The sequence below is a fragment of the Anabrus simplex genome, chromosome 1 (genome assembly GCF_040414725.1).
Source record: "Anabrus simplex isolate iqAnaSimp1 chromosome 1, ASM4041472v1, whole genome shotgun sequence".
In the NCBI taxonomy this organism is placed as follows: Eukaryota; Metazoa; Arthropoda; class Insecta; order Orthoptera; family Tettigoniidae; genus Anabrus; species Anabrus simplex.
Genome location: NC_090265.1, coordinates 806686594 through 806819549, shown reverse-complemented (window position 1 = coordinate 806819549; position 132956 = coordinate 806686594). Strand labels below are relative to the sequence as shown.

General features: G+C 40.3%; 1 pseudogene; it reads left to right on the top strand.

Moving 5' to 3' along the window:
• The first annotated feature begins 11493 nt into the window (after nucleotides 1-11493).
• Nucleotides 11494-84224, top strand: LOC136857025 (craniofacial development protein 2-like; annotated as a pseudogene).
• The last annotated feature ends 48732 nt before the right edge of the window (nucleotides 84225-132956 follow it).

Genomic DNA, 132956 nt, shown 5'->3' with positions numbered 1-132956 from the left:
TTTGTTTGACATTTACACTAAAAGCACACGAAACTGAATCGTGAATATTACAGCAACATGCATTTGTCATGCATCATCATTTATAAGCAAAAGAAAAGAACCACTCACAAGCAAGAACCCCAGTATTTCACGAAATAGCAAATAAATCCCTGCCACACGCGATAATTTACAGTACAGGTTCCACCTTGTACCGCCCTCTTGACGGATGTGGCTGTTCGTTCCACATTCCAACTCCACAAAAGAGATCAACAAACGACAAGGGTCCAATGCTGGTGGTGCCATTTCTGGAGTAGTTTGGCAATTAGTAGCAGTCACTATCCGTCGACGCTCCTTACATCCCTCCCTGAGTATCGATAACTGTGCGTTTGAATTTTATATAATTAACTTTCATTAAAATATGAAAAAATGATATTTATTTTTCGTTGAAAATACAAGAGATCACATCAATCGCATGTATGGGTAATTCGCCACATCTAGAGGTGTGTTTCGGATCATCATCATGCTGAAATATTAACATACGCGGCATATCCTTCATGCATGAGGAAATATAGGTTCTGTTAGTACATAACTCTACTTGGATTCGACCATTCTTCAATCATTTTTAACGAAATGTTTGCAAGTCCTAGACAGCTTTCATTTTCTTACCTTTCGCTGCCCTTGCCTTTCTTTGCCGACACCTTCAGTTTTCGAAATGTCGGACCTCTACCAACTTTCCTCTGATTAGTGACAAGCACCACCACATCCTTCCCCGTATCCGAGGCATTTCCAAACTTCGACGCTCCACCGCGGCAAAACTACACATTTCCGAACATGGGTTCCCTCATAAAAAGTGAAGCATTGTGCCGCGCAGCACAGCACAACATACTGAGTGTTGCCGGAGTTCTTTTTTAACATTCTGTACAAATGTCATTTCCTGTGACCTCTGTATGGATTTTTTTTCAAAGTCTAGATAGGGCTATGCAACCACAAGTTCCTACGCAAGGACTTGCAAGGGTACAGCAAACCTGAGGAATCAAAACTTCCCACCAGTGTCCCTTAATGAGGAGATTTACGAAAGCAATATTATATTGTAAGATAAGTAGGCCTACCTTCCATTGTCGAGAAAAGTTTAGTCCAATGCTTCATAGCCATGGACTTCCTATTTAGAAAGTGTACCAAGGCAGTTAAGAATCAAGAGTAGACTAGAGGGACGGGGATGAAGAGGGTGTTGCAAAGAATGAACTAGAAAAATCACTTTGAACCACTTTGAAACTAACCTTCAAAAAACACATCAAATGACATGTAGGAAAGGTGGAAAATCTACTCATAAAGACAACTCACGTTGTACAACGAACCATTAATCAAAGTGGACAAATTTAAATGTCTATGTATAACCCTCCAGACTTCAAAAATATCATTCAACTATCATATCGAAAAGAGGTCAGCACAAGCCATCAGGGCCATCCTTAAGATAAAAATTCTAAAAGCCTTATCCCTGAGTACTGCTTTGGCACTATTGCATACGTCCACCTCACCCATTGTGACGTGATCACCTCACAATCAATTATCTCTAAAGAAGAGTGTGTGTCAAGTCACGTTTTCTTAAATGTGCAATAAGATTCGGAAAAATGGCCCCTGCAAGATTTGTTTATGAGCTAGCGAAAGAATCCTTCTATAAAGGACCTTAGGATGAAATTATGATTACCAGTTACAGGACCATTTATATACTTATAACTTTATCGTAGAAACAGACAGGCAGGAATAAAACTGAAAGTGACTTGGGAAGGCACCGAATTGGAGCACTGTTTTACACGCAAATACTTTGGAATTGCCTTAGACGGGTCTCTCAACTACCGACGGCATTGCCTAAACACAAAACACAAGGTGTCAGCCCGTAACAACATCATTCGGAAACTTGTTGGTAGTAACTGGTGTGCTGAACCTCAAGTGGTCCGTACTTCTGCTATGGCACTTTGCTTCTCCGCGGGTAAATATGCCTGCCCAGTGTGGTATAAATCCGCTCATGCAAAGCAAGTAGATGCGGCCCTTATTGAAACTGAGAGACTAATTACTGGATGTTTGAAGCCAACTACAGTTGACAAACTGTATTGTACGGCAGGAATTGCTCCTTCTGATATACGCCGGGAAGTAACCGCAAAAGCCGAAAGGAAAAAAATGTTGAAGAAAATGAGCTACATCCACTACAGAGACACACTCCACCAAAGCCTAGATTGAAATCTAGGAGGAGCTTCCTACAGTCAATATCTCCACAAAATACATCTCCGAAGAAAGCCAGAGAAACATTGTGGGCAGCCAGAACAAGTCATCTTCAAACATGGACAAAATCAGCTGAATGCTTACGAACTGGACACAACTTGGACTGGATCACACGGAGATCACTGAACAGGATAAGAACAGGTGTTGTAAAGTCTAAGGACATCTTAGTGAAATGGGGATATTTGGATGTATCACCACTATGTGAATGCGGAGAGGTGCAGACTACCAAGCATCCATGTCAGTGCTCGTGTTTCCCTGATTCTTGCAGTGAGGAGGATTTGCTCAAGGCACAAGGAAATGCAGTCGCAGTTACTCGCTTCTCGGCAAATACAATTTTATACCATTTTGGCATATATGTGTAAAAATTCCTTCTGTTTTACTGTTACTAAATTGTAATGTAAAGAAACCAAAAAAAAGTTCTATTGTATGCTTCTGACTCGAGTAAATAAATAAATAAATAGAGTGTGGACAAGCAAAGAGAAGAGAGATCGATCAACTCTTTCATATTACTGACGCCATGATGGACAGAACGTGGACGAACGAGAATCAAGATCAAAGGCACATAACAACGAGACTCGCCATTCACGGTTTTCCTCAGAATTGACTTTATCGACAAAGATAGGTCTTACGGGGTCGATGGGATATGAAAGTTTTAAGAGTGGGAATGAAGCGGCCGTGGCCTTATTGAACGTACAGCCGCAGCTTTTACCTTGTGTGAAAATGGAAAACCACGGAAAACCATCATCAGGGATACAGACAGTGGGATTTGAACCCACTATCTTCCTGATGCAAGCTCACAGCTGCGCACCCCTAACCGTACGGCCCACTCTCCCGGTATTCATGGTTTTCACCATATGATATCTTCAACCAGAATATTCCACAGCCCGTGTGACAAATGCGTATGTGTACTATGTTTTCAAAGGTGTACCAAGTATCGTCTAACGACGTGCCACGATAGACAAAAATCTTTTAGTGAATACAGTAATAATTAATGTCCATTCGGGCGATTTTTACCTTTGTGTCTCAATGAAGGATGAAGAATGAACAAGCAATTACCATGTAATCTCTAAGAACTATACTAACAAAGAGGATAGGGATGCCCTTCGTGTTATGTTTAGAACGATGGTGCAAGAGGATTGGCGAAGACAATTTTTATTTCCGAGAAAATTACTATCTTACTTCCGGGCGTGCGATTCCAATTGACGAACCTGCCATATTTTATATGCCAGAGAGCCACCCTCTGCCTGTTACTGTGCGTTATCGGAGGGAAGGGAAGGGATGGGAAGTGGGAAGTGGGAGACAGGCGTAATACTATGTGCGAATGCACAGCATAGCAAATTCGGTGAGTTTGCCAATTTAAATCGTGCACTCGAAAGAAACAAAGTAACATCATTTTCTAGAAAAGAAATATTTTCTCCGCTAATTCGCTTGCACCGTCGCCCCTTCAGTCCCGAATTTTTCTGATAAGAAAGAAAATTTTTTCTCACTTGATTTTGATTTTAGGTCATACTGGGGATGTACATACAAAATTTGGTTGATGTGAGACCTCCCGTTCCAAAAAGATATCATGTACAGTATACTGTACATTTGGTCTCAAGCGTTGCTGAATCCTAAACTTCTACCTTGGGATGGTAATCTTCTTAGGACAGGATTAGTAGGGATACAATGTTTCTACTGTATTGAATAGTAAGCCATACATTACTACAGAACTGAAATTATTTATTTTTGAGATATTTTCATTTTTTACAGATAATTACTTACAAATATTCATATTTAGTTCGCATGTTATCGACAATGAAATGCTTCATAACAGTTCACATTCATTCATTGCTTATGAAAGGCTGCAAAGCAGTTCCTTTTCTTATTTATACAAAGATGTACTCCACATTGTCTGCAGATAATGTGTGATCGCTGGGTGCAATTAATCTTCTTGCATCGAGTAGGTTCTTTATTGCCATCATGTTCTGGTAAGTGATCAACACTATCCATCTGCACTTCCCTCAATGGTCTCCTCTCAGTTGTTTGTTTTTTATTAGCTGAAGGTGATGTTACAGGGCTTGTAGAAGGCCTTCCTCTTTTGACACCCTTGAATTGGTTACCAACCTTCACAAAAGCTTCAGCAACCCTAAGCCTAAAGTCTAACAAATCCATTATCTCCTTCTGTGCCAACCCAGCATTTCTAGCATCTTGTCTGTACTCCAGCCAGCTATTGACTATAGCAAAATCCACAGCATGAAAAATCATTCTCAGTGTCCATTTTCTACTCCGAATGAAAATTCTATATAAACTGATCAGCTGATCAAGTAGATCAACTCCACCCATTCCGTGATTGTATTTCCTAACAATTTCAGGCCTAGGAATTTCAATATACTTTGCATTAGGTTTATCCCATCTCTTTACCTTATCTTCCTTCCCTATTCCCACAAAATTTGATGCAAGCACAACTCCCTTATTGTCAAACCATTTCACTACTACAACATCTCCATCAGCACTACAAACTTCTTCACTGTACCCTCTTTCTTTCTTTTTTCCCAAATTATCACTAATAACAGGAAGAGTAGAAAATCTGTTAATTCTTATGGTGCTGGCAGCATATATTTTCTTATTTTTCAGTATCTGAAGTAAATTATATGAGGAGAAATAGTTGTCATAATACAGTTCATGGCCTGGTAGGGAGATCCTATTGCAAAGATGAATTACTGATGGTCCCAGTCCATATGATTTCAGGGCTGCTTGGTCTAATTCTGTAGTACTGCCCTGATAGAGTAAGAAGTCATAAGCAAGACCTGATTTCCCACATAGTGCAAATAGTTTTACACCCCATGGATATGGCTTACCTCTGACATATTGTTTTACATTTAGCATTTAGTTGTACGTGGATAGTCGAACTGAATATCAAAAGGAATAATGGGCTTGTGTTTCCATCGAATATCAGACCTCTGTGTCAGGAAAATATCTTCAGCAGAAAATTCAGCATCTCCAGAAGCACCAATAGTATATGCATTGCCACTTCCCTCTGTTGGACTGCTTACAGAAATCATCTCATCATCAGCTCCTGAAACATATTACAGAATACAGTTATATTTTAATAATTATTAGCTAAAAATTTGGCCAACACAATTTGCCATAAGGGTACTTGAGTTTCATAATGTATAATATTAGTGAATGTGATCACGTACCAATGCGCTGTGTTTGTGGCTGGTGTAGAGTTTGTGGTTCATCCTCATCATCACTGGCTAACTCCTCCACATCAGACACATCTCCATTCTCCAACAACTTCAAAATCGTATCAACGTCGCTTGAGTTTATTTTCATCCTTGATGAGCCTGAATTTCAACAAAAATATATTTTAGGGAACTCAAAGAACAAAAACAAATGGTTTTTTTATATTTCTAAGAGAAAATATAGAGTACACAACACTTTATCTTCTTCTAAATTGCTAGAAACTACCAGGTATATAAATAAAACTTTGTGAAATGCAATGAACTCAGTCACACTATCTGCAACACTTGAGACCCCATGTACAGTATACTGTACATGCTAATATACATGGATATTATGAGTCAAGGGATATGAAATACTAAATATAATTAGTGTGCATATTATATTCAAACCTTTCTCTTTAAATCCCAAACAGAATTTTACCCTAAACAGAACAAAATGTTAAAAATTAAGAATAAAATTTTCCCACTTACCTCCACCAACAGCATGCTTGTCTGCCATGTTTATTGTTTATCTTCATAATTCACTAATGTGTTGGTAGATGTCACTTCAACCAATTGAGAAACAAAGAGAAAGCATAGAAGTCTCTAGCAAGATAGAGAACTCCTCCGTTCACTAATATTTCTTGGTGCTACAAGCTAATGAACTTGATGTACAGTATACTGTACACCGGGACTGAAAGAGACGTTAAACCAAGATAGTCCATGTTTTAGTGTCGGTATAGTTATTATACACCCTGTATAAGGAATCAATGTAGATACATACGATCCCTACAAGCGTCATTTCCCTCATAACTGAAGTACGTGATTCTCACTGATGAGACACGCAGACCATCGTGGATTTTGCTGTTAAAGTGTTTATCTGATCAGAGCTTCACAATGAATTCTTGGATTTATTTTCACAGGTTTTACTCCTGAAATTAATAAAATATTAAAGTATCTTGCGGATGTAGATGGTGGAAAGTCTTGAAAGAATTTTCGGATAAAACAGGATGGATATACTTGTCCGAAATTGTCGTCATGGAATTTAAAGCATCTTCATACCATATCAAATTTCAATAGCGTCGATACGTGCGCAGTCAGCCTTTTAAAGTGTGCAACTCGCTGTTAAATTGATATTAATTTCTGGTGGGACAGTGTTTCCAGTATACTAGGCATTCTGTGGCATGGGCCAAACAAATATTTTACTTACGTTAACCTGTCTTAATCTCAACTTTGGCTTAGGTGACATGAAAGGGACTAAAGTATGGACGGTGCTACGTAGTAACGTCATTCATTATGCTGTTTGCCCTTCTGATAAATAGTGTGAATCATAGCGAGTTGGACACGCAGTTAGTATCGCGTAGGTGCGAGCTTGCATTCCGGAGATGGTGGGTTCAAATCTGACCGTCGCACACTGGGGCCGTTGAAAGGAAAACTGGCAAAAGTACAAAACTCAAATCCTGGAGTTTTTTGTAAAACGTTCCTTTCTCCGTAAGTTGAAGACCACGTGCAACATATGTTGATAATAAAATGATGCAGCAAGTGGTATACTCTTTGCGGTGCAGGTCACAGTGGCACGTCACACACACGCGACTTATTGTGTAGTTCAGGGCCTCTCAGGGTGGATGCACCTGGCGCATGCACTGTGCATGGTGTAAAAGACGACTTCCCTTGGTTGAACAGAGTGCAGACCCCACTCCTCGATTTGGAGCAATAGCGCTGTCTCTCTCTTTCCCCACGCCTGTCTCGCTTGCTCCGCCTGTCTCCCTTTTCCTCACTTGCTCCGTAGCGCTCCAAAACCAAGCCGAGTTGAGCCGAATTGAGCCGAGCTTAGCCGTGTAGCCCAGAGACAAAGCATTAGTCCGAGGCGAGCTGAGTGGGACCGATGCACTGTGCACAGGAACTCTTCGCCTCAATTTGCAGGCGTGAGATTTTGGGCGTTTGGGAAGCCCTGGTGTAGTTGATAAGTGGAGCGAGTGCTGTGTTTTCAAGTTGTTAACATCCGTTCTGTGTTCACCTTCGAAATAATAACCACAATGGAATCGTCACCTTGAGAACTATGTTTACGTTGTTTATTTATGGAAAAGATGTCGAAAGTATTGAACAGACAAACCATGTACTACTTCGTTAGGATTAAAATCTAAGATTTCAGGCTGCTACTCATGTTGGTAATATTGTGAGAACAATGATAAAAGTTTGCTAATATTTGCGTAATTCTGCTGTATTATACTTTCTTTACGGCCTGTCGCGGCCAATTATTTTTAATATTTAGGTAACTGTATTATGTTCTTTATGTTTTTGTGGATCTGGGTGTTCTGATTATTTCTTAATAAGGCGGACCTTGTGCGATGTAACAAGACAGTTAGGGAAGAGAAAAGTGGAAGATAAATATTTTGCCTTCGAGGCATTTTTGAAGAAAAGCACTAAATGCACGGGAAATGTAGCTTCGGATTTAAATTATATTAAAAGTTATAATGCAACAGATGTACTGTGGAAAAATCATAGAATCTGGCAAACTGAGATCATACGCCTTGGACACGGTTAAATTATTTATCGGGGAGTACCCTTGAAAATCAATGCCATCAACCGTTCACAAAATCTTGATGCATTTTCCTGAAGTAATTTCCAGTGCTTTGCTTCCTATTGGACGATTAAGTGAAGAAGCAAAAAATGCAATCAATAAAGTGTTCAAAATGTATAGAGAACGTAAAAGAAGAAAAATGTGGCAAGAGAAAGTTAATCAAGATGTCCTTTGTAGGCTCTTGATTATATTTGTCCCATTCATTTTAAGCATGGAAAAATGATACACAACAAGACAGCATCATATGATAAAAAGAAGTTTTAGATATTTTGCTGCCATCAAACATTAATTCTGATTGTGAAAATGAGTCAAGTAATAGTAGTTCAGGAAAGGCAAGGAAATGGCACTGTGAAAATTAGAAGTCAGGGTCTGGAAATTGTGGCCAGATTTAAATAGCTAGGAAGTGAATTAATGAAGATTAGCAGGATGGTACAGCAGGGTATTGCATTCTACCAAGTGTAAGAAAACTTGTTAGGAGCAAAGAAGTACCAAGAAAAAGTAAACAGATGATGTACAGAATGTACTATGTACCCATACTGACTTACGCAGCGGAGAGTTGGAGTTGACTAGCAGACAATAGAGGAGAACTCAAGCAAGTGAGATGATTAAGAGGTATTTTAGGTAAGACAAGGAAAGACGGAGTGAAAAATGAAGATGTTATGAAGGAATTTGGGATAGGAAAGCTAAATGAGATAGTTGAAAAGAATAAACTAAGGTGGTTTGGACATACAAAGCGGATGGAGGAGAATATAGTTTCAAGACAGTTGCTGGAGGCAAAGTACGAGGGAAAGAGAGCTATAGTAAGACCTAGAAGAAGGTGGATTGAATCAGTGAAGAGTGGCATAAGAAGACGAAATTCAGACAGGAACAAGATCGTGGAAGAGGAATGGCAGAAGGAAAGGGGAAGATGGAGAAGTGCCATAAATACCCCACCCCGGCAGGAGCTGGATAATGGGAAATGACTATGATGATGATGATGATGATGAGTAATAGTTCAAATTCTGACTAAAAATATCTATATACAATGTTGATTATGTATGCACATTAAAATCAGCTATGATTTTATTATAAATATGCGTTTCTGCCAATTAAGTTATCAAAATACCATCCACATATTTCTTGCCAACTTTTTCCCCTGTGAGTCAGCAGATCTGAAAATGGTTTACCATTTTCACACCAGGCTGGGACTGTACCGAATTAAGGTCACGAATGCTGCCTTCCTAACCCTAGCCCTTTGCAATCCTTACCTCGCCGAAAAAAATCGATGTGTTAGTGCGAATTTAAACAAGAAGCAAAACAAAAGATAAATAATAATGGTGGGGAAGGGTTGCACAAGAGTCAGTTGATGTCTTCACTTCGGTAGGCTTGGCATCTTATGTACTAGCTGATGTACCCGTGTTTCGCTACGGAATTCTGGGTTAGATAGTGTAAACGTTGTGAGTAAATTTCTCTTAACGTTACCCCAGAAACGCGACGGGGAATTCACCATACGTCTTTTCTCATGTAAAGACTGGGTCAAGGAATTTTCAACGTGACGTTAGTCACAATCAAGTTGGAGAAATTTCAGTATAACGGCAGACACTCACTCTCCACCTGCACTTTTACAACCTTAGAAAGACTGGTTTTCCCAATTGAAATCAACACAGGATATTGCAATAACGTCGGTAAGAAAAATGAAATGGCGTATGGATTTTAGTGCCGGGAGTGTCTGAGGACAAGTTCGGCTCGCCAGATGCTGATTCTTCGATTTGATACCCATAGGCTACCTACGCGTCGTGATGAGGATGAAATAACGATGAAGACGACACATACATCCAGCCCCCAAGCGAGCAGAATTAATCAATTATAGTGAAAATTCCCGACGCTGCCGGGAATAGAACCCAGGATCCCTGTGGCCAAAGGCCAGCACGCTAACCATTTAGCCATTTAGCCATGGAACCGGATACGTCAGTATGAATGTTGCAATTAAATGAAAAACGGCACATCTCACTTTCAACGAAGAGTACTACGCTGAAAATCTATGCTATTATTCGATTAAGTGTGCACACTGCTCACTCCAAATAGTGCCTCAGAGTAGGGATTGAATTGCTAGAATACTATGACGAACCAGTGTGTTACATTCCAGTAATATCAGAAAATGTATGAACCAGAGGAATGGCAAGCTAAAGAAAAAAGTTATCTAACTCCCCAGCTACTTCTCGTCCATATCCAGTGAACCTGTTATACTCGGTACGCAGCAGTAACCCCAACTATCGGGGATGAGTGGCAGCAGAAGAGACAAAGATCATTCCAAAAGCAATGGTACATTTAATGTTATTGCTGATCAAGTTTATGAGCTTTCAATGTTCTAGGCCTTCAAATTTAGTTTCTTTCCGACTCTGAAACACGACTCTTATCAAAATCGGTACGATGAAATTGAATAAAACATACATGATCGGGTATTGTATTTTCCGTAACATTTGTTATGTAGTACTTTTCGATAGGACCAATAACACAGGTATTTTAAAATTTACATTTATGCGCCTTCCCCATAACTACCATTTCATCCAGGGTGATTATAATTATTTATAGCCTAGACTGTAGTTCCTTATTCCCCGACTTCACATACCGATTAGCTGCGTCTGTGGATCAGTGGTAAGAGTGTCGGCCTCCGGCTCCTAAGATAGCGGGTTCAAACCCGGCAGAGGTAGTCGGATTTTTGAAGAGCGGAAAAAAGTCCATTCGACACTGCATGTCGTACGATGTCGGCATGTAAAAGATCTCTGGTAACACATTTGGTGTTTACCCGACAAAATTCATTAAATCTCAGCCATAGACGCCCAAGAGTGTTTCGGTTTACTCGGTCTGCCATCTAGTGGGCCCAGAGTAAAACGGAACGTCGAAATTGACGAGCAGACAGCCAGATGGCGTCAAATTGAAATGTCTGCACACGGTAACTGAGGCCATACGATTATTATTATTATTATTATTATTATTATTATTATTATTATTATTATTATTATTATTACATACCGATTTTCATTAAATTCTGTTTACCCATGGTTCATGGTGTAGGTTACAGTAGTTGCGTCCTAGTTTGTGAAGCATGGGCAACGGCTGAGTGGTCTAGTAAGTGGTCCTGAAAGTCGGGATACCAGTTGTTACGGAATGGGAGTGGGCTTATCGGACATATTCACCTTGTGTTCAGGCGGCTAGGGTTATACAATCCAGCGGTGGTCTCTAATCCGTTTGAGGAGAGATCCTCACTTGGACTAGGTGTAAGAAGGGTAGCATCCTGTTTCATGAATTTACCGAGCCTCGGACATATGCAAGTAACGGAGTCCCACTCCCATTTGACAGGCAAGGGATTCCTTGGAAACAACTTGGCGAACGAAGTGGAATTCGATGGGGAGCTATCAATATTAATGGGGAATATAGAAGAAGGAAAGTGGAACTGCCTGAGTCAGCAAAATGATGCACCTGGATATGCTAGGAGTAAGTGATATTCGGGTAAGGTGAGATAACGAGGAAGAGATAGTAGATTATAAAGTGTATTTGACGAGTGTTAAAAAGGGAAGGGCAGAGTGTGGGGTAGAGCTGTTCATCAAGAACATAGTTTCCGTAAGGCATATAAACGAGCGAATGATGTGGGTAGACATGACAGTTGGAGGAATTAGGACAAGAATTGTCTCAGTGTATTCACCATGTGAGAGTGTAGATGAGGATGAACGTGACAAGTTTTATGAAGCATTGAGTGACATCGCAGTCAGGGTCATGAGCAAGGACAGGATAGTGCTAATGGGCGATTTCAATGCGAGAGTTGGAAATAGAACTGAAGGATACGAAAAGGTGGTTGGTAAATGTGGGGAAGATATGGAAGCTAATAGGAATGGGAAGTGTCTGCTGGACATTTGTGCTAGTATGGGTTTAGCAGTAATTAAGACATTCTTCAAGCATAAGGCTATTTACCGCTACATATGGGAGGGTAGGGGTATCAGATCCATAATGGAATATCGCTAAACCGACTTCGAACTCAGGAAATCTTTTAAGAATGTACGGGTATTTAGGCTATTTTTCGGTGAAAGAGACCACTATCTGATGTGTAGTGAAGTAAGTTTCTCGAGGCCTATGATAGAAAAAGTTAAATCTGTCTTCAAACGAATAAGGGTAGAAAATCTCCATAACGAGGAAATTAGACAAAAGTACATGGATAGGATTAGTGAGAAGTTCCGAAGAGTGGACAGTAAGCAGGTTCTGGATATAGAAAGAGAATGGGTGGCATACAGGGATGCTGTAGTAGCAACAGCAACGGAATGCCTAGGAACAACTGTGTGTAGAGATGGGAAAAGGCGAACATCTTGGTGGGATGATGAAGTGAGAGCAGCTTGTAAACGTAAAAAGAAGGCTCCAAGGAATGGCTCCAAACAAGGGCTGATGCAGACAAGGAATTGTACGTAGATGAAATAAACAGAGCCAAACAAATAGTTGTTGAATCCAAAAAGAAGTAGTGGGAAGATTTTTGAAATTACCTGGAAAGTCTAGGTCAAGCAGCAGGGAAACCTTTCTGGACAGTAATAAAGAAACTTAGGATAGGTGCGAATAAGATGTTTCAGGTAATTCAGGTGAACTCATTATAGATCCCAGGGAATCACTGGACAGGTGGAGTGAACATTTTGAAAATATTCTCAGTGTAAAAGGAAATCTTCATGGTGGTGTTGCCAACAACGGAGTTCACGGGGAGGAGAAAAATGTTGGTGAAATTACGATTGTTGAAGTGGAATGGATGTTAAATAAAGTCCATTGTCATAAAGCAGCAGGAATAGATGAAATTAGACCTGAAATGGTAAAGTATAGTGGGAATGCAGGGATGGAATTGCTTCATAGAATAATAAGATTAGCATGAAGTGTTGGTAAGGTACCTACAGATTGGACAAAAGCAGTAATTGCACCAATCTATAAGCAAAGGAACAGGAAGGATTGCAACAACTATCGATGTACCTCATTGATTAGTATACAAGTCAAAGTATTCACTGGCATCTTGGAAGGGAGGGTGCGATCAGTGGGTGAGAGGAAATCCGATGAAAACAAGTGTTGTTTCAGACCACAGAGGGGCTGTCAGGATCAGATTTTCAGTATGCGCATGGTAACTGAATAATGCTACGAGAGGAATAGACAGTTGTGCTTATGTTTCGTAGATCTAGAGAAAGCATACGACAGGGTACGGAGGTAAAATATGATAACTATACTGGGGGACTATGGGATCAATTGTAGATTATTGAAATCAATCAAAGGCATTTAAGTTCACAATTGGGCTACAGTGAGAATTGATGGTAAGATTAGTTCCTTTTTCAGGGCTCTTACAGGGGTTAGACAAGGCTGTAATCTTTCACCTTTGTTGTTCGTAGTTAATATGGATCATCTGCTGAAAGGTATAAAGTGGCAGTGAGGGATTCAGTTAGGTGGAAATGTAGTAAGCAGCCTGGCCTATGCTGATGACATTGTCTTAATGGCAGATTGTGCCAAGAACCTGCAGTCTAACATCTTGGAACTTGAAAATAGGTGTATTGAATATGGTATGAAAATTAGCCTTTCAAAAGCTAAATTGATATCAGTAGGTAAGAAAGTCATCATAATTTTATGTCAGATTGGTGATACAAAGCTGGAACAGGTAGATAACTTCAAATATTTGCGATGTGTGTTCTACCAGGTTAGTAATATAGTAACTGAGATTGAATCAAGGTGCAGTAAAGCTAATGCATTGAGCACGCAGTTGCGAACAGTAGTATTCTGTAAGAAGGAAGTCAGCTCCCAGACGAAACTATCTTTACATCGGTCTGTTCTGAGACCAACTTTGCTTTACGGGAGCGAAAGCTGGGTGGACTCAGGATATCTTATTCATAAGTTAGAAGTAACAGACATGAAAGTAGCGATAATGATTGCTGGTACAAACCGGTGGGAACAATGGCAGAAGGATACTCGGAATGAGGAGATAAAAAGTTAGGATTGAACTCGACGGATGAAGCTGTACGCACATCCCGGCTTCGGCGGTGGGGTCATGTGAAGTGAATGAATGAGGATAGGTTACCTAGAGGAATAATGGACTCTGTTATGGAGGGTAAGAGAGGTAGAGGGAGACCAAGACGACGATGGTTAGACTCAGTTTCTAACGATTTAAAGATAAGGGGTATAGAAGTAAGTGAGGCGACAGTACTAGTTGCAAACAGAGGATTGTGGCGACGTTTAGTAAATTCACAGAGGCTTGCAGATTGAACGCTGAAAGGCATAACGGTCTATAATGAAATGACGTATGGCTTTTAGTGCCGGGATGTGTCCGAGGACTTCGGCTCGCCAGGTGCAGGTATTATGATTTGACGCCCGTAGGCGATTTGCGCGTCGTGATGAGGATGAAATGATGAAGACGACAAATACACCCAGTCCCCATGCCAGGGGAATAAACCAGTTATGGTTAAAATTCCCTACCCTGCCGGGAATCGAACCCGAGAACCCTGTGTCCAAATACCAGCACTCTAACCATTTAGCCATTGAGCCGGACGGTCTTTAGTGATGATGTATGTATGTATGTATGTATGTATGTATGTATGTATGTATGTATGTATGTATGTATGTATGTATGTATGTGTGTGTGTGTATGTATGCGTGTACCCATTCTCTCGTAGCTCGGCGCTGATACGGACTTAGCAAGAAAAATACAAATTCATTACTATCTCTGTTATCATGGACGGTGCGGTAAAATGTATAAGACATTAAATTTTAGGCCCTCCCCGAGACAACAATTTCACTCAGCGTTAGTGGAATTATTTATGGCCTAGATTGTAGTAAATTATTCCCCGAGTTTACATACCGATTTTAATTAAATTCTCTTCATCCGTTTTCTGATGCCACGGCCGCTTCCTTCCCACTCCTAGCCCTTTCCTGTCCAATCGTCGCCGTAAGACCTATCTGTGACGGTGCGACGTAAAACAACTAGCAAAAAAAAACAGACAGACAGACAGACAGACAGACAGACAGACAGACAGACAGACAGACAGACAGACAATAAACATGTATTTCCTTGTTGCTCTGGACACGATTGACACAGAAATAACATTCTTTTTAAATTCTTAACAATGTACAGACAAAACTCTAATTTTATGTATATTGATAGTAGGGCTTTCTGACGCAATGATAAAAGAACGAGGTCGGGCTGAATGGGTCAAACGGTTGATGAGCTGACCTTCTCACCTCAACTTGGGAGGTACGATCCTGCCTCAGTCCGGTGGTATTTGAAGATGCTCAAATGCTTCAGCCACATGTTATTAAATTTACTGTCTAGTATAAAAACTCCTGCGGGACAAACTTTCGGCTCCTCATTGTCTCCGAAAACCGTAGAAGTAGTTAGTAGGACGTAAACCCAATAACATTATTATTAAGAGAAATGAGAAACTACCTCGTACGTAATTTCCCCAGAGACACCTAAGCTGTCTGAGACGGCTGATTACAGAGGTGTTGGGATTCAAGCAACCTTTGTTTTAAAGGCTGAACTTAAATACAATATTGCTAGAAGGCTGTAAGATTACGATATTCTAACGCAAAGAATGAAATGAGTAGAATTGATATAACTTACTAATGTTTCTCAACTTTTATAAACACTATTTTGTCTTGTTCCAACTCGCTGATGCGACGGTTATTTTTCTTCACGTCTTTCTTACGGATGCGGGCACTTTAATATTTTGTACATCACCAATTCATCACCAGAGCTGAAAATAATGTTGCTTGTCTTCTGCCTCCTTACTGGGCGAGTAGTCTCCCCTCCCACTCCGAGTTATAAACGGAGTACCGGCATGTCCGTTGTTTCGCACACAATACAAACAAAGACAAGAAGTGGGCCATGTCGAGTGCTGTCGCAGAGAGAATGTCCAAAAGTGTTACAGGCTTGGCAACGACATCTCCTAGCAATCTCAGTATGTGGGACAGCTCACATTTCTCCCACGGGGGTGGTTAAATCAAAGTACAGTATGTTTGCTAGAAACCTATACCTCGCCCGGGGCGTAAACCTATATAAGCACTGGTACTGGCATTTAAGAAAATTTTCACATTACTATTATTATTACTATTATTATTTGCATTTTATGATGGTTGGCCTGAGAGGATCAGACCGTTGAGGCGCTGGCCTTCTGGCACGTACGGTTCTGGCTCAGTTTGGTGTTATCCGAATGTTCTCAAATACCACGTGCCGGTAGATTTACTGGCACGTAAGAGATCTCCTTCGGAACTAAATTCCAACGCCTCGGATTCTCCGAAAACCGTATAATTAGTTAATGGGGTGTAAAAAAACATGATTATTATCGTTATTATTATTAAATTTTATGGCCTTCATTGGACTGCTTTAGTCAATTTTATGTAAACGGTTTTTCAGTTTACTGTCAGCCCAATACTTCTTCATTATCTCGGATGTTAACTTACTTTCTTCGTCAGAAATCGTCCATCTCTTGACCTTGGTTCGCCAGCTGGTTTGTTTGTCTATGAGTTATTTTGAATTTTTTAAAAAATATTCTATAGCAATTTATAGGTCCCCCATATTATTTTCAGTTGGCCATGAAGATCATGTGCAGCGGAGATGAGTGTTTTTTAACATCTTTCTTCGTGATATCACTTGTGTTTGTGGTTTACAGAGAATATCTGTGTTTTGGTTTTATATAGTGATAGTATTAAAGTATTATCTCCGTAATCTATTGATCTATGGCTTAGTTTTATAGCGTGTATATTGACTCAACTTTATCACCCTAAGTTCCTCCACGTTGGATTCAATACAATGGGTCCATAGATTAATCTGCTAAGAGTGATATTTCTTGCCCTAACTGTCAAATCACCCTACACGTGACTTCTGGGCGGTGCCAAGATAGCAACTACATTGGCGGCTGGACCTAAAGCTTTTTCTTACGGATATCCCAGCAACCAAAGCATACTCCAATAGAAAAGGTTCTTCCCAGAGCTCCACGTAGTTGTAGTATCGTAACAGTGAATTATTTTGCCATACGAAATATACAAACTAACTAACTAACTAACTGACTTGATTTCAGTAATCCATCTAATGCTTCTCTCACTGTTCCACAGTTTTTCGATAATTCTTCTGATGATCCCGTTTTCTGGTGTCCTGAGTAGGTGCCCAAAGAGTGAGATACATTTCTTCCTGATTGTGCTCATTACCGGTTTCATTTCATTGTAGATGTTTCATTGATGATGCTTGTTATTTAAAAAGGGCTTAAGATATAGGTCATCGGACCCTAAGGGTACGAAAGAGGACGAAACATAATACAACTTAAAAGTCAAAAGTTCATCAACTGACCAGAATTCAAAACTTGGTGATGAAGAATGAACGGAAGAATATGGTTTTAAAATAATCGGCGTATCCAACTCACAGTACTGAAAGTTGAAAATAATTCCCAAATCGATCAACTGACTAGAATTCAAGAAAAGAGGCGATGAACAATGCATATGAACTTAAAACAATCAGTGGATTCGACCCGTAATGCCCCACCTCCACAGAAACTATCTTAACACGAGGGACTGCTTCCAAAGCACAATCCTGAATCGATGATGCTTGTTGTCTAAAAAAGTCCAAAATCCGGGTCAACGGCCTCTCATAATCGTACTTATCTCTAGTAAATTAGAAGCATGGTATTTCTCATGTTGCGGTACTAATCAAAAGTAGCGTAGACTCACGGTGTTCCACACCCTAGTGCTGAATTGATCGACCTTGGCAATCTTCGAGATTTGTACTGGCAACCTTTGAAACATAAACTATGAATCGCTTATGCATCGCTGTGTGACATCTGGCGTACCCTTTACGTACTAGTACTGTTGTTATTTACGCAGCAAAGCCAAACTATAAAATTCACTCTAGGAATAAGATTCGCATCGATAAATGTTATATAATATTATATAATGTGTGTATGACACAGCTGTTGGCTTATGATAACAAAGGTTTAGCAAAATTCATATCAATCGATTATATTATCGATTCAATTCTAATTTCATTTCCATTCAGTTGGCAGTACTACTGGAACCGGAATTGCTCCCTCCTTACTCCTCAAACCCGTACATAAATCTATCGATAAAAAGTGCGCAGATAATACTAATCACAGGCAAATTAAGCCCATGGTGTTCCGCGTGTAGTGGTACTCATCGCAGGTACTGTAAAGCCACAGTGAATCACTCTCTGTTGCTACTAATCACAAACCTATTGTGTACCTAACGTAGTGGTACTACTCGCAAGTAAAAGCGACCCAAAGTGTTCCCCGCGTGATGGTACTAATCACAAGTAGTTTAATGGTTCTAATTCAATCATCTCTTGATCGCCCCTTTTAGCCGTCTCTTGCGACAGGCAGGGCATATGGTGGGTGTATTTTTCGTCTGCGTCCTCCTCCCACAGCAGGTACAGAGAGAGAAAGAGAGAGAGAATAAAGAAAAATGAAGTGATCCGCCACTTCGAAAACTGAAGTAACGGACGAAGAAAAGGAAGGACCACGAAGGGCGTGAAATGAAATACTCCCTAGGCCTCGAATGCTCTAATAATATTCATGCCCAAGGCTTCAGTACCTAAACAAAATACCGTGGCTCATAAACATAATATTAGAATAGAGCACCTCTGATGAGCTTCAAACTCAGCCCAGTATCGAAGTCCCATCTCCCCTAATAGATTAATACGCTAGCTAAGTCGATAGAACATTACGGGTCTGAATGGACCGTCCGATGGGGCGATAATCTTCTAATAATCTCTATAGTAGGGAAATATTAATTACGAGAGGAAGACTAATGCATTACTACTGAGAAAATAAACTATATCTTATACAACAACTTTACTATACTAGTGAAACACATCTTATTCACATGGATATGCCCTACAATACACTTTACAAATAATCTTTAGGGTGGTCTTGACTCGATAAATGTTGGTAGTCTCTTTCTACGTCTCATTCTACGTTAAATTTTTCCAATCTCAAAGAAGCGTTTCCTCTTGGATTAATTACACTTTGCACTTACACTTATAACACTGCGCATTGCCTATCACGATTACACACATTTAATTAGTATGGGCATACCCTGCTATAATTCCTTTTATCTGTCGAGAATTAATATATTCAGATTATACCAAGTTACGGTACCCTAACATCGGATGAACTGAAGTAAATTGTATGTTTCTATGACTACATTTCCAAATATTTGAAGGTCGTATCACGTCATTTCCCTGAATTAATCATTGCTGAATATGCAATATAATACGCATGCTTGTTTCATTAGGGTTCCAGAAAATACACCAATATGACTTTATATACAACGTTGCAGTTCTGTGGACTTCACGCATCCAATACCTCATGAATATACCATTTTCACTTCCTGTAAGAAATGGACAAAACATATGCACTTTAAATACACTAGATGAAGTTGCAGGAGGTTCAATCCATCTGTCGGTAGTAACAGTGTGCACCAACTCTCACTGTACCCAATGAGTGAACCTGGGTCTCCCGAGACATGAATATGCTAATCTGTAACCCTATACGTTTTAAACGGTTAAAGAAGAAATTGGTGGGATCGTTCATCTCAGAATACTGGAGCTCAATCAACGGTGTTAATAAAGAATGGTAGCTTGGAATCATTATTTAGAGGGAAATACGACAGATAATTTTCCTCTTCCCTTCACAAACAGAACGAGCGCTCGGCCCGTCTCCGTCCCTTTTGCCTAGTATCATAAATCACTTCCAAAACACTACGGTCGCCTTTCTGGGCCCTTTAAATCTGTCTTTTCACAGCGAAATACATCATTCTTTTCCTGGCGGCTTATTCCAACTTATTACACCTTATATCTACCTCCGGCCTTAATTATTTTATCTAGGGCGTGGCATATACCTCGCGCTAATCAATTTAACTCGGAAGGAGCTTCATCTACATTTCATAATACCATGTCCAAACTACAGCATGGGCAATAAGCTGTGTCTTTCCACTCGATACGCCGAAAAACAAGCTACCTTGGAGATGAATCTACTACATGGGTCAAGTTATTCCAAGCGCTCCCGAGCGAAAAAGGCATGCAATGTATATTCCAATTTCATGTCTCGTTCGTTGCCTCAGACGCCTTAAATTCTAAGCGGTGGTTTCCTATCTCATTATGTGAAGAATCAAATCAACAAATTAAAAAGCCTGTGATGACTCCTGTTAGCTAGTGAATCGGTGATGATCTGAGTCATTTATACAGAATATTTACGCCGTATTATTTTACGACACTTCACATTTAGTTAATCTAAGGTCCTTAAATCTAGGTCATGCACTATAAACGCTTATAGTTAAGCAGAAAAGAAATATGGTTGCCACAACCATGAATAAATATCTCCTATAAAAATCCATCAAATAAAATGCTGTCATCCCGCTGAAATAGCATACTAGTGTCCTATGTTATATCTACATGCACATTTATCACTTTATTTTACATTATGATACGATATTCAAATAATGATAATTGAAATGTACTTATCCTTCAGCGACCACGAACACAGCTTTACAGGAGGGCACCCTCATAAAATTACTCGGTCTTCATGATGCTCTCAGCGATGTGAAGTCCTTTGATGACCAACTGGTGAATCATGAACATGACGGCTTGATCTCGTGCGAAGTTCCGGACGATCTCTGCTATACCAGGCGAAATTTCGGCAGGCAGCTAGATGTCTCGTTATCTCTGCTACACAGAGATAAATTACGACAGACAGCTAGATATCTCGTTCACTCCGACGTTCTTGCAGACTCCTTATGTAAATGAGGGGAAGTTGTTTCATGTGAATGCGTTAGTTTATATCACACATCACAGATTAAATATATGGTTGGATCTGCTCAATGACACAAGCCCCCCAGCCTAATGACGATTATGTCTCTGAATCCCGACATTATTTCCTCCTCATCTACATATCATTCTTATTGATAGTTACTCTATGTCCTGAAGTTTCACTGGTTCAATTAGAAATGTCACTGGATACACTATTAATGTGTTAACACTCTCGTACTACACAACAGTAATTCAGGCATACTCCACTGCACTTAGTCATACGTAGGTCGAGCTCTCTACTGCGTTAGGGATTTATCTGACGAGACACTGCCCATATACATTGCTGACAATGGGCCCTTCATTATTTCCCTAGCTATTTTACGTCCGTTCCTGATACACTCGCTCCACGCACTTAACTAAATACGTACCTATTTATGTTAATTGAGCCGTATTAGTTTAGGCATATATGAGGCTCGATGCACGACCTCTTCTTCACACGGACAAAGATTATCACGGTTTAGTACCGTTTCTACTAAATTTGTTAGCGGCACACTGTACACGCAAATAGCTTAATCATATTGTGGTTACTTCCACATAAAATCACAGATTTTAACACAACACTGTAGTATACTGTTCACACTTCCGAATTATTTCTTCACAAAGAACTCACACACAAATCACGACGAACTGTTAACGAACTGATGTCGAATTGAAAATTAAATGGTAGTGTCTGTTTTGCAGCTCCGTAATATATAGGCAAGATGCCCTGAAGCTGGCAGAGGGGGAAGACACGCCCATTTCATCTGAATGCGCTCCGGTAATACGCAATGTACAGTCACAAACGCGGTATCAAATTGTAGCTCCTGTACTCCCATTTTCACTGAGCGAATCTTAATAAAATAGCTTCGTGCATTCTCGAGCAATCTTAAAAGCGTCCTTTGATCTCTGTCGATGGATGTTGACGAGCGAAAGGGGAATGCTTGAGCTGGTTGCCGCGGTTAAGACCCAACATCTGGTAACCATTAAGGCGCACATTTATTACGGCGTAATTACCTTTCTTCCAATTATGTAGAGCACTTCTCAGCTTCATAATTATGTGTAAATTTCTCTGATTCAAATGAATGTTTGCATGTGACGGTCCGTTGAGTATTTTGCGATTTATATTAATTATCTGGTGAAAAACAATTGAATTCGGCGAGTTTTCAGTTTTGAATGAATGAGGGAAATACGGTATAATGTTAGTTCTTATGTTCGATATCCTCCATGAGCTCGGCTAGTGACCTAGATTCTCAGTCACGTGATAATGCGTCTCTTTTTATCTCGCCCGCGGTTGGAGTGAGAAAACTTCAAGTAGAAGCGCTCCTGCAATGCCTCACTGCTAATTACGAACAACTAGAGTTGGGTCGCGCGAGTCAGCGTACTGACATTCGTGTCGCGGAACGGGTGGAAAAATCATAACTTGGACAAATTTTATCGTAGAATGACGCGGAAAACGGCATATTTTATATCCTGGGTATCATGACATACTATAGGTGACGTTGTGAACGGTCACAATATCGAGGTCGGAAATGAAGAAGAGTTGACCAAGGGTGGTCGGACAGAAAACATAAGAGTGAGGAGTCTGGCACGGTTAAGTGGAAGTAATGTCAGGACTCACCTAAAGGCCCCATGGTCGCAAACTCACGCTCCCAACTTGAGAGACCTTGGGGCCCCTTTCAGTAGTCTCTCACGACAGGCATGGGACACGGTGGGAGTATTCTTCATCTGCGTCCCGCACCCACAGTGGTTGAGGAAATTGATTTTTTAAACATCTTTGTTCGTGATAACTCTTGTGTTTATGGTTTCCAGAGATTATCTGTGTTTTTATTTTGTATATGGTGACAAGAGTAATTTTTATCTCTGTAATCTATGGCCAATTTTTGTTGTTTTTAGGGTGTATATTGGTATAATTTTATTGCACTAAGTTCCTCCATAGTGGATTCTGTATAATGGGCCTATACATTGATCTGTTAAGTGTGTTATTTCTTGTTTTGAAATATTGCCCTAGCTCCCACTATATTGAGTTTTCTCGAGCACTCCACTACTTCCTTGCGGTGCCCTACTCACCATTAGTCGAACGAACAATCCCTATCTCTTGCCCTATCGGGGTTGTCGTTGCTGAACGTCCCTAGGTTTAACTTTAAATTGCCCTACACGTGACCTCTGGGTGGTGCCAACGTAGCAACTACACTAGTATCCAAAAGTTAAGCATAATCACTTAACGAGGCCATATCGCCTGATAGGAATAACAGACGGTTTGCTGAACAAACGGAAGCTGACTCACACACCATATGTCACACAACTTGTCAGGAAGGTTTGGATAGCTAAGGTACACATTTGACAACAACCAACAAAACTTGACAATGTCTTCCACAACAGAATATGCTGTTAATAGGGTGTATGGTTACCCCTAACGGCCACACATGTTTCTCAGCGACGTGGTATGCTCTCTATCAGATGGTCCAAGAGCTCTTGTAGCAGTCGATAGCATTCCTCCGAAAGGGCAATGCGAAGGTCTTGGAGGGTCCTTAGTGGAGGCTGACGGGAAGCAGTTTGCCCCCCCCCCCCAATGCATCTCAGGCATGTTCTACAGGATTCAGATCCACTGACCTCGCTGGCCAGTCCACGCTATGAATGTCTTCCCCAGCCAGAAATTCATCCATCAGAGCAGCGCGGTGCGGTCGGGCATTATCGTCCTGTAAGAGGAAGTCTGGACCAACCGCACCTCTGAAGAGTCGAACATCTGGTCTCAGTACCTCATCTTCTGTATAATGGGCCTATACATTGATCTGTTCAGTGTATTATTTCTTGTTTTGAAATATTGCCCTAGCTCTCACTACACTGAATTTTTTCGAGCACTCCACTAGTTCTTTGCGGACACCGGGCGAGTTGGCCGTGCGCGTAGAGGCGCGCGGTTGTGAGCTTGCATCCGGGAGATAGGGGGTTCGAATTCCACTGTCGGCAGCCCGGAAGATGGTTTTCCGTGGTTTCCCATTTTCACACCAGGCAAATTCTGGGGCTGTACCTTAATTAAGGCCACGGCCGCTTCCTTCCAACTCCTAGGCCTATCCTATCCCATCGTCGCCGTAAGACCTATCTGTGTTGGTGCGACGTAAAGCCCCTAACCAAAAAAAAGTTCTTTGCGGTGCCCTACTTACGGGAGCCATGCGAAGGTCTTGTCCCGTTTCACAATATTCCTGTGGTTGTATTGGCTACCCGGTTCTCTCCAGATTAATGTGCGACGGGAATCATTCTACAAACTGAAGCTGGATTAATCTGTGAAGAACACATGTCTCCATTCATTCATGGTCCAATTTCAATGTTGACGACTCCACAGTGAATGGGCCTGTCTCTATGCTGGAGTGAGCAGGACGCACACCGCTGGACGTCGGGCAAACAGCCCTTCTGTTCTGAGTCTCCGGAACACGGTTTGCCGGGAAACGGCAACCCCTGAGACGGCTGCAAGCTACGCCTACAATTGTCTTGCAGGTGCACTCCGATTTCGTCGGGCGGTTAAGGTCAGATATCGGTCCTGTTGTTGGAAAGTTACCCTTGGTCGACCTTGTACTGGCCTACGACTAACATCTCCTGTGTCTCTAAATTGTCTCCAAAGCCTGGAAATGACACTTTGTGGTATATTCAAGGATACGGCGACTTCGGTCTGTGTCTGGCGTGCTTCCAGGCGGCCGAGTATTCTACCCTGCAAAACGGGGTCCAAATGGCGTCGTTGTTCCATTATGTTGTCACGTTCACCACGAGGCTACACTCCGCACACTATAACAGGGAAAACACGCCTGCGGGAATGTGGAGCACAGGCACTGGCTGTGTTTAACTTGCGGTTACGCCGCTAGACAAAGCAGCGAACACTCCTTTCCTATACAGAGCGAACACGTAAGATTGGTAGGTACATATGCCGTGCGATTTGCGGTCTATTTCCTGTTGCCCTGCTCACTCGTAACTTATGCTTAACTTTTGGACACTAGTGTACATTGGCTGCTGGACCTAAAGCTTTGCTTTATGGATATCCTAGCAATCAGAGGATACTCTAATATGAGAAAAATTACTAGAACTAGAAATGGTTATTTTCACTGCTCCACGTAGTTGTAACATCGTAACCGTGTATTCTTTCGCCATACGAAATAAATAAATAAATAAATAAATAAATAAATAAATAAATAAATAAATAAATAAATAAATAAATAAATAAATAAATTAAATACCCTTCTTGCTTTCAGTAATACATCTAATATTTCTCTCACTGTTCCATAATTTTTCAATAATACTCCTGATGCTCCTATTTTCTGGTGTCCTGAGTAAGTGCCCAAAGAGTGAGATACATTTCTTCCTGATCGTGCTCATTACCGGTTTCATTTCCTTGTAGACTGTTTCATTATATGCTAGCTTCTATCGTCTATTTTCTTACTATTTTTTGGTAATGCACGTTCAGATTATTCATATTTCAGTCTTGAGTAATCTGGTTATTTCTGCAATGTTAGTTGTTTCATATTATTTATCCGAAATATTGAAGTTTCTCAATTATTTTTCATTATTATTATTATTATTATTATTATTATTATTATTATTATTAGCGAATTCTCCCAATATTAGAAGACGTTAAGCAAATAACTCAATAATTTCTTCTGTAGGTTCTTCTTGTTTTTCCAATAGGTTTTCATTCTTTCCGAGAAGGCTTGTTTATGTCCTGCCGACCACTTTGTTCTGTGCTGTTTTTCTTGTAGTTGCTCTGATGTAAATTCACAATTGTTTACTTTGTGCCTAAAGATGTCTCTTTCTAGAAAGTCTGTTGAACTTATGTTTGCGTTTTTGAGATACTTTAGAAGTTGGTTAAGCCAGGGTGATGAGTTCTTAAGCGAGGTTATATAATCTATTATCCTTTTTGTCAATCGATTTTTTTTGGTAATCTAGTCAGATTTTCGAAGAATTTCATACGTCTTTTCCTAATGTAGGTTTCGATGCTTGATAACATTTCTGTTGTTTTGATTGACTGTAACCTGTAATCGCCTTGCTCCTAAGATTTTCCTAATGATCTTGCTATCTGCTTTTTTGATTTCTTCAAGTTCTTGCTTTCTGTTGAGTGCCAATATTTCTCTTGCGTAAAGGACGGTTAGTTTTATGACTGTGTTGTAATGCCGAATTTTAGTATATCTCGGCATGTTGTTTGTTGTTGTAGATGTTTTGGACTAACCCTAATACTCTTTTAATATTTTAGAAACGAGATTGTTGTGAGATATTTTCAAGGCCTGCCAGTTCTAAAAATTCTCCAAGGTATTTAATATAACGGACTCTCTCAATTATACCATATTTGGTTCTCAGGCTCTTTATATCTGTCTTTCAACATAAGAATTTAGTTTTCTTGAATAATATGTACCTTTTCTGCACTTTCTTTAGGTATCTCGAGCTGTTTAACGGGAGTCTCCTCATCCTCTGTTAGTATCGCCAGATTATCTGAAAAATGCTAGGTATGGTATGTAGAGGTTATCTTTGGGAAAGCCCAGTCGGACTGGCTTCCAAAACTCACATTTCTTGAGTTTTTTCTCCCATTCGTCCATAACCTTGTCAAGGAGGACGTTGAACACATTAGGAGAGAGTCCATCACTTTGTCTCAAGCCTGTTTGAATGTCGAAGTGTTCTGAGATTTCCGTTATAAATTTCACTTCAGATTTTGTGCCAGTCAGTGTTTGTTTAACAAGTTCTCGAGTTTTGGGATCTATTCCCCTCTCTTCTAGAATTTGGAAGAGTGAGGGCCTGTCGATCTAATCGTGAGCCTTTCTGAAATCTAAAAATGTGCAAACGAGGTGTTTTTGTCTGAGAGCTTGCATTTCGAGTATGGTTTTGAGGTTAAAAATTTGTTTGGGGCATGGCCCATTTCGACTGAATCCTGCTTGATATTCAGCTAATTTGGGTTCTAATTGCTTTTGTGTTCTTTTCAAGAGATATGCTTATACAATTTTGTAAGTTACAGATACAAGAGATATCCCTCTATAATTATTTACATCTGATTTGTTAACTGTTTTAAGAAGGGGTGGATTAGAACAACCTTCCAATCACCCGGGAGCTTTTCAGTTTGCCAAATGTATTGAATTATTGTGTGTAATTTATTTGAGTGAATTTTGGCCTATATTATTCAAAAGTTCAGCTACAATTCCGTCCTTTCCTTATGCTTTGTTGTTTTTACATATCTTGATGTGTGAATTAATTTCTTCTTGTGTTGGTGGTGACGAATTCTTTACTGTGATTTCTGGCTGTATTTTATGGAATCTCTCTGTAGGTTGTGAAAATATACATGGCTATTTCCTAGCAATTTTCTTTATTTGTTAAGGCCAGTTTACCATATTGTTTCCGAAAGCAATGGTTCTGTGGAGAAATCCCTTTAATTTAGTTCGCAAAGATCTTTTAAAAATCGAGGGTGTTTTAATTGCTTTCTTTAATTGACTTCAGTGAATCTTTGACGTAATTCCGTTTATTTTGACTTAGAATCTTAGATAATTGTTTTTGAATTCGAAAAATATCTTGTGTTTTTTCTGATCTGTTGCAATTGTATTTTTGAAATGGCTTTTCCTTTCTTCTAATGCGCTCCCACATTCTCGATTCCACCAAGGATGTTTCGATTTCTTGTGAAGAGGGATGATATCATTCGCCGTTTTGATGATCTTAGTTTGAAATTTCTGTAAATTCTCTGCAGGTTGTTTTTTTCATCATTTTGTTATTTTGTATTCTTTGATTTTGTGTAGATACAATTTTGGGATCACCTGCGTTTTCTTTTTGAATTCTCATTTGGGTGTGAATTTACTTTTGATCCTGGTTAAATAACGATCCGAATCGATGTTAATACCTCTGAGCACTTGCACATTGTGAATTTCCTTTTGGTAATCGTACGATGTACGATATTGCCACATGATCAATCTGATATTCTCCTAAGTACTTGATGGGTGATCACCATGTTTTTTGTTTTTGTGATTTTTCTTGAGTGAAGTTGACATAATTTTCAAATCGTTTTGTTGGCATAACCCAATGAGACTTGTGCCATTCTTATTAGTGAACCTGTGTGCAGGCATGTCTCCTACTGCCTTCTTCTATTTGCGTTCCTTGCCAATTTTTGCATTGGAATCATCGAGTAGAATTTTCACATCATCTTTTGGAATTTTGGCCATGTCTGTTTCAAGTTCTTCCCAGAATCGTTCCGTTTCTTCGGGCTCTTTTCTATTGCCGTTATTTGTTGGTGCATGGACATTAATACGGGTGTAACTTCTGTTGGTGTGTTTGATTCTTAAAGTCATAAGTCTAATATTGATGGGTTTCACCTCTTTTACGGATTCTAAAACATTTTGTCTACAATAAAGGCCATGCCAAATAGTGCTGCTCCTTTGTCAATTATCTTGTTTGTTCCACCTTTGAAGATTCTTTAATTTCTGTAGTCTACAGTTTCTGAATCTGTGAAACGTGTTTCTTCCAGGGCCAGAATTTGGATTTCCTGCTTAGTAAATTCTATTGTGAGATTGCATAATTTTCATGTTTGAATCAGTGTCTGAATGTTTAAAGTGCAAATGTAGGTGTGTGTGTTCCGTGGAAGTTTACCAGAGCACTCCGACTTGCTCTCTCGTAGAAGTGCAAGCTCCCTAGAATCCGAATGCTGGGTTGTCACTTTAGCGTGGGTAATGTTTAATTCTACGTGTCATTATTGCTTGTAATCAACATTCTAGATTTCCCGAGTGGTGTAGAACCAGGGATTGTTAGTTTATAGAGCATCTTTATAGCCGCACCTCTGGTAAACAGACACTGATCACTTTGCTGCTTGCTACAAGTCAGATGCGAAGTGGTTTTAATTGGTTTTTCTGCCCTCTATGCCATTGGGCTATACCCTCTTCCACCGTCGAGGCCGTTGAGCACTTTTATCTTTACCTCAGGTGATCCGCGAGAGCTTATTTGGCTAAGCCCTATTCACACCTGTCCTGCATTACAGAAACTTCCCCTATCAGACATTGGGACGCGCCGTGTCGGGGTTGAGGTGCCCCCACCTCAGTGACTGACGCAGGGTTGTGCTTAGCTCTTAATCAGTTCGAAGCTAAACCCCCGTAAAAGATAACCCTCTGGGCACGGTTATTATTATTATTATTATTATTATTACTATTATTATTATTATTATTATTTTTATGGGAATATCGCTTATTACAGTGGGAAAGAAAGCGTGAGGCTTGAATGGGCAGACAGAGCACATCTATATATATAAAAGCAAGTCGGTCTGGAGCGATGTATATATAAATATTTAAAAATGAAAAAAGACGTGAATTAATGAGGCACTTCCGGAAATCTCAGAAATTTGAAACTTGGTACAGGAGAAGCTGATGACCCCAGGATCGCTAGAAAATTCGAAAATTCTCAAAATTTCCTCTAGGGGGCACGCTGGGGGGCCTCAAATTTTTGGCTCAGCTTAAGAACGCAGTCGTATAATGGATCCAAAGCGACAACCTATAGGGTTCGTTGGCTTAAACAATTTCGGATATTTCGTAACTTTTATACCCCGTCCCTCAAATCAAAATGGCGGCACATCCTGCCAGACGAGGTAGAAAATTGAAATTTGGTGAAATTATAGCTTTTAGTCCCTAACCGACGGAAAAATTCCAAGATGTTCAAATTTTTCACTTTACCCCCAAAGATATCGAAATATGGAGGCAATTTTAATGACTGTGCAGACATTCCTTTTGAGCTATTTGTTGGCTAAACGGTAAGTCGTATCACAAAACTGATGGCACAACCACGGTTCAATCCTGCGTGATCTACAACTTTGATCCTATGACTTTTTGTCGTATCTCTCTCCCTTATACTTTAGATTTGGCCGGATTTCTGGATTGTTCCTGAACTTGGTGATTTTTACATCATCAAGTTCGGTGCACACATCGGCACAATCAGAGGCCATATGTGGACCAAATTTCATGATTCTAGCTTATACATAAGTATGCAGAAAGTAATGTAAAACTTTACGAATGCACCCAAATTTCACGCTATTAAATTTTTGAACTCAATTTACCCCCTATATATGGGAGTTACGGGAAAATAGTTTAGAAGCAACCGTGTAGTGCAATAAATAAGGCGTCTGATGCCGCAAACGGTTTGTTAATATCATGCACCGTTTAGGAGTTATGAATCTCGAAGTGGAGGTCTGCACTTCTCAACGTGCTCATGTTTATCCCTCATCTATATATATAAAAGCAAGTCGGTCTGGAGCGATGTATATATCATCTATACAAATAAAATCATAATGACCGTATGTCTGTACATTGATTATTTTGGGGAAATTTTTGTACAGTTATCCGTTTCAGGTGTAATAATGACCATCTGCATCATTTTTAGCTTTGGTGTCTGTTTGTCTGTTTGTCTGTCCTTCTATAACTTAAAAACTACTGGATATATTTCCACCAAACTTCATATTTAGAATCCACCTGTCCTTGGGTAGGTTTCAGCGCAACTATCGTTTCTAAATACATGAAATGAGTGGGGATTTTTACGAAACCGAAACCGTGATTTTGCACTCCCTCAAAGTATACACAACCGAACTTGATGGAAATCTACCAGCCTTAATGAAAATTAATTTCTAAACCTTTTTTTCTCATGTGCATCATGTCGATAACAGGATTTAATAAGGGAGATATCATTAACGGACCGTTTTTCGGTACAAGTCCCACCGGACTTAACGCAAGAGCGAGTGCGCGTAAAGCGTGTTTCTTACAACTTGAAAACTACTGAGATATTTGAACCAAACTTTATATTTAGCATCCAGCCCTCCAAGGGTTGGTTTTAAGGTTTATACCATTTCAAATTCCCGGAATGGACTGGGGTTTTATATGGGACAGAAATGGTGATTTTTACTCTCTCACAATATATAAAGTACAAGACCAACCTAACTGGAAATCGATTAAACTGTTTGGATATCCAATTCTAATTTCTTTTTCTCATCTGAAGTTTTCAACGGGAGGATTAATAAGGGAGATAACATGAAAGGTCGGTTTTCAGGCTAAGTCTAGCGGACATAGCCCAAAAGGTGTATACGTGGAGCAGATTTCTTATCTATCTAGATAAATTATATCGTAACGACCGTGTGTCTGTGCATTGACTATTTTGGCGAAATTCTCGTACAGCTTTCCGTTTAAGGGGTAATAATGCCCTCCTGCATACTTTTTTTAGCTATAGTTTCCTGGAAGTCCTAAATTTTACCCCCCCTCGCCCAAAATCAAGATTGCCTCACAATCTGCAACACAAGCTGAAAAATTGAAATTAAGCAAATTTATACGTTTTAGCCGGTAACCTACCGAAAACTTCCACGATCTTTAAATATTTCACTTTTTATGCCAAATAATATCGAAATATAGGCAATTTAATGATGGTGCAGACCTTCGTTTCGAGGTATTTCGTGGGATAAACGGGAAGTCCTATCACATAACGGATGATCTTCAACCTTGGTCTTATGACTTTTTGTCGTATCTGTATCGCTTATACGTTTGATTCGTCTCTATTTCTCGATTTTATGTAAATTTGGACTCTTTACCTATATAATTCATACTTTCAATCACTTACAGGAAAGATAGTATGATCAAACTCTACACGAAAATTGGCCCACCCAGTACCCATATGTGAGCCAAATGTTATGTCACATAATTATCCGAAAAGTAATGCAATGTAAGATAACCTTACACAAATTTCAACCTATTCAACTTTTCTGACTCAATCTGACCCTTCAATAGATGAGAAGCGAGAAAATATCATAGGACCAGCCATTTAGATCGCTAAATACTGCGCCTTATGGTACAATCCTTTGTCAATATGACGTACCGTTTAGCAGTAGTTAATTTTTAAATGAAGGTCTGCAATATTGTAAACATGTATATACTTTCGTATGTCCATGTATATATATTCGTTGATGTCGATTTGTAGCGATCGAGAAAGGGTGTGTCTGCTGTTGTAATCAGTACTCACTACCCCGACTTTGACTGCTGGCAGTAGGAATGGGGTCCTTCTCCAACTCCTGTGTAACTGGCACTACTAAGGAGGGCCTACCATTTTAATGAATAATTCACTTCTCGATTTGTCTTGCCGAAGGCAAGGGAGCATGCAGTTTTGTTCGAAGGTCCCCTACCCTATTGTGTTTGGCTCTTGCCAGGGTGCACGCCATTTTAAACAAATGTTCCAATCTAAAATTTGACTAGCATTAGTCATAGTGCCTGCTATTTTCATGGAAACTCACTAATTCTGTGTGACTGGAAGTAAGCTGGCTGGCAGCAGTAAAAAGGGCCTGTCATTAGAATGATAACTGCACAACTCAATTTTGACTGGTGGTAGGGAAGTTGCCTGCTATTATAATAAAAACTCCTCAACTGTAATCTGTCTGAAAGTAGGAAATGGGTCTGCCATTGTAACTAAAACTCCCCAAGTCGATTGTGACCGCGCAGTAGGCAAAGAGGCCTGCAATTATAATGTAAACTTGCCAACTCGATTGTGAATGGCAGTAGGCAAGTGAGCCTGCCGTTATCATCACAACTCCACAACCCTCACTTTACATTGGAAACAACGTAAGGTGGATCTCCTCATGCTATTTCTCGGATAAGGCTAAGAGACATGCAATTTTAAAACAATCTCGTTTACTGCACGCGAAGTCTTTACTTCGATATCCGTATACAATGTGGAATACCTTAGCGAAGCACGGGTACATTTGCTAGTAAATAAAATATCGGAAATGTTATATTTTCTTTCTCTTTTCTACTTCACAATATAATTGCAAGTAACAACAAGAGCCCTCGGCTCACAATCAATAATACCATCAGGAAATAGTAGGAAAGTACTACGAAACACTCCAGAAAATGAGCCCAACAGTAAATTGAATATTACACATAAATTCCACATAAACTCTTACATAATGTAGTCTACAAGACAAACATGAACCCCCTATACATCATTAAACGATCCATAGATCATTGTGACACAGTCCAAAGTTTAGGCCAGCTAGTACAATAGAAAAGTGGTCAGAGCTTAATAAACAGCAGTCTTCCGAGCCACTAGGTTCATGCCATTACGTAAGGGTTATAACCCAATACCTAAGCGTGAAAAAGGTACACTTGTTATTCATGCCGAAAGTATATACGGATCAAAAGATCCAGTGAAGTATGATGAGAAGGCCCACACTACAGTTGTAATGACAGGGAAAGACCGATCAATAATATCAAAGTACATCCACAAGTAGAGCACTCTCTTGGCCAAAGTAAAACTTTCTTAATAAATATTATTATTATTATTATTATTATTATTATTATTATTATTATTATTATTATTATTATTATTATTATTATTACGTATATTGCATCTGGGAGATACCGGGTTGTAGAATAGAAACAGGAAAGAAACTAATATCTTGTAAATTGTTATGTGATGGTATTTTATTTATAATGTAAGCTAGGAATATGTCATGATACAGCTCAATCTACTGTGCATCGTAGTGTTTAAGCACTGCAAAAATTTAAGATACATATGGATCTGTATGTAAAAATTATTATGCTGCACTACACGTAATGGAATATGCATGTTATCAATTTATTTTTTAAATTTTGAATGTGAATGCCGTGTTGTAATGTTATGGTTTATACAATTTTTACTGATTTCCAGTCAATTTTTATTTTTATAACTGTAAGTAAGTTTTAACAGTCAAGTTTCTTGTTAAGTATTTCCTTTTTATTTTACATATTTTAAAGTACGAATATTACGTATTCAACATGGACAGCAGGTCTTCCATGCATAACCTTGAATTCATAAATATGAAAGAGTATGTACAAGCTGCATGTATGTTTTGAGCAATTACATACTTAACTATAAAAATCTTACCATGAAATAGGTAATGCGAAAGTAAAGTGTTTGTACGTCTTCTCAAACATTTCTTTTACATTAGTGGTGATGATGCTTGTTGTTTAGAGGGGCCTAACATCGAGGTCATCGGCCCCTAATGGTACAAAATGAGATAACAAAAAATGAAAAGCATCCACTGACCAAAAAAAATGCCATGAAGAATGAATGGATGGACATGAACACATAAAAAACAAAAACAGTGGATCAGACTCAAAAAAGATTGTAAATAATGGTATTAGTGACCAAGGGACCACTTATAAAGCACAATGATGCTAATGGCACTCATCGGTAGTAAAGGAGAACCATGATATTTCTCAAGCTGCGGTACTGATCAAAGGTAGCGTAAACTCACGGTGTTCCAAACATTAAGGTACTACTCACAAGACTGTACGTCGTAAAGGTTACGCAGACCTATGGTGTTTCTCACACAATGGCGCCACTCATAGCCAACGCAAACCGATTAGGTTCCTCACCTAGGTGTACTAATCACGGGCGCCGGCATTCCCGTGGTGTTCCTACATAGTGGGTACTAATCACTGGCAACGCAGACCTACGGTGTCGCTCGTATAGTGGTACAACTCACAGGCTACGCCCAGACGCGTGGTGTCGCTCACACGGGTACAACTCACAGGCAACGCCTAGACCTGTGGTGTTGCACACATGGGCACGACTCACAGGTACTGGAAACCCACACTGAACCCCACTCGAGTGCTACGAATCACAAAACTATGGATTACCTAACAGAGTGGTACTACTCGCAAGGAAAAGCGACCGATGGTGTTCCGCGCGTGATGGTACTAATCAAAAGTAGTTTCCTGGTTCTAATACAATCATCCCTTTGTCGCCCCTTTTAATCGCTTCTTACAACAGGCAGGGGATACCGCGGGTGTGTTTTACGTGCGTCCCCCACCCGCAAGGGGTAGTGTGTTTGGTCCGCGAGAGGTATTTTATTTCCCTCAAGTCCGCCGGCAATCCGCTTAGGACAAGCCGCCACCTGGGACGCGCCACGAGGGAGTATCACCTCTCCCCCTGCTACGCCTGCGTAGCAGGTTCGTGGTTATATTGATGGACATCAAAGAAGGTTGACTTCTTATATCTGGTGTGGCATTCAGGCAATGCTGCTGTATATCACGAATATCTTCCTTCGCACAGATATATTGTTATAAATGTGAGCAGATTCAGAAACGCACATTTAAAATCATCCGAATATTTTTGACGTAGGCTATACCAGAATTCCGTGAGAGTAAATCCAGTATATCTCTGTTTCAAAGCAGCATTTTATGTTAGATCAAACAAACTCAAAAATGTTCCTGACATGCAGTTCCTTTCCGATTATCTTTCTCGGTGAAGGGTGGAAAATTTTTCTGAAAATATTCCTGCCAAACTCTTTAATGTTGGATGGTGATATTAGCTACATCTTCTTCAAGGCATGCTTCTGTATGTATCAAGCATCATTGAATTTTGAATACTTCATATCGATTGTTTGCTACACATTTCTTATGAAGTTAAATATTTCATTGAAGTGATATAATTTCTCCCTGATGCTAAATGTAGACACAGGTTTCCTTGGCATGGGAGATTAGGTTAATTTTCCTTTGCAAAATTGCCTGTAGAGTGAGCTAATTGCTGCATTCTAGCTGAATTTCTCAGACATCAGACGAAATGGGTGGCCAATAAAATTGAATGTGTTTTCAATCGAAATTCAAACACTTGCACGAGAATTTAACCCCGAGCCAGTTATCTGACTTCTCTATGAATCATTAAAGTTGTAAATGGACTACCCTTTTCTTCACCAAGCTGAATTCTAGTTTCGAATGGTCCTGATGTAATATAATATACCATTTTGAAGGCATCGTCTAGTGGTAAATTCATTTCTCATTCTGTGTGCAGTGACTACTTTCACAAGATAGCGTCATCTGTAAAACTACAAGTTTACTTCCTTACTTATTATTCAAAATCACTCAACTCATTCTATAATCAACGTGTTTTCATGTCCTTCTTCATCATTCATTATTTTGGAAAATTCATCTGCCGAGGAACCTCGGCTTGAATACGCCATTTCCACAGTTATTCAAATTACGTTCAAATAGTTTACTGCTCCACTTTAAGCGGTGATTTATTTAAGAATGATATCGATTTGATGGGTAAGGGTCTTCAACGAGACACTGTTACACAAACCACACCGTGTGATCGTGTGTAACCCAAAAGCAAAAGTAACTCAAAATAATAAATATAATAATAATATTTGTGTTACGTCCCACTAACTACTTTTACGGTTTTCGGAGACGCCGAGGTGCCGGAATTTAGTCCCACAGGAGATCTTTTACTTGCCAGCAAATCTACCGACACGAGGCTGACGTATTTGAGCAGCTTCAAATACCACCGGACTGAGCCAGGATCGAACCTGCCAAGTTGGGGCCAGAAAGCCAGCGCCTCAACCGTCTGAGCCAGTCAGCCCGGCTAACTAAAATAAATAAAGAGACCGAGCTCGATAGCTGCAGTCGCTTAAATGCGGCCAGTATCCAGTATTCGGGAGATAGTAGGTTCGAACCCCACTGTCGGCAGCCCTGAAAATGGTTTTCCGTGGTTTCCCATTTTCACACCAGGCTAATGCTGGGGCTGTACCTTAATTAAGGCCACGGCCGCTTCCTTCCCACTCCTAGCCCTTCCCTGTCCAATCGTCGCCATAAGACACATCTGTGTCGGTGCGACGTAAAGCAACTAGGAATAAAAATACATAAAGAAGAACGTTCGACCAACTATCACCCAAACACTGGAGATAGTGTGAATAAGAGCAGAGCATTTGGTGCATGCGCAGAGTTAGCATGGTCGTGGGTGACCCTACACTGTTGTTCTATGGTTAATATGTCTCTTTCCATAGAACTTCTACTTTGTATGTCAACTAAAAAAATGACGTATACAACTCGTGCGACGTGAACAATTTCTCGCTCGTATAATTTATACACTCGAATAACGCCTCATGTGTAAATCTTTCCACTTATATAAAGCGTCCGAAACATGCGTACAAATATTTTAATATGACGCCATCTGGGTGTCTGGGTTAATTTCGACGTTTCGATTTACTGTTGACGTACTAGATGGCAGAGTACATCTGAATCTCCTTTGGTCGTCTGTGGCTGAGTTTAATGAATTTTGTCGGTAAAACATCAAATATGTTACCAGATATTGCCGACATCATACGACATGGAATGTCAAATGGATATTTTTCCGACTACCACTGTCGGTGATCCACAGAGCTAATACAATCGAGAGTAAAAATGTAAAAATGAATGGCATTCTCTTGTATATTATTATTGAAGCAGTCGTGGAAGATGTGTAAATCTTTCCTATAGGACTTAATCAACAGTACTTCTTCTAATAGTATGAATAATCTAATGCTGCTTTGTAAGTTATCTAAATAATTAGGGAGTGATTTATAGACTGTAGATAGAGCTTGCCCTATATTCAGCCAATAATCGAGATTACAGTTAATAGGCGTTATCTCTCCTTGCTAATCGCGGTGAAGATTTAACGGTAGATCATTTCAACAGACCATTAAAGTACACTTAATGGCAACAGAATGCACGTGTATTGATCAACTGACCATCGAATAACATAGTTACAGCTAACAGTCTCTTGAATTTGGTAGTGGACAATAGTCACTCTAGTCATCCGTTTAATATTCTAAGTGATTTCGTTGTTCTGTAGGCAGGTGGGTGTGTGGGTAGTGGTGGGTTTGTAGTGATAGTCACGCTAAGGTGGACGCGGTTCGAATCTCGGCACGTGCATATGGGATTTTTCATTCAGTTTACCGTAAATCCATCCTTTCTAATATATCGTCGTTAGAACATTGACCAATAATAGCATACATACATACATACATACATACATGGGGTACGCAGACGAATTATTCACCCACGGTATCCCCTGCCTGTCGTAAGAGGGGACTGAAAGGGGCGACAAGGGATGATCAAATTGGAACCATGGCACTACTTGTGACTAGTACCACCACGCGGGGTCGCTTTTATTTGCGCATAGTACCACCATGTTGTGTACCAAATAGGTTTTTGATTAGTAGCAAATGAGAGCGCGACGGATTTTACAGTACCTGTGATTAGTAGCACTATATGAGCGACACCATGGGATGAGGAAACCCATGGTTCTGGCTTGCATATGATTAGTACCCACTATATGAGGGACACCACCGGGATAGTACGAGTCCCTGTGGTTAGTACACTTAGGTGATGAACACCATAGGTTTGCGATGCCTGTAAATGGTGCCGCAATGTGCGAAACAGAGTAGTTCTGTAATACATGTGCGAATTTCATTACCTGTGAGTAGTCCCATAATGTGTGGAATACCGCGAGTCTGCGCTACTCTTGATTAATTCCGCAACATGACAAATACCATGGTTCTACTTTTCTAACGATAAGTACCATTGTGAGGGGCCGCTGACTTGGAGTTTGGACCCCTTTTGACTACAAGTATCATCAATTCAGTATTGTGCTATAGAAGCAGTCCGTTGGTCAGTAATACTATTGTTCTACGCCAGCTTCTGTGCATGTGAGGCATTGTGGGTCGGTTCCAGTGAACGTTTTAAATTCATATCCATCCATTCATTCTTTGTCCTCACGTTTTTAATTGTGATCAGTGGATGTTTTTGGGCTTTTAATTCGTCTCTTCATTTCGTCTCATTTAGTACCATTGTAGCCAATGACCTAGATGTTAGGCCCCTTTAAACAACAAACATCATCATCATCATCATCATCATCATCATCATCATCACATACATACATACATACATACATACATACATACATACATACATACATACATACATACATACATACATACATACATACATACATACATACATACATACATACATACATACACCATCGTTATAGACCGTTATGCCTTCCAGCGTTCAGTCAGCAAGCCTCTGTGAGTAGCTCCCCATCGAATTCCATTTCGTTCGCCAAATTTTTTCCAAGAAGTCCCTCGCCTGTCAAATGGGAGTTTGACTTCGTTACTCCCATAGATCCGAGGCAATGTGCTGAGCTCGGTAAATTCGTGAAGCAGGATGCTACCCTACTTGCACATGGTCCGAGTGAGGATCTCTCCTCTAACGGGTTATGGACCACTGTTTGATTGCATAGTCCCAGCCGCCTGAGCACAAGGAGAGCCATGACTCAGAATATGTCCGAGATGCCCACTCCCATTCCGGAGCAATTGGTATTCTGACACTCAGGACTACTTACTAGGCCACTCAGCCGTTGCCCGAGGTTCCCATACTGCGACGTGACTACAGTAACCCACACCATGAACCACGACCAAAAGCCATCTTATAGAGTCCGAAAACCGGTTTTGAATTAAAATAGTGTGCCGATACGACTGTTTGTAATTAATAATAGTAATAATAATAATAAAGAACTATGACCGGTAAGGGTCTGTCATTTCAGGTGCAATATTGTACGAGTATATTTAAAGTATTCTTGCTCTGTATAAATATGTGCTGCGGGTCAATATTTCTCCCAAAACATCATAATCACAGCAGTTTTTCCAGGCACCACGAAAATAATATATTTTCAAGGGTTCTCTAACCACCATCTTTGCCAAAAGCGTGATGTGCGTGATCAAACGAGCACAGAAGGTTTGTGAGGAGGATAAATTAAACGGTGAATCAAATACTCCCGAGCGTTTATTTATTTATTTATTTATTTATTTATTTATTTATTTATTTATTTATTTATTTATTTATTTATTTATTTATTTATTTATTACTATCAAATGTACCCGTGCTTCGTTACGGTATTCTACATTGTACACGGATTTCTCCGTAAATTATTGTAAAGGCAGGGAGTAACATTTCATTAAATTGCATCTACAAACGGACTTCACCATCAGACACATCGTTCAGTGTTCTACATGGTTGGTCCTATGACATTTTCTCGCATCTGCTATATTTATGGGTTATATTCAGTTATTCATTGAATGGGGTGAAATTTAGTAGAGTTTTCACATACTACTTTAGTGTTTTGATACTCATGTGACACTGGAATCATAACATTTGGCGAACATATGGCCACTGGTCATGCCAATGTGCGTCCCTAATGCCATGATTGCATCTTTCCTATAAGTGTGCCAAACGATAACATATACGTGTAAAAAGTACAAAAGCCCAAAATTGTAGTTGTAGATCTCTCCAAATTGAAAGGCGATTGTGCTTTCTCTCTTCTGATACGACTTACCGTTTAGCGACCAATTACTAGCTTCGTTAAAATTGCATCCATATTCCGATATTTTTCGGGGCCAAAAGTTACATTGGCATTGCTTGGAATATTTCCTAAAGAAAAGAGTGTCCAGGTTTCGGGATTAGCACTCGCATACATACAGAGTAATTAAGGAAGAAAATAATACAGTTTAGAAAGTTGAAATTAATAAACAACAGGACTATAAGTGAGGACAGCCGGATAGGACAAATATGTAAATACCAAGTGGATGTATTGGAAGATCAAATGTCTCTCAAAAATGATGGTATGAGTTACGGATGTAAGAAAGCGGTAACAGAGGAGAAATTTAGGCCCAGGGTTTCTTAGGTAAACAGAAAAGATGATGGCTAATGGTGTTATTACTTAATCTATTCCAGGGCGGTTATAACCTCCAATGATATTCCGCCAATATCCCGCAGAATGGCCGATTGACGCCTCTCTCGTTTTCTACCCAAGGAACAACCATGAATCTAAAGGAATGATGATGAAAATGGCAATATATTAGTACCCTGCTGGCAAGCAGTCAGAGACGTTGCCATGATAACCTGTAGGGTCGTTGTCGGTCTGTCGGTCACTGAATGCAGAGCATGATACCCGCAGAAAATAGTCATTTTCTCCGTCATTTGAAGAGGAAGGTAAATTATGAACATAACAATAGTTGTTTTAAAATAAAGAGACGTTTCACATACGGTCCACGGAGTTTACAGAAAATCAATAGTATAAGAGAAAATGGAGGAAAATAGTTCTGGTTTTCCTATATACCCCCGTCCAAAGGTTTTAAAATGATATGCATATCAAAACCTTCCCCGAGATGAGTATACACTAAATATGACATTTGGTCGAGATCAATCTATCCGTTTCGCCGTGATGGTGGAACAGACAAACAGGCAAACCGACAGACAGACACGAAAAATTAAACCCACTGATTCGGTCTTGAGTTGACCTAAAACGGATAAATATCTAAAAAATTGGCAAAACAAACGAAATTACAGACAGCGAACCCCTAAAATTTATTTACATAGATTTATTTATTTATTTATTTATTTGCTTAGCTTTTGCCATTCCATAACACATTTTAAAAAGAACATTCAACGAAACTTTAAATTGTTTTGGATATATCAAAAGTGTAAGAAAATATTTTCTGTACTTCATTCTCTTAAAAGAAACAGCATTAATTTGCCTTGTAATGCGATAGTCAAACTCATACAAAAACTAGCGCTTTGCATCCTTGACGACTGTGATGTCATTCTTGTACGGACGCAACAAAATAGCAGACTTCGAAACTTCAGCGAGCTCTTAATTGTTGCTTCAGATTTATTTACTGTCTGCGTTATGATACACATGTCACACTGTTTCATGGCTGGAACCTGATAAACGGCGAACGTATCGCATACTGATAGAGATATATCGACTGCTCACTGTAGGCAGACCACTGTACCTTTCATCCCGGCTTAAGTATTTCTCCTCCTTTCACAGCAGTAATACCCGCTCTGGTTCCTACCTTTCTATTATTGTTCACCGATCTTCTGTGTATAACAATTATTTGTTGTGACGGGTTCTAGACTATGGAATTCCCTCTCCGTCTGTGTCAGAAATGCCACATTATTTCTTAAATTTAACACGTTCCGTGCGGTTCGGGTCACCATGTGCCCCGAAACATGTTACTCTTATCCGTCGGTGCGAACTTCCCAGAATTGCGAAGTAAGTAACTACGTCCTAGTTACGAATTTCTGTTAACTAATGGCAACGTAGTGTTTTAATTGAAGCAAAGGATCGAGGCATACTGCTAGTTATGATCGGCCCACCGGTGACCCGAAGGAAGTTTTTTTCATCTTCCATTCATATCGCTTCGGGTCACCCTGAGTCCCGATTGTTGTCTGACCTATATTTTTACGCGGGAATTGCTTAGCGCGGTTTTGGTGAATGAAGCTAGAGTGTTGCTGCCCTCAGATCGTAGATTGTTGTTTAAGGAGTACCACCCTTCTGATATCTGCTTTCTACATTGCTCTTAGGAAAGCCAATAGAGGTTATTGGAGTAGTTGTTGACATATTTATTATCTTCCGTATATAACATTTACAAGCAATTTCACGTCCTTTTTTAGGTATGGAGCTTTCACATTCTGACACCTCGGTGGCACGGAAAAGAAAGAGGGTTAGGACAGCACTGGGGTGGGCCTTTAAGACTGTTTGCCGGGACTACCTGCTGAATTCAGATGAATAATTCGTATGACTGAATAAGTGAATGACTGTGAGATAGAAAAAATGTAATCTATTATTGTGTAGATTATTATTTATTATATATTATTATGTACTCTTAAGCCCTGCTTTGAATGATGTATAACAATAGTGGTTAAGTGAAAGAGAGAGCCAAGCGCCCTAAATTCGCCACCAACAAAGGCATAATAAATAAATTAAATAAACATTGTACACTATTTACGGTTACTTAGTGAAGTCTCTCATGGCTGGATCTTCTTCCATAAATTCACCCGGTTCGCCTTTGTGGGAGCTAAAAAGACACTCTTCCGCTATACGGCGGATGGTATTCTTGGGCGCTCCACAACTGCATTATGGGGAACGAGTTTGTCTCTACTTGTAGAGATGAGCACGTCTGCCGTGATCTGGCTAGTCCTAGCAATAGAAATTCTGTGAAACATATTAACGAAATGCTACTTCCTAAGCCAAAAGACACATTTTAACGTGATTCTCCTTCTGTGAGTCTGACCTTCTTGCCATGCTTACAGTCTGTCTCGGCTAGGACTGTAAATATTCTCAGAAGACACAATATCAAGACCATCTAATATCATCGTAGACAACTGCTTGCGGTCTGTTAACGATCAATTGTTTTACAGTGTGCTGCTATATATATATGATTCCATGCTCCTGTGGGTCTGTTCATGTCGGCTAAACTTGTAAGGAAGGTAACAACGAAGGGTATACAGTGAGTTTCTCCCATCGGTTGGCCGACAAGTGAGCCCAGCTTATCTGCCTCCCGTTGACTCATCACTTCCCGTTACACAGCGCAGTGACAGCACGGGAACGGCTGCACTTTGCAGTTCAGGTCCGTGATTAAAACGTGTATTAAGTGTTAATCTGTCGCTCCAACTGTTCTCGAGTCGTGAACTGTTATTTCGGGATATAATTCTCATAATGCCTCCACATGTGTACACGGTAGAGGAAAGGGAATTTATGTACGATGATTATGTGAAAACAGAGTCTTGCAGGGAAGTAGTTAGGTGATTTGTAACGCAATATCCAGGTGTACGCCCTCCACATAGAGAGAGCGTGCAGGAACTCGTAAACAAATTGAGAGGAACTGGTTCTTTACTTCATAAGAAGTGAAGTGTTAGAAAAGTGCACCTAACGAGGAAAACATAAATAAAATCGCAGAATGATTAGAACATACGCCTACAAAATCCCTAAGACGACTTGTACAAGAAGCCGGGATTTCGAAGAGCTCAGCATGGAGGGCTACGAAAATGTTACAATTGAACCCATACAAGGTAACTGTAGTACACGAACTGCATCCACGTGATCCTGACAAACGGGCGCACCTTTGTAATTGAATATTGCAAAACGTTCATGATGAAAAAATTGATCCAAGCTTAATATTTTTCTCTGGCGAAGCTTGGTTTCATTTACTCGGGTATGTTTCGATGCAGAATAATAAGTTTTGGAGTACAGAAAACTCCAATCGCACGTACGAAATTCCTCTAAATGACGATCGGATCGGAATATGGTGCGCAATGAATGGATACAGAATTACAGGACCATTACTTTTTTTTCAGGACACAATTAATACACAAGGATACAGGGATAATATACTCAAGCCATTTTTTACCAACTAACTGACAATGACTGTTGGAATGGATATTTTCACCACGCATGCAGCTGATGACGCATTAATCTTAATTGAGGACATTTTTGAAGACGTGTCAATAGTACGGATTTATGGCGGTCACTGTCCCCAGATTTAACTGTTTGTGACTTTCATTTTTTCGGAGAGCTTAAAAAAAAATAAGTGTATGCAGGAAACCCTCACAATTTGTGTGAACTGAAAGAATATATCCAGAGAAAATAGCAAAAATTACGGAAGACGAAATTATGCATATGAATCGGAGCTTCTTTGTGTGGATGCAGGGGGAGAACATTTACAACATCTCCTGTCATAAGGTACGAGCTCATTTTCTTAAATCCTATTTCTGTTAGTTGTAATTGTTATCGCATGTCTTGCACGGATAAAGTGAGCGAAGTACTGTCGTTGTTGCTAAGCCGCGAAGTGGGAAGTGATGAGTCAACGGGCGGCAGATAAGCTGGGCGCGCCTGCCGGCCAACCGATAAGAGAAACTCACTGTAGAATCTTTCGAGAAGCAATAGAAATACTAAAAACCGCAATCATTTTCACGAAGGGGATGACTATACAGGATGGTCGGAAATAACGTGAATTAATTCATCGTTCTGATGTTGATAACACAAACATTGTAAAATATTGCACACGTTATTCCATGTATACATAGACTGTGCAAGTTAATGCGGCATTAACTTCAATAATGCCACACTTAGCTTCATGAATTACGCAAGTTAATCGTACCTGATGTTGTTGACAATATGGGCCTAGAAAAGAGAAATGGAAATGAACGAAACGATTAAGTAAAATGCTAAACATTAAGTGTGTGCCCATCTGGTCACTCAGCTCCTCGCCCGCGTCGTGCCGTCCGATTCATATTGAGTGTTGAAGCGAACTGAGCTACAGACTTGCAATGTTTTACTTTGGCGCCTCATAGTAAAGAATCTATTCATTATCTCTTCTTTAAGTACATAAACTTACTCCAACATTTCATTCATATTTCATTCAGATGTGCCGGATTTCATTTTCTACCAATAATTATGAAAATATTTTCAAAAATATTCAGTATATTACCTTTGCTGCTGCCTTTTCTTTGCCTTTCTTGACGTAAGGATTTGACGTGTTAATACTTAACTACAATAGAGCCTCCGTGGTGCTGGCGGCAGCGCCTCGGCCTCTCACCGCTGGGTTCCTTGGTTCAAATCCCGGTCACTCCATGTGAGATTTGTGCCGGACGAAGCGAAGGCGGGACAGGTTTGTCTCCGGGTACTCCAGTTTTTCTGTCATCTTTGCATTCCAGCAAGAATCTCCAATATCGTTTCATTTCATCTGTCAGTCATTAATCATTGCCCCACAGGAGTGAGACAGGTTCCGGCAGCCGGGACAATTCCTATCCTCGCCGCAATATGGGGGCTTCATTAATTCTATCCCTGACCCGGTCACTGACTGCAAAACAGGTTGTAGGTTTTCAATACTTAACGACAATACGGGCTCAAATATGAAACTTATCACGTGTAACTTTAGCAGCTCATAAAATGACTACGGCGCGAGTTATATAAAACTGTTTTTTCGGTATGACCAACCCTATTACGGCCATATACCCCGTACACATTGTTTCCGACCACCCTATATACTCCGTAGATCACGGCTACCCCCCATAGGTAAGTTCTTGACTCTGGATGCTCTGGAAAGAACTACACTTTCTATGTTGAGTCTAGTTTCCCTTCCGGTATCAAGACGTTTAAGAAGATCATTAGTGCTAATGTAAATTGAAAAGTAAAAGTTGTACATGACGAACGCTGAATGTGCGATTTTCTGCTGGGTTTAGAATCTTAAACAGTGGTGTTTCTTGTGATATTTTCTTTCCGTGGAATTACTTGTTGTACTCTTGTAGTAGTAGTTGTTGTTGTTGTTCGGTAATTATGTTTTAACTTTATTATCACACTAATATTAATGTCCATTGCCACCGGGATATTTGCCAATTGCAATGTACTTGTTAGTAATAAGAAAAGTTACTTTTTAGTGACAATTGCCATTGATTTGTTTCATTTTTATTAGTGTCAAGATCAAAAAGCGTCAGCCTACGATACTTGTCCCCGAAATACCATAGTGTCGTTTAGTAGTCGTGAAATTCTAGGTTTCAGTTAAGTGTAGTTATTAATAACTCAACAGTACTGAGGTATTAAGTCAATATTTCACACTCTTAACCGTTTTCTGATCCTGCTATAATTGCTACGAGGCTGCCTAGCCGAGGTAATAAAGGCCTGTTTGGTTCACCGGAAATGATGTGGGTTCGATTTCTCGTCAGGAAGTCAAATTACGTAGAAAGGAATTTTCCAATTTCTAAGGAACCTGGCCTTGAGGTTCACTCAGCCTGCACGAAAAATGAGCACCAGATTAGATCCTAAGGACAAAGATGGCCGGTCATAGTGCTGACTTCTCTACCCACCCAGTGCTGAGGTTGCGGACAGTGGAAAACGTTTCTTTCCACTCCTCCAAGGGCCTTCATAGCCTAAACAGAGATTGTTCTGCTATAGCAGCCTTTCCACTTCTCCGCTGTTTTCTTTCTTCTGCCTTCGATTGTTGGTTGCCTTTTTCGACACCACCTTGGGTCTTTACGTTTAAGTGATAACTAGACATTGAATTTCCAATATAAGCAAAGAACTATGCAGCAAAAAGTGGTGAAATATGCATTTAAGAATGCACGTATTTTAACACTAGAACGGCCAGACAGGTCATTTTGACCGTTAGCGAATTTCAAGGTATTTCCACACTCGTAATTTTTTACGCACGAGGTTGTTCTTTTGTGACTTTTAATCTTTTAGGGTTATGTACACTCACGCCAAAAATTACATCCGTAGATGATAAGTGAACACCGATATTGTCCCTTATACCTAGGAAGGCCATAAGCGGTCAAATGACCGCTTCACTTCCTTGATACGGAGAGCTCTATTCTGCTCACTGCTTGCTTCCTGTGATATATTTACAAGTGGCGCTATAGGGGTGTATGATGTAACTAAATAGTATGCCTCTAGCAGCGGTTGTGAATGGACGAGTTAGTGCCTGTCCCTTGTGTCGTATAGTGCGTAAAAATGGCTCGGCGGCAAAATCTTACTCCTGTTCAGTTATTAGCAGAACTTGAAAAGCTAGGAGAAGACGAATCAGGTGACGAAGATACATTATCAGATACAGACGCAATGAGTGACGATGAGGATTTTATACCTCAACAGTGTGATAATATGTCGGATAGTGATGGTGATTCGGCTGATGAAAATATGCACACAGTGGACTTCGCACCTACGATAGACGCAGTTACTCCTTCAACCAGCCGTGATCAATCTTGCAGCAGAGGACGATCTCTTAGCAGAGGGCAACCTGTTCGAAGAGGAAGGGGGCGAGGTGGGAGAGGTCATGAACTGGTAAAGTCTTCTTCATTTGCACCAGGGGATCAGTTATGTGGTAAGCATTGAACAACTATTTGGACTGTTATCGACAGTAGTGGGAACTCCCTGGAAGGATGGCTGCTCAGAATGTACTGAAAGAGGCAGCAGGGCCTACTTCTCACGCTAAGCGTAACGTAGAGACTAATAGCAAGGTTAGTGCCTGGAGTTTATTCATTGACGCATCCATGTTGAAGCATATAAAGATGTGCACAGAGACCGAAGCTCGTAGACAGATAATGGATAATAATTGGTCTATTTCATTGGAAGAATTAGATGGTTTCATTGCTTTGTTATAGGCCCGTGGAGCTTATAAATTAACTAGTCTAGCTGTAGATCATATGTGGCCTTCTTTATGGGGTCCCCCTGTTTTCACTAACACTATGGCAAGAAACAGGTTCAAAGAAATTCTAAGGTATTTGCGCTTTGATCTCCGAAAAATTAGATCCACTTGTTTGCAGACAGATAAATTTGCTTTGGCGTCGGCTATTTGGAACAGATTTATTGAGAATTGTTATGCGTGCTATACACCAGGAGCGAATGTCACAGCTGATGAACAACTCTTCCCCAGCAAAGCTCGGTGCAGGTTCACGCAGTACATGGCAAACAAGCCAGATAAATTTGGCATACAATTCTGGCTACTGGTAGACGTTGATTCTAAGTATGTGTGGAATGGGTTTCCTTATCTTGGGAAAGACGAAATGGGACTCGCCAATGAGTCACTGCCTGAAAATGTTGTCATGAAACGTATGGACCCATACCTCATGAAAGGACGTAACGTGACCACTGATAACTTCTTTACATCGGTAAAGTTGGCTGAGAGACTGAAAGAGAAGAAAACTAGTAATTGTTGGAACAATCAATCGAGTGGGGAAGGAAATCCCGGTGTCAATCAAAGCACTACGTATGAATCTGTACGAGACTGTCGTACTTCAGAAGGAAGATCACACTACTCTCACAGTATATCAAGGGACAGTGAACAAGAATGTGCTTCTGCTAAGCACTCTACACCCAAGTGTTCCAGTCAGTGAAGATAACAAGAAGCTCCCTAGTACTACTGAATTTTATAACGGAATTAAGTATGGTGTGGATGTAGCTGATCAAATGGCGCGTAAATACACCACTAGAGCTGGATGCCCCTGGATGCTGGATGTATTTTACAACGTTCTTGATCTAGCAGCAATAAATTCATGGATAGTCTACAAGGAAGTTACGGGACAGAGAATCTCTCGACATGATTATATTCTTGAAGTAATACAAGAACTACGATCTGATTTTGTGAAGACAAGATCCCGGTTGATTGAACTCCCTACACTTCAGCCTGAGCCTCAGATTCAGGTTCAATGTGCCAGTCGTAAGCGACGACAATGTCAAGTAAACTCCAATTGTAAACAGAACAAAACCTCTGACACATATTCTTCGTGCAACAAAGTAGTCTGTGAAAAATGTTCGTGTAAGGTAATAACTTGCATAAATTGCTTGTCAAGTGCCTAAATAGGCTTGTAAACAAAAAGAGACTGTTATTTTTATCATAATTTTTCACAAAGGCATTCAATAGCAAGTCCGCCGAAATATTTCATTGTTACCTATTAGAAGTGAGAGAATATGAACAATTATTAATATTTAACAATGGATTGATCTGTATACAATACATCCTAATGGTTAACTGTTGATTTAAAATAAATTATTGAACATTCGCATGTTTCCCAGATCCAGGATCCTAGGTATATGTCAGTAGGCGACAGCGGTCAAAAGGACCGCCTGCGGCCTTTATAGGCATGAGAAATGTTCGGCCGTTCTAGTGTTAGTGGTATTAAACACTTGTATGAAATACAAACGTAACATTCCTTCACTAGACTCGCACAATTTACCCACACCAATATATAAAATCATTATCATGAATAAACAAGTGCAATATAAACAAAAATTCACACTACCATCAGCCGCGGCTGTTCCAGTAATACAAACAATCCGTGCGTATTTTATAACGGTGTTCACTGTTAAAACAACATTGAAACAACAACTACAAAGGCACGGCGTGTTAATACGAACGATAAATAAAAGAAAATGAAAGGTTTTAAGGAAAAACACAAAGTGAAGAATCACATTAGTACACACATTCCTCTTTCATTTTATACTACACGCCCTACTCCACGTTTGTCTGTTAAAACTAGCTTCAATACGTAGAATGATCTCTGTACATCTACGGATGCGGCAGGATAGAACTTGAACTTGGGAACGAGTGTAGGTGTTAAACAATCGGGTAGATCAACATTATCACTACCAGCCAAATATTTGTGCCTAGCTACCATGTCCGACGTTTCCTGGGAAACCTTACAGTTCACGCTTCACGATCTGTATAATGTCCAGCAAAACACCAAGAGGCAACCCACGTGTTTCTAACTGGTATGATTTGCAAGTGTGCTGACAAGTGTCATTTCCCCTTGAACCGTTTAAGTGCCGAAAGAGTCCACGGGATTAATTCCATTACATTTTCTTGAAGTCTGCTTGTAAAACATGTTAAAATATGCACACTAAAAGTCGAAAACGTGCACAATGAATCTGAAATTGGAAATATATGAACTCATCTCAAATATATGCAAAATGCACATATATATATATATATATATATATATATATATATATATATATATATATATACCCGTGTGGGAATTTACCGGTTACCTCCATCGTGCGCGTCCCATTGGAATTGGGGAAGCTCGCTGGCTCTGCCGCCAGGAGAGTCAGAGGGTAGTAGGGAAATAAAATACCACCGTGAAAAAAAACTGGTCCCTTGCCAGGTTTACGGCGAAGACTGGTAAATGACCAGAAGCCAGAAAACATCTTGAGGCAATCTCTAGGGCTAACAACCCTAGTTGTAAAAGGATGGGTACCCGTACAAAGCAAAGTCAAGTCAAAAAGCATGATGGCACAACATTTCAAGAAACATACCCCAGGGGGTAAATCTTCGGATAAATCCCTCGTCGTGAACGCCACGGCGCACGAGTCTCGTTCGGATTCTGGGGGAGACTCGACATCATGCAAGAGACGAGTTGGAGCGTCTCGGTGTACCCCGAAGAGTCAAAAACTCAGGCCAAAATCTAAAACCTTTCTAGCAACTTTCAACATAAATTCACTTACACAAACTGGCAAGCTGAAAACAATCACCAAAGCTCTTCACGAAAAGCAGATATCCATAGTGGCCCTACAGGAAACAAGGTACCCAGATGAAGAGATTTTAGAATCTGAAGGCTACCGATTTTTCAAGAGCAAAGCGCAAAGAGGAATCCTCAATGGAGCTGTGATGCTTGGAACCGCGTTTGCTGTTAGAACCAAGATCCTTAAATCGGTTGCAAATTTCGAACCTGTAATGACAGATTGTCTATACTCACAATTAAATGCGCGAACAAAACTTACGCCCTAGTTAACGCATATGCTCCTACAAACGATAAGAACAAGTCTGATCCAGACGAAGTTGATAATTTATGGGACCTACTGGATGAAAAATTGAACAAAATCCCCAAACACCATGTCAAGCTTCTTTTGGGTGACTTCAATGCCCAACTAGGTCGTGAGCAGAAGTACAAGAAAGTTATAGGAAATTACCCTGCTCACAAAAGAACCAATCCAAACGGCAAAAGACTGGTGACCATTTGCGAAAATCACAACCTGCAGGTCATGTCGACCCACTTTCGCCATCTACCCAGAAAGCAAATGACTTGGCGTTCTCCCGTCCAAGCTCTCGGAGAGTTCCAAATTGATCATGTTGCGATCTCCAGGAGAAACAGCCCTGAGATTATGAATGTCAAGGTAAAGAAAGGCATCAATGTGGCCTCAGATAATTATATGTCTCTTATCAAATTCAAAGCAATTCCCGCAAACACAAGGAAGACAACCAAACAGATCACACGCTTCGACAATGATAAACTTCGGCAAAGAGTCGAGGAGTTCCAGGAGAAGGCTAGACCAAATGACTGTGACTTTAACAACGCCAAAAGTCTCTTTGTTGAGGCTGCCAAAGACGTTGCAGAAATCAAGAGAAGCAAAAAACATGCATGGTGTAATAGTACCTGCGAATCAGTCCTCCAAGAAAGACTCAATGCGTGGAAACAGTACAAATCTACGAAATCAGAAAATGATTGGGAAACCTACAAAACCCAACGTGCCCAAGCAGCTAGGGTGTTCAGAACTGAGAAACGTAAATACGAAAAATCTCTCATTGAAAAGATAGAACAAAACTTTAGGAAGAATGAAAGCAGAGAGTACTACAGAGCTTTCAAACGCAAACTCACTGGCTATAAACCACCATCTCTATGCTTTGAGCGAACGGACGGCACACTGGCGACGTCAAATGAAGAAAATTGCAGCATTCTGGCAGATTACTTCAAGAATTTACTTAATTGCTCTAATTGAGACCAAGGAACCCTTACTCAGGTACCCAGATTCCAGACCACCCGACAGAGATGAAATCAAGCGCCACATTGCCCGTCTCAAAAATAACAAAGCGCCGGGGGAAGACTCAGTAGTAGCAGAACTATGGAAAAATGCCCCAGAAGAATCACTTGATATCTTGCAAAAGCAAATAGAAGAAATTTGGAACAAGGAGACCCTACCCGAAGATTGGAAAATAGCTTTGATACATCCATTACACAAAAAAGGCAGCATGAAGAACATCAACAACTACAGAGGAATATCTTTGCTACCCGTGACTTACACAATTCTATCACTTGCCATCCTGGAGCATTTGGAAGCACAAGTCGAACATAAAATAGGTGAATACCAAGGAGGGTTCAGAAAAGGTCGCTCAACAGCTGAACAGATCCAAAATCTGAAAACGATCATCAGATATTGTACACTAAGGTCCAAGCAGTATGTGTGTGTCGTTGTGGACTTTAAGAAAGCGTACGACTCTATTGACCGGGAAGTCCTGCTAAATATCTTAAATGAATTGGGAGTTGATTTGAAACTGCTGGCATTAATTAGAGCCACCCTGACCGATACAAAATCCAAGGTGAAGTTCCACGGATGTCTCTCGCATTCCTTTGACATCAAAACAGGAATCCGACAAGGTGATGGGCTATCCCCGATACTCTTCAACTGTGTTCTTGAAAAGATCATCAGAACCTGGCGGGTGAGATTACAGGAAACCAACTACAGTCCATTGAGAATAGGAACCAAATCCAAGGGGATCGCAACAGACTGCTTAGCATTTGCCGATGATATTGCTGTTCTCTCAACCGACATAGAAACCGCTAGAGCTCAAGTTGAAATTTTAAAGGAAATTGCCGAACAAACCGGTTTGCAAATATCGTTTGAGAAAACAGAAGTAATGACTAACATCAAAGAGGCTCCATCAAAACTCCATACAAAATACGGGGACATCACCCGAGTAGACAAATTCAAATACCTGGGTGAGATCATCATGAAAAATGGACTGGACAAAGAAGCACTTCAGGAGCGAGTACGCAAACTGGAAATAGCCTACCAAACATCCCGCACAATCTACAACAAAAAATGCCTTTCCCAAAACACCAAGATAAGTCACTATGAAACAGTTCTGAAGCCAGTATTTCTATATGCAGCCGAAACCCTATCTCTAAATGCCAACAAGGGACTCCTTGAAGAACTGGAGAAAAGAGAACGCAAAATTGTGAGAGGAATCTTGGGATCAAAGTACAGAAATGGAATCCATCAAAAGAGATCCAACAAGGAAGTCCACAGCAAAATAGAGAAAATTACCGACACAATCAGAAAAAGACGGGCACGATTTTACGGTCATCTGAAAAGAATGGACATAAGAAAGTTAACTAAAGAATTCTTTCACTTTTTTGATTCAAACCCCAAAACTACAATTCCCTGGTTTAGAAATACCAAAGAAGACCTTCAAATGCTACATACCTCAGCTGAAGACGCCTTTAACAGAGATCTCTTCCGCAAGAAAATATTGACGAACGGGCTAAACCGAGACGAACAACCGATGAGAAGACACGGTGCCCCTTGGACAGAGGAGCGTAAGCAGGCCCACTCACAAAGAATGAGGGAAATTTGGGCTCTAAAGAAGGCCAAGTTCAGTGTCAAATGCAACAAGACTTAACGTGGTCCTTGATGGCCCCAGCGAATTATATATATATATATATATATATATATATATATATATATATATATATATGTGCGCTCTTAAACTTAATAATTTTTCCAATTTCACCATCATTAATATTTTTATACCGAGCGAGTTGGCTACGTGGTTCGGGTCTTGCATCCGTGAGCTAGAATTTGTGAGATGGTTGCTCAAAATCCATTGTCGGAAACCAAGAAGATGGTTTCCTGTGGTTCTCGACATTAACATCAGGCAAATACTTGGTCTGTTCCTTAATCCCTTTCTTGCGCCTAAATCTTACGGATTTCCGCAATTCTTGCCCTATGAGCCCAGACTATAGGGCATAAATAGTATAATTTAAATAGTATTTACTTGCTCTATCCATGTGCTTCATTCATATCAACCACCACTGATTTTAATTTAGGGCAGTCGCCCAGGTGGCAGATATCCTACATGTTGTTTACCTAGTCTTTTCCTAAATGCGAACACTGCATAGAAATTAGAAATTTATTGAACACCACCCTTGGTAAATTATTCCAATCCCTAACTCGTTTTCCTATAAACGATTATTTGTCGAATATATTTTCTTAAATTCCAACTTTATATTCATATTGTGATATTTTCTACTTTAAAAGCACGACTCACACTTATTCGTCTGCCAATGTAAATCCACGCCATCTCTCCACTGACAGCTCGGAACATACCACTTAGTCGAGCAGCTTATCTCCTTTTTCCCCAGGTCTGTCCCGCACAAACTTTGCAACATTTTCGTAATGCTCTTCTTTTGTCGGAAATCGCCCAGAACAAATCGAGCTCCTTCTCTTGGGATTCATTCCAGTTCACGAATCAAGTAGTTCTAGTGAGGGTCCCATACACTGGAACCATTTTCTAGTTGGCGTCCTACAAGAGATTTGTATGCCATCTCCTGTAAATCATTATTACAATCCCTAAATACCCACATAACCATGTGCAGAGAACTGTATCCTTTATCTACAATCCCGATTATGCGATTACTTCCTTCTAACAGAACACAGCATTCTTGTATTGACTTATTGAACCAAAGGGATATACAGTTTAACATTATGCTACCAGTAATATTTACTGTAAACATTAAGTTATTACTTCCATAGTTCAGGTAATTCCGTCTTTTATTCGAGGATAATATACTACCTTCTACCACTAAAGAAATAGTTACCTGACTATATGGAATAGTTCTTACACTTTCGCTAAAGGAAACAAATTTCTAGTCGTATCTTTAATCGCTCCCTTTTCGTATTACGTTACAGTCCATGAAATATTTCTCCTCCACTTTTCGTCTCTCAATTTTCTTCTCAGTGATTACATCAGAATTGTCCGTAGTCACAACAAACGCCATTGAAAATGTTAATTATGAGTTTATGTGACTAACCGGATGAGAGTGCCGCGCGGTTACAGGTAAATGTAAACACGCATAATTTATTTAATGTATTTATTGTGAAATATTAATCGATAAAGCACAACATTGTGAAATGTGGTCATCATTTCTGGCGTATAGGACAATGAAAGAAACAATTCATCCCGAATTTTGGTGCAATTTTCATGAGCACACTTTTTGCAACTATTACACTGAATCCAATCGTCATCGTAATACTTGTCACATACGATGCCGACAGATATCGCCTCTTGTAACCACGAAGGCTGAATGGGCCTCGAACCAGCCCTTAGAGCCAAGTGAAATTTCCTAACCTGGTCGGGAATCGAACCCGGTGCCTCCGGTTAAGAGGCAGACATGCCCCTGAACCGCGGGTCTGGCCTCAAATTATAAAACAAGTTATTTTAGAATCACCAGTAATACTACGAAGAAACCTAATTATTGCAATTGGTTCAACGGTCCAAATTACACACTTTCGTGCAGTCCTAATTACACGACATGCAAAGATTTAATTGATAAATAATAAGCAATATAATTTACAAATGAAACTATGTTAAAACTTACCTGGATATTTCTTCAGTGCTTCAGAAAGCTAAACATCCTCTTGGCAGAAATAACTACTTCACAGTAAACGTATTTGTAACCGAATAAGCTTGCATGGAATGTGAGTATTAAAATTGTTTTCCTCTTCCCCCTGCAACCTTTATTCCATTAGCAAAACAACGTCCAGGATAAAAGTTACCCACGGCTGTCTTGCTGACCTAGACTCAGACAGGGGGTGACCAAATTTTCAAATACAAAATATATTATTGGTCCGAATTATACGCAGGTCCAAATAAACCGGATTTCCCTACCTTACTTAAGGCCACTTCCTTGCTACTCCGAGGCCTTGCCTATCGTATTGTCGCCATAAGACCAAGCGTTGTCGGTGCGACGTAAAGCAGACTTTAAAAAAATGGCTCACGCTTGAAACACTTGCGTCATTCTGGGTCTGTGAACCAAAAGAGTCTTAAACAAGAATTCATTTTACTACGCAGTTGCGTTCAAATTTCAATTTACTATGATCTATGCCTTTAAGTAATTGGAAATAATTTTGACTTAACGGTTTCTCAGAAAGAAGCTTATTATCCGACCGCCACAGTATCTTCAGTCCTCAGATGCAAATTATCTTGGAATCTCCTTCACTCATCATTCCAAGATTACTGACGAGTTCTGGCACGGAAATGTTTTAATTTGTTTAATTAGCACGGTAATTAAGAGGGATGTAGATGAAAACCACAACAGGCCATTTTATACCGTCCGTAATTAAGCTATTTAAAAGTACTTTCCCTTTTATCTCATTTCTCTTGAAAGGAATCTCTTAAGCCTTGTTTTTCACGGACTACTGCACTTGAACTCGTCAAGTGCGTAATCAGGCTGAAGATGTGTATCGAGGTGAAACTTCCCAAGGTCTTTATAAAAAAATGCCGAGCTCGATAGCTGCAGTCGCTTAAGTGAGGCCAGTATCCAGTATCCGGGAGATAGTGGGTTCGAATCCCACTGTCGACAGCCCTGAAGAAGGTTTTCCGTGATTTCCCATTGTCACCCGAGGCAAATTCTGCGGCTGTACCTTAATTAAGGCCACGGCCGCTTCCTTCCCACTCCTAGCCATTTCCTGTCCCATCGTCGCTATAAGACCCACTTGTGTTGGTGCGACGTAAAGCAACTTGTAAAAAAAATATACTTTAACCAGGCGTTTGATGTTAGTTAAAAAGTAATGTTTTATTTCACCTGGAAAGATTAAGGCCTTCAGGCCTTCTGTTCCACCTAACTAGGTACTCAAATATACAAACATTACAATAATTAGATTAAATTCAAATTGTTAATAATACAAAAGTGATGAGTGATGAAATTAAATTGAAATGAATTAAATATAATAAGAGGAGAAATTCTTAAAATTAATATCCTACATGTGAAGAAGGAGGTAGAGCATATAATTTAGCAATACTTGAAGAATAAAGTGATTAAGAATTGTTAACTGATATTTTATCAGGTCATCCATAACAATACAATGGTTGTGGGTAGCAGCATTAAGCTTATGTATGTTCTTTATTGGAGCATAAAGTATCTCGATGTTTGTATGTTCGAATATCGTTTAACCCTCTGATACTTGGAAAGTGAGATGGAAAGTGGTTCCACTCACGGCAGACAATTACTATGAATGAATTATCATACACTCATGTTCATAAAAACCAGAACACCTTGAAAGACTGGAGATTGGAAATTCATATCCACAGGACATGTGTATAAGTATATTCTGAAGAAATGGTTAGTATTTGAACCATGTCGGCCCTCAGGTTCAGATTCGACATCGATAACTCCGAGCACCACTACCGACTGGTAAAATGTGCCTTAGGCTCTCGTTATCGCTATACACCGAAGATAATTGATCAATGGGTCTTAGGCAGACGTGAAGGATGCCTCGCAGACGTATACGAGAACCTTATCGTCGAATGAGTGTTTTTGAAACAGGGAGCATTATTGACATGAGAGAACATCCATCTGGGAAATTGTTGCTCTGTGGGACGAAGTGTGTGGGCTGTGTAACGGGTGTGTACAGAATGGTTCACAGTAGGCCGTAGAACACGATGGGAGGGGTCTAGTTCGCACCACCCAAACCCCCTCCCCACTCCCCCAGAAGATCTACACCTTATCTAAATGGCATTGCAGGACAGATCTGCGTCCTCCACTGTTCAGGTGCAATAGTGGAACATCTAAATCAGGAGTGACAGTCCGTCGCCGTTTATTATGGCCTGGGTCACCGGCGCGTCGTCCACTTCTCCGCCTACCTTTCACTAATGTGCATAAACAGGCTAGACTGCAGTGGTGTACAGAACGACGTCACTGGGGACAGGAATGGCAGCAGATAGTGTTTTCGGACGAATCCAGGTTCTGTTTGTTTGAAAATGATGACCACATTTTGGTTGGCCGCAGGCAGTGGAAAGGCATCATGTTGACTGCATTCGCACAAGAAATACAGCGCCAACTCAAGGCCTTACGGTGTGGGGTGCTATTGGGTACAACCACAAATCAGAATTGGCGCGGGTCCAGGGCACTGTGACCGACCACTCTGACCTACGTGAATGACTTCCTGCGACTCGCAGTCATACCCTTTTCTGCACGACACACCAGACGCCATATTTCAGCACGGCAATGCGCAACCACATTTTGCTGCTTAAACACGTGTCTTCTTGTTGTCACAGGATGTCAGACTACTGCCCTGGCCCGCCCGATCACCGGACTTGCCGCCAAATCGAAAATGTGTGAGATATGGTGAAAGGACGGGTGCGGCGCTGTGACCCAATGCCAACCACCAAAGATGAACTGTGGAAAAAAGTAAATGCAGCGTGGATGGCTATACCCCAGAAGGCCATCCGCGCCTTATACGCGTCGATGCCATCACGCATGGAACAAGTTATCAGTGCCCATGGAGGACCGGTTGCTACACATGCTAAACCTAGGAGATTGAAATGCTAATCGTTTCTGCTGAACATTCTAATGAACATCTCCTGAGAATATGAACTTCTTATCTCTACTCTTCAAGGTGTTCTGCTTTTTATGAACGTGAGTGTAAATGGCAGTTCTATGGTAGATAAGGCAAGGGTGGAATTATTAGTAGATCTTTTGTTAAGACTGTGATAGGATGAGAGGTATTTGAGATATGAATTAAGGTAAAATAGCTGCGAAGAATGAAGGATTTTATGGAGATGGCGTAGGGTATGTACAGTGCAGTTGATTTCTAGCCGGGGCCAAGATAGATGGTTATATGACGAGGTTACATGTTCATAGTACCGTAGGTTACGCATGCATTTTGACCACTTTGCAATCTGCTAAGTAATTTGCCTCCAGCTTCTCTATAAATCGCGTCATAATAGACCAGCATTCTTTTCAGGAAACAAGTATACCCACGCAACATGTGCAATTCAGAGAATGTTTCCTGGGTGATGTTCGTAATATGCGTTTTCCATGACATGTCATCATGGAAAGTAACGCCTACGACGTTTACTAATGACCTGAATGTTATGTTAGTATTAGGTAACATTTTAGATGGTCGACCGATATTGGTGAGTAATTTGGGGTATCCAAGGATGATTACTTGCGTGTTTTTCTGGGTGTAACGTAAGACCACATCTCAAAGACCAAGATTATTTCTTTCTATGAGCGAAAATATTTGAAAATATTAACACTTCTGTTAATTAAACTCTGGCTTACATAAGATACAATGTTAAATTAGGAATTTTTGTAATTCATCTGTAAATATATAGACAATATAGAAGTCGTTCCTTCTATTGCATGGCGATATTATTCGAGCACTTCAGATTGTAAAAACGCATTTATTTCATTTACACCCTAGAAACGCCGCAATAACTTATTATACGAGATGTTTTAAAGCCATTACCTGGGAGGAAAACCATTTTTATTAGAGCTGTGTTTCAGGAACAACGCTAGAGTGGCTGATCCTATTTCAGACAAAAGTTTTGTAACTGAAGGACAGACTAAAGCGCCCTATACACATGCGAATATGGTTCGACGAACTTGATCTTTTTCAAAGTTCACGAACCAAGATCGCTTGTGTGTGTTGTCTCACGAACCATGTTCGGGGCGAACATGGATTTCTGTCGAGGTCGAAAACTTGGTTCGTGGAGTTTTGCGACGCGTGTGTAGTGGAGGGTGCGAACATGGTCTTCCTGCCAACGGTACAAACCGGATTTGACCGGCATAGTTGATAATATGAGACCAGGCAGTGGGAGTGAGCGGTTAAGTACAGTAGTCGAGATGGTAGACACTGCGACCTTCATACATCCTAGCTTCTTGACAAATTGTATAATCTTTCAGAGGCTTTCCTTGTCTTGGAAAAGTGAATTAATGCGAATACCGAGACAGATGTAAGCAAGAGGAGGAATTGACGGGGGAAGACACCCGAGACAGATTTAGCGCTTTTTAACGCCGATAATTAATTCGTTGAAACAAAGTTGCCATACGGAAGCGAGGAAAGTTAAAGAGTTGGAAAGTAAAACGGGTTCGTCGCAAAAAGTGTGCGTGTGGTAAAACGGTCTTCTTTCACTTCCCACCGACCAAGCGGAAATACGAAACTCGAAATCTAACATTGATGTTCCAGTCCCTCTGGAAAGAGGAGCCACATGATGGCAGCCAGTACGAGGAAAGTAAACTACTGGAATCACGGATAATGATAACAATCTGTTGGATTTAAATATCAGTATTTATTTTTGATTCAACAATGATTTAAAAATTCAATACATTATGTTCCACATTGCTCATTGTATATTGCGGATACCATTCGGGAATTAAAATAACTTGCACAATCCAATCTGCTCTGTTTTTTAAAGTAATTTCTATATTAGACATCGAAAATTTGCAAACAAAATTGTAAGTGTTTTTCACTTGTGTCTTTGAGCATGTTCAAAAGATTCTGTAACATTAATTCGAGCTACCCTCATTTATTGGACATGTATATTTGTGTATGGGGAATTTACCTCCAACTATCATCCATTGTTTGAATTGCCGTTAATTTGTGATATTACACATTTAAATATGCATAGTTCTGTGATCACGTTAATTGCTTCGATTTTCCTCATTCGCTCAACAAGGGGATTATTTGTGCGCGCGGCGCGGGTCTCTCTTGAAGTGGGTGCTCTGCGGTTGTTTTCTTGCTTGTCTGCCTAGCGAGCACTGCAGTTCCGTTCTTACTGAGCTCCAAGATGGACGCAACAAGACGTGTTCTTTGGAAGATGCTTTGGAAAGGTGGCGGGATGGAAGTAAACTCTCCCGACTGAAATGGATAACGACTAAGGCTATACCTTAATACGTTTTCTATTTAATATATAATTCTACCTACAGTAATATGACGTTTTAGTGACCCTTTTATTATGTGAGCGTGTTCACCGCTGCCTGGGTGGGACAGGCATTCTAACACTGAAATAATTACTCTGATGTAAGTTTGGTGATATTGGACTACCCTAAATTGGATACTGAACCAAGGGCAAGTAAGTAATATTTATTCAAAAATGGTTTTGGTGCATCATCTACTGCAGTGAATTCAAAAACATTAACTAGACTGTTAACGAGCCAATGTTGCCACCGTTATTAAATTTTAGGCCTATCTTGAGTTTTCGCCAATATTGTGAAAATTGAAACACTTCTCTCTATCCGGTATTTGAAAATTTAGTAACCGACTGAAAAACTAAATCACTATTGTTAAAATTGTTCATGTAAGTGATATGTAAATTTAATTACGAAGTGAACTGGAATCGCGCGGTGTCAGCATACGTATGTGCATTATGTCATTCTAACTTTTGGTATTATTGATATTATTGTACGTGTTTTGTTTTCTGCTCCATATACGGTATGCGTATAGTTTTGGTCTTTAGCTTTATTATTATAATAATAATTATATTTTGCGGGTGTTTTCCTTTCCGTCATTTTCCCTGATCTTGTAATGCGTGCTCTAATTGTGTCGGATATTTCGTGTGATATTCAACTAGGTGCTTTATTGTAATGTAATCATTTTCTTGTCGATATCTTCTCTCATGTGCCTATTGTCGCAGTTCCAAGGCCACCTTGCAGTTAATTTAAAAACGACCATCTTGGTCTTTTGTTAAATTAATTCTTATATGAAATGCCACATCCTATGAATGTAAATATTGTGATTTACGTAATTATTATTATTATTATTATTATTATTATTATTATTATTATTATTATTATTATTATTATTATTATTATTATTATTATTCATGTTCGGTAACTCCTCGGTTGTAGGAAATTGATATTTCTTTGCCTGGTTCCTGAACTTTGTGGTGATTAACGCTCACATGTTTTGTTCTTACCTAGGTTTGTTTTCTTCTTGGCTCTGTTACGTCACTAGCCTACATATTTATTATCTGGTAAACGTTAAAAATTATTGGGTGGGCCTTGCCTATTATTCATAGGATAGATAGCTTGGCTCGGGAGTTGCAAACTGACTTTAATATGTATTGTCGTTCTGATCACATTGTGGAACATATTTTATCGTATCCCCTTGTAAAATTATACTGTGTCGGGGAATATTTTTCCGTTTATTGCTAACGGATATTTGGTTCATTTATTAATTTATTTTGTAATATTGGTACTGACTCTGACATTTTCTGGGTTTGTGTGTATTGGTCAGATAGTTGGTAACTGTCTATAGATTGATTTAAGGAAGGACGAAGCCTTGTTTAACCTGGTTCATAATTACTGGCCGGATTTTTAATTAAAAAGGTTTAACTTAAAATTAAAATTTAATGTTTTTGAATGGGTATTTGTTCATAATGAATTAATACAAGGTTGTAAACTTATACTGTATTATAGTTTAAACAGGTGATTTGACTTAGTATAATTTAGTGATTTATTTATTTATTTATATATACAGTATATATTTATTTATTTATTTATTTATTTATATATATATTTATTTATTTATTTATTTATTTATTTATTTATTTTTATTTTACTGGTCCCTTAACTAATTTAATTTTTAATGGTGGGAACTTTTCACTGTAAATTATAATGAATCATTCGTTTATTAATTAATTAATTAATTAATTATTTTGAAGGCAAGTTATTTATTTAAAAATGATATATTTGTTTATGAATACTAGGAGTTTTCATCTCTTTAAGTAAACATCTTATTTACATTTTAATTTCGTCTCTTATTTAATAGTTACTGATAGTGACCTGGCAACCTCTCAATAATTGATTTTAGGATCCACTACTTTTATCCTTTATGTTTGTGTCCTCCACGCGTTATCTTTGATGGTACTGCCCTCAAGGTAAATATTTTGTGATTTGTGTTCATATTGCAATTTTTGTGTTTTTATCGTTGTGCTTGTGTCCTTATGGAGTTGCAGATTCATATGCAACCACTTGTCGTAGCCAGTCCATACACCACTTGCTCCTTTTCTTCCCCTTCTTCCTGAAACAAACCAACTCGTCAAGTACAACAACAGCAGCTGCAACTTTGAACACGCTCACTTTCATGACAAGTGCGAGACCGATTTCTTCGTGCTGGGTGAACGTTTGCGCAGTGAAAGAGAATCGAACTTGGTTCGGGAATCTACTTCAGGAATCAAGTTCACCGAATCATGTTCGTATGTGTATAGGGCACTTAAGTCTTGCAGGAACATTACTATAGTGCCTGATCCTACTTCGGAATAAAGTGTTGTGAGTAAAGAACAGGCTAACGCGTGTTTTGGAATTATACCGGAACTTAAAACGATGTGCATTTGCCGACATGGTGTCAGCCTGGAGGATGATTGCGTACTTAGCTACTATTCCCGAAGTGGTAGTGCATTACTGAGACGTATTGGTCGAGAGAGATGTGAGGTAGTTTACTAATGCTTTCCTCCCTGAGCCAGAAAGCACTATTTCTGCACGACTGACCTCATAAGAAGCACAGCATAGCAGTTGGATGAACTGGCCACACCATCTAGTGGGCATTAAGAAACAGCAACACTCTCACATCTGCTTTTCTGGATAAGGAAACAATTTACGAAACATACACACGTTTTCACATATCTAGGAGTTGTACATTTTCATACTATACTGCTAATAATAAGAGATGGCTTGTGACATTTCGTAGAGGGAGGTCCGTTTACTGCCTGCCGAGGAGGGATAAAGGGAGTGGCTGTGTGGTTGCCATGGAAACGAGGGTGGGGCGACTGCGGTTGCCATGGAGATAAAACTTCTGGGAGGCTCGTCTTGCTGGGAGTTGCCAAACCTGTCACTGTCACTGATAAGAACCTGATTGTTTGTATAAGAGTGATCGCAAATGGGACGACACCGCCTGGCCAGGTAGTCTACAACAGATCACAGTGGTCAGATTGAAGGAGGGAACAAGTGAGCCGGAAGCGAGGGGTAAGAGCATGTAGAAAGGAATGCTGGAATGTGGCAACATCGTGAAATGGCACGTGCAGTGCTCCTCCCTCCAACCTTATCTGTCAGACGCCAACTTTAGTTAAGTCTAGTATAGATGTTATGCGTCATTCCATCACTTGTGGTCTTCATGTATGTAGCAATTTCATCCGACTATATAGGTATACAGATGTGACATCTACCTTGTGGCATGGCCGACTAAGGCTGTTGTAAACGATGTTCTGTTTTGTGAAGACTCCGTGATGATTATACCTGACGTCTCGGGTAGATCTTCACAGTAAGTTTGGAGAGAAATACATTGATGTTAAATAATTCTTCCTAGTGCAGTATGCACTAAGTAATTTTAATCAAATAAAGGGAATATAAACATAGATCATTACGAAGATGCTGGGAGGAAAGGAGTAACTTTGCGTCATATTCTCTTCATGATGTGAGATAACATCACGTCCAGTGAAAGATCACAAGGCCATTATGTCAAGAAAATAACGAGAAGCCTCTCTGGAAATAATATCACGAATGCAAAACCATGTAAACTCAGAAAATAAGGAAATAGGTGAGGGCTGTGTTGGAGCTGTGTTACGCACGTGTGTTGGGTGCGTATCAGAAATTAGTGAATGCATAGAACAACGATTCGTTTCTCCTAGCCTCCCCTGTAGTGATTTTTTTCAGATCACACCGTTCGCAATCTTCATCGATTTGATCAAATCTTCTTGAGTGTCTTCGGACGTATCTACCTCCATAGGCTAAACAGGAGCAGTAGACGTAGACTACTTGTCTGCGGTGTTGCGTATGATTGCCATTGTGACTCAAGAATCCGACGATTCCCTACGGAAGACAATAATTTCTTTTCATCGGCGGTTTAACTTCGCACTCACACATTGAAGGCCTTCGGAGACAGAAGGATGTCAAAGAACCAGGATTGGAAAGGTAGCATCCGTGGCCTTATTTAAGGTACAGACCCAGCATTTGGCAGGTGTGGAAATGGGAGAACATCGAAAACCATGTTGAGGGATGCCAACGGTGGGATTCGAACCCACCATCTCTCGAATGCAAGCTCGCGGCTACATGACCCTAATCACAGGGCCAACTCTGTAAAACTATGGTATGCCTTTCCATTCCAACGAGTAACAGAAAAAGAAACAGCAATTCTTTTGTAAGATAACTTGAAGGCGACGTCACACTGTTCACCCAGTAGCTGTCGAAAGAGACGAAAATGCATTAAACCAACCATAGCGCTGTGTAGAGACGTTCCTTGACCATCGGTGAACGAGTACGGAAGAGGCTCATCATTAATCTCCAGACAAAGCTGACAGCGATGAACTATTGACCGTCGGACTATCTCAAAGTTGTCTCCTGGTGCTGCGCACATTTCGTCCACTTAAAGTACAATCTCATTTGTCAGGTCTTTGTCATTATCTAAAAGAATAGCTGCGCACAGTTTGGGCTAGAAGCGGTTGTATCCAGTGGGATGATTTGTTCTATGCAGCGTTATACTCCAACTCCACCGCCACCTACCAGGTGAACAGCAAAACATGAACTTAATATTATGTGACAAACAGTGGACATTTTTATTGGCATCTGTATTATTCTTCAATTAATTCAAGTTTTTCTTGAACACTGTATAAAGGATGGTCAGAAACATCGTGAACCGAGTATATGAGCGTTAGAGCAGTGGTCATACTGATATGCAATTTGAAAAAGGAAGTCGATATCTCGCGCTGTTGTCATTGTATCAACTGCTCAAGTTAGCCCATCAGATCGCCTCGCGGACGAATTCAATTGGGCTTTACAAGACACTGTTGCTAAATCTACACGTAGCTTGGCAGGACTTGAGAGCCATGCCGAGACATGAGCATCAAACCCTAACACACCATGCGTTTCAGCCACTGCCTCCATAGCGTTCTTGCTGTGGGTCGCTCCTATGAGAGGGAGGTCCTTGTTCAAGTCCCTCCCCTGGAGACGTTTATTTCTTCTATCGGCGCTCTCAAGGCGGTCATAAACCACCTGCAAATTTAGCAACACCGCCTCTCAAAGCCAATCTGATATCGCCCCCGAAGCGACCTGATCGCCTGATAATATGACAACGGCGCGATATATCGACTTTGTTTTAATTACCTATCAGTATGACCAACACCCTAATGTTCATATACCCTGTTTCCGATCCACCTGTATACGTATTAAAATACTGTTTGTGCAACCATGACCTTCAGTTCTAAACCGTTGGCGTGTCGTAAACTGTTATGCTATTATTGTGCTTCTCTGTGGCTTAATAACCAGCATCATGAAGTGAGTGGGATAGGAAGAAGAGGAAGCGTTGTTGGCAGTTTTCTCTCTGTAGTGCAGTGTTTATTTGTTTCAAGTTGCTGCTTGTTTCATATTTATTTCATGGTGTGATCAATTGAGTTTCACATTGTGAGTTCCTTAGTACACAAATCACTTCTATCGCACCTGTGAAATATTAATAACTATACGACCAGATATGAGAATGCAGCGAGTCGCTCCACGCGGACTTGACAAGAAGTTGTAATCCAGTATTCTCAGATTTTCATTGAATCTGAGAGCTGCTCACTGATGTACCTCGAGTTAAATAATATTTCTTCTGTACGCCGTGCCAAGTCTCTTCGACATTGGTGATCATTATGGACAGGGTTCTTCAATCTTCAACATCACGGTAGAGTTATTCGACTGTTCTTATTCCAGTCCAATCTTGTTTTGAATGTTTATGAGACATTATGTTCTTCGTCTGCCTACTGTCCTCAAATTTTGTCTTTTAAAATGAGGTACAATACTGCATACTGCATGTCTGTTCCAGGTGCCCAATTTTTCTGCATTTGATGATTCTCAGCAGCCATCTTTTAGATTGTGCTCTCTGTAATATCTGTTCATTAGCGAAATGTCTATCCAGGTGAATTCTAGCATTCATCTATGAAACCACATTTTCAGAAATTCCAGCCTTTTTATGGTGGTTGTCTTCAACGTCCAAACTTAAACTCCATAGTACAAATTGATCAAACATAACATTTAACCATACGATTCACACAGAATAGCCTTCATTTATTGAACACTAATCTTGACATATGGGTCTTAATTTCAAGACCTGGTTTCAAAACATCTGATATTCAACAATAAACGTATTTAAAATTGTCAACTTGATGGATTTGTTGACCAGTTTAATATTTTTATCTCTTCTTCCTCTGAAAACCATAAGTTTCGTTTCCATTTCGTTGATTATGAGATCCATTTCTTCTTCATTTGTATTACGTTTATCTAATTATAGCTGTAGGCGTTCAATGGTATTGACAAGAAGTACTGTGTCATCTGCATACCTGAAGTTGTAATTGGCGTGGCACAAGACAAGGAACGTCAAAGACGCAGCGCATGATATAGTTCCTACAATTTCCTCGTTAACGACCGGCACGCTTTTGAAGCCTGGCTGGTCGGCTGTGTCTACATTCTTTGTCCGCGGGTTGCTAGGATTTACCTAACTCGAGACACAGCGTTGAAAACTCTTCGTTTTAACTATACAGCCACTGAGAGGAAGCAGCGAGACTGGATAGAACTGCGTGCAGCTATGCAACACTGTAGACGTGACAAGCGAGCCGGCTTCAGGACCGACACGCTTTTGAAGTACTCCACGTGGACTGTCACTGACGAAGCAATCGTATTGTTAGCCGTCTGCTATTGGCCACAATAGAGGTGAATGTAGACCGACTGCCCGGGGGGTGGTATTGCTTGAAGTCTAAGTCGTCGGTCCTTAACGAGGAAATTGAGTTAACTATAACATTTGAAGTAGCACAATAATACCGGTGCCGCTATGCACTATCGAAGAATGAAGACTAAAGGCTTCGTTAATGAACCTGCTGTAGGATTTTTAAATGTGGATGTAACGCAGAAATTTAAAGAGACCGTATATAGGCCATATGTCCAGCGAGGAGGTAATCCATGGTGTGAAAAATCATTTGAAGTCTTAGCCCTCGCAAATCGCAGGAAAGCAGCCTGTTCAGGGCACACTTTCCGAAATGACAAATAAAGTCTGATACAAGTGATCACAGAAAGATGTCCGGGTCCATGGCCAGATAGCGTGGTGGCATTTGGTCTCAGGGGTCCTCGGTTCGATTACTGGTCGAGCCTGGGATTTTAGCCTTAACCATACTGGTTCGAGACTGCACCAGCCTTCTCCGGCGGCGGCTATACGCCATTAATTAAGAGGAGACATGATGGAAGGGAACTTGACGAGGGTGGAAACATTTTCTCCTGGGCTCAGAACCTCCGAAAGTGGTTTGATATCAAAGATACGGCAACTTTAATACGAGAACAAACTACTCTACGATGGTGGGTAAACTTCCAGTAGGAGACGGAGCTAGGAAAACAATAAGTATCCATATGAATAACATATTCATTCTGAGTTATAATAAATATTTTAGAGTTTAATACTATTACGAGTGGTGGAAGAGAAGAAGAAGAAAAACTCATTTGGATGGAGTGGCTATGTCTTTTGTTGAGTGGTCACAATGAAGATTTGAATTAAGACACACTGTGACATGCTTTGAAATGCATGGTTTTAACCACAGAATTTGTAATAACAAGGAGTTTCATAAACTATTTCCAGAATGTATTTGTGAATGGCGTGAACGATTTTGCGAGAGATATCACGCATTACAGTGTACAAAGAGGATGTTATCAATCACGCAACTATGCGGTGAGTGATTCACTTACCTTAGGGATATTTTGTGCTTGCCAGCTGATTGGTTTTGAATAATGTATTTCTTTCTCTTATATGTATGTCCGATTATTCTAATAAATATAAATACATGCACTATTTGCAGTGATTATTTCATTTACCTTACAATCATTGGTGACATCCTTGAACATTCTGCACGTGTTTTGATTGAAGAGCAACAGTATATGGGGATCCGTCCCACGAAGCATTCTTCTTCGTTTGCATGCAGATAAATACATCTCCAGTGACTAACCGCTGCGAAGGGGAGAGTGATTACCAGATAATGAGCGCAGCAACAGGTACATGGTGGATGGGATGGGACGGAGCTTGTTTTCTCTGGAAGTACGGTATATTGATTTTAATGTTGATCTATCACAAACTTAGAAATAAAAATAATGTGATATGTAGTAATAGTGTAATACTTGCATAATCGTATGTTAAGGACAACCATGACGGTTACACGTTTGAGAGTAATGGTGGTATCTTCCCGTCTTCAGACGCACGTAAGTTCATATGATAGAGAAAAATATAGCCACTTACCACAGTGACTGCCACAATACGCCTGTAGCCTATGGTTCACGATCCTCTCCACATATTTTCATAAGGTCCAAGATTACTCTTATTTGTAGGATTGAGCTTGACGATGATTAGTTGTTTTAATATGAAGTAAAAAGGCATTCGATAATGTTGATTGAACCAAGGTATTAGAGATTCTGAAGGTGATCTGCATCAGATACCGAGAACGAAGAATTATTTGCAATCTGTAGAAAAATCAGTCTGCAGGGATAAGAATCGAGGACTTAAAAAAAAAAAGCAGAAATCCAGAAACGAGTGAGGAAAGCCTGGAGTTTGTCCCCCCTACTTTTCAATCTGTATATAGAATAGGCAGTAAGGGAGAAAAGGAGGAATTTGTGAAGGGAATCACAACCCAAAGAGATTAAATCAAAGCCCAGAGATTTGTTTATGATATTGTTATTTTATCGGAGACTGCAAAAGATCTAGAGAAATTGTTGAATATTATGGACAGATACCTGGGCAAGGAGTACAAGATGAAAATAAATACGACCGAAGTAAAAGTAATGGAGTGAAGTAGAACAGAGTTAGGTGATGCAGGAAATATTCAATTAGGAAATGAAGTCATAAAAAATAGATTAATATTTTTACTTAGGTGGTAAAATAACTAACGAAGGCAGAAGTGAGGAGGACATAAAATGCAGACTAGCGCAATAAAAGAAGGCCTTTATTAAGAAAATAAATTTGTTCACTTTGAACATTGATAAAGGAATTAGAAAGACGTTTTTGAAGACGTTCGTCTGGAGCGTGGCGTTGTATGGAAGTGGAATATGGACGATAACTAGCTCAGAAAGAAACAGAATAGAAGCTTTCGAAATATGGTGTTACAGAAGAATGCTAAAGGTGAGATGGATAGATTGAATCACGAATGAAGAGACACTGAATATAATTGGTGAGAGGAGATCGATTTGGTTATATTTTACGGGAAGAGGAGATAAAATTATGGGACACATTTTAAGACACACTGGACTTATGCAGTTGGTTCTTGAAGGAAATGTAGGCGATAAGAACGGTATGGATAGACTAAGGTATGAATGTGACAAGGAGATTAGAGCAGATGTTGGATGCAGCAGTTTCGTAGAAGTGAAAAGTTTATCACAAGATATGGTGGCACGGAGAGCTGCAACGAACCAGTGTATGGACGGCTGACCCAAACAACAAGACAGTAGTGGCAACTTAGAAACAGATTAAATAAGCTATCGATTGACAAACCCCTAACAGTTTCAATACAATACTAAAGAACATTCAACCCAAGCCCCTAGGTGGCACTAGTACAGACAACTGTTAATAAAATTGAAAATCGAGCACTGCGCTAGACTTCACTGTCCTAAGGAGTTTGAAGTGTTGCCTACCACTAGGGACAGGCCATGCAGATGTTACAGAATCTATTCACTGTTTTCACTCCCGGTGGAAGTTGCTTAAAATGATGCAGTATGCATTATAGTCAGCAGAACAACACGCCGATACGTCTCTTTCTGTCTGCCACAGTAAACAAAATCGCCGCTCAAATGATATGAATTATCTGAATTAAAATGTAGGTCAGTTTAATTATAGCTATTTTTACAAGCACGGGTGCTTTCATATTTGGAGTATCTAAAGGGTCTTACACTTCCCAAGAAATTACGTATACATTATACTGGCAGATGGAGCGGATGCTATACCGAAGACCTTGAGTGTGACATACGATCAAACTGCACGTCCAGGCTGAGCGGGTGGAGCTTGAATAAATCATCTTGTGTTCCTTTCAGCTGTGGATGGTTTGAAACTGCTCAATATTCATGAAGCTTTAGTACTCTAGGGAGCGAAGTCTAATATGCTAAAATTGAAATAGCCCCATAAATAATCTTTATATACATATGCACTTCATTTAATTAAATTTAATGCAATACCTTACACTGAAATACTGTCCGGCTACGTGGATAAATGGTGTGCTAGCGTTTGGTCCAAGGGGTCACGTGTTCGATTAATGGCGGGGTCGGGGATTTTAACCTTCATTGGTTAATTCGTATGGCTCGGATGATGGGTGTGTGTGCCTATTAAGCATTGTAATCATCACAGATGCATAGGTACCGGGAGAGTTGACCGTGCGGTTAGGATCGCGCAGCTGTGAACTCGCATCTGGGAGATAGCGGGTTGGAACCCCACTTTAGGCAGCCCTGAAGATTGTTTCCCGTGGTTTCCCATTTTCACACCAGGCAAATGCTTAATTAAGGTCACGGCCGCTTCCTTCCCATTCCTGGGCTTTTCCTGTCCCATCGTCGCGATAAGACCTATCTGTATCGGTGCGGCGTAAAACAAATAGCAGATGGCAAAGAATGCACAATACACTGAATATGGATTTTGAAATATAATTTATAAAAAACTACAGCTATTAAAAATGATTGTGAAGTTAGATATACATATTTAAAATCACTGTAAATTAATTACAATTAAATAAATTAATTAAAAGCTACAAAAATTATAACACGGCATTTCGAAATTTTAAAAGCAACTTCATAATACCTAGTATTAACTACTATAGTTTACTATCCTAAGGTTGGTTGGCAGCAGCTCTCCAAAAGTTCAGGTTTTGTGCCATTCTCTTCACTTCTACATAAGATTTGCATCCCAGCTCCTCCATGAGTTGATAAATATATTCCCGTCTTGGCCTTCTTCTACAATGCCTTCCTTCCTCAGAGCTCTCCAGGATGAATGCTAGTAACTCTCGTGTATGATTATATTATGCCCAATCCATGCATGTTGTTTTCCTTTTCTTTATATTCATTAACAAGCTCGGGGTTTCTCGAATTTTTTCCATTACTTCCTAGGAAGTATTATTCGGAATTGAGATCAGTTGACCTTAATCCGATGATTACAACCCCTGTCTACAAGTTCATCCTTGTTGATATCGAAGACTGCCCTTATTTACATAACTTTTTTTGGGGGATCGTCCCCCTGGCACTGATAATTAAATAAGACTATTCACTGGTGCAATACAGTAATACAAGCTCGAACTAAAATTAAGGAAGAAGGCAGTTGAGTTTGCAAAGTATTCTTATTTCATCCATGTGTCAATGACGACCAAGACATTGAAAGAAGATGTTATATTTCGAGCTTGATTCTAATTGTTTTCATGTAGATTAATCTACTGTATGATTTCGTTTCAGTTCTGAGCCCCTCAATAAATATATATATGTGCCCCAGAATAGTGTACAGCAGAATTCCATCAATAATTTCAAAACTGTAAAAATGAGCAAAAGTATGTTAACTGGGTTGAAAGGTCCAATGTGGAAAGACAGAGCTCTGGAGCCAGCAAAATCATCGCTATGAGCCGATGACCTAGATGTTAGGTCCCTTCAAATAACAAGCATCATTAACATCATCGTTGTTTTACCTGAATGGCACGAGTTTTTTGTATAAAATAAAATTCGATGTAAAATGAACGCAACAATCGAAGTTTTCCATAACTGTTATCTAAAGAAACACTGAGTGGAGTGCCTTTAACGGAGCAAATTACGGCATCATCCACTTTTTTCTTACAAATTGTTTTACGTAGCACCGACATAGATAGGTCTTATAGCGACGGTGGGATAGGAAAGGGCTAGGAGTGGGAAGTAAGCGGCCTTGGCCTTAATTATGGTACAAACCCAGAACTTGTCTGGTATGAGAGTGGGAAACCACGGGAAACCACGGAAAACCATATTCAGGGCTGCCAAGAGTGGGGTTGGAACCCACTATCTCCTGAATACTGGATATTGGCCGCACTTAACCAACTGCAGCTATCGAGTTTGTTGACTGTATTTCACGAAACCCACTTTAGAATTAGGAATAAAATTATGAAGTTTATCATATATATATTTAAGACATCAGGTTGATTTTTGTAACCGCTAGTTTGAGAGAACGACTGAACCGACGGATATCCTAAAGCATTATGACAAAATCTCTTGGCCTAAATATTTGCAGAGTGTCTTTATTAAAGAAAATCTAGTATCCTGTTTGGCTAAAGCGCTCGCTAGTACTTCAAGGACCGAGCTCGATAGCTGCAGTCGCTTAAGTGCGGCCAGTATCCAGTATTCGGGAGATAGTAGGTTCGAACCCCACTGTCGTCAGCCCTGAAAATGGTTTTCCGTGGTTTCCCATTTTCACACCAGGCAAATGCTGGGGTTGTACCTTAATTAAGGCCACGGCCGCTTCCTTCCAACTCCTAGCCCTTTCCTTTCCCATCGTCGCCATAAGACGTATCTATGTCGGTGCGACGTAAAGCAACTAGCAGAAAAAAAAAGTACGTCAAGGCCACATGATCCGTGAGAGCGCTGAGGAGCAGGCAAAATATAGGAGGTGGAAGGGGGTAAGCATGCGTGCACAGTCAGACGTCGTCCTGGTTATCTGTCCTTCGACTACTTCAGTCTATGTTGTAGTGAGTCGCTGGGCCGAGAAGTAGCTATTCAACGCAAGTTTACTGTCTCTTCTTCAGTTCTCCCTATATTCGCTAGATTGAAGTGATTTAGGATAAATTTATACGTTTTCTTTTCCATTTCGTTTCCCCTATATTTGTTAGCTTGAGAGGTTTCGGAGAAATTTTAACACTGAGACCGTGAACCTTTTCCATTCCGTTAGTTAGCGACGTGAGTCGATCCGCCGAGTCATACCAATGTGTTGATTTTCAATTTTGATTTGGCCGACATGGTAGTCATAACGAAACAGGTACAACTTCAGTTGTTAATGAAATTATTGACGTGTTCCAAAAACAACACAAATGTCAAGAATGCATTTTTCATCGATGGTCTCAAAGGCACTAGGAATACATTTAGGACATGTAATACGAAAGTGCTTAAATTTAGGGTTTCATGTTATATCAGTAACGTAGACAGGAATAGCCGTGGTTTTGCTGCCGAACGGTTGAACAGTGCACATTACATTTAAAAAATCCATAAATTTAAATGAGTACAGTGTCTGGATTAAAATTAACTTCCAAATCAGTTGACGATATTCGATTAGCATGGTTCAATATGAGATAAAGCCCCAATGGAAAATAGTCATTCATTAATGTGGAATCTTCTTCTAAAATATTTCATAGGTAACTACACTCCATTCCTTCTGGCGAGAAAATTATTCTTGGGGGAGATTTCATAAAGGTTTTGCCTGTTCCGCCACATGCTTGTCACCAAACAATTATTATTTACTTACAATTTTATTAATATATGACTACTAGTTCAGCGGATGATGAAAAAATCGAAATGTAATATATGAAGAGATAGAGTATGTAATACAATATGTAAAAGGTGACGAGCATATTATTGTGATGGGAGACTGGAATGCAGTAGTAGGCCAAGGAAGAGAAGGAAACATAGTGAGAGGTTTCGGATTGGGACAAGGTAATTAATGAGAAAGCCGGTTGCACCGATCATAACTTAGTCCTTGAAACAACTTGGTTCAAACACCGCAAACGACGGCTGTACACATGGAGGAGACCTGGAGACACTGGAAGGTATCAGATAGACTTCATTATGATTAGGCAGAGATTCAGAAACCAGATATTGGATTGCAAGACTTTCCCAGGAGCAGACGTGGACTCTGGCCATGAAATGCCATCTGTCCGTTCGCACAAAGATCCTCCATCGCGCACTATTTTGGAATAACCCTTTTGCCTCTTACCTTGTCATGTGGACCTCTGCCAGTTATTGTTCAGTATACCTTCTCCACGTCGACCGGGGCCTATCGTGCTTCCTCTGGACTTGCGCTTTTCACTGAATTAGTTAAAAATTCTTGAATAGATTAAATACATTCAAGTATTAGTCATAAATAATGGTGTTAAATACATATGGGTCGCCACTGAGAAAGGATGCAGATAATATTTGGCATTCCCTTACAATCGTGCTAATTAAATCAATTTAACACTGCCTGTGCATCAGTTTGGACGTTCCATGGTACTCTACCAAATAGCTGAGTATACCGTACGAATCTTGGTTCATGTATGCCTGATTTTAGTTGATATCCTCCGGTAAACACCGAAGAGTTCTTTTATCTGCCGACATCCGATGACATGGGATGTCCAATAGCCCTTTAATATTAATGTTATTTTGTTTAGGTTCGACTAGCTACGTTTGCGGTTTTCGGAGACACCGAGATGCCGGAATTTATTTCGCGCGGCGTTCTTTTACGTGCCAGTAAATCTACCGACACAAGGCTGACGTATTTGACAAACTTCAAATACCACCGGACTGGAGCCAGTATAGATCCTGCCAAGCTGGGTTTAGAAGGCCAGTGCCTCAACCGTCTGAGCAATTGACTTTATCCACCCTTCAAAATCCGTCAGTTTGCCTGTGTGGTGCAGTGGTTAGTGTGATTAGCTGCCACCCTCGGAGGATCGGGTTTGATTCCCGGTTTGGCCACAAAATTTGGAAAACAGTACGAGTAATGACACGGGGTCCATTCAGGCTCGGGAGGTCAACTGAATAGATGGGATTCGATTCACATTTCAGCCGTCCTCGAAGTGATTTTCCGTGGTCTCCCTACTTCTTCTTCACGCATATGCGTGAATGGTACCTATTTGAAGACCACGGCCCCTTACTTCCGTTTTCCTTGTCTGCCCCTTCCAATCTTCGTATCCCTCACAAGCCCCCTGTTTAGCACAGCAGGCGGGACAGCCTGCCCAGCTGTATTCCCAACCAAATGTGCCTACGTCCAGGACATTGCTCTCGATGCGGTAAATGTGGGATCCCTCGCTGAGTCCTGGGAGAGAAACAAATCCTGTGCGGTAAACTGACTAAATAAAAATGTATCAAAAATAAACTAAGCAACAAAAATCCGTTTACCTCATCCAAGTTTGAAACCGCAATATTAGTATCCGATGCCTGACACTTTACCACTGATAAATAGAGGGAGGAGCTGTAGATAATTTTCATAACAAGAATTCATTTCCGGATATTGATTGCTACTGCATGATGTTAGCGGGATGTTCAGCCATTATCTTATCACCTCGCACTCTCTCAGTTTGCATTCGATTTCTCTGTAATGTTTCCTGGGACCTTTTAAGTATTCTAGCTTACCAACGAGTGTATTCTCACCACAGATGATACCAGAAGGCGCCAGATGGCTCGGCGTGATGGCACAGCGTGAATGGGAAGTCAAATACAGCTTGGTTGAAAATATTGTCAAGAGCTTCTTACCAGATAAGTATAAATTACAAAGCTGATTATTGGAAGTTTACTTGTAAAGTTTAATAGTACTAGTACTGCTACTACTACTACCACTAATACTACTACTATTAACACTAATAATAATAATAGTAATAATAATAACAATAATACTGGACGAGTTGGCCGTGCGGTTAGGGGCGCGCGGCTGTGAGCTTGCATTCGGGAGATAGTGGGTTCGAATCCCACTTTCGGCAGCCCTGAAGACCGTTTTCCGCGGTTTCCCATTTTCACACCAGGCAAATGCTGGGGCTGTACCTTATTTAAGGCCACGGCTGCTTGCTTCCAACTCCTAGGCCTTTCCTATCCCATCGTCGCCAAAAGACCTATCCGTGTCGGTGCGACGTAAAGCCACTAGCGAAATAATAATAATACATTTTCTTTCTTCCTTAATCCGCTTACCATTCAGGAATGGTTTTCCCTCAAACTCTGCGAGGGATCCCCGTCTACCACCTCAAGGGCATTGTCCTGGAGTGTGAGACTTTAAGTCGGTAGGATACAACTGGGGATGAGGACCAGTGCCTCGTCCAGGCCGCCTCACCTAATATTATGAACAGGAGCATTTTAGGGGTGGGAGGGAGGAGAAGGTTCGAAGGGATAGACGAGTAAGAGGGGAGGAAGTGTCCGTGGCCTTAAGTTAGGTGCCATTCCGGCATTTGCCTGGAGGACAAGTGGGAAACCACAGAAAATCACTTCGAGGATGACTGAAGCGGAAATCGACCATCTCGATGGTTAATAAAATGTTTGAGACGCACTGGTGAATCTGGCACGATGGCCGAGGACGTACATTTAAGGTATGTGAATTATCACCATTATAACATGCTTTTATTTGTTTCATGATGTCACTGCTATTTTTATTTTCGTGAAATATCAGAGAAATATGATGAAAGGTCATTAATTTTAGTTCTGAATAAATTAGGGAAAGTTGCGAAATATTGTGTGAAGTTCTTTGCCCTCTCTTACGATAAATTAATATCTTAATTTGACAAACCACATACAGAAAATAAACGTTGGGAAATGACACTCTACTTGAGACATTATATCGTTTCTCAACCATCAAATCTAATATTCTACAGCACTCCGCACGATATTTCGCGACTTTCCCTAATTTATCCAAGAACTAAAGCAAATGACCTTTCGTCACATTTCTCTGATATTTCACGAAAATAAAAGTAGTTGACCAAAATACGTCACAAATACACACACTCAAGTGGTGACATCATGAAACAAATAAAAGCATGTTATAATGGTGATCATTCACCTACCTTAAATGTACGTCCTCGGCCATCGTGCCAGATTCACCAGTGCCTCTCAAACATTATATTAACCATCTCAACAGACTGTGGCTTTATACACATTTTTCTTTATTTTATAATTCACCTGAAAATAATGACAGAAAAAAGAAATACCCTTCACACGATAGTTCCGCGGACCGATCACGTCTGTCGAATACCGTCCGCACACGCAATAAATTTATAATACGGTAAACATTTATTTATACTTCAATTACATGATCGCGGCATCAGAATGACCGTCTATTTACCTGTGCATGAAAATGATGTGATACTATAAAAACTCTCCCCTTGGAGATGATACAACGGCGCCTCGGCCAAATCTTCTTCGTTGGACTCAGTCGTACAATCGCTGATTTATGGAGTTACTCGGAAGTGCATGCTCCCTCCTTGAATTCAATTGACACAATGGGTAATTTCAAGATGACGCACCCTTCTTTTATAGTTTTCTCCCCCACTTTCATGCAGTTTTCCTTTGCCGCCAAGCATTTGACATACATTTTCCTACCCCATGAAAATGTATTGAAGGCAGGTTTCACTGTAACACAATATTTGCTAATTTAGTAGTAATATTTTTTATGAGCATTTATGATTTTCCCTTAACAAATTGACTTGTTAAATTACCTCACACGATATTTTTGTAGAGGTAACGGAGGTTGAACGAACAGGCGCGTCTTTTACAATTTTCCCTCGGAAACTATTTAGGGATCTAAAGTCTGTATCATTAAGGACCAACATGTTTCACTTACAATTACCTGACAATTATTCAGTTTCATTGCCAATTCCTTTTGAAATATACTTTTAAACCAATAATTCCGCTGTATCCTTGCTGCCTTTCCACGTGTGGGTGACGTAATTTATTTAGCGTGGAAATGAGATCTACTACCCGTTCTGCCACGTGGCGTCTCTGTTCAGAGATAAAAAATGTAGTTAAAGCTCCTCGCTCGTAATCGATATGGGGCCCCATGTAGTGACTTTAGGACTCTGATTCCCTATGACACAAAGGTCATGGGTTCAATATAAACATGTACTCACATCTCAAAAGCTTCTAGTTTATGCTCCCCGGCTGCTCTGAGAGACGGTCGGGCTGATCAGTGGGCGTGGGCTATCTGCCACCGGCCAAGACAGACTGAAGAAGCAAAACTCACTTTGCGACAATCTGTAACAGGTTGTTGCGAGAGTTCGAATCTTTTAATAGTGAACAGATAAAGACGGCAAGAGTAATAAAACAAGTTCAATACTAACTGTTTCTTTTACTCCAAATAATTTACTGTATACATCTCCCGACCAGCGACAGGTAAAAACTTACAATAGCAGGAATAATTTCCAATGTAAGTTTAAGATTATAAGCTACACAAAAATGTTAGCCCAAGATGATTGGGTGATTACATTTTATAAAAAGGATGGTGAAGACAATTTGAGTTAAGTGGTTGACTTAGCCCATACATGAGTATACATCTCTATCAAACACGGGAAATGCATTTGGACAATGAATAAGAAGTGCAGCATTAAATTAGGCATGGAAATAAGCTAATTATTAAACAAGATCAGCTTTTGTAGTCTAGCGGTCAGCATGATTAGCTGCCACCTCCGGAGGGCCGCGTTCGATTCTCGGCTCTGCAACGAAATTTTTAAAAAAGTAGTAAGAGTCCTGTAACGGTGTCCACTCAGCCTCGGGACGTAACTAAGTAGAGATGTGTCCGATTCTCTCCACAGCCATTCTCGAAGTGGTTTTCCGTGGTTTCCTACTTCTCCTCTAGGCAAATACCGAGATAGCACCTATCTTAAGGCCACAGCCGCTTCCTTCCCTCTTCCTTGTCTATCCCTTCTAATATGAGGCGGTAGAGGTGGGATCCCTCGCTGAGTCCGAGGGAAAAACCAACCCTGGTGGGTAAACGGATTAAGAAGAAGAAGGAGAAGATGATTTAACATGATCAGCGAAAATACAGTGATTTACCAACAATCAAATTCAGTGAAAATACCTAGACGAATGAAGGACTAGAGGGTAAAGTTCTAAATTTCTTATAAAAGTATACCCAAGGGATCTATAGACTCTGAATCGATTATTATTATTATTATTATTATTATTATTATTATTATTATTATTATTATTATTATTATTATTATTATTATTATTATTATTATCGTATGGCATTTAGAAGCACAACGTGCAAAAATATATAAGTTTCAATATAGCAGTAATTAAACTAGTATGTCAAGCTTCTGCAACCAGTCCACTGCTCTTGGTGTCAATTCATGCAGAGCCTGTAAACCGTCCTTAAATGCTGACAGAGTACAGCTCTCAACAACCTGAAGCAATGCCTGCTTCTCAGCACCACACTCACACGCAGCACATTCATAGTATCCACACTTTTTCATCATATATCGGCACCTGCCGTGACCTGTCCTGAAACGGTTGAGTTTTGACCACTCATGTCGGGGAAGATCGGAACCTGGCACTTTCTTCGTTGGGTCTTTAATCAGAAAGGCGTTGGTGGGTGTACATTTTTCCGATCGCTGTCTCCATTCAGCTGTTACACTGAATTTTTGATGAGAGAGTAAATCAGTCCCGAGTGGATTTCGGGATTTTGACCTCATCACAGTGGATCTCGTAAGGCATTGAACAAGAGTGAGTTCCTGTGTGCTAAGGTCTTCTTGAGCAACTGTATATTCACTGCTTTTTTCTCCTCAGATCTGGAGGAGCAATGTTTCTATAACAGGCAGCCACTGAGTAGGGGTAGTACCAGTAACAACTCTCATGGTTTCATTGAGCTGTACGTCAATCTTGCTTGAATGTACAAGGATTGATCCAACGTGACACCCAGATATTTTAGGATGAAGTTGTGGGAGACTTCTGTTCCGTTAAAAACCATATGTAACTTCCGATTAGCTTTCATTTTATGCAAGTGGAATGCTGTTAATTCCGTTTTACTAGGATTTGGCTGGAGTCTCCATTTGTGGAAATAGTCATACATGATAGCTAGGTCCTCTGTAAGTACATCCTCACAGTGTGCCAAATCCGTACTCTGAGTAATTAAAGCTAGATCGTCTGCAAACTGTATCTTTGAAGTTGTTTTTGGCGGGTCATGGATGTAAAGATTGAATAGAATACTGACACTTGAGGTAAACCATTATTTAGAGATATCCACCTGCTTCTTTCACCTTCATAAATACAGCAAGCCGACGGTCGGATAACATGTTGTTTAGTAAACATGCTAGCTTCCGACAAGGGATGACTTGAACAAACTCGAGCAACAGTCCCTCTCTCCAGACCGTGTCACAGGCTGACGTAAGGTCGACAAAAGCTGCAGCAGTCTTCAGTCTTTTCCGGAATCCTGCTTCAATCTCTGTTGTCAGTGTTAACACCTGATCACAACAACTGGGATTCTTTCTGAAACCCCCTTGTTCAACTGGGATTTCTCTTTCTATTACTTCCTGGATATGGTTAGGTATCATTCTTTCCAGCATCTTGTAAATTATGCTAAGGAGTGAAATTGGTCAATAATGTAAAGCTTTAGTTACTTCCTGTCCTGGTTTACAGACTGCAATTGCTTTGGCATGTTTTAACAACTTAGGTAATTTACCAGTTCGTAGAATTTCATTGAAGAAGTTGACTAGCCAATGATTTGTTCCCAGGACTATGTCCTTCAGAAACTCAGGATAGATTTCGATACCAACATTTTAACAATATACAGTGTAGCGTGGGGAATGAAGGAACTTAGGAAGCTGGAAGACACGACCAAAAAATTTTTGTTATTAGATGCACCAAACAAAGTGTCCGACACACACGAGGATTTCCACAATGCGTTAAAAGTTAGAACAGAATTAGGCCTACTCAGTTCAAAAATCTGTAGTATGTTGACACACAATGAGAAATATTTCCCTGTAAGTCGATGATTACTCCAACACCGTCAGTAACCCGAAGAATAAAACAATTAGAGAAGCTATGTCAATTTATATTTCTATTTCTCACCTGAATATATTTGCAGTAGATGGAGCAGGGAACCAGCTCTGTTCAACAAAGGTGACGTGCTCGCACATTCAGCAGCAATCGGACTCTCGTTTAGCCTGCCGGGTAAGGCAGGTGGCACGTATTTATATGAACGTTAGTTCGTTCTGGAAATTACGAGAGTTTGAACTGACATGATGGGAGCCGGAGAGTTAGGTGATTGACAAAGATGGCGGCCAGTAGGTGGACAACAGAATTAGAAGAAGGTAGTTTTAGAATGAAGAACTGGGGACATGAAAAGTAACTCCGGAATATTTGTATCACTTAACAACATCGAAACACTGACTGGGTGTAGTCGTGAGTTTGTCGAGGGGCTCTAACGAAAAAGGTTTGAAATTGCTTGCATCCAGAAACCAAGCGATAGGGGGCGAATGTGAGAGATATTGGCAACGGAGACAAACAGCTGTAATTCGCTCAACACTGGGTCGTAATGGTGCAGAAGTTGCAGATTGTGAGCTGCTGCGAGATTGCATCACCGAGGTACACTATACCTATAACATTAACATTTTCTGGTTGTTGTGTTGTTTGAGTCATCAGTCCATAGACTGGTTTGATGCAAATCTCCATGCCACTCTATCCTGTGCTAAACTTTTCATTTCTACATAACTATTGCATCCTACATCTGCTCTAATCTGCCTGTCATATTCATACCTTGGTCTACCCCTACCGTTCTTACCACATACACTTCCTTCAAAAACCAACTGAACCAGTCCTGGGTGTCTTAAGATGTGTCCTATCATTCTATCAGTTCTTCTCGTCAAATTTAGCCAAACCCATCTCCTCTCACCACTTATATTCAGTATCTCTTGATTCGTGATCCGATCTATCCATCTCACCTTCAGCATTCTTCTGTAACACCACATTTCAAAAGCTTCTATTCTCTTTCTTTCTGAACTAGTTATCGTCCATGTTTCACTTCCACACAATGCCACGCTCCACACGAAAGTCTTCAAACACATATTTCTAATTCCTATATTGTACCGGGAACAGCGGTACGGAACTAAGTCCCCGAAATTAAAATTTAAAACTTCGCGCCGGCCCAGCAGCAGAAGACAGACAGGAACAGCGAGCAACATGTGTGTGTGACGTAGAGTGGAGTGACGTCACAGCCTGCCTCCCCGTGATACAGAGAGAGCCTAGATTAGTATGGAATGTTCCTTGAGATTCTTCGGCTAATAACTTCCCACACAGTAATAGCTGGATAAAATCATCCAAATCATCATGTAACCCCATATTTTATCTGCATTGCTACAAGGTTTGGTAAAAATCCGGCAAGAGACTACGAACTTGTTGAGCATAATGTAAAGGCATATTTTGGCTTGGATCGGGTATAAATAGAAAGTGGCTTCCCTTAGCAGAACAGTGTGTATCGCAGTGGAGTTCGTGCGACTAGCAGCGAGCGGTCGGCTCGTGGGGACCGCGATGGTACGTGAGTGACAGTCTCATTTCGCCAAGTTCAGGACTTAAACTCCACATTTGAACTTAAAAATATTTCGGCGAGTTCCAAGTGATAATTTTATTTCGCCGAATTTCCGTGATACACGAACGATAGAATCCAACCTCATTTAAACGGTAATGGTGATTTATTTGGACATATGTTTCAAACTTACATTTCTTACGAGTGTTTATAGCCCATAATTGATGAAACAATCCGAACAGTGATAAACTGTGAACGATATTCACCTTGCCAACCAATAGAAATACTTTGTATTTTTGTGTGTGTCGGATTCTAATCTCTTCAGACTGTGATAAGTGATTAATTATTGAATTAATTTCAATCTATGACTCTGTCTTCAGACTTATTGAAGTTTTGATGTTTTCAAAATAACTCGTATAGACATTGGACTGTGATTAGTTCCAATCCGTGTTTAATCTGAGCAGACCTTGAACTGTGAGCTTACGATAGACTGTGAATTACATATTCGAACTTTGCTCAAGGTAAACATTGAACTGTGTTGAGAAGTGAGCTACATTCATGGTAGACATTGGACTGTGTTTAGGGTGTACATTTACCACAAATTAAACTGTTTATTCATGACTAGTAATGAATTGTGCATTTAAACTGTGAATTTTCAGTAGACTATTTTTAGTGTGATCAAACCACGGACTGTGGAAGAGTGAAACATATTTTCATTTCATTTCAAGTTGATGAATCAGATTGGTTCATATTATGTGAAACATTTTTCCTTTTCCGAGTGACTGAGTTAGGATTGCTCGTAATTCTAAACAAATATTTATATGTGAAACATTTTTGTTTTTCCGAGTGACTGAGTTAAGATTGTTCGTAACTCTAAACAAATATTTTGTGTGTGATAATTTCAACCTGTTTCAAGTGTAACGTTTTCTTTAATCACACTACGAGTGACTCTTTCGTTCAAATCTGTCATTCAAGAAGCTCTTTCCGTGTCCCAGGTGCTAATGTGTACAACCATAAGCCATTCTCCGTGCAACCAGATCTCAATGTTCACACTACTACGTTATTCCGATCTTCTAGACGTCGTATGGATATTCCAGAACTTCTAGAATTTCCATCGCGGGAGAAATCGTGGTTCCATGGTGCCGAGAGGGGACTGATGGCAGTACAAAGGGAGCAGCCGGAGTTCGAGTACATCACCAGCCTGGATGAGAAAAGGATCATTTCCTGCATATTTGCTGTATGAAGGTGATATAATTTTGAACTTTGTTAATAAGTGCAGCAAAAAAAGAATTTCTTCAAAAAAAACCCCTCTCCCTCTGTAAGCACTTCAATCAGAACTGTACATGCCCTGCGTCTAACTCATGCTCATCAAAGTACCATATTTACTGTTACAATATCAATGTTTGAAGTGAACAAATTTATTTTCTTAAGAAAGTTCTTCCTTGCTTATGCTAATCTGCATTTTAAGTCCTCCTTACTTCTGCCATCGTTAGTCATTTTACTACACAAGTAACAGTATTCATTTACTTCCTTTAAGACTTCATTTCCTAATTTTAATATTTCCTGCATCACCTGCCTTCGTTCGACTGCACTCCATTACTTTTGTTTTGGACTTATTTATTTTCATCATGTAATCCTTACCCAAGACTTCGTCCAAGATCTTCTGCAGTCTAAGATAAAATAACAATATCATCAGCAAATCTCAAGGTTTTGATTTCCTCTCCTTGGATTGTGATTCCCTTTCCAAATTTCTCTTTCATTTCCTTTACTGGCTGCTTTATGCAAACATTCAAAAGGAGGAGGCACAAACTGCAGCCTTACCTCAGTCCTTTCTGGATTGCTGCTTCTTTTTCAAAGCCCTCGATTCTTATTACTGCAGACTGATTTTTATACAGATTCCAGGTAATTCTTCGGTCTCGGTATCTGATTCCGATCACATTCAGAATCTTAAATAGCTTGGTCCAACCAACATTGTCGAATGCCTTTTCTAGATCTACGAATGCCATGTACGTAGGCTTGTCCTTCTTGATTCCATCCTCTAAGATCAGACGTAAAAGTCAGGATTGCTTCACGTGTTCCTACATTTCTTCCGAAGCCAAATTGATCTTCTCCCAACTCCGCTTCAACTTGTTTTTCCATTCTTCTGTAAATAATACGTGTAAACTGGTAAACTTCAGAATCTCTTGCTCCCCTTTGTATTGCAGATACTTCTTTATTTACACTCTAGTTAATCCAAACAATTAGATACTCCATTTTAAATGTGAATAAACTACACAGCTGTATTGGTATCGCCGAAGTTTTAATTGGTAATTTCAGAGTTCGTTTGACAATAACTTCCTCTAATATATATAATATTATGTTGTTTAATTTTATAATTTTCTATTCCGTGTTTTTATATGTAAAGCAGAATGAACTGAATTCCACTATTTGCTATTTCTAGAAAACCAGTGGTTTTATATAAATGTATAATATATATGATACATTAATTCACTCAGAACTAGAATTGAATATCTCTTATGAGTCCGCATCCGTAACAACAGAAATTTCAAACTGGCGGGAGAGCTGGTAGAAAAAAACAACAACCCTACAACCTGTTTTCCAGTCATTGACCGGGTTAGGATGGAAAGAATGAAGACCCCACCTTGCAGCGAGGATAGGAATTGTGTCGGCTGCCGAAGCCTGTCGCAGTCCTCTGGGGCTATGATTAATGGCTGACAGATGAAATGAAATGATATTGGAGAGTGTTTCTGGAATAAACGACGACGGGGAAAACCGGAGTACCATAATAAAAACCTGTCCCAACTCCGCTTTATCCAGCTCAAATCCCACTTGGAGTAACCTGGATTTGAACCACGGAACCCAGCTATGAGAGGCCGACGCCCTGCCGTTTGAGCCACGGAGGCTTCTGAGAGGTCTGGTATGTGGTTAAAATGATACATATCACTCACTTCCATTGGGGAGTGCCTACACAACTTTGGGAAGAGGACATAAATTTACGTTTACTGTTTACTTCCTTCAAAACATTATTATTATTATTATTATTATTATTATAATTATTATTATTATTATTATTATTATTATTATTATTGCTATTTGCTTTACGTCGCACCGACACAGATAGGTCTTATGGCGACGATGGGATAGGATAAGCCTAGGAGTGAGAAGGAAGCGGCCGTGGCCTTAATTAAGGTACAGCCCCAGCATTTGCATGGTGTGAAAATGAGAAAAAACGGAAAACCATCTTCAGGGCTGCCAACAGTGGGGTTCAAACTCACTATCTCCCGATTACTGGATACTGGCCGCACTTCAGCGACTGCAGCTATCGAGCTCGGTAAAACATTATTTTAGAACTATCGCGTATACGCTGGCCTTCGTGCTCCCGACGCATGACTGTCCTCGTTACAGATGCTTCGAACGGCGTGTTCAATGGTAATGTTATTGCTTTTACGTCTCACTAACTACTTTTCAAAGGGTCCTCAGAGACGCTGAGATGCTGGATTTTAGTCCCGCAGGAGTTCTTTTACGTGCCAGTAAATCTACCAACACGAGGCTGGCGTATTTGGGCACCTTCAAATACCACCGGACTTAGCGAGTTGGGGTCAAAAGGCCAGCGCCTAAACCGTCTGATTTACTCTGCCCGGCGAACAAGGTGTCCATACCATCTAACAAAGAGAGGCCAGACACTGCGTCCAACCGAATCAACGAGCTTCAATGTACCTGTATGGGGACACTCAACTGTAACTCGCATATAATTGTTTAGGATAATACGCTTTCGTTTCCAAAAAATAATCGGGCCAAATGTCATGAAAGCAGGATCCGCTTCGGACCAACCGGAGGTGATAGAATACCAAAAGGCGAACACATTTTACTCACACACGTCAGGTCCTCAACGTAGGCCTAATCATTTCCTAAAAATGAATGAATCCCCCGATTCCAACGCAACGCATATATACTTGGAGAGTTACAACAGTCAAGCGGAGCGGTGGCCTAGTGGTTTCCACGACGTGATTTCTAGTCTCGTCGTAGCTATATTTTTCTACAAAATAAATTATTATTTGAGCCAATGTGAAATTGCAGTGAACTTTATTTTCTACCTCAAATTCTGCTTATTATCCTTCTTCTTCTGTTTAACCTCCAGAGTCGTTATTCCCTCGGTCTCAGCGAGGGATCCCACCTCTACCGCCTCAAGTGCAGTGTGCTGCACTTTCAGACTCTGGGTCGGGGATACAATAGGGGAGGATGACCAGTACTTTGCCCAGGCGGCCTCATCTGCTATGCTGAACAGCGGCCTTGTCGGGGGATGGGAATATTGGAAAAGGTAGACAAGGAAGAGGGAAGGAAGTGGCCGTGGCCTTAAGTGGGGTACCATCCCGGCATTTGCTTGGAGGAAAAGTGGGAAACCAAGGAAAACCACTTCTAGGATGTCGGAGGTGGGAATCGAACCCACCTCTACCCAGTTGACCTCCAGAGGCAGAGTGGACCCCGTTCCAGCCCTCGTATCACTTTTCGAATTTCGTGGCAGAGCCGGGAATCGAACCCGGTCTTCCAGGGGTGGCAGCTGATCACGCTGACCACTACACGACATAGGCGGCTACCTCAAATTATATATATATATATATATATATATATATATATATATATATATATATATATATATTGTATATGTATAGAGAGAGAGATCTGCAGCAGTAACTGTGAGAACGTTTAGGCCTTTTATTAATTTCTAGTAGAAAATAAAGTGTACTGCAATTTGCGTAATATTTTTTCCCATTTTCTACTTCACGTTCTGTCAAATATTAATTTATTATGTATACGAAACATAGCCGCGATGAGATTCGAACTCATATTTTCGAGATTCACAGACATGTACGATGACCACTAAGGCACCACTCCGGTTGTTTGCGATGTAATTCTCCAAGTATATATGCGTTGCATTTGAATCGGGGATTCATCAATTTTCCGGAAATAAGAAGGTTGCGGAGCTGACATGTTGAAGTAAAATTTGTTCGCCTTTTAGTGCTGTATCACCTCGACTTTGTCCGAAGCGGATCGGACGTCATGGCTTTTGACCTAATTTCTTTAAAAGAAAGAAAGCGTATTGACCTAAACCCTTACACACGAGTTTCTGGTGAGTATCCCCCAACATGCACTTTGAAGTTCGTTTAAATTGGTTATCCGGGTGTGGTCTTTTCTTGCAAGTCTAAGTTAACGTAGTTTTCCTTCTGCTAAAGCGACTCCCAGTCGTCGTCAGATGCATCGTTCTTTTCGTGGTCGAAACGCATGAGTCCAAGGCTCCATTTGAGCATTCAATTTTCATAACATGTAGAACCTGTCCATGCTTTCCTGTTTCTGTCCAGCATTCCAATCCGTAGAGGACAACTGGGCGCACTAGCGTATTGTATACCTTTGATTTTAGGGGCAAACGATGATCACACAGGACGCCATTACGTTCACGTGATTTTGACTCCGGTGCGTGTATCTGGAAGCGTGTCACCGTTATCTGCATATAAAGGAGCCGAGGTATTTGAACTGCTCCACTTTATTCAACCCTTCTCTAATGATGCTGATATTAAAATTAGTTCGTGTGCCACACTTCAATATACAGTACAATATCTTCTTGATAATGAGTCGAATTCCAAATTCGCCAAGTTGTTGTTTCCATTGATACGTTTTCTCCCGGAGGCCTTCACGTCGTAATTTCGCCAAGAAGATGTCATCGGCGTAGAGGAGTGTCTACTGATGGGACGTGTGCAGATCACAGGTAATAGAGCTGTCTATCACTTTGTAGTAGTATTACTATATGAGAAACATGAGATAGTGTGTGCCGATAATGCATAATATGGTGGTTTATTATTATTATTCAATAATGCATTCATTCACGGCATATCGTCCAGCTTTGGACGACGTCATTTCAGCTGGCTACTTCTGACTTTGATGTCTGACCAGTAATTCCGCGTACGTTCTAAGTGTCATTCATTCCTTTACTGTGTCGATGCATTTCCTGTCTATAATTTTGGCTTGTCTCGGAAACCCTGGAACGTTTGAAGCTTCTGATTAAGTGGGGCACGCTCCTGGATGTCATTAAGTGGGATTCCCATTTCTTGAAGGTCGCTATCGACCTCGATAAACCAAGCCCCTTTGGTTTTCTTCTGCTGAAAGAAGGTATTGTTGCAGTTGGTCAGTCTTGTTTCGTGAAATCGTGTCACATGCCCATAAAAGATAATTCTTCGTTTACTGATTGTATCGGTAAACTTCACTACGTGGGTTTATAGTTCGTCTTTTTGCCGTCTTCTGTACTCCCCATTGTCTTTGACTGGACCTCAGATCTTTCTCAAAATCTTCCTTTCTTTAGCCTCCAGTTTCTCGATCTGGCCTTTTTGTTTCGCGCAAGACATTCTGAGTCATATTAGACGTCTGGTCGGCACTCACTGCAGTAATGCCTCAGCTTTGCCTTGAAGAATTGTAGACGCCCTTGGTTAAATGCTAAGCCAATTCCATTTTGTTCATCCGTAATGTAAATTATGTAAAATGTAAATTATTATTACGAGTGTTGGGGAAAATTCATGGCAACTATTTTTTTCTTGAAGATACCAGTCGGGTTGGAAAATATGACACATACAGACGAAAGAACAAGGTGTTAACTACATGTGTAGACAATTAATAGCAGTGTAATAACACACTAATTTATTACGGTAGTATACAGGGCAATATCGCCTTCCCGGTGCAAAAGAATGACAACACAGTACACATAAAGTTGACATGACAAACCTGGGCCTAAAGACCCTCAAAGTAGTCTCCTGCTACTGACACCACACGCTGCCAACGATGTGGGAGGCGCTGAATACCATCTGCCTCAGCACTTGCCGCACCATGTGTGAATCGGGTCACCTGTTGACGCACAGCATTAGCAATGTCCTCTCGTGTTGTAAAATCCTATCACGTAGTGGTTCCTTAATCTTTCGAATGAGATCAAAGTCACAGGGCGAAATGTCGGGAGAGTACGGTGGGTGCTCCAATTCTTCCCATCCCCAACGTCGCAGTAGCTGCCCTACACACTCTGCATTAATTGGTTTTGCATTGTTGTGCAGGATTATTGCACTGTCCACAAGATCCGGACGTTTCTTCCGAACGCCACGTCGTACCTCTCGCACCAGGAAGTCTCTGTAGTACTGTGCGGTCACTGCTCTGCCATGTGGAACAAAGTGGCAAACAATGACACCCCTGACTTCATACGCGACGATCACCATCAATTTGACTGGGGAAGGATTCTGACGGACCTTCTGCCTCCTTGGTGATTCAGCATGTCACCATTCCGCGGACAGACGTTTCAGTTCTGGTTCGTATGCCCTGGCCCAAAATTAATCGATGGCGATTATTCGTGATAAGAATTGATCGCCGTCCTGTTGCCAGCGTGCAAAGTGGTCGGAGCATATTGCATAGCGCACCCACCTTTGAACTTCCGTCAGTGCATGCGGTACCACCCACGATGCGATTCTGCGCAGTTGCAGCTCATTATGCAATATCCTGTGGACGGTGCGTTTCTCGATGCCACTTGCCCTCTCTAACTGCAGTAGCGTCCATCGTCTGTCTTCATCCAGGAGCTGCTCGATGACGGCACGTGCCACGTCGGTCCGCACACTGACAGGTCGTCCCGAACGTTGCTCATCACTGGTTGACACACATCCTAGCTTAAACTTTCCTACCCACCGTACTACTGTACGGTATGGTAGGGCGTTATTCCCAAGAGCTTCCACTAATTCACCGTGATATTACATCGCTTTTCTCGCTCGGAAAACGGCTATTTTGATGTAAGCGCGCTGCTCAACACGGGTTACTTCCATCTCGCACGACACTCACCAACTGACTGATTTTACATCCCTCGCTACGCTACTACCAGCTACCACAGAGCCATCTGTTGTTCTGCATACACACTATACCTGCAGAACTTCCACACGACATATATACGTTTGTGATCCGTTTACATATCTACAAGAAAATATAGTTGCCATTACTTTTGCCCCAATCCTCGTATATAAGCGAATTAGGCCATTAGGACTAGGCAAAGTCCTTAGAGGCGTGTCTTCCTTTGTGCCCATATTTTTTCATTCTTTTATTCTGGTCTTCATTTCTCTCTTCAGACCAGGTTGTTGAGGTCTTCCTCTTTGGTCTTTCCTCTTGGCCAACTTGCCATTTGTGAATTTTGGATCAGAAAATTACCCTGTTTTGGACATTTGCTAGTGTAACTCCTGCCTGTTTTGAAACGGTTTTGATTTCGCCAATCCATTTCATTCTGTCTGTTTTGGCTTTACTCTAGTTTTCGTAGAATTCGACTATTTGTTTGGTAAATCTCTCTGGATGCATTCTTGTAATATGTCCATAGAATCTTAACCTGCGTTTTCTAATGTCACTGTGAATATTTGTGTATTGTTTGATTTCCTGTCTGCCTCTGAGGCGGTATTGTTTGTCAGTGAGTTTTGGGCCTAGAAGTTTTCTTACGATTTTGCATTCCTTTTTCTCAACGTTTTCAATGTCTGCTTTCCTGTTCAAATTTAACGTTTCTGATCCATAAAAACATTCTGGTTTAATGACTGTATTTTAATGTCTTAGTTTTTTTGTGCTTGGAGACATATTTTGTGTTATAGGTTCTGATTATGGTGGGCGGCGTCTGCGATGTATATCACACTGGGTGTTACTGTGTGGAGAATAGTGTTGTTGTTGGTGTATGACATGCAGGAAAGTTGGTGAAAGTACAAACACTTCATCTCAGAACCAAAGGGAAAAAGGTTCACGTTTAAAATCCCATACACGAATGCGATTAAAACTCGGGACTCGGGGAAACAGACCTGAAGGATAAAATAAGGGAGTATTAGCCTCGTAAAATGAGTTGTATTAACGTTACTGTTTTTTTACATATTCGAGCTGCTGTTTCTCTGCCATCTACATCGACTGGAAGCAAATAACCTGCGTTTTCCACCGTACGTGCTGATATACTGCCTGACAGGTCGATTGGGGAGCTTAATTGCTTAAGTGCTTGCCTTCTATTATTAAAGTTGTGGAACTGCATTCCGTCATATTCGGTGTGCACTTATAAGTGCTTAATTATTAATGCGAGAGACGCGTATCAGCAGATTTTCTGTCGCGTTAAAGAATTCATATTCAGAGCAAAATTTATACAGTCTTAAAATTTTCTCTTCATGAAACTGAGTAATTTGATGTTAAATGCTCTCAATATTCATAGGCCGATCCTAATTCGCATCATCCATCAAGTTATTAAGTAAACCTTAGTAACAATTTATCTATTGAATGCCACACTTGCAGAATTCAGTATCTCCGATTATGCATGCCTGAGATTCATACTGCTGTCAGCCTAGGTGTTGATAATAATAATAATAATAATAATAATAATAATAATAATAATAATAATAATTAGGGCCCGGATGTTTATGACATGTCATATTTTGTTTCCTTATATTATTTCCACGAAAAATAAAATATTCGAAAGATAACAATAAAGTTAATATTTTTACTTAATTATTATTGAATATTTTAGATTGTAAAAGTGATTGTATCTACGGTAACTAAAATGATGAAATTTTCACGGGTCATATAAAATCATATTTTGGCTCTTTAAAAGTTTTTTTTCATTTTCCGGTAATTTTTCATATTATGGTCATATTTTATACCGTGAATTTTCGTGTTTTTGTCATTTTTTTGTCTTTTTATTTCATTTTCGCATACCTTTTTTTCAGTCGTCTCAAATTCGGATTTTTTACATCTCCTGTTGTTTGTAATTTCTAATATTATCTTTCTTAGAAATATATATTTATGTGAATTAGGAGAGTAAGCTGTATAGCAAGAGACAGATGCTTATAAAGCAACATAATAGTGAGCCTCAATTGAACTCTAATAATTTGACGTATTTCAAATATAGCCCAGTAACATCCCGCGATGTTGAGGAGGTTTTTCTTTCGTTACAACAACTCAATATTGCGTAAAAATATGTGATCGTTCCTATTTGAAAACGTTAAAATATATGTAATTTGCTATTGTAATTCTTTCTGTTTGCTCATTAAAATGTGACATTTATTTCATTCTGTGCAGAATCGAGAGTTGCCTCTGGAATAAGTAATTAAATCAATTCAAAATATAATAATAAAGTTAAAATTTTTACTTATTTATTATTATTGAATGTTTTAGATTGTAAAAGTATATTTACATTATAATGTTCATTTCAAGAGCGGCAAAATTTTGAATACTTCCAAAATGTGACCAAAAAGGTTTTTAAGTCGTATTTATTGTCATATTTTAATACATTTTAGGTCATAAATACTTGCATATTTCTAACATATTTGGATCATGAACATCCGGGCCCTAATAGTACTTCTTTCCTAGCGTATGTCCCACTGCATGGGGTCCACTATCTCGTTATGCCTTCTCTATTTTACTCGATCCAGTACATCTTCTGGGCTGAGGTCTGCAACCCACATGTCTTCTGTGATGGAGTCCATCCACCGTTTAATTGTCTTCCATGTGGACTACAAAGTCCAGGGTCGAAATGATGGGCTAATTTTGCCACAGCACTGCTGTCTCGACGCATGACATGATCATACAATCGGGACCACGCTTGTCTTCGTCGCACCAATAATAATAATAATAATAATAATAATAATAATAATAATAATAATAATAATAATAATAATAATAATAATAATAATAATAATGAATGTATGTATGTATGTATGTATGTATGTTGGGTATTCAGCCCGAAGGCTGGTTTGATCCTCCACAGCTCTGCCAACAGCTGTCATAAACAGCCTAGGCGTCACTGAAGAGGCATACTAGGGAAATGAGGAGTGAGGTAGTTTCCCGTTGCTTTCCTCACCGAGCCAGAAGTTGCTATTACATATCAGTCTGCCAAGCCCACTGAAATGCATGCACCGACTGACCCTATGAGCGATATTTTCACACCATTCATAACAGGGACTGGCTGCATAAGGAATGGTATTACTAGCATCGCTCATACCTCAGTCACTTTCATATTGTCAAAGCCAAGGATGAGACTGAGACAGGGCAATGAAAGTAACAAATTTATTCTAGCTCATACCAGAAGACATAGTGCACTGTAAACACTACATCTCGCCAGCAAAGGCATAATAATAATAATAATAATAATAATAATAATAATAATAATAATAATAATAATAATAATAATAATAATAATAATAATAATAATAAAAATAAAAATAATAACAATAATAACCATCTTCTGTCGCTAGATACGAGAAAATCTTCCAAGTAGATAAATCTAAATACCTAGGCGAAATTATACAACCAAACGCGATGAATCAGCAAGCAAACAAAGAAAGAATTACAAAAGCAAAGCAAAGCCATCTCCGCACAGGCCATGAAGACCCTGGGAGTGGTGAAAGGTAAAGGCTTCCACTATTTGCAACCTCGGCACTTGATGGAGTAGAGTGGTTAGCTGAGTGAACCTCAGGGCCATATGCACCTCCGGAAGTGGAAATCTCATTTCTTAAATTTTACGACTTCCTGACGGGGATATTCGAACCTACGTCCTTCCGAGCAAACCGAGTACGCCTTTACCGCCTCGGCCAGGCAGACCCTGAAAGAATTACAAAATTACAAAAAACCATACACAATTGTCTGGGGCAGATACAACAAAAAAATCACATCCCAAAACGAAAAATTACGACACTACAACACAGTTGTCAAACCAGAAGCCCTTTATGCATCAGAAACTCTGATAATTGATGCCAGATCACAAATAAAAACATCGGAAAGCAAGAGGAGGAAATTCTTAGGAAAATTCTACGACCTAAATATCAAGAATAATTGCATAATTGAAATTGAACTTCAAGAAATCAGCATGGCAATTGGAATTACACATGGGACTGGTCTAGCTTTAGAACATTGGTGAACAAACATTATTCTGCTGAAAACCCAAGATGAGAACTACCACTGCATGGACGGAAGAAAGGAAGTAAAAACACAGCGAGAGGGTAAAGAGATAGTGAGAAAAGAAGAAATGAAATTCAACTGCTGAAACCGAGCGAGAGGCTACGCGGTTAGGGCGCGCAGCTGTGAACTTGTGTACGGGAGATAGTGGGTTCGAACTCCATTGTCAGCAACCCTGAAGATGGCTCTCCGTTGTTCCCCATTTTCACACCAGGCGAATTCTGGGGCTGTACCTTAATTCAGACCACGGTCGCTTCCTTCCCACTCCTATCCCATCGTCGTCATATGACCTATCTGTGCCCGTGCAAAGTACAAAATAAAAATACTCATCCGCTAAGTAAGTTCAACCGCAGTACAGAGTTGGGCACAACGTTGTGAAAATAATAATAATAATAATAATAATAATAATAATAATAATAATAATAATAATAATAATAATAATAATAATAATAATAATGTCCGCCTCTGTGGTGTAGTGGTTAGCGTGATTAGCTGCCACACCCGGAGGCCCGGGTTCGATTCCCGGCTCTGCCACGAAATTTGAAAAGTGGTACGAGGGCTGGAACGGGGTCCACTCAGCCTCGGGAGGTCAATCGAGTAGAGGTGGGTTCGATTCCCACCTCAGCCATCCTGGACGTGGTTTTCCGTGGTTTCCCACTTCTCCTCCAGGCGAATGCCGAGATGGTACCTAACTTAAGGTCACGGCCGCTTCCTTCCCTCTTCCTTGCCTATCCCCTCCAATCTTCCCATCCCTCCACAAAGCCCCTGTTCAGCATAGCAGGTGAGGCCGCCTGGGCGAGGTACTTGTCATACTCTCCAGTTGAATCCCCCGACCAAGAGTCTGAAGCTCCAGGACACTGCCCTTGAGGCGGTAGAGGTGGGATCCCTCGCTCAGTCCGAGGGAAAAACCGAACCTGGAGGGTAAACAAATGAATAATAATAATAATAATAATAATAATAATAATAATAATAATAATAATAATAATAATAATAATAATAATAATAATAATAATAATAATAATAATAATAATAATAATAATAATAATATAGTCGTGAGGCACAGACGGGGAAGCACTAAGATCACTGGCTCGATGCCAGCTCAGTCCGGTGGTATTTGAAATTGCTGACGCAGACCACAAGTATACATACTGTATATTCACCAACACATACATTTTTCATTTTTATTCACTTTGTTTTACGTCGCGCCGACACAGATAGGTCTTATGGCGACGATGGGATAGGAAAGGCCTAGGAGTGTGAGATATTGTGTTCGAATCCCGCCATTGGCAGCCATGAAGATGGTTTTTCGTGGTTTCCCATTTTCACACCAGGTAATTCTGGAACTGTACCTAACATAAGACCACGGGTGCTACTTTACCAGTCTCGGCCTTTTCCTACCCTTTCGTCGCCTCAAACCTTCGATGTATTAGTGCGACGTTAAACAAGGAGCAAAAAAAAAAAAAAGAAGTTATCTCTCGTCTCACAATTTTCCTCATGATATTTCAGTTCCTTCTTTACGAGTGTCAGTATATCCTCCCTCCTATTTTTGCATTTGCTTTTCGCTTTTTCCTAGATGATCGTTGGGGAGCGGAATCCTTGTATTAAACATTAAGTCATGAAAGGAATCCGAACAATAACGGATTATGATACTCGAAGAAAATATCACCAGGCGATATATTTTATGGGCATTTTATGGATAAACCTTTGAGAATATAAGATGTCGACAAACTTTACGTGTAAGGAAGGAAACGAATAGTAACGGTTTCTACGGAATAACTCGAAGAAGATATTGCCACTTAATACAGGATAGGCCAGAATTCACAATCGAAAATTATTTCAAGTAACTTAATATGGATCTGGAAATGTGTTCTAGGTTGAGAATAATGTTCATCCCTGTCCGTAGTACGTCTGTCGTCTGGTAGATGTCACTTCAATTACAACAATGCAGGCGATAATTGCCATTCGTTCCATGAAAATACGGCATGTGATCGTGTTCTGTTTTGTTGGTGGTTCTGGCGATGACAGATGAATGTGCTGTGTATCTTGGTTCCCGGTCTCCAAATGATTATATCTGGACGAAGACAGCCCTCATTATTATGAACAAATTAAGCAACACTCTCCTCATGTTATGCTATGAGCCGGTGTTACCAATGGTCTGTGAAGGGGAATCGTACCAACAGGTGTTATTTCGCTGGCTGTTGTCTGAACTCGAGAAAGTTGGCCTGCCACTTATGCAACAGCATAGAGCCCCTAGACACTACTGGACTGGTGTACTTTATGGCCTGGGAGTGGTCGGCTTCTTATGTGGCCGCCCAGAAGCCAGGACTTAACAGCGTGCGATAATTGGCTGTGGTCCTTAAAGGAAAAGATTTCCGCAACTCGTATGATTTTCGTTGAAAAGCTGAGAATGATCACTCCCGAAATGTTGCGCCGGGCAAGCAGACGCACATGGCAGTGAATCCAACTCTGCGCCGAAAATGGTGGTCAGCGTGCTGAATGAGTTTGAAATATGTAAGAACACAAATACTGTCTTATTTCATTTTTGCATATATATTTTTCTGTCGCATACAATTCTTTGCCGTTCACGTTGCTTCTTGTTTCAATGCAGTAACTTTAGACATTTCTGATCGTGACTTCTGCCCCACTCTGTACACTTTCTTTTGCTAGCTAAAGTGTTGAAAATATCCACAAACTATATGAAATGAGATAATGAAGTGTTCTACAAAGAAGTCTGAGGATCACATATTTATCTTTAAGAGGTCGCCCACAATAATAGTTTGAATGTTTTTAATTGTACACTCTACTAGGTACGGACCGGGCGAGTTGGCCGTGCGCGTAGAGGCGCGCGGCTGTGAGCTTGCATCCGGGAGATAGTAGGTTCGAATCCCACTATCGGCAGCCCTGAAGATGGTTTTCCGTGGTTTCCCATTTTCACACCAGGCAAATGCTGGGGCTGTACCTTAATTAAGGCCACGGCCGCTTCCTTCCAACTCCTAGACCTTTCCTATCCCATCGTCGCCATAAGATCTATCTGTGTCGGTGCGACGTAAAGCCCCTAGCACAAAAAAAAAAAAAAACTAGGTACGGAAACTGCACTCGTGAGGCTCGGGTCAGCATTGCATAAACCATTATGATTTGAGAACCACTGGATATATTTTTATGTAGTTTTCACTTTTGCCTAGAGAAACATCCGACGAAGGTTTTTCGTGTATTAAACACCGAATTATATAGGAAGAAAGGCAATCAGTAACTATATATGAGAAAGAACTCGAAGAAATTGACGGCATACGAACAATATCTCTGTTTACGCTGACTAAATAATTAAAGATATCGATAAACTCCATGTGTGGGAACTGTAAAGCAAGAACTTCAACCACAAATACAGTTGTCATATAGTAGCCAATAGATAGTACAGTATACTGTAGATCCTGTGTTAGATGCTCGAGAAATGCTTTGTAGATTTGTATACGGTTTTCACTATTGCCGTAGAAGGTCACTAGAGGAAGGTCCGGCTCCATGGCTAAATGGTTAGCGTGCTGGCCTTTGGTTCGATTCCCGGCAGGATCGGGAATTTTAACCACAAATGGTTAATTTCGCTGACACAGGGGCTGGCTGTGTGTGTGTCGTCTTCATCATCATTTCATCCTCATCACGGCGCGCAGGTCGCGTACGGGAGTCAAATCAAGAGGCCTGCACCTGGTGAGCCGAACATGTCCTCGGACACTCCCCATACGCTTTTTCATTTCATTAGAGGGAGGTCTCTGTAGTTGTCAGCATGCTCGTTCGAACGTGCTCCCCTCCTGTTTCTTGGGCGTCAACGTTCCCTCTTCTGTGTTGTATTGCTGGTACTGCACTACCTTCTCGCGCCAAGGCTTCCAGCTGAGATGCCGAACAATTCTTTCTCCAACCGTCACCTGTGATGAAAAGTCTCTTGTCCTTATGAACGCTGTAACTCCCTAACTTCTTGCTCTCTCCAGGTGGATATATAAAAACACTAATCTCCTTTGTTTCTCATAGTATCAGGTCTCTTTCGATCCAAACAACTTCCGTCCCTTCCAAATTCGTCGCATTCCGGAGAATTTGATAGGCTTTCATCACGGATAACAATTGCACCTTAATCAGCCTATTTCCATTGGTACTTCTTATTCTATGCACGTCATCCACATCAGATTCTGTGCGATTTTCTTTCACTCCTGCCGTAAGCACCTCTAACACAGAAATAGTATTGCCAACTCACGTTCACCCATATTCTCATTAACTCCATATATGATCAGGCATCTGCTCCGTTGGGCAAGCCTTGATCTCCGAACTCGCATCTCCAGCTCCCGTGTGCGCTGCTCCAACACCAAGTGATGTTCCTATGCAATTTCCATTTCCGCCTGGTATTTATCCACGCATTCTCTTGTACCTGCCATGTCACCTCTCAGGTTATCTTTCAAGTCCTGAATGTCCTTATTCCGCGATCAGCTCCCTCGTAGTGTCTGCTTGGCTGACCTCCTTTACCACCTCCTTATAATTTTCAATATCCTCCCAACTCAATGGCCCAGAATTGCTTTCCACTCCTCCGATTACCAATAGCACCGTGATCGCTCTCGCTGCTAACACAATTTCAAAGTAATTTACATAACGTTTTAGTCCACATACCTGATACATAATGCGGTTATTCCATCAGCCGATGACCACTCGGTAGAGTTCTATGCATATTCTCATTCCGCTTACGCAACAAGCATTCTGCATTCCTATACACACGTCTGCTTTGCTTGCAGGGCTCCGATCGACTCATTAGAGGAAAGTCTCCATGTACGTAATATTGTATTCTGGTGAATGGAAGGTGAGCAGGAATGGTCTCTATGAAGAAACTCAGCGAAAGTGACGCCAGAAGAAAACTTTATCGCCTTACACTGCCTAAACTATTGTATCCTGTGCTAGGTTCGGGAACAGCATTTTATAGCTCTAGAACCGATTTGTATTCGGCTTTCCCTCTTACCTAAAGGATTTCCCGGAGAAGGTTTCTATGCATGAAATATTATAGCAGAATGAAAGAAAACCTGGAAGAAACGGCGTCTGTGAAACAACTTGGTGAAACAACGCCACCTGAATAGTTAGAAACATCCACAAACTGCATTCGTTAAACGTCGTTCATAAAAACCGTACATGTGTTCAGAGTAGAAACCTTCCACTAATTATGGGAAGATCATCCCTGAGACTCGGATTAACGCTGCTTAAACCTTTAATGATATTCTTAAACTATGTGCGTAACTATTTATAGCGTGTGGAATGTTCTAGTTAATATTACATTCGACCACACCTTTTTCTTGTTCCTTTTACAATTTGTTTTTGTTCACATAGACATAGACAGGTCTTATCGCAACGAAGGGATAGGAGTGGGAAGGAAGCGTCGGTGGACTTACAGCGCTCCAGCATTTGCGTGGTGTGCAAACGGGAAAGCACGCAAAACCATCTTCAAGGCTACCGACAGTGGGGTTCGAACTCTGTCTCCCGGATGCTAGCTCACCGCTGCGCGCCTCTAACCGCACGACTAACTCGCTCGGTACATGACCATATAAGGTAACTCTCAACTAAATATCTGCATTCTTGCAGGTCTACGTCCACGCGAAACTAATGAATTTGCAACTAGTATACCGGTACTACTTCGCAGAATTCATTTAAATAGGTCAGATAACTCATCTTGATATGCCTATTTTAGTCATATTGTTTTGCCTGACCGTTTCAATAGTTTTATGAACATTGAATACCGGAACATAAAAACGGATGCTTTAGTATTGTAGTTTACAACACTCCCTTCCACACAATGTGCTTAGAACATTCGGGTGTGTCTGGATCTTAACATTTTCAAACGATTTTGCCCAAGATAACGCAATGTTTAATTTGTCTTAATAAAATACGGGTCCGGGTAAGTAAACACCCCATTTTCAACAGTTTGTCCCTACGTTTTATTAATGGCCATATAGAGGGCTACTCGACTTGATACCTTCCCGTCTGTACGTACGTCGACTCTTTTCTCTTAGCAGCGTGTAAGTTATTAGGAACGTTCATCATTTGACTATATTTAGATAATGAGGAAGGTCAGAGAATCAAAAAGTATCTAGCAGAGAATAGTATTCTTCTATGATAAGGAGAAGTGTATACTTTCTGGCTTGACAGGTAGTATTCAAACATGGCTGCATAAATGAAGGATGAAACTCACATACATCACAATGTTAATGAAAGTGTTAGTGGCTTAGCAACCTGCTAAGTACAGAATGTATTGCGGGCTAGGTCAAGTCTTCGCCTTCATTTATTGGAGTGGTCATTTAGTGATTTGATTTTAGGATTACTCAAGGTTGACTGAATATAGAGACCAGCAGTTAATTTCAGAGTGAATAAAAATATAGTGAATAAGATCGGTCCAGTACGACGGCCGGATGGAATGTGCAAATATGTTTTAGTGATATTTTTAATATATAGATTATCTGTTTTAAAACAATGGAAGTGCCATGCGGTTAGGAGCGTGCAGCTGTGAGCTTTCACGTGGGACATAGTGGGTTCGAATCCCACTGTCGGCAGCCCTGAAGATTGTTTTCCGTGTATTTCCATTTTCACACCTCAAGTAAGGCCACGGCCGCTTCCTTCCTCCTAGGTCTTTCCTATCCCATCGTCGCCATAAGACATATCTGTGTCGGTGCGACGTAAAACAAATGACAAAGAAACAATGAAAGTAGCAGACCCATTATTTCTATGCAAGGGAGGACGTGAACAGAAGTTAATATTAATAAACTGCAGTTAATACAATTCCATCTTCCATATCTTTTAGAAATATTATGCCATCTTTAACCGATGAATGAAGAAACAGAAAACGAAAACGGTTGCCTACATTTAGCATTAGTCAGCATTCGAAGTATTATCTCATACATGACCTCAGACAGTCAGGATTTTCTCAAGGTTCACTAAAATCAATTTCACTGCAATCCTCTTAATGTGTTTTTAAATCAATTTCACTACAATAGCTAGAATCCTCTTAGTGTGTTTTTTGCGTAACTCATAGGACACACGTACTTGGACACGTAAAATGTGGTCGACTTGGGCAGAGCTGTGGGAGAAAATTGTTTCGGTTTCTGACACCCCAGGCCGTATACCGCCTCTTTGTATATACTGTTGTGTTGTGATGTTTAACTTAGGGCCTTGCAGGATGCATTTTATATGCAAATAAGTCCATTAGGACTACGAAAAATACCTAGAGGCGTGCATTTTCCTTCCACGGTGCTCATAGTTCTTCCTTCCTGTCTTCAGACCAGGTTGTTCCAGTCTTCTTCTTTGGTCTGTCCTCTTGGTTAACTTGCCATTTGTGAATTTTGAATCTGAAGATTACACTGTTTTGGACATCTGCTGGGGTAATTCCTGCCTGTTTCAAGTCGGTTTTATTTCGTCAATCCATTTCATTGTGTCTGTTTTGGCTTTACTCCGGTTTATCAGAATTAGACTATTTGTTTTCTAAGTCTGTCTGGATGCATTCTTCAATATGATCATCGAATTTTAACCCGCGTTTTCTAATGTCACTGTGAATATTTGTGTATTGCTTGATTTCCTGTCTGCCTCTGAGTCGGTATGTCCGTCGACGGGTTTTGCACCTAGAATATTTCTTATGATTTTGCGTTCTTTTTTTTTCTCAATTTTTTCGATGTCTGGTTTCCAGTCCAAAAGAAGCGTTTCTGATCCATAAATATATTCTGGTTTAATGACTGTATTGCACTTAGTTTTGTGTGCTTGAAAATACATTTTTGTTGTAAATAATTAGGATTAGTTGGTACGTAGTTCTCATGTTTTGGTATCTAATTTCATTGGTTTTGTTTCAAGAAAGAATACTAATAAAATAAATAATATATTATTTTTATTATTACTACTTTCATTATTACTAGGCATCTTTTTGCTAGTTGCTTTACGTCGCACCGACACAGATAGGTCTTATGGCGACGATGGGATAGGAAAGGCTTAGGTTGGAAGGAAGCGGCCGTGACCTTAATTAAGGTACAGCCCCAGCATTTGCCTGGTGTGAAAATGGGAAACCACGGAAAACCATCTTCAGGGCTGCCGACAGTGGGGCTCGAACCCACAATCTCCCGGATGCAAGCTCACAGCCGCGCGCCTCTACGCTCACGGCAAACTCGCCCGGTTTACTAGGTATCACCCACATTATTAGGTCTGAAATGATGAAAATATCGCCACCTTCTAAGTTTCAAGAAATTTTCTTTAGGGTTCAAGAATTCAATAAGCAAAAGTTCAAATATATATTTCCAAAAAAAAAAAATGTGTAATGCGGTATTTTCTTTCGTAGAACCAGTGTTATGTGGGAGGGATTTGCTGCCGTTTGGCAACACCACACGATACAATTCAAACACGAGAATAACATATATTTATTTAAAGAACAAATTTTGGCAAAGGAGGGCTATTTACTTGATTTACGAACTGGACAATAAATCGTATGTGGAATATTGATACAGTGCTGTTTGCTCTGCTGAAGCTTGCTGCCATTCCACTGGCTTACTGCCAAGTAGATATACTGTGTACGACAAACCTCCCCTACATGCTCCCCTATGCGGAATCCTGGACAATTGAATTAATTTACTGATAAACGTCTGTAACAGAGAAACCTGATAATAATTACTAAGGAATGGATTAGTATTTACTTTTTTAGAGTTACGCTAAATTTAGCTTCGTAAAACAATATCATGCTACCCTTCGTGGTTTAGTGTTTAATGTGATTAGCTGCCACTACCGGTGGCCCAGGTTCAATTCCCGGCTCTGTCACGAAATTTGAAAAGGGGTTCAAAGTCTGGAACGTGGTCCACTCAGTCTCGGGGAGGTCAGCTGAGGTCCGATTCCCATCTCAGCCATCCTCGAAGTGGTTTTCCATAGTTTCTACCTTCTTCTCCAGTCAAATGCCGGGATAGTATCTAACTTAAGTCCACGGCCACTTCCTTCCCATTTCCTTGCCTATCCATTCCAGTCATCCTGTCCCCCACAAGTCCCCTATTCAGCATGGCAGGTGAGAACACCCTGGCGAGGTACTGGTCTTCCATCCCAGTTCCATCCCCGGCCAAATGTTTCTCGCTCCAGGACACTGCCCTTGAGGTAGTCGAGTTGGACCGGTAAGCTAAGAAACGAAGAAGAACAATATCATTAAAGAGTAAAGTTAGGAGCATTCAGCCTTTCTAAATTTATTAATCAGCCCGAAATTGTCCCGCTCCATGGCTAAATGGTTAGCGTTCTGGCCTTGGTCCAGAGGATCACGGGTTAGATTCCCGGCCGTGTCAGTGATTTTAACCTTCCTTGCTTGATTCCGATGGCTCGGGGTCTGGGTGTGTGTGCCGTCTTCATAATTAGAATTCATCATAGATAGGTCCCCATCCTCATAGACGCGCAGGTCGCCTATACAGCGTCAACTCGTAAGACCTGCAGCAGGCCTCTTAGGAGGCCACATGCCATTATTATTATAATTAGCCCGTAATTACAAGAGGCTAACAGTAATACAGAATACTAAAACGCATTTATAATTTAATAGCCTGTAGAAGTCAAGAACAAAAGGTGAAATGCAGCGCACCGAATGCGTTTACGTGAGAGTGACTGTGAAGAGTGTCGCGACATCTTGACGAATTGCTTCACTGCTGCGAGGGCAACGACACAGGCGACATCCTTGTTGATTGTAAAATTCGGCAATGAAAGACGTAATCGTTTTTCTGGTAGACAAATAAAATCCCATAACTATGTTCCTAAGGTGATAATATTTTATTAATATAATAGTCTGTAACCGTTGGTGTTATTAGCTGTCGTCCTATGGGATCCGGGATCGATTCCCGGTACTGCCAGAAATTTAAGAATGTGTTTGAAATGGTACATGCAGCTCACCTTCATTGGGATGTGACTGAAAAGGGCTGCACCACCTCGGGACGAGGGCACGAGTTCAGTATTGAGATAATAGGAGAGGCACAGGATGTACCTACTGTATTTCTTCTGTCTTTGTAGACTAATATTATTTCCTTTCCGCACTAACTAAGGTTTTTGACGACGGTGGTATAGGAAAAGGATAAGACAGGGAGGAAAGTAGCCGTGGTATTTATTATGGTACCGTTCGAGCATTTACCTGTCATGAGAAGGGAAAACAACTGGAAACCATATCCAGGGCTGCCGAGTGTGGGGTTCGTATTCAACATCCAGAATTTGAACTCGTAGTCATGTGATGCGTTCCACGCAGCCAGCTCGCTTGCTTTATCAACTTCTATTGGCTGTCTCGAATTTGACGGTCGGTTTGATTGTATGCCAACATATTTTTTCGTCAATGGTTATGATGTGTATTGGACGAATGGTACCAGTAGTGGAGATGCCGTTAATTTCTTCATGGACAACCATACCGGAACCTTTAAAGCTCTAGAATGAGTGAACTGAATACGTGATACCTGGAATTAGAGTTGCGTTTTCCACGCGATGACCTAAGACGTGAGGGAAGTTTTCGATCTCGATATGAAAATGTCGTCAAAGGTTACTGTCATCACATCCCGCCTAAAATAACTCGTACTTCAGACAGTTTGCCAATGATCTTCAGGTCATTGCGCAATTTGCTGCCCGTGAGTGTCTAGCTGGTTTCAAACCAAAAATTTATTCTTATTTATGCCTATCAGATCCCTACTTGGAAACAATTGTAGGTGTCATTTCTTGTACTAGAATGTTTTAATCATATTGACAGATCAACTATACACTACGTATATATTTTTAAAATTATTGTACCTCTTTAAGGGAGATAGCTCCATTTATCATATTTTGTATCTTCCAGGACACAGAAGTACGTTCGATCACCAACATCGAGCATGTACCATCGTCATCATAAATCCTGTTAATTTGTATTCGTTCTTGGAACATCTTGATCATCTGATTTACCTGATATCCTAAGCCGACATCGTGTTGTCACTGGTTTTCATATAAATAATTATTCCGTCGGATGACACATGATTGTTTGCCCCTTAGAACAACAATTATAATCAATTTTCATATAATTCATCCATTAACTGCCAAATTTATTTCCTGTAATGTAAAATATTTTCTAGATGTATTAATGTATCTAATAAGAGATAGTAAAGAACCCTATTACATAATATTTTGAACAGACATAATGAGCCTAAATGAGGGTCACTTTAAAGTATATCCACCCCGCCTTCCACCACAGAAACAGAAAATTAGTTGCGGAAACAAACGTACCGTACTTTGAATATAATCTACAGTATCTACAGTTTATAAGAAACAAAGTAACGTCCTGGAATTACAGATCGTTCATAAACTAATATGACTTTAAATTATAAGGAAATGAAGATAGATTGAAGAAGTTCTGCTCTTCCTACAAGTGACACTTCACAAATAATATTTTTAAACGGCTGAACAATAAATTCACTCAGTTCGCTTCTTTGGATGAGTGGAAGTGCTCCTGTCTACTATCCAAGTAGTTCTGGGATGAATTCTCGGCCGGGCTTTCAAATTTTGATCAAAGATGGTTAATTCCAGAAGCGCCGTCACTCCAATCGTCGAGAATCTCCCTCATAATGTACTCACTGTAAATAGGAGAGGGGAGGGAATGCAAGCTTGTCGCACTCCAGCAGTAGTAGAAAATATGTCTGAGAAGTTGTCATTATGAATGTTTAATGACCGCGAACTTGGCTTGGTCGGGCTTGAGAGCCATGCTGAGAAATGAGCGTCAAACACTAACACACCGTAGAGTTTCAGCCAATGCCACCGTAGTGTGCTTGCTATGGGCCGAGCCTATCAGCAGGGAGGTTCTCTTTTAGGGCCCTCCCCTGGAGAAGTTTTCCCTTCTATTGGCGCTCTTTAGCCGGTCAAATGTCACGTGAAGATTTAGCAACACCGCCTCATAAAGCCCATCTGAAGTCATCCGTGAAGCGATCAGGTTGGCCAACTTCAGCAGCTTATGAAATGACAACAGCGCGAGGTATCGAATATTTTTTCTTGCTATTTATCATTATGACCGATTCTCTAACGCTCATAACCTGGTTCACGTTGTTTCCGTCCACCCTGTATATTTAAAAAGAAGAAGTACCAGTTATTTCTGAATGTCAACTTTCATTTTATCGCTAAAATGGTTGAAATCTTGTAATTTCGCAATTTGGAAATCGAAATTGTTCTCAGAGCTTCTTCATATAACTTCGGTTATCTTTGTTAACTGACGTTTAGAACTCTAGAGAATCTTTCTAGACCTCCATTCCCTTTTACAATATAAGGACCGTGCGCGTAGAGGCGCGCGGCTGTGAGCTTGCATCCGGGAGATAGTAGGTTCGAATCCCACTATCGGCAGCCCTGAAAATGGTTTTCCGTGGTTTCCCATTTTCACACCAGGCAAATGCTGGGGCTGTACCTTAATTAAGGCCACGGCCGCTTCCTTCCAACTCCTAGGCCTTTCCTATTCCATCGTCGCCATAAGACTTATCTGTGTCGGCGCGACGTAAAGCCCCTAGCAAAAAAAAACAATATAAGGAATATAGAATTGGGATTCTGCTCTGCACAGATCTATGAAAAATTCGCAAGCTCTAACGTCCTCGAAGTGAGTTGGAAGGTGATATAAATGACGCTATATATTACATTTCAGCTCGTCAGCTAACTGAAGCCGGACAAGTTTCATTTTGAGGGCACGATAGTAGCAAACGGATGCACGCTTAACACGCGCCAAATATGGAAGCCTCCAAGCGTCGTGCCAGGGGTAATCGAGGGTCAGCCGGTTCAGAGTTGATTCTCCCTGGTGAGACTTTTGTTAGGGTGCTGTACTAATAACTTCCCACCTACACACTAGTATGCCGGTTAGACCGGCCTTCAGGGTACTGACGAACAAATACGGAGCATAGCATGGAAAGTTGAATATCCCTGGGGAAATCCGACACACCGATACATTTCAAACGAAACTCTAGAAGTTTTAAACTGGCACGCGGAAGAAAAAGTAGATATGAGTGCTAAATATCGGAAGATCGTGAATAACTACAACAATTTTTCTTGAGAGAATTCTCGTCTAACACTTGAACTGTTATACTGCATCGAATTCAAGTATTGCTTCGATTGCTCCTTATTTAAATGCAACCCGCTAAGTACAGGATGTGTTGCGGATTAGGGCAGCGTTCGCCAGCGATTATTAGAGTGGTCATTTTGTGATTTTATTTTAGAAATATCCCAACTTCACTGAAATTAGAGACCTGCCAATGCTTGATGATTCACAATCAAGTAGTTCCGGTGAGAATAAAAAAAGAAGCAAATCGGTGCATTGGAACTACCAGACGAACTGGAAATACACTAACTGACAGAGCAAATGCAACACCAAGAAGGAGTGGTCAGAACTTTATGCCAATTGCCGGGTAGACTGACGTCACTGAGGTATGCTCATGATGTGAAATGCGCCGCTGTGCTGCGTACGTAGCGAACGATAAATGGGACACGGCGTTGGCGAATGGCCCACTTCGTACCGTGATTTCTCAGCCGACAGTCATTGTAGAACGTGTTGTCGTGTGCCACAGGACACGTGTATAGCTAAGAATGCCAGGCCGCCGTCAACGGAGGCATTTCCAGCAGACAGACGACTTTACGAGGGGTATGGTGATCGGGCTGAGAAGGGCAGGTTGGTCGCTTCGTCAAATCGCAGCCGATACCCATAGGGATGTGTCCACGGTGCAGCGCCTGTGGCGAAGATGGTTGGCGCAGGGACATGTGGCACGTGCGAGGGGTCCAGGCGCAGCCCGAGTGACGTCAGCACGCGAGGATCGGCGCATCCGCCGCCAAGCGGTGGCAGCCCTGCACGCCACGTCAACCGCCATTCTTCAGCATGTGCAAGACACCCTGGCTGTTCCAATATCGACCAGAACAATTTCCCGTCGATTGGTTGAAGGAGGCCTGCACACCCGTCGTCCGCTCAGAAGACTACCATTGACTCCACAGCATAGACGTGCACGCCTGGCATGGTGCCGGGCTAGAGCGACTTGGATGAGGGAATGGCGGAACGTCGTGTTCTCCGATGAGTCACGCTTCTGTTCTGTCCGTGATAGTCACCGCAGACGAGTGTGGCGTCGGCGTGGAGAAAGGTCAAATCCGGCAGTAACTGTGGAGCGCCCTACCGCTAGACAACGCGGCATCATGGTTTGGGGCGCTATTGCGTATGATTCCACGTCACCTCTAGTGTGTATTCAAGGCACGTTAAATGCCCACCACTACGTGCAGCATGTGCTGCGGCCGGTGGCACTCCCGTACCTTCAGGGGCTGCCCAATGCTCTGTTTCAGCAGGATAATGCCCGCCCACACACTGCTCGCATCTCCCAACAGGCTCTACGAGGTGTACAGATGCTTCCGTGGCCAGCGTACTCTCCGGATCTCTCACCAATCGAACACGTGTGGGATCTCATTGGACGCCGTTTGCAAACTCTGCCCCATCCTCGTACTGACGACCAACTGTGGCAAATGGTTGACAGAGAATGGAGAACCATCCCTCAGGACACCATCCGCACTCTTATTGACTCTGTACCTCGACGTGTTTCTGCGTGCATCGCCGCTCGCGGTGGTCCTACATCCTACTGAGTCGATGCCATGCGCATTGTGTAACCTGCATATCGGTTTGAAATAAACATAAATTATTCGTCCGTGCCGTCTCTGTTTTTTCCCCAACTTTCATCCCTTTCGAACCACTCCTTCTTGGTGTTGCATTTGCTCTGTCAGTCAGTGTATATGTTTTTGTTTGCTATTTTGCTTTACGTCGCACCGACACACATAGGTCTTATGGCGGCGATGGGATAGGAAAAGCCTAGGAATGGGAAGGAAGCGGCCGTGGCCTTAATTAAGGTACAGCCCCAGCATTTGTCTGGTGTAAAAATGGGAAACCACGGAGAACCATCTTCAGGGCTGCCGACAATTGGGTTCGAACCCACTATCTCCCGATTACTGTATGCTGATCGCAGCTATCACGCTTGCAGCTATCGAGCTCGGTCCCTTATAGACTAGATTGCCTAGTCGAGTCTGTGACCTGGAAGGACATGCATTAGATTCTCTGCCAGGAGGTTACGTAAATAAAAACAAGACTTCCATTTCTGAAAAAGGCAGATGGCCACGAAGTTCTCCCACCCTTCACTTGAAATGATTACTTGATCACTTTCTAGAGGGAAAAGTGCAGGCTTAGAGATAAACACTCCATGCAATGTAGTGTTAATTCTACGAAAAGTAGAAGGTCCCCCAGGGAAGCTTAACGGTCTCTATGTACAGGGTGACCCAATCGTTCGCTGACATTTGACGAGGCAATATTTCAGTGAATATTGGAGGTAGGGAGGTAATTGGCACGCATGGTTGGCATGACATGGGATTAATTGTCACCAAAGTAAAGTAAGTAAAGCTTCACTAACAATGTCTTCTCTGGTAACGTCTACAGGCCACGATTTTAGGTGCATCTGACGCTCTCTCTCAAGATCGTACACTGACGTGTTGCTGTCCAGCACCATCTGTTAGCCTGTTTGTAAACTCTTTGTTGGTGTCAATAAAACCCCATGTCATCTCAGGCTTTTCCGGCCATTTGTACCTGACGTGTTGCTGTCTAGTACTTTATTTTGGTGTCAATAAAACCCCATACCATACCAATCATGTGTATCAATTACTACCTCCAATATTTCGTTAAGTGTTGTCTCGTTAAACTTTAATGGACTTTTGGGTCATCCTATATATGAATTTATTTTGTTGTTGAAATAGAATTGCCATGGTGATCAAACAAACATTAACCGGGAGAATACACCTACCCAGCAGTAAGCAACACGTCTATATACTACGGCGTATTGTTCTGTAGACTTCACCTAGCAGCAATGTACAGCATACGTTGAATGTGGTTTGTTATAACAGTCTAATTCATCTCACATCATTAATATCTCAAGACAGTGATCAATAGGCAATGCAGTTTGTATAACAAGAGTTGTAACAACGTGTCCATGCCCTCTTATGCCAATAGGGCATTACAGCAGACTCCTGTCTCCGTCCCTGTTAAAGGAAGAAGAATAATCTAGACCAACGCAGGTCAGTCGGGAGGGTTTCGGACGAAAAATCTCAAGTTTGCGCGTTCGGTTTCCACCGGTTCCTAATTTGCTATTATTGTTATGTTCATAATGTCTCTTCGGCATGTACGATAGTATCTACTTGACATGAGCTTAAAGTATATTCAATTTTCTCGACTCAAGGTTCTTCGCATCACTCACTCATCCCCATTCGGCACCTTCATACGAGGAACAGAGTTCGACGACGAGATCGTCCAGAAGACGATATAAAATGTTATACTCATTCGCATGAAACTTCATGTACTGTGCATATAACAAGCGTTGTATGCCATTAGTTTATGGGATACATTCTTCATGTTCATGAGAGAAGCTACCGACGTGTGATAAACAATTACTTTAGCTTCTAAGTGAGTCAACAATTGACATAATTTCATGTTACTTTGGTGGATGGATAAATTAAACAATATACATTTGAATGATCGTCTAAAAAAAAGAAGATTTTTGCAAAGTAGTTCGTTCGAACTGTATTATTGTGTGGGCGTGAAAGCTGGACAAAATAAAAAATAAAGAGAGTTCGGATAGAAGCAGTAAACACTTGGATATGGAGGAGGGTCATCAGAACTAGTTGGAGTGATAGGAAACTAACAAACAACACGATTTTTTGTTCTTCTTTTGCGATTTGTTTTACGTTGCACCAACACAGAGAGGTATTACGGCGACGAAGGGATAGGACACGGCTAGGAGTGGGAAGGAAGTGGCCATGACATTAATTAAGGTACAGCCCCAGCATTTTCCTGGTGTGAAAATGGGAAACGATAGGAAACCATCTTCAGGGCTGCCGACAGTAGGGTTCAAACCCACTATCTCCCGGATGCAAGCTCAAAGCTGCGAGCCTAACTGAACGACTAACTCGCCCGGTAAACCATCAAGTTTCAGAAGAGGTCAATGAAAATTGGACACTCATTAAAATATAGGAAGTGGGAACATTTAGGCCTCCTACTGACAAAAATCTTGCTGAGAAAAGTGGCAGAAGACAAAAAGCACCATACTTTGAAGGGCTGAAGAATGTATTAAAGTAACGGGGCTGCAACGAAATGAAGAGAACGGCAGAGGAGAGACGAGATTGGTTGTAGCGACAAGGCGTTGCCTTTAGTACATGGTGATGAATTTACTTGCATAATAAAACATGCGTGTCTTGTGAGGGAAGCAAAAGTGTTAGAGCTGTGCCCAAATAACTCTATCAGAGAAGATGGCTTCAAGCTTTAAAATACATGGAAACCTGTTCTCCAGAAATATAAACATAACATCACCACAGAACAGCGCAACGATATCTGAGTCCAGTTAGCAGGCGACGATGAATAATCTGTTTCGTACAGCACTTCGTGCTTCGCCCAATGGACTTCCAACACATGTTCCGTGAAGCACTTTACGCTTAATGTGACCAGCAAAGCGTCATGTACATTGGCTTAAAGCTCGGGATTTTTTGCTAAAGATTTGTTTAATACACAAGGTAGGGGGCCCATATTTCGTCCCCTTAGCAGATTTGGACTCTTAAAAATTCAGCAATGTTATGGACAATGGTAGAAATTGGCATATATATTACTGAATATTCCTCACTTACCGGCAACTGTTATAACGAAAGGTAGTCAATGTTTGACATAAAAATGAACACCACAAAAACTAAACAACCAAAAATGTGTTCGGAATTTCGTCCCCCAACAAAATATATGAAAAGTACAATTAATGTAATATATATTTCCTTTCTAAGCTTAATTAATTACTTGAAGGCCATTTATGAAAAAATAGTATTATTTTTAATATACTGTAGTATTTCAGCGTTTCTCATGGGATGTTAAACGATTTACTTGCATGCGTGTAACCCCTTATCTTATCCCTCACTGACTTAATAGCCTTCCTCATAGCCTCCCTATCCCACTGCTTGCGTTTCTTAAGCTAAAATAATAACAAACTTCATAAAAGCAGGTAAAGTACAGGGGGATTAAATTACGAACATTCCCCAATTTATTATAATGGCTTTTAGAGTATTCACGCCAACCAACTCACTGCGGCGATTATACGCCTGGAACTACACCACACGACTGAAATGCAGTCCAGTGTTTCATACACATATCAGTCCTCACTCTAGGAATAATGCGCTCTTAATTTGAATGCTGCACTAACTCAGTTCAGTGAATCCTTCTTGAACACTGAAACTAACGTGGTTCACACAACCAACTCTCACAAGACAACGGGATGAGGCTTCGAGTGTGCAGGTGGCTAAGCAATAGATAGGCCTACCAACCGTGCAAACTGAAAATCCCTAGGGTGACGAAATTAGGAGCGGGGATGGAATTTGTCCCCCTTACCTCACACGTGGCTTTAATCCAGAAAGTATTTTATATAAAAATGACAATGAGCCACGGAAACCGATGTTAATTTAGCGAAGTTAGTGTTCTAAAATAAATTGCAATGTTTGTGATGACTATGCAAATGGTATGTAGATACCGATTTAAAAGAGTTTGCTTATGTATTTCTCCAGCATATCCAATAATTTCAGAGGGTGAGGGTTTTTATATATGGGGAATAATAGTTGTGTGTCCCACTACATGAGTTGGAATTATTTCATTTTACTCATGCACAACTATTTAGAATTCGAGATACGATTTGTTGTTCAATATTTATCAGTTCGGCCTACACTTAAAACTACACTTTAAATAGTAATGAAAAAGTAACGCGTTTCTCAATTGCGACTTTTTGGAAAGATTGATTTCTATGAAAAGAGAAAAAAGAAAGAAAGAAAGAAAGAAGAAAAGAAAGAAAGAAAGAAAAAAAGAAAGAAACAAACAAACTAAAAAACAAACAAACAAGCAAGGAAATTAACCTTATCTCTTCTCAGGGAGCTATGTCTATCGAAAGAAATTTGGTAGAGCAGAATACCTATCCCATAGCGGAACAGGGGATCAATCAAGAGGACAAACTGAGGTATATATTCCTTTATAGCTAGGGTAGTTAGGAATTGGAATAATTTACCAAGGGAGATGTTCAATAAACTTCCAATTTCTTTGAAATCATTTAAGAAAAGGCTAGTAAAACAAGAGATGGGGAATCTACCACCTGGGCGACGGCCCTAAATAGAGATCAGTAGAACTGATACCATCGGCAGAAACACTGATGCTACGTATGACAGTTACCCGTCCTTCTGGGTACCCGGGTATTAAATTTATCAGCGTTTTTCCAAAACCAATAAATGTATGAAAATTAGTTTAGAGATATTTCAATTTTAGTCTACACCAGCAAAGTGCGAGTTTTTTTCAATGGCGTATTTGCTTTTTCACATATCAGATTGAACATCTGAAATGCAGGAACACCACTGAAAAGAATTCATACCTTTTTGGCGTAGTATATTGAAGCCATAATTCTACGACGAGAAAATTATTTTTTATATTTTTAATATTTATCTCAAATAACAAGCTACTTTTATTTTTGAGAGCAGCCATGTTCGCATTTCAAGAGCCCCTCTGTCGTGCGGGAACGAACTCACACGTGGCGAGCCGAGCCGCAAGCTCGTGAAATACCGTGACACCTCGGTGGACTTCGAGTACTCAAAAATTCTTCAAATTCATGGAATTCTTCGTAACGAGAGATTTTGGCAACACAGTAAATCCTGAAATAAATAATCTAAATTATTCTTAAGCCCTACGTGAATACAGAATCCCCAGGGTAAATATAAATGCAGTTAAGCCTAGAGTCGAATCCGCGTCCGATCCGTGGACTAACTACACGTGGCAAGGTCAATGGATTAAGAAAACCCGCGAAACGCCCGGGCAGAAATAATTTATTTCACCTGTTGCGAGTGGGGTAAAATTATGAGATTAACATCTAAATAAATCACAAGTCTGTCCGGAATTATGGAACAAATTTCAGAAAAATCGTTCTATTGGACGCGAAATTAGCAGATTGCATAATCAAGTTTAGTGGTGTGAGTGGCGTCACCCCATAAGAGTATAAAATAAACCTCCCTCTGTATATTTCTCAGTGTCCGTCTGGTTACTGGGGCGGCGAAGCCCTCGACGCTCGTCAGAAGGAAGTGCGAAAAGTTGGTCTCCAATATAACTCAGTACATGTTCGTGACTATGGTTAAAATATACTATTTAGTGGAAGATGATAGAAACTTTTTTGAACTGCCGCTAATGAAACTTTGAAGGTCTAGAAGTAATTGAATTTCTCTCGGTATTCAGTGTGTGTTTGTTGTAGAAGTGTTTGAAGTTAGCCACTGCGTCTGGTGTCTTATCTCTTTGTAACACCTGGCCTAACCAGAGCAGACCTGGGAAAATTGTGTCAGTCGCCATTTGAAGGGCGAGCTCATCACAAGGTGACCGTGTCGAAAGTGTGTTATAGAATATTGTGTAATCTAAGCTGTATATATTTATAAGAAGATGATGATAAAGTTAGCCATGGCAGGCTAAACACCCGAGGTTTGCTGGTTGAATGCAGCCAGAATCCAAGGCGATGGCTGCGATCAGAGGTCGGTAACTTTTAATAATGTTGTAGTTGGAATGTTGTTTGTCCCAACCAAATTTCCAGGCGTGTGTCGGGTTGTTATTTTGTAATGATCATGCGGAAGTATTATATTTCTGGTCGGCGTGTGAAAATCTTTAGTTTTGTAAAATCAAGAAACTATAAAATGCGACGTTTAAATCTTGTGTTAATGTTCTTCGAGATATTGTCCGAAGTGAGGAAAATTAGGAAGGTGATCATGATAAAGTAGTCATGGCGAATGTCTTAATTTCAAATAACATTTTGAATTCAGAAAATTTTGTAGAAATTAATAATAATAATAATAATAATAATAATAATAATAATAATAATAATAATAATAATAATAATAATAATAATATTAATAATAATAATAATAATAATAATGTCTACCGCGGGTTAAAATTTTCCGATGTTAAAAGTGGATTTAACAAGTATGTTTTACAAGGATTGCGGGCATTTAGAAAATTTCCAGTGAAATCCGATAAAGTTATGTTTTATTCATGGGAAGTAAAATTTCGTGACATCGTGTATGCCGATGATATGGAAAATCACGGTGTGCAGTTGTATTCTCGAGGTCCGAAAGTTTTAGTAACAGTAAAATAAGGAGTTATATTTTCATAAAGGTTATTGTTTTTCACAAGAGGATTTAGATTTGAAAAGGATCTTGAAATATAAGAAAAATGGATTGAGAGCGAAGAATTTATGTATGTGGAGATGAGAATGGTAGAAATGTTGAAGGCAAAAGGGAGCCTGGATTTTACGTAATACCGCCGTGAGGAGGCGAGGAGAATGAGTTTTGAGACAGGCTATGTTTGCCGAGGAAGGGTTTTTGAGACAGGCTGTATAATGAATGTGAGATTTATGTGGCAGGCTGTAGTATAGTCCGCTAACAATCCGAAAGCTGGGACCTGGAGAAGGTCGGTCCGAGATAATTACTGTATGAAGCACAGTAAATGTCAAATAAGATCCGAAGTGAAAAACGAATTTGGTGGGTAACTCTTGGTAGTAAAATTTCAAGTGACTAGTTACGTAAAGTCAGTAATGAATATTAGAATAATATGACCTCAAGGATAAAAGAGCATTTTATATACACGGTTGGTGTTGTTTGGTTGTAAGGACGATTTTCCATTCAGTAGAGTTCACAAATTACAAGGCGGTAATTTATCAGTAAATCGGAGCATTTGTGGAATGAGATATTCGAAGTTTTTAAAGCGATGTGTTTGACTGTGTAAATTTATTGAATTTCGTTTCACTGGATAGTCATGGATATGTATATTTGGAAAATGACGTTAGGCAATCTGAGGGCTTCATCCTAAAATTATAATATGGATTTCTGCGCTGGTGATGATTATTATTTTTGACGATATCCACTAAATGTAGACGTGTGTTGGGAGATATTATTTCTTTCCTAAACTTCATTGCGCAGGCTAAGATCGTGTTTGAGTTGGGGGATTGTTCGTCGCGGGATATTTATTTTCAAGTTCACGTTGTTTTTGTATCAAGATAGAAACTTATGGCATTTTCGACTTGCATTCGTTCTGTGGCAAGAGTTGTTTCGTTGTGTGTTATTCGTTTCTACCATACTTACAGTTAAAAATGTCAGAGTTTGTTTGAAATTACGGGTTCGCCTGATATGCTAGGGGAAGCATATACGACCCAGTTTCCGCCCGACAGTAGATTTAGGACGTCACATGTTATCCTAGGAGTATACTGATGACGAGACGTCCTAGTTCATGCTCAACGATAGAATTAGGAAGGTTAGTTAGTGTTAGGGTGTACAGATGTTAAGTAGGCCCGACGATAGGTCTGGGATGTCAGCTGTACATACTCAAGTCTTAGATTAGATGTTTTTTGTTTTTTTGCGAAGTGACCTGGGCGATGGTAGCATCTGCAGTAATCTACGAAGTGGGAAGAATGTTAGCTCGGTAATAGTGAGGCCCAACTTGCACGCAGCTCCCAACAGCTGGAAGGTGCTCCCTAAGATATGGGACCGTTATCGGCAAATGAGGGTTGTCCAACATTGGGTACTGAGCTAATGGTGATTGAATATTTTGCTGTAGTTCTCCATGCGTGTTGAGTTCAAATAACTTCGATATTTTTATTTTACTTTACGGACTTAATTGTTTTGTCGTTCTGACGTCCGTTTCGCTTTGATAGTGTGCATATTGACACTCAATGTATTAGTGCGAGACTTGAGTTACGAATACGGATTCAATTCGTCAGCCAGTAATATATTTTATTTTCGATCATTGTCGTTCTTTCATTTATACGTAGTTGAATTCGATTAATTGATAGCTTTGTTGGTAGGTGTTGGGACAAACAATAAGTAGATGGATCTGTGATGGTAGTCATTGTTCAGTAGGAAAGAATTCTTCAATTCTGTAATTTGTGTGTATTTTCCTCTGTGGACTTGTAAGTTTATTAAACGTAACGTAACCATTCATAACCTGAAAGTCGGTTTAATAATAATATTTTTCAAGTGATTTGACACTTTTTAATTAACTTCAGTGTTTGGCATTTCTTCTAAATGCGTGATGAATAAATGTTCCCTGCTTTTCGCAGTTTTGTTCCTTCAGAACGACGTAACGTAAGATCCCCGCGGGTCGTGTTGTTGTTGGTTCCTTCTGAACAGCTGTTTGGGTGATGCACGTTTATCATCGGGTTTAAATTTATCACGTAAGGGTGTCATGAAATGACAAATACATGGTGGAATTTTGTTTCAATTGTGAATGCTGCTGTTAACTTGTAGTGAACACCATGCTTTCCAATAATATTTCTCAACCTATCCAAAGCAACTGATAGTCAATTTGGTTCGATTAAGGGTCCATTCTCCGGTTGTTCCGTATCCGAAAGGGTTTTCGACTGGTGGATAACCTTAATTGAGAGTAAATCAGGAGTTCTACTTGTTGAAGGTCAGATTTTCCACGGATCGTGTGGATTCATTCTCAGTTATCGTTTGGATTAATAGGTGCCCGAATTTCAGGTTTTTCCTTTCACTTTTTTCAGTTTCGCCGTCCACTAATTTAAGATATTCCTACTTTCACCGAAGCAAATTCTTCGATATTGTAAAAGAAAATATAGACGCTATGCAATGTGACTGCGTCGAAACATTTAATAATTACTAATTGATTGTTGATCAAGGATTTATAAATATAAATAATATTTTTTGTGCCCTTAAGTTTTAAATAAAAGTTAGTAAGCTTATATTTGCTCCTCATTTCAAGTAGTTAGGCTCTCTTCTGAACCCCATCGTTTGGTTAAGATCGTGACCGAAACACTCCCGCAAGGACCCCAAGATTTAAGAGTTCAATATTAATCTACTGCAGCAGTTGTGGCCGAACAACGATGGAACGGTAAGTCAAGGGTACAATATGTCTTGAAACCAGTTTTCGTGCAGTTGTCAGCTTTAAAAGAAAGGCCGCTCCTAAATTACAAGGGTCCCGTGATTAGCTTCAATGGTTAATTCCTTGGGCTCGGAGACTGGGTTTTTGTGATGTTCCCAACATCCCTTTAACTCGCACACGAGACATAACACTATCCTCCAACAGAATAACACGCAGTTACCTACACATGGCAGTTGCCGCGCACACTCATCGAAGGGTCTGCCTTACAATTGCTGTATCCGGCCAGAAATAGCCACACGAAATTATATTATTATTATTATTATTATTGTGCTTTTACGGCCACATTAGAAAACTGCAGTCAATTTCTGGCCGGTTTTCTATGATTTTTTATGTTTTTCGTTTCTGATATTCCAGTATTTCTTCATTCTATCTGATCTTCGTTGTCGTTCTTCTTCTGTTTCTCTTTTATCACATTTTGGTAGGAATCTAATGTTACTATTCTTCAATTTATTTACTTTGTTTGATTTATTCTTTAAATCCTCCAGTGTTATGTCTAATTCTATCACGTCTTCTTTTATTTCTTTTATCCAGACAGGCTGTTGCTTTTGTTTCCAATTTGTTTTCCAAAATTCTACGTATTAACCTGTCTTGAGGTGTTCTCAACAGATGATCAAAGAATGATATTCTCTTCTTTCTTACGAAATCCGTTATAGGTTCTATTTCCTGATATACTACTGAATTTCGAATCATGAGCCATTCTCCTTCCTTTTGGTACTTCTTACTAATGCATGTTCTTACCATTCTTCTTTCTATTTTTAAAATTGTATCGATGTTATCCTTTTGGTTTAGTTTATATAATGTTTCATTTCCATACTTTATTTCAGGTTGGACTACAGTCTTATAATGTTTCAATTTTGTATTTATTGACAAAAAACAACATTTCTTGTTGTATGTATTATTGGTTACATTTTGGGCTCTGGATAATTTATTCGTTCTCTCTGTCCAAGAATTTTTTCACTTAAATTGAATGTTATAGTTTCTCCAAGGTATTTAAACTGTTTTACAATTTCTATTTCTTTCCAACATATCAGAACACTGCTTATTGAAAGGGGATCTATTGCCATTATTTTAGTTTTTTCAAATGAAATTGTTAATCCTATTTTTCCAGCAATAGTTTGGAGACTTGTGATTGGATTCCGAGCTTCATTAAGGTTATTAGCTAGTATTGCCAGATCATCTGCAAATCCTAAGCAATTTAGAATGATTTCATCTTTATTTTATCCAATTTTTATATTTTTGTTATTGTCTTTATACCATTCTCTCATCAAGTATTCCAGAGTACAATTAAACAAAAGTGGTGATAGTACATCACCTTGTCTTAGTCCTGTTCTGATCATGAATGCTTCAGATAATTATCCTCTAAACTTCACCATTGATTTAGTGGTAGTTAACGTTAAGCTTATCATTTTAACTAATTTAGGATCTAATCCAAAATTTCGTTATATTTTTAATACTGAATGTCGGTGAATGCAATCATAAGCTTTCTGTAAGTCTATGAAAGTGATAATCATTTGTTTATGTCTCCTTGTGTAGACGTCCGTTAATAATTTTAGTGTTATGATTTGATATGGAGAACTACGCCATGGTCAAAATCCTCCCTGGTACTCCCCTAATTCTATTTCGAGTTGATATTTGCACCGATTGTAAATTATTCTCGAGAATATTTTACAAGTACAATCCAGGAGTGATATTCATCTATAGTTATCAGGATTTGTTCTATCTCCTTTTTTGTGTAAAGGGTGGATTACTGCAGTTGTCCAATGGTCCGGTAATTTTTCACCATTCCAAATTTTAATCAAGTATTGGTGAAGTGATTCTCTAATTGATTCCGCTGCATTTTTCCACAACTCGGCAAATATTTGGTCTTCACCACAAGCATTATAATTTTTACGTTCTTTAATGAATTGATTAAATTCATCAAAGCTGGGGGGATCGACATTTTCTGGCGAAGTTTAAATGGGCATGTCTGTGTTTATATCAAGTAGTTCTTTTGGTTCTTCACAATTCAATAATTTGTTGAATGTGTCTGCTAGAATTTGTGTATTATCTTCATTATTATGTGCCATCTCCCTGTTCTTATATTTTAGCATAACTGTTGGTGGTTCATATTTTTGAAGTTGTTTACTACATATTTTATAGTAATCCGTAGAATAGTGATGAAATAGAGTTAATTTATCTTCCTTATGTGACCAAGTGACCAACTGCGTAATGCAATTTAGGATTGTATCAGGTGCTCACCGATTTAATAGCTCAAAATATTAGTTAAGGGGAGGAGAAATGGCCATTTTATTTAAAAGTTTATTTTCTGTTTTTATGCAGAAACATTACATGAAATTTGTTGATTAATTCAGTGTATGATTTATTACCTTTAGTTGATTGTAAGTATATTTAATTTAAATATCTGCATAGAACATTTTCAGGATTTCAAAACCATTGGTCAGTAAAAAATTATTATCTCAAGAACCATAAGGCCTAGAAGGCTGCGGTCTGACTTGAATTCTGGCGGAAACCTTGCGACATAAGTTGGTAGGACTCGTACAATAGTTGTGCTTCTTGTTTACGTTGTGCGGTATTCTGGGTTTGGTGATGATGGACTCTCAACCTTTGGTACACCAGAACAAGTTCTTTAGTACCGATCTCCTTTTTTATTAATTTCTAGAATCCTCCTTTTGCTGTTATCGTGATGAAATATAATAATTAACACAAAAGACCAAATAGTACCCTAGCATAACATCATAAAAATGAAAAAAATACGCGTACAATTTGTACGGTTGTTCCTTCTCGCCACTTTATGGTTTTAACTCTGCTGTTTTTACTGCTAAACCTCTTTGAGGAGGAAGAGGATACACTCGGACTTTTCGACGATGATGAAGACTACAGTGTTGGCGCGTTTTAGCAGTGGTTTCCATCAAGTATCAGTTTTAATTTAAATTAATTTTAATTTCGATTTCTGAAAAAAATATTTCTTCATATAAATAACGCGTTTTCTCAGAAACTATATAAGATAGGCTCTTGATTTTCACAGTTCGTTTATAATACTCTTATACATATAGAATGGTGGAGATAACTTGTATATTAGCAGAGCATTGCATAAAACTGTAAAAACTGTAAGGAAAATCGTAGTAAAAATTAACAAGGAAAATCTTTCGTAACTCCTAGAATGTGTAGCCTACTGCAATCAAGTTAGAGGAGTAAGTACTACATGAAGCACTTATAGGTAACCTTCAGAAGTTTCGTTAAGTTGCATGTAGTATTTCTTGAGAAAATGCGTCATGAAGTTAGCAACTTTAATATTAGTGGGAGAGGAAATAGTTTAATTATTATTACAATAATAACAATAATGATGGATAATAATAATAATAATAATCTTGGTATTACATACCAATAACCAATTTTGACGCCAATTTGCCGGAATTAGGTCCCGCAGAAGAGCTTTTATAAGAGAGTAAATCTACAAAAATGAGGCTGAAGTATTTGAGCGCCTTCAAATAGTAACGGACTGAACCAGGATCAAAGCTGAAAAGTTGATGTCAGAAGACCAGGGGCCCCACCATCCGAGCCACTCAGCCCGCATTTCGTGTTTTGCGCCTGAAAAAGGGCCATGTGAATTATTTCAACTTAGAACTTTGGCGGGAAGGTCCTGCCATCTTGTTTGTCTCTTTCCTTTCTTAATCCGTTTAACCTCCAGGGTTGGTTTTCCCTCGGACTTAGCAAGGGATCCCATCTCTAACGCCGACATTTGGTCGGGGGATAAACTGGGAAGGAGGACGAGTTCCTCGCTCGGGCGGCCTCACCTGCTATACTGAACAGGGGCCTTGTGGGGAATGGCAAGATTAGAAGGCATAGACAAGGAGGAGGGAAGGAAGCGGCCGTGGCCTTAGGTTAAGTACCATCCCGGCATTTACCTGCAGGAGAAGTGGGAATCCAGGGAAAACCACTTCGAGGATGGCTGAGGTGAGAATCGAACCTCCTCTTCTCAGTTGACCTCCCGAGGCTGATTGGACTTCGTTCCAGCCCTCGTTTCACTTTTCAAATTTCGTGGCAGAGCCGGGAATCGAACCCGGACAGCTAATCACACTAACCACTACACCACACAGCTTCTGTCATCTAAGGTTGAATATTGTTCAAATTTTGTTAACCATTTCTCGCTCTTCAATATATATGTGTTGCGTGTCAGTATTTCTCCAAACATATTATCGCATAGCGGTTTTCGCAGGCATAATGAGGATTTATTACTTCAGAATCTTCCCCTTGCATTAACAGGTTGTCATGGTCACAAAGACTACTGAATATAAAATAACAAATAAGTTATGTGTGACGATTAAGGAACAGTTTTCATAACGTCCATAGGTATAGTTACTAAGTATTCAAATAGAGCTTCTGAATAAAACAAATTAAACAAAGATTCATGGTAGACGTTTTGTAAATTAAAATCAATCTTACAAGAATGAACATGACTTCTAAGCCTAACTTAAGGAAAGTTTTACGGGGAATGAATTTTTGGTACCGTATGAGCATGGACTTTATATATGGGGACACACATGCTTATAACTATGAAAGGGTGTACATTCTGTCAGCTAATATAAAACAGTGGACTAAACATATGCTAATCGTTATAAATACAGTACCTTTCTGTTCTCTTGTAAAATTGACACATACTTTACTACAGTATTATCTAGACATTTACAAATTATTTCGTTAAGAGTGCTTATGAACAGTGTGTGCAAAAACCTAACAAAGGGTGAAGATGCCAGTGGTGACATTTTTTAAATACCTTGGATCTACCATAAAGGACAAAGTTAATCTCAAACGTGAAATCTCAAGGAGAATTCAGCCTCGCTGGAATGCTTGGAGCGGGGTTCCCAGCACGTTACGAGACAAGAGAATTCTGGCGAGGCCGAAAGGAAAAATACGGTACACAAAATAGCTGTGAAACTATTACACTTATTTGCCCTGTTCAAAATTTAAAAATAAAGACTGGACAAGATAAAGATTTATTTTTGCTACTCGTTGAACTGTGCACTAACATATCAAAAGTTTTCGGCGACGGAGTGATGGGAAAGGGTTAGTATACGGAAGGTGGAGGCTGTGGCCTCAATTATGGCACAGTCCTAGGATTTGCCTGGTGTGAAAATGGGAAAGCATGGAAACTATCTTCAGGGATACCGGCGGTGGGATTCGAACTCACTCTATCCTGAACACTAGTTGACAGCTTAGCGACTCTTAACTGCACAGCCAACTACCTCGGTCATGTCGAGGATTGAGGTGGAGTGAATGGAAGCTGGGACTGAGACTTCGTTCTTAGATCAGGTCACTATATCACCGTTGTGCCAGCTATGAGAAACATTTCGGCTTAGAACTTTGGCTGGTAAGCATCTGTCATCTAAGGTTAAATATTGTGCGAGTATTTCAAAAACTTCTGAGTTTCCTGCCGAGCAACTGACTGTGCAGTGTGGGTCACGTAGCTATCAGCTTACATTAGGGAGATAATGGGTTCCAATGCCAATGTCGGCAGCACTGAAGATGATTTTCCGCGGTTTCACATTTTCACAGTCTCTTCATTCCCACTCTTAGCCCTTTCCTGTCACATCGTCTCCATAAGACCTATGTAAGTTGGTGCGATTTAAAAGTACATTGTAAAAAACTTTTTAATGATATAAATGCTGCGGGTCAGTATTTCTCCCTAAACATTATTATCATATAGCAGTTTCCTTAGGCGCAACGATGGTATCCAGGCAGGCGGTTCAGATATGTGATGAGAATGGAGCCAACAAGGACAATGGTAAATACTAATAAAGGTTTACCTTTCAGCTACACAAAGGACACTAGAGAACATCGTGAAGAACTGAAGGGGTGGAAGAGGCTCACCAACAGTACACGGGATACTGAAGCTGTAAAATAATGGTGATGATGACGGCGACGATGATAAATAGAGTGCTGATCCAAAATATGTTCCAGAGGTAAAGACGCGGTGGAATGGCAAGGAGAGATAGAGTAGGGAATGAGAAAATCAGAGGTACAGGGATAGTAGCCCGGATAATTAGGGAAGTAAGATTAATGTGGTTCAGCCTTTTTTAAGAGTAATACGGAGCATTATGTAGGACAGAAGACAATGAAGATACCTATGCCTAGTATGAAAGGAAGGAAAATATGAGATTCCTTCAGTTCTTCATGACGTTCTCTAGTGTAGATGCATTCATTCATGTCCATAAGTTAAGGGATCTCCGAGATCAACGGGCAGGGTGATAATGTGTGCACTAAAAGTGGCCCCGAAAACAAGTTGTCTATTAACACAGTGTTACTGAAGGAAAACGAGAGATTGCGTGGCACTGACCATGTGTGGTATACCTCCACCGGTGGCATGCAGAACGTTAATACGTGGTGAAATGACACAGTGTGGCAATGCAGAGTGCAAAACGGCTGCCTATACTCTTTAACAGGCCGTACAGTATGGATTTAATTATTTATTTAATTAATTATACAATTATTAATTCACGAAGCATAAGATACGGCTACGGTGAGCGCATTTCACCTGTACTGTCAACATGATAATCGAAAACCACGAACGTCCATGTTTATAGACAAGTCGTTGTGGGTTAAGATGGCGATATAAGCACTTCATATAAACTTATCCTTCAGATATTATTTACACACCTCTGGAATATACATTTACTTGATGCTGTATCTCCTATTGATGGCGTTAAATAAAGTTAGGGGGTGGATTAGAAAAGATCGTTGAAATATTGAGTGCTGAGTGTGGGGAGTGTGGAAAAGGTATTTGACTCTGGTGGAGCAGGAGGAACACGGGGAGAGAAGAGTGAGACAAGATACTCCGAGCGGTAATTGCCATTTAAGATCCCTTGGAGGAAACTCAGGTCAACTACGAGGGCAGATCAGAAAATAAGTTGCACTTCCCAGTTATGGCCATTTATTACACCACCGATACAACAGCAACACGACTATAACGACATACATTGTAACGTCACTTTTCCACATAGTTTCCAAGAGACTCCAAACATTTCTGCGAACGCACAACCAACTTGTCGATGCCGGATGCATAGAAATTTCGTCCAGCGTTCTGTAATCACTCGGAGACAGCGGCCTTCACCTCCTCATCGGAATGGAAACGTCGACCACCGAGCTCCGTTTTGAGCTTACCGAACAGATGAAAGTCACATGGCGCTAGGTCGGGAATGTAGGGTGGAATTTGACAGACCTTCCACTTGAAACGTTGCTGCAGCTCTCTCGTTTGGTGGCCCTTGTGAGGTGTTGCGTTATCGTGCAACAAAATCACGCCGGCGCTCGTCGTCTGCGACAAAGCGTTGCAAAAATGCCAGGGAGGATAGGAAACGTTGTCCCTTGTGCTCATCGGTGAGAAGACGTGGGACCCATCTTTGACACAGCTTACGATATCCAAGATCCTCGTGAACAATGGTGAACACACTGCCGTACGACATGTTCGGCTGCGTTGCGATTTATCTAAGTTTAATGCGCCGGTTGTGTCTAATGATCGCATTCACAGTGTTGACCTTTGCACGAGTCCTGGACGTTGCGGGCCTGCCTTCGCGATGGTTGTCCGTGATATCCGTGCGTCCGGCTTCGAATTGCTGACACCTCTTTACGATACCTTGCCGGGAAATGGCCCGCTCAGCACTAATTTTACGATGAATGTCCATGCGATTCTTCCTTATGGCTCATAGGAATCGGATTGTCCCACGCACCTCATATTTGGAGTGAACGTCCAGTTGACGCGCCATTGCATTTGGCCGCTATTCACACAATACAAGACGAGACACCACAGCGACCTGCCTAACAGACGTGTGTTTCCGTGGTTTCCCATTTTCACACCAGGCAAATGCTGGGGCTGTACCTTAATTAAGGCCACGGCCGATTCCTTCCAACTCCTAGGCCTTTCCTATCCCATCGTCGCCATAAGACCTATCTGTGTCGGTGCGACGTAAAGCCCCTAGCAAAAAAAAAAAAAAAAACAACAGACGTGTGGGCTGTGTCTGTCCCTTTCTCCGCTGTGCCCACGTTTGCGACACACAGCGCGCTGCTGCGGTGCGTTAGTGCAACTAACCTTTTGATCCACCTACGTACCTGCCGCCTGATGTGCAATGGTGGCACATTTATTGCCCTTAATACCTGCTGCGTAGACAGATTTATGAGCTTGGGGTTTCTGTTCCTAACAATTGTAGCAAAGAAGGACACTACTCCATCTAACTGGTTAATATTGGAGTGGGAGACTGTTGTCCAAATCGGAGAGCAGTAGTTAAAGAGAGGTTGAATCATCGTCAGGAAGAAGTGGCGAAGAGCTGTGGGATCAGAAATTTCTGTGAAACGATACAAAATGCTTAGTGATATCATGGCATTGGTTGAATATGTTGGTATGTGGTTCTCGAATTGTAATTTCATATCGAATATCAGCTTATTAATATTATTGTGTAACTAAGGCGATGGGCTTGTCGATTAGGTAATATAATGTCGGTAGAGGGGATGTACAGCCGGCTCCATGTTGTAGGGGTAGCGTGCCTGCCTCTTACCCGGAGGCACCGGGTTCGATTCCCGGCCAGGTCAGGGATTTTTACCCGGACGCGAGGGCTGGTTTGAGGTCTACTCAGCCTACGTGATTAGAATTGAGGAGCTATCTGACGCTGAGATAACGGCCCCGGTCTAGAAAGCCAAGAATAACGGCCAAGAGGATTCCTCGTGCTGACTACACGACACCTCGTAATCTCCAGGCCTTCGGGCTGAGCAGCGGTGGCTTGGTAGGCCAAGGCCCTTCAAGGGTTGTAGAGCCATGGGCTTTGGTTTGGTTTTAGAGGGGATTTACGTAGGGTTATGGTCATGCGGCTGTACTTTTGTGGATTAAGGATAAGTTTCCAAGTATGACACCAGTTCGAACGGATATTAAGTGAGGACTGTAGTAGACCAGCATCTGCCGAATTCCTGACCTGATTATATATCTTGCAGTCGTCAGCAAAGAGTATGGTATTTGCTGTTTTGTTGAGTTTGGACTGCAGAGGAAGCCCTAAGAGCACTGCCTTGCGGGACACCGGATGATGTGCCTGATATTGCCACTCTCTGCCAACGGTTATTTAGGTAGCTAGAAAGAAGGATCAGAAAGCTTTCAAGTATATTTAGTCGTTCGGAGAGTTCATGGAGCAGCAGAGTGTGGTCTACAGATTTGAAAGCTTTCAAAATGTCTACGCAGCAGATATCCTGCTGTGATTTAGCTGCAATGGCATGTGATAAAAATCTATGTAAATTTGCCAGGTGTGTTAAGACAAGAGCCACCTGGTAAGAAGCCATTCTTATTGGTTGAGCTATAGAGCGAGCTGAAGGCGAGGATAATCTGGTGTAAAATATTTTCAAATATAAAGGGCGGTGTAGGGAGAATAAAAATTCTTCGTTAGTGTGAAACATTAAATTCTTTGCCTGATTTAAGTAGTAGAACAATATATGCCTTTTTCCATGTCGTAGGAAAATAGCCCGTGGTGAAACATTGAACCCTTGAACATCTGTTAAATAATTCATGGAGAGGCTTGCGGTAATGCATCCCATTGCTGAACAACTGTCTTTTGGAGGTAAACAATGGTCAGTGGTGGCGTTATTATGGCTGCAATCCTTCGGCCTTGTTCACTTGGACTTAAGTCCAGGGAGGGACCTGGCCACTCTAGACGTGTCATGGCCACAAGTTACAGGTACTCGTCCAGAGGACATCCCTGTGTGGGTGGGAATTATCTTCCATCAGACGGAATACAGATAGGCATGCACCACGAAAATTCATCACAATATCTTGCAGGAAGTCATCCCTATGGACAGCACCACTAGGAAGCCTATGCAGTGGGGTACATGCCCAAGACGATGAGAACATTATTGACACCACCATATCGATTTCTTCTCCAAACTATTGGCAGCGTTGCAACGGGTCTAAGGGACCCGCCAAATGAACAGAAGGCGAGAGTCGCTCTCGAGGCTGAGCCGCGACTCCTCCATGAATTACCGCACTGTTCCTGTTCCAATCACGGCGTGCAAGACACCAAGTTAGATGAGCCACACTGTGCCTTTGTGTGAGGGGAATACATCTGACGGGTCGCAGGGCATACAGAGCAATCTCTCGAAGCAGACGTTACACAGCCTCATGGGAGAGGCTGCTGGGAGGTCCCCAGCCAATGCAGGTGCTGTTCAGGTTGTAAGTCATCGGGAACTTAGGGCAAGATAACGATCCTGATGCTAGGTTAGAGTACTTGGTGGACCTTACCCGTACTGCCGCTGAATGTTTCCTTCCTCCTTGAATCTTCTCCACACCCGTAAGATGACGCTACATGCGACATTGTACCCCTGGCGCAGCTGGCGCTGAATATGGCCGGCCTCTAAACTGCCGATGATCCGACCACGCGTAATGTTATCCGAATTTATTATCTATACCATCCTGCTTCCCTACGATTAGATTACTTCGTGCCAAATGCACACAACACGCAGTCAGAACCACTGAACCCAAGACCTCTGTCCACACGGACTTCTCAGGTACACTAATCGCTCTCGTACTAAGCTGTCAGGACTGTCATGAGTTTTCGTGTAGTCCAGCCACCGTTTAGCCTGCATATTATCGCAATGACGCAATGATTTCTCGTGGATCTCGAAGATCTATTATCTTATGGGCATTAGTGTATGAATGAGAATGTGAAAGAACTTAACATACAGGAAAACGAAGTCGTAAAGAGGAACAATTTGTGGAAGTTAATCCACACCAGTGAACGATAAAGCTGAATAAGAATAAGAATGAGAAGGATAAGATAAAAATTGAAGACATGAGTGCAAGAACTGGATAATAACCAAAAGTAAAGTTCTGAGAAACACGAGAAAAGTTTATAAACTACGTTAAATTTGCATCTTGGAGAATTGTGCACTTTGCTTTAAACATTCAGGTTTATAGGTCGTCCGAAAATATAAAAAGAAAGATATGTGTTCTTTTTTTAATTATACATTTCTTGAACTCGAAAGTTGGATACAATGTTGCGTAACAATAATTTCTATTTTTTTCCACATAATTTTAAATTGCATAGTAAAATGCATAACTTTCACATTCAGAACCTCCATACATGTTTTCAGATTTTAGACCAATATTCCTTTGCAATTGTACTGGAGGAATGTAACTTGTGTGCCAAGAAACATCACATCATGTACTTCCAGTGACAATTTAGCATGATATAACTTTGGTGCATCTAGTGTAGGGATATGTTTCGACATATAAATAAATAAAATATTCTTTCAAGAAGAGAGTTATAACCAATAGAAACATACACATCCCTTCCTTCATAAACGATTTTACGATATATACTGATTGAAAATGATTCAGTTCCATTTTTCTTACTTTCTTAAGTGTAGGTTGAAAGTGTCCTTTATTATCCTGGTTTACCCTCACTTCACTGAATTTCTTTGAAGCTAATGGCGTTATGTCATATACCATTCTTCAGGTAAAATGACATGCCCCTTCTTGCGCTTGATCCTATTGCAAGAAGTAGATAATTCAGCGAGGAATACTACAATTTTAAAGCCCATCTTTTCAGCAGAATTAGTACATTTTATTTATTAGTAATGTGTTGTTACACTGACTAACAGAAGGTGAACACGGCTACAATTACACATTTAAAATAAGTTACAAAATTTTGGACATTAACTACTTCTTTCACTAATGTCTTCTATTATGTAACTCAGTAACCCCGTATATGCATATTACCAAAAAGCGTCCACCAGCTCAATAGGTCGAGTAATTAACGTTGAGCACAGCTTCGCATCCTGTAAGCCAGTTTTCTGAGCGGGCGAGATTTAATTGTATTATGAGCTGTGAAAAGCGCGACCTAGAGCCCGGGACACGAGGACCAACTCGCCACAACTTCGTTACATTTGTTGCGAGACGCTGCCTCAGCAGGAGAAATAGAACAGAGAAATGTCTTACAGTGATACAGCACGATAATTTAACTGCCATCAAACAGGACAAAATATGAGCATAAGAAAACGTGATGGACTGGGTTGAAGAAATAAAGTGTAAGTAAGAGAAAGTAAAAACAACAGGTGAATTCATCTGTCAAAATGTGAGAATTTTTGCAGTATGGTTGGAAACCACGTGAACCAGGTATATGAGGTTTATGAGCGTTAGACGGTTGGTTATACTGAGAAATAGGACTCGGAGGTTGAAGAGCTATAAAATGCCTAAAAAGACCCATAAAAATACCTAATAATTTGCAAAAAAAAAAACCTTAGGCTTGCATAAAAGGACGTAATCATGCGATCACAATTCGTCCATAATAGTAGGATTAATCATTATTAAGAGTTTTTACTATTAATTAGTTTTATTATTAACTTAGTAATGTATTTAAATTTGTTCTCAATTCTATTAATGTTTGGTTTGGTTTTAACTGCTTTAAATATCGCAGTATTTTATTTATGATTTTGATTTTTATGTGGTTAAGTGGAAGGGAGGGCCTCGAGCCCTTACTTCGCCACTGGTTAAAAGGCATTAATAAATAAAAAAATAAAAATAATGCTTCAAAATGAAAAATTCTGGTAGTATGCAACATACAGTGCAAAAAAGTTCTCATTTTGTACTGATGACTTTATTTTGCTTTATTTGGCATTTTACTCTGATCTTGTGTAGACAATGATATTTAATGTTGGAAACATTTGTTTGGAGACAAAGTAAGGGTCTCCGTACTACGAGAAACATAAAATTAAGTAGTTACTTCAATTGTGCCCAAGTAGAAGGGCTAAAGGGCCCAGAAATATTTCAAAATGCGAGTCTTGGATAGCTCTTTCAGACTAAGAAACAAAGTTTGAAAATCACCTCCTGCCTAAATGCAGTTCCAGGTAAACACCCTAAAAATTATTGTTTCTTTACTTGTTTCATTTTTTAATTAAATCCTAGCCAAATTAACTTAGTTACATAATTCTTTCTGTAATGTGTTCCTTGGTTCAATACCCCCAGGCACTTTTTGATTTTTGAAAATGTACATAACGAATGTAGTTATAAGTGCTTAACTGAAACTCTGCATTGACTCACATTAGCGTTCGTCGTGGTAGAAAAAGGTGAACTGCTAATGTAATCGACAAGATAACGATGATTAAGAAAAGGATTGTAATTTTTAAGAATAAATAAAGAAAATATTCTCATACTTCATTATATTTTATTTACCTAAAATTCGGAGCTCCTATCCCTAGGATGTTTTCAACGTTGACTTGCTTGCCTGAAGGCTAGAACTGTAGATTCTTCTTTTAAATAAAAATTTCTAAAATAATGTTCCGCTATTAAACCGTAAAGGCAGTTCCCCTGGCTGCGAAAAGCAGATTTCACTTCGAATTCAAGCATAATAATAATAATAATAATAATAATAATAATAATAATAATAATAATAATAATAATAATAATAATAATAATAATAATAATAATAATAATAATGCAGCTCCTACTTAAGAGGATATAGAAAACAACGATTATGAAAGAAATCATCTCATTTTATTTTAAAAGTGTGAGAATGCTGCATAAATTATATTAATGTCTCAAATAGAAGTGTTCTTAAGTTTTGTAAAAGAATACTTATCCTCCATTGACGAAAACTGTAATCAAACAGAAATTTATTCAGTTAATCTTAAGTAGACTTAATATTTACTACCCTCTTTAGATGGGGACAGTAGTATAACACCCAGGGTATCCTCTTCCTGCCGTAAGAGGCGACTAAATGGATCCCGAGAGGATTTGAACTTGGCAGCGTGGGTTGGTAAAAACGGGGCCGTCAGCTGAGTCCTGGCATTGCTTCCATTTACTTGTGCTAGACTCCTCACTTTCATCTATGTTATCCAACCTCTCTTGGTCAACTCTTGTCGTCTTCCGATCCACACGGTATTAGGTATCGAGGCCTAGGGGGACCTTCGTTTTCACGCTCTTTGTGTCCCTTATCTTCCTTTGGTCGATGTCTTCATTTTTCGAAGTGTCAGATA